Raw genomic sequence first — 120,893 nt, 5'->3', positions numbered from 1 at the left:
ATGTGGCCGAAATTGCCCTTCAAAATCCCTTTGCATTCATTCGTCTAGGCTCGGCCGAGCTGTAGCTATCAACTCTTGGGAATTGAATGCAGGGGTTTCATTTCTTGCTCATGCATTTCTCGATGAGGGTCAGGTTGGGTGCCTCTGTGGGGCCCCTGCCTTCCATGCAGTGACTGACAGGTCCAGGCCCTTCTGGCCTTACGACATTGCCTCTCCAGAGCACTGCGCCACGGCAGAGGAAGGGAGCATGGGGATGACTCGTACCCACTCTTAAGTGTCTTACACCTGAAGTGAAGTCAATTCTGCTGGCAGCCTATTGGCCATAGCAAACCACAGAGGAAGCTGGGAAATGTAGGGGTGCATAAGCAAGAGCAATTCATGTGGTTTCTTAATTTTGGATAGTAAGGTAGTGAGACTGGGGTGTTGGGTTTCTCAGTTTGAACTGGGTGAATCTGGATAGTAAGAGGTGCCTATATTGGGGGAGCATCCCATTTCTGCTGAACCCCAAACCATTCACCAAGTTCATGTGCAGATGGAGCATCCTAGTGCCGTATTCCCTCCAGCACGTCTGTCCCAGATGGGCAGTGGTTGCCTTGCATTAGGGACCGGAGTGTGGAGGTGCGGGGGTGCATCGTTAACTAGGTCACCGCCATTAGTGAGCAGTACTTGGATGGCAATGTGGAGTAAGTTTTACTGGGAGGTGTATTTCTGCCTCAGTGGCTGACCCTCAGTATTAATACCCCAGATCCTTAACAGTGGGTGTGTGTTGTAGTTCAGCCGAGTACTTGGGAGAAATCCTGGGGCTAGGTTCAAGTTCAGTCTGCTTTGTGAAAGGATGCGGGGCGCATAATTAACCCTGAAGAGGGTGGAGCTAGAGGCACTGAGGTTGGGTTGGGTGGGAACCTCAGCAAGCGCCTTAGTACCATGGACATGGCGGGTTAAGCTTTGTTGTGCACCCAAATGGCAGGCCCTGGGCTCAGCACTTTGCACGGCCTTTTCGTGGGAAGGGATTCTCCAGGCCAGACTGGCCTGATGCTTCCCAGTGTTGAGCTGCTTGCCCCTTCTTTCTTCCAGAATCAGCCAAAATATAGAGGATCTGACTACCTCTCATTCCTCCCATTGTTGCCATGCTGGTGCACACACATCGGCCGGCTCTTCTGTGCTTACGACAGCCAGCTCAGTGGTCTCCTGCCTCTGCTGCTTGCTAGGCCCTCCCCCCACACTCAGTCTGTTCACCCAACAACCATAGCGATGCCGTGAAAGCATACACCACACTCCTCCTGTGGTCCCTGTCTTGGGGCAGTGGCTAGCCTGGCCTCAGGCCCTGCACGACCTGGCTTCCTGTGACCTCTGCCCTCTGCTGGCCCCACTGGCCACCACTCAGGCCAATCCAGCTACACACTCCTCTCTGCTCTTCTTCTAATGTGTGGGGCACAGTCCCACCTCAAGGCCAGATGTCAGCTTTGCTTGCTCCATTCTCTATTTGACAATGGCAGCTCAGGGAGAGGAGGGCGTGAATCTGTTTATTCTCTGCTGCATCCCCACTCCGGAGCAAAGGCACATAGCACGTGCTCAATGACTGCACTTTCTAGTCCAGGACTGAGTCCTCTGTGCCAGGCCTTGGCCACATGCGATGTCACTGGGGCTGTAGAACTTGACTTTCAGGAGCTGCAGCTTCCTCATTGGTATGACTGACCCCAGCACATTCACCTGGCCGGTAGTTGTGAGGATGAAAGCACCCAGATCGGGGGAAAGCACCCAGCACCATGTCCCGCCCTCAGGGCACCTTCAAATGTAGTGGTTCCGTTCACTCATGTTTTTGACCATCTATCCATCCTTCCATTCATTTAGTCAAGCATTTGGCATTTATCGAGTGCTCCTGCATGCTCTGCACCGGGCGAGGTGCTGGGGAGAACGCACAAGTTCCCCCAGCCCAGTCAGTCATGGGAGCCCTTCCCTGATGGGGTTCTAGAAAATCCTGTCTTTATCAGAGACTTGGTGTTTTGGAACTGAAATGGTATGTGAGAGGCAGCATGGCCCAGTGGTTGGGACGTGTACTCTGGAGCCTGACCACCTGGGTTAATCCCTACTTAACCTCTCGGCTTTCTCTCTGTGAAAGGGGCCCAAAGATAGCACGTCCTCACCCAAGCGTCCTAGTGGTGCGAGGCAGGACAGCACTGCCCTCCTCTGACGTGAGGGTTACCTGAAGGCACTTAGAGCAGGGCTTTGTGCAGGTTCACAGTGACCAGTGGGACACGGGTGAGGTTAAGGGCCTACTGACCAGGCAGGTCTGTGCGTGGCTTTCCTGGACCTGTGTCTCACTCACCAGCCTGCCGGCAGGAGCCCACAACAGGGGGATTAATGGCCTGGATGGCGTGCAGGCTGGTCTCTCAGGAGCGAGGTGTGGGCCAACAGCAGCCTTGTTAGCAGGCTCCCGAGGGAGCTGGTTCCTGTGGCCACACTCTGCTCCCCGGCAAACCACCTCCCTCCGTGAAAGTAGGCTTTTGTGACCCTGGAGCCGTCCCAAGTGAGTTTGCCAAATACGCAGCTGCTGCTGCCTTTGCCTGAGGTCTCTGCCGGGATGTCGGGTGGCTTAGCTCCTGTCAGAGAAACGAGAAGTGCCGTGTCTGGTCCCTCTCCGTGCCTCCAAGTTGGGCAGACAACCGCCACGGGATGAGTTGGACTTTGGTGTTGGATAGCTCCAGGGGCAGATCCTCACTCTGCCACTTATTAACTGGGTGATCTTGGCAGGTCACATGAACCCTCTGAGCCTCAGTTTCCTCTTCTGCAAATGGAGCTAGTAATGGTGGGACCAGCACTTTGTAGACATGACAGGGGACCAGCAAGACATGCAGACGCCCTGTCCGAATTTGAGGTCATCAAAATGTGCTTCTGGCCACATCTTGGCAAAGGGAGGTAAGGTAAAAGCTGCAATTAAATCTAGATTACTCTGCACTGAAAACCTGTGTCAGGACCTTCCACTAGAAAGTCCCTGTGACCGAGACAGAGCAGGCTTTGTGTCCTGGCAGGCAGGTGGGGGACCACCTGAGCAACACAGCCGTCCCCCGAGCCTCAGTGGATTATCGATGGCAGTGGATCCGGTTAGCCCAGTGACTCTCAGCGGGTGATTTGGCAGGGTCTGGAAATGTTTTTGTGCACGACTGGAGGGAAGGGCGCTACTGGCCTCTAGAGGGTGGAGGCCAGAGATGCTGCTAAACACCCTGCAGTGTGCAGGACGGCCCCACAATAGAACCATCTACCCTACATGTCGCTGGTGATGGTTAAAGAAATCCTGGTGCACGTACTTCTCTCTGATGCCCACAGAGGCTCACAGAGGCAACAGTAGTGATCACTGAACGTTTGTTGAGCACTTACTTTGTGCCCACCTTAGCTCTGAACGCGTTTCCATGTATTAACTTACTTTACCCCTGTAGCAACACCATGGGGTCTGTGAAGGACCTGGGGTGGTCCCTGTCTTGGTGCCTGAGGCTGGTTTGGTGAGCCTCACGTTAGAATTGTGACCGCTGTCAGAAACACGACTGGATGTGCGCGCTGTGCACTGTCTTGCATGGAAGCAAGTGCTGGACCTTCACCACCCCTGACCTCTGACCTCCAGCAGCATCTCCCACAGGGCCTCCTCAGGAACAGACGTGTGAACAGAAATGCCCTGGGTGTTCTGACTGCTTCTGGGGCTCCCTGGAGACACCGGAATTTGGTCTTTAACAAACAAATGCATGACATGTGCCAAGACCTGAGCAGATTCTTCCGGTGGGGGCTGAGTCCCAGCTCCTCCCCTCTCCCCTGGGTAACAGCACCGCTGGTGTGTGCTTGTGCCTAGAGGGATCTGTTCCTGGTGTGGGTCGTGCCCCATGTGTCCAGTTCAAGCAAGATGCCCCTTGGAGCTCACGTGCAAGGGTCGGAGGAGCAGCAGGAAGCAGGGAATTCAGCCCCAGGGCATGTTGGGATCGTACGGGGAGCTCTAAAAATACACAGTGTCTCGAAAGGGGAGAACACATCAGGGTTGCAGGGGTGGGAGGGAGGGGTGCAGTGACAAAATAGCAAGCCCAGGGGTCATTGTGGTGACGGAAGCGTTCAGCATCCCAGCTGTGGTGAATGCCACCTATACACGTGACGCAGCTGTGCAGAAGTTACACACACACACACATGAGTACAAGTGAAATGGAAAATCTGAGCAAGATCAGTGCATTGTACCAATGTCCACATCCTGGTGTGATATTGTACTAGCGTTTTTCAAGGTGTTGCTTTCGGGGGGAACAGGGAAAGGGTACACAGGCATTCTATGGATTATTTCTTACAACTGCTTGTCAGTCTGCAGTCAGTCACCTCAAAATAAGGGTTAATTTGGAAAAGTACACACATCATTGCCTCAGCCCTAAGGATAACGATTTCATCAGTCTGTGGTAAAGCCTGGGTGTGGGCAGGTCCTTTGGTCCGAGAGTGAGTCCAGCGGGCAGCCAGGGCTGAGAGCCGCTGTCCACTTTGGCTCCAGGATGGACAAGGCTGGATGGGCTCTGGTCAGGCCAGCCTTGGGGGTTGCTGCATCCTCCCGGGTCTGTGATGAGTGAGCATTCACTTTCCTTGCGATTCTCCCCTGCCCCTGCCCCTGTCCCCAGAGAGCAGAGAGGGGTTGGGACCAAAAACCACAGTGCTGCCGATGACCCCCTGGTCACTCGTATCTCCAGGGCATCACATGTCTCTCCGGGTTGGCATGGCAGGAGGGCTGAGGGGTTTGGCTCAGACCAGGCCTGACTCCTGTGCCAGCCTGTAAAACAGGCCCTTCTGGGCCAGCAGCTGGGCGGGGCTGCCACTCTCTGCCACCTGCCCCTTGTCCATGACCAGCACCCTGCAGGGGAGAGGGAGATAGGATATACCCTGGGCACTCGGCCGCTCTAAGAGCCCAGCATGCCTGCTCTGACGTTTGCTCCCCAGGAGCCTTGGCCTTCTGAGCAGTTTCCTGGCCCTGACAGCTGGTGGGAGGTGTCTGTGGGGCGTGTCCTTGGGCTCATCCCTCCCACTTTGGGCATCAGTTCTGCCCCCTGTCCAGTGTCCATTCCAGCGCCTCTCTTCTCCACTGCAGGGGCCCCTGGGGCCAGCCACGTGGGGGACCTACCTGGCACAGCCCATCACGGAGCGCAGGCGGTGGGCAATGAGCAGCACTGTGCACCGGGCAAACCAGCTCCCCAGGGCTGCCTGCATCTGGAGCTCCGTCCCCGGGTCCACAGCCGCTGTGGCCTCATCCAGGATGAGGATCTGGGTTTTCCGTAGAAGGGCACGTGCCAGACACAGGAGCTGCTTCTGGCCCAGGCTGGGAATGAGGGGGACAGTCAGGCCAGATGTTCAGGTGCTCGCACATCAGGGTTTGCAGGGTGTGCCCACGGATGGGCCCCCACAACAGCACAGATGTGGTGGAGGGTGCGCACGTGTGTCCCCACACGTGGGTGCCCTGTCCACAGAGCTGGTAGGAGTCCCAGCCCTGCCATTTCCCCTCCGTGCAACAGCTCTCCATGTGCCAGACATGTACATCCTGTGTGCTGTGTATATACTGGCCCGACTTCCATAAAGACCAGAAAGCTGGGTAGTGTATTAATGGTCTTTCTCTTCCGGGTTGTGAGGATGAGATAAACCATAAAAGTGCCTGTCACAGGGAAAGCCTTCAGCATGCAGTAGCTTCTCTTCCTCTAGCTACAAACAGAGAAGTTGCGGCTCAAAGCCACGTGGCCGGTGACCCCAGGGTGTCTGCTCCCTGCCATGCTCAGCCTCCCCTCACAGTAAACACTAGCAAACCAGAACCTGCCATGGCCGTGCAGGCATCGGGTGCCGGGGCCTTGCTGCAGCCTCACCCCTGGACCGAGCCCTGGGTGCGTCTCCAGCCCCAGATGCTAACTTGTGAGAGTGCAGCTCACAAGACTAAAACGAATGTTTATTGTTCTTACAGGCCAGACGTGTCTCAACAACTTTACACATAAAACCCAATCCTCGCACGGGTAGGTAGGTACTAGTATTCTCATTTGACAGATGAGGAAACCGAGGCACAGGAGACTAAGTAAATCGCCCAAGGTCCTACAACTGGTAGGTGGGGGAGCCCGGATTTGAGGCCTGTCCATGCTCTCAGCCACCAAGCTGCCCTGGGTCTCCCCTGCACGGAAAGCACTGCCACTCCCAGCCCTGCACCCGAATGCCTTCGGGGGCAGGTGGGTTTTAGAACGTCTCAGTTTAAAAAAAAAGCACACACCTGGACCCTGTATTCATGACAGCAACACTGACAATAGTCAAAAAATGGAAGCAACCTAAGTGACCATCTACAGGTGAATAAATAAGCAAAATGTGGTATAGGAATGCAGTGGAATATTGCTCAGCCTTAAAGAGGAAGGAACTCTGACACCTGCTACTCCCTGGTGAACCTTGAGGACATTGCGCTGAGTGAAATAAGACAGTCATGAAAAAGACAGAGAAGGTAACATTCTTTACAGCGAAGTACCTACAGCAGGCAGATTCATAGAACGTGGTCGCCAGGGGCTGGGAGGAGGGGGAAACGGGGGAAAGGGAGTCCTAAGTCTCAGTTTGGCGAGAGGGAAGACGTTCTGGAGATGGGTGGCAGCGACGTGGACATGCTCCACGCTACTGAGGTTCACACTGAAGAGTGGGTAGGACGGTAAATTTTATGGTGTGTGTGTTACTACGTTTAAAAAAAAGGCTTTTTAGGGCATGCTGGGCACCCCCAGTGAGCGTGGGGTCTGTGCCCAGTGTCCTCCATGTTCTCCAGCAAAACATGTGCCAAGCGGGGCAACTAAAGACTGTAAGTAACCTCGCGCCAGTTAAGGTAGGGTTTTGTCCCCAAATACATTCGGAAGTCGAGTTTAGGGAAAGAAAACAGGATATTCAGAGAATGCGTTGGAGTTTGGGACTGCTGATAAGGAGTGGGGCCCCACTGCGATTACTGACAGAATGGGGCTGACCCTAAAGTGGCGGGGTGACCCTACCTGAGGTCATCGCCTTGGTCGGCGCACTTGTACTGCAGCTGGCCGGGCAGGCTGGCCACCAAGGCTCTGAGCTGCACCGTCTCCAAGGCCTCCCAGATGGCTTCGTCTGTGTGCTCCTGTAGCATGTCCAGGTTCATCCTCAGAGAGCCGGGGAACAGGATGGGGTCCTGGCAGGAGGGACGGTGGGTCAGAGCTGGGCCTGGCTGTGTTCCCACCTCTGCCCGCCCTGCCCCCCAGGGCTCACCTGGGGGATGATGGTGATCCTGGACCGCAGCATGTGCAGCCCCACGTGGACGATGGGGACCCCGTCAATCCAGACCCCGCCCTCAGCTGCCTCCAGGAGCCGCAGCAGGCCCCCAGCCAGGGAGGACTTCCCGGCCCCCGTCCTGCCAACGATGCCCACCTGCCAGGGGATGGGAGGGCAAGGCTGTTGTGACTAGGCGTGGCCAGGAGAAGGCAGGCCAAAGCCTAGAGGGTTCCTAGGCATCTCTGTGAGATGTCTCCCCACCACCTAAGATCCATCTGTCCATCCAGCCATTGTCCTTTTGAGCATCCGCCCTTCCATCTATCCACCTTTCCTTGTATTTGTCTGTCGGTCCACCCAGCTTCTGTCTGCATATTCTTCTCTATCTTCCCCTCCCCCGCCACACCTCTCCATCTTCCCATCTATTCCCCCAACCTTCCTTCCATACTCCTACCCTTCCTCTGTTTCTCCATTTTTCCCATCCTCCTATGCACAGCCCTCCATTATCCCTCATCCTTCCTTCCTCCCCCATGTCCTCTGCACGTCCCATTCCGGAGACAAGGGGCCCTGAGGTGGGGATGTGGAGGAGGCCCCAAGGCCCTGAGCACCAGCTTCCTCATTGCTTGGCTCCCATGAGGAAGAATGTGTGGAAAAGCTGCACACCTTCTCTCCTGCGTGGACCTTGAAGGACACACCCTGCACAGCCAGTGGGAGCTCAGGTCGGTGCCTCAGCCCCAAGTTCCGGAACTCGATTTGCCCCCCATGAGGCCAGGGGGGCTGGGCTGGACAGGTGGGCAGCGTCCAGGGTGCCTGCAGCAGGAAGGGACACTGGGTCAGAGGAGCCCTTCTCCCAGGCTTCTCATGGAAAGGTCCACTCAATAAGCCTCAGTTTCCTCTTCTGTAAAATGGGCATATTTACTGCTATTTTTATAGGGACCTGGAGCAGAGCAAAGCTAAAAACAAGTAATATCTGGTATCATAAAAATAATAATGGTGTTCATTATTCTTTATCTTTTTAAATTATTGCTAGCCACTATTAATTGTCCAATAACATCCTCTATTCCTCTGGTAGGGCTAGGACCTCTTTTTTGTCTTGGTGAAGAGAGACTCCATCGGGTGTCCGAGCATAGCCCGAGCACAGTCCTCCAGGGCAACAGGGAGTCCAATGCTGCTGTGGCCATTCCTGTGACCTTGAATGGGTCGCTCCACCCCTTGAGCCTCAGCTGTGAAATGGGGCTAATAAGAGCGGTGGCATGCATCAAGTATTGTGGAAGGGGCCACACACCGTATGAAGTTCTTTATCGTGGGATCTCCTCTGACCCTCGCAGGACACCCAGTGTCACTAGTGGCCATGTTGCTCTTCTGTTCCCGTTATGTTGCTCCCATGTTGCTGTTACATGGCTGTGACTCCATCCCCTGTCACTCAGAAGAATGACCTGCTCGCCCAATCAAGGAAGCAAAGAACCCAGGATCTGACCTGGCTCCAGACCCCACGATCGTAGCCATTAATGCGGCCCTGGCCCAGACTCCGGCCCGCGGTGGTGGGGGCTCCAGAGCCCCTGGCAGACATCCACCTTGGCCCACTGCCCTTGCTGTAAGTCCCAGGTGGGGCAGACCCTCCACCCCCAGCTGCTACCCCTCACCTCCTTGGGTGTCCGAGCATAGTCCTCCATCCGCTCCACAGACACAATGCTGCTCTCCAGGTCTGTCCAGCTGCGAACAGCCCACTGCAGTGTCTGGGTCACCTGGTGTGAGAAGACACCTCAGGCTGGCTTGAGCAAAACCGCCCCCCAGTCTTGTTCAGCCCCCCGAAGCAGGGCCTGGGAGGCGGGGACTGGACTTGGCTGCAGCCACCAGGACTCCACCCCTTTCGGTACAACCAGAGGAAGCAGAGCAGGCAGGAGCCCTCGGACGCCAGCTTGTCCAACCTGTCTTGACACAGGTGGGGAGACAGGACCGGAGAGGGTGCATGGCTCTCCCAAGGGCACCTAGCAGGAACAGACCCGCTGACTTCTGTTCTGAGAGGTTTCCCTCCACTGACTGCTCTTCATTGTGGAACCGTGCCCACCTCCTCACCAGGAGACACGTGTCCTCCCTCCTCTCCCCAAACTCACTTCCCTCCACCCTCTCCAGCCATACCACCTGCTTGCTGTTCTTCTAACACACTGGCCACGCCCCTCTCCCCCTTCCAGGGCCTCTTCTCCTGCTGTTCCCTCCCCAGAAAAGCTCCCCCTCCCACCTCCCTCCGTCACTTCCTTCAGGCCACCGCCCACAGCCCCTTGCTCAGAGGGGGAGAGGGGCGTGGCCAGTGTGTTAGAAGCTCCCCCTCCCACCCCCACTTCTGGGCCACGCACTAGGATAATGCCCACCCTGCCTCATGCTTTGACCTCTCACCTCGCTGGATCCCTAAGCCTAGTCATCTCAACTGTAAAATGGGGATGACGATTACAGGACCCCTGATAGGGTTGGGGCAGGATTAAATGAGTTAATGTTTACGAAGCTCTTAGAACAAAGCCTCATTTATAATGAATGTTACTTACATCTATATTTTTTTCTTCATAGATTTGATGTCAGTGACCTGACATCAAATATTGTTATTAACAGATAACGATAACTTAACAATGCACTGGAAATGCACTCTATACTTCATCTCAGCTAGTGAAGTGGAGGGAGCACTACCCCATTTTTCAGATGAGCACACTGAGGCTCAGGGCCCGCAGACTCCTGCTCAGGGGCCAGCAGTGCCACCTCAGCTAAGCTCTTGTGAGAGCTGCATTTTCCTCACTGGTTGTGGTTTGGACTCAGACCCTGGAAGGTCCCGCTGGCAGGGCTCTGCCTGTCTTGGTTCTGCCTGGACCCAGAAGTCAGGTTGGGGTGTCGGGAGTACCTGGAGGGCGGCGGACACAGAGAAGCCCACGAGGCCGGCACTGAGATGGGCCTTGCTCAGCACAGCGCACACGGCAGCGGCAAACACCAGCCCATTCCCCAGGAGCTCCATATTGGCAGCCAGCCACCTGCGGGGAGGGGCAGGTAACAGCGGGGGCAGCAGGAACCTTCTCTGTGGGACCTGCCCCTTTGGGCACAAGGACTGATCACAGTGCCACCCTGAGAGCCCACAAAGGTCTCCTCCACTTCCCAGGCCCTACCAACGCTCAGTGGGTGGGGGAAGTTACTGTCCTCTCTCACCTGTACCCAACTCTGGGCTTAGTACACAGTAGGTGCTCTAGTAAAACCCTGCCATGCTGCTGGTGTTCTGTGCTTGGGGTATGCCAAGCCATATACCCTTGTGCGTCTTGACGGAACCCACCCTCCACGCTCACATGGCCAACATCTTAAGTTCATGCACAGTCAGCTCCAACATCACCTCCTCACAGAGCCCTCCTGGGTTGCTCCTCCCTTTCTCTCCAACACATCGCTGATTATTTCCTTCATGAGATGTTATCAGTCTTTATATTGGAACCATTTAATCAGTCCTTGACTCTCAGTCTCCATCAGTAGATTGTGAACTCCCCAAGGGCAGTGACTTTGCCTCATTCAGGGCTCGGGCTCTGCCTCCGCGACCTTGCATAGACTGAGCCCAGAGTAGGGCTCAACAAATACATGCTGAGTGGATGAATAAATGCTCACCCCCTTTTATTTAATTTCTACTCTACCATTCATTCATTCATTCAACAGATACGTACTGAGCACCTACTATGTGCCATACATATTGGAGGTGCTGGAGACATAGCCATGAATCAAACATTAAAATCCCCATCTTTAGGAAACTCTGGGCTTTACTGCACATAACAGCTGGTCCTCCTGACAACCCTACAAAGGGGGACATTCCTGTCCTCATGTGACAGCTGAGAACGCTGAGGCTCAGAAGAGTTAGGTATTTGTTTAAGTCCAGACATATAACAAGCACCAGGGTTTGAAGCCACAACTGTCTGAATGATACCAGAAAGCACATACCCTTTCCAGCAGGTCATGCTTCCTTTCAATGAACCACCTAACAAATGAGTAAACAAAGACCCACCTGGGGTCTCGCACTTTCTAGACAGCTGACCTTGGGGGAGTCCCTTTGCTTCTTTGAACCCAAGTTTACCCATCTGTGGAATGAAGTAACATCTGATTCATTACAGTTGAGAGGTTTAAATGAGATGCCATATATAGCATAGAAATCACAGTGAGCCTTGCACACAGTAGGTACTTTCTAATTGTTTGCAAGGTTCCTCCTCCCTAGGCTTGGACTCCAGGAAGGGACGGGGCAGGTTACTCAGAAGGCATATGGCATTGAGACACTGTTCACAGATACAAGGCCTGAGAGCCCCAGCTGACTGGGGACCTGGGCAGAAAGGGGAAAATAATTCACATTTATTGAGTACCTACTGTGTGCTTGACCCTCTCCACACTCTGGCCCCAGACTCCCTGTGCCTAAGACTCACCATGTATAAAACAATCTCTGCCTCACGGGGTTAGTAATAGGATTAAATAGATTCAATCCATGTCGACTGCTCAGAACTGTGCCAAGCAGGTAGTAAGCATGTTCCAAGTATTAGCTATGAGTGTATTTATTTAATCCTCAGAGCCAATCTATGAGTGCAATCCCATTTTGACAAATGAGACTCAGAGAGGTTATGTAACTTGCCCAAGATTGCCCAGTTCATGAACTGCAGAGCTGGGATTTGAACCTGCGTCTGTCTATGCTCAAAGCTTATGTCTTATTCTTGCTTAGTACTGAAAAGAGGCTGAGGATGCTTACGTAGTTGTGCCTTGTCACCATAGCAAGAGAGGCGTGGCAACAGAGGCTTCTTTCCTTCTGCAGATATCTGTGCCTCCTTGCCCACCTGCTGTTGAGGACCCCTCAGGCCAGGTTCTGTCTGCTCACAGTGTAAGTAAAGTGCACCCAAGGGATCTAGCCTCAGCTTCATCCCCAACTCGCTGCATGACCTTGGGCAGGGCACTTGACCTCTCTGGCCACACAGTATGATACTCTCTGGGGACACAGGTGGATTGCAAGGCCTTCTCTGCCCCCTTCCTACCTGTCAGCCACCAGCCGTGGGAAACTGACTCGCTGGCTTTCATTCACGTGGGCATTGTTCTGAGCCACGAAGGAGCTCTGGGCCTGGAAGGCTCTGACCACTGCACCGCCCTGGAATGTCTCCGCCACGTGGGAACACACGAAGGAGTGCCTGGCTGACTCCAGGCGTTTGAGCTGGCATGAGGTGGCCACATACAGGCTCTGAAGTGGGGCAGGTGAGGAAGGGAGAAGTCACAGACACAGAGAGGTAGTTTGAGAAGCACAGAGCGCCCTAAGTACAGGGTCCCAGACCAGGCTGTGTTGCTAGCTTGCTGTGTGACCTTGGACCAGATGCCACCCCTCTCTGAGCTCCAATTTCCTTGCAAAATCAGAGTTCCATGGTTCTTTTAAAAGTCATCTGGGAAGCTTCAAACATCTCCAGTACCTCAACCGGAACTATTCAATCATAATCTCTGGTGTTACCACATTGGCCTTGATATTTTTAAATCACCTTTTGGGTAATTCTGGGGTACAGATAGGGTTGGGAAACCACTGATTGAGTGTAAATGTCTCATTCCCAGCTCTAATACAACTGCTTCCCTTAGGGCCAGTTACCATGGGATCAAAACCGTAAAGGGCAAGGAAAGTAGTCAGCCGAGTCGAACTCACTTACTTGACTTGAGGGTCAAATGCCAGGTGCTGGGAACATAATGAGGCATGGGTAGTATATGTTGTTTTTTGAATTGAGATTGCAAGTGTGTACAGCTGGCAGGCAGGGGGGAACGTGCATTTGCTGAACACCCAGGCTGCATGCCAGGCTCTTTCTTTACAAACAGCGTTCAGTAATTGTGAGGTGGGCAACAGTGGCATTCACAGTTGACAGGTGAGAACACCCGAGGCTCAGAGGGATGCAGCAGCTGGTCCAAGCCTCTATCTCCAGTAAGTGGCAGGGCCTGGATTCACACCCACCTCTGCCTGAATCCCAAGCTATCAACAGAGAAGTAGTCCCTCCCCAAGCCAAGAGGACCTAAAGAAGACCTGGGATACTTGTGGAGGACTATGGTGGCCATGGTTTTTGTCTGGCCACCAAGGTTGTTGTACTCTACTCCTGATTTCCAGGGGTGGGGCTGTCAATTGTGGTTAGATGGTCAGGACACAGCTCAACCAGTCAGAGTAGACTATCCCTTCAGACCCAGTGATTGGCTCAGGGATGAACATGTGCTCTATAAAGGGCCAATCAGAATCTTCCCTGGGATTGATATAGGAATGCTGAGCTGGAGAAAAGGTTTCTTTGTGTTGGGGTTGCTAAGGTGGGGTGCTGTGAGTACAGGGTTGCCAGAGGCTATCAGAGCTGCCCCCTGAAAAGAGAGTGTGTGCACAACTGGGTTGAACAGAGCTAAGCCAGTGGTTCTTAAACATTAGAATGTATCAGAACTACCTGGAGGCTCTATTAAAACCCAGATTTCTGGGCCCAACTCCTATAGTGTCTGAGTCAGTAGGTAGTGGGCGGAGCCTGAGAATGTGCATTTCTAACCAGCTTTCAGGTGGTCCTCTGCTGGTCCAAGGCCACACTTGGAGAACCACTGAGCAGAGAGAGTGACTGCATCTTGGTGACAGCTGGCCACTGCACCTACTGTACATAAGCCATTAAACTCTGTTCTTCTGTGTAAGCTAATTCAAGTTGGTCTCTGGCTTGGGCAACTGAAAGAGTCCAGCCTAATACACAGTCTTTGAGACCTTGCAATGCCTTCTTGGCTTCCAGATAACTGGAGGAGAGGAAGCTCATTTCAGCAGCAACAGGACAAAGGATTAGATATCAAAAACTTGGATGTGAACCTTTGGGAGACACAGACGGTAGAGGTGTTGGAGACAGACTGCGGAGTCTCTGCCTCTGGGGACTCTTCCCACAGTGCCCCCAACTGCCCAGCTGGGCAGAACCTCTTCTACTGATTCCTGCCCAGGGACAGGGGACTGGCCGAGGCGACCTCGGCTGGCCCCAGGAGCCTCCCCGGCCTCTCCTTACCTGAAACCCAGCGTAGAGGAGCAGCAGTGGCAGGATGGCCACGATGGCCATTGGGGTGGCCACCGTCACCACCAGGCTGACCTCCAGGAGGCCAAAGGTATAAATCAGCAAGGACCGGAGTTTGTCTGGAATGTCCACATCTACTATGTCCGTCTCCTTGGAGAAGCGGTTCAGCAGGTTCCCGACAGGCGTCTGTTCAAAGAAGCCAATGGGAGACCGTGCCACGTCCCACAGGAGCCTCTGGAAGAGCAGGCTGGATGCCCGGATGCCCCCGAGGATCACTGTGGCCATGGAGGCAAGCAGCCCTGCAGCTGGGGGGAGAGAGGGGGTCAGAGCGTGAGGGCTGGAGACCTCCCCCACCCCATGGTGGTCATCTTGTGATCTGGTTACCCTATCGCCCCTTGATGGAATCACCCTGTCCACTGGGAACCTCAGAGTGTGATCTGATTTGGAAAGAGCGTCTTTGCAGAGGTTATTAGTGAAAGACATTGAGATAATATTCTGGATTTCGGGGGACTTCTAAGTCTGATGACTAGTGTCCTTTTAAGAAGAGGGGAAGCCACAGAGAGACACAGAGAATGTGTCGTGAAGACAGAGGCAGAGACTGGAGTGACATGCCACAGGCTAAGGAGCGCCAGGACTGCCGGCAACTGGCGGGACCCAAGACAGAGGCATGGGATGGATTCTCCTTCAGAGCCTCCGAGAGGAACCCGTCCTGCCAACACCTTGATTTTGGACTTCTGGCTTCAGAACTATGAGAGAATAACTACCTGTTGGTCTAAGCGGCAGTCCCCAACCTTTTTGGCACCAGGGATTAGTTTCATGGAAGATAATTTTTCCATGGACTGGGGAGCCAGGAGGAAGGTTTGGGGATGATTCAAGTGCATACATTCAAGTTCACCTCCTGCCGTGCCGCTCTGTTCCTAACAGGCCTGACTGCCTAACAGTCCACCGCCTGGAGGTTGGGAACCCCTGGGCTAAGCTACCAAGTTTGTGGTCCTTTGGTTTATGGTAGCCCTAGGAAATGAATATATCCACTTCCTCCCAGTGCCAATCTATGTGCTTAGGATGGGTCTAACTTCACTCCCTGTTTCTGGGTGGGGGAAAATTTTATCCCTGGCCAACTCAAACCATTGCAGTTGGTTCAGCAATGAATACATGACCCAGGTCAGGCCAATGAGAGTGAGACCTGGACTTTGCTAAAGCTTTTGGGCAAGAGGTGCTTGCTGTTTTGAGGTAGCCAAGCTGGAGCTGTGGGATACCATCTTATAAGTAAGGGGAGAAGGCTGCCTGGACAGGAAGCTATTATAGGAAGAAAATGGAGCTATTCTGATGGCCTCATTGGACCCCCTGGCTGGATCCAGCCATACCTGAAGCTAGTTATCATGGATTCCAGTCCTATAAGCTAATAAATTCTCTTACTGCTTAAACAACTTTGATATATAGGTATTATAGTTGGTATATTAGAACTATATAGTTAGTATCTTTATTAATTTCAAATGGAGCAGACTTCAGATTAAGGAAAATTATCAGGGAAAAAGAGGGGGCACTGCCTAATGACAAATGGGCCAATTTTCCCAGAAGACTTCACCAGTTTGTCCCTAACAACAGGACATCAAAATACACAGGGCTCATCTGGATGTTTGGGCTGGGGGTGCTGAAAGTCCCAGCAGTCAGACCTTGGGTTTGCCCTCTGTGTGGGGGACAGGAAGAGCCAGCTGCACTGCCGGGTCTGTCCCCCGAGTGCTCAGGTGCCCGACATCTGGGGGCCAGTTATCTGCGTTTGCCAACAAGTCTGGTGGAGACTCCGAGGATTCCAGAAAGGGAGGGATGTGTCGTGTCCCCCACGCCTCCCATCTTAAGGACACAGGTCTGGGCTTGGACTGAGGGCATCGGCACAGACCCTCAGGAAGGAGAATGGACACCAGAGATGGGTGGGCCAGGGAGCCCTGAGCACCACGGGGGAGAGGGATGGAAGGACGGAGGCTGAGGGAGGCCAGTGGGGGGTACCTTGGAGGCACCCCAGGAGCCCAAAGACCCAGCCACGCAGAGCCGCCTGTGTCTGCCGCCCGCCCACGGTGGGGTCGTCCGCCCACAGGCTGAGCCAGTAGCCACGGCAGAAGGAAGCCACTTGCTGGCAGAAGAAGAGGAAAAGTGCGTAGAGGCAGAGTGGGGTGCCCACAGCCCGTACGTAGGTCAGGTACATGGCGGCCTTCACCTGTAACACACATGGGGAGGATGGGGGCAGAGGGGGAGGGGATTCCGGGGGAGGGGAGAGAGGAAAAGCAGGTCAGGCTCCCAAAACACACCTACGGGGCAGATGGAGCCACCATGCAGATGGCACAGGCCCTCTCTCAGTACCTCTCAACAGGAGCACCTCTCCGGTACAGGCCCCATCTAGCCTCAGGACCCCCTTCCCCTATGGAAGCCCCAGAGGGCCAGTGGGAGCCTTAAAGGTGATAGCCTGTGGCAGTTTCTGGCTTTGGAATAATTTATTAAACACCTACTATGAGACAGGCATGTGTCTTTATTCCCCTCTGATGGATAAGGAAACTGAGGCGCACACGGGTTAAGCCACTTGCTTAAGGTCAGCCTCCTACCAACCTGAAAGTTCTCCTCACAGCTGAAGCCAGAGTAAAGTTTAAAAACATCCACCTAACCCCATCCTGCTGTTGCTGACCTGCCTGTGGCTTTCTCTTGCTCTCAGAAATTCCCCACTTCTCATTCATCTCTCTCATCTTACCCCCGCCCCCTTGCTATCTGCCAGTCTCTTGGGGGTCCCTTCCTTTGCTCCTTCCCACCTCAGAGTCTTTGTACCTCCTGTTCCCTCTGCCCAGATGCCCTTCCCCCTTCCCCTATCAGGGCTGGTTCCTTTGCATCCCTTAGGGCTCAGCTCAGATGTCACTGCTCAGAGCATCCTATCCAAGCAGGCCCCTGACCCCTCGGTTGGTTGCCATCTCTCTGTCCTTCTTTGTTTTCTTATAGCATGTATCATGATCTGATATTGCCTTGCTTGTTCATTGTTAGCTGTTTTTCCCCACTAGCAAGCAATCTCCACCAGGATAGAGACTTTACCTGGCCCATGATGGGCACTCTGTAAAGGCTTGCTGGGTGGAGGAGTGGGTGGGATGATGGGCGGTGGGGGGATGGGGAGATGGATGAATAAAGGGATGGGTCTGTAGGTGGGTGGGTGGGTAGATGTGCAGATGGAAGGGTGTATGGGTGAGAGGAAGGGTGGATGGGTGAGAGGATGGAAGATGGGTAAGTGGGTGGGTGGAGGGGGTGGATGGCTGGGTGAGAGGGATAGATAAGGGAACAGATGATGGGTAGGTGGCTGGATGGGTCAGTGAATGAGTAGGTAAGTGGGTGAGTAAGTGGAGAAACTTAGCAGAGGAATAGTACAAGCTCCAGACTAGGACTGACCTAGATTCGAGGCCCAAGTTGGTCACTCGCTAACTCTGAGAACACAGGGAAGCCTCTCAAGTCTGAGACCTTAGTTTCTTTGTCCCTAAAATGGAGCTGTCACAGTCTACTTTTAGGGTACTTGAGACATTAAGAAAGAGAGTGTCTAGAATCTTACTTGCACATAGTAGGTGTTCAATACAGGTAACTACCTGCCCCCTGTGCTGTATCTGGTGGCGGGCCTGGGCCCCTGAGGGCAGTGGGCATGGAGGGGAGGGGCAGCTGTGTTATTACCCTGCCGTGCTGCGCGCTGTCCTTCCCGGCTGGCAGGCCTGCCCTCTCAGGGTCACCTAGGGGAGCCCTTGTCTGGGCCTCTGCGGCGGCGCTGTCCTTCTCAGGGATTAACTTCATGGACCTGTTATTTAGAGGAAATGAAGACAAATCAGTGTCTCTCCACAGGGTGTGTGTGCCCAACCTTCATGGCCGCTGGCAGCCATGGAGCTCTGAGGGATGCTCTTCATTCGCTCATTCACTCCTTCATGTACTCATTCAATCAACGTACTGAGCGCCAGCCAGGTGCCGTGCTGCGTCCTCCCTCCGTGGTGCCCAGCCAAATGCCCCCTCTTATCCCAGGTCGAGCAAGTTGGTTCTTCCAGTGCCATTCCACTGAAAGAGCTCATTTGCTCTTCAGAACTTGGTTTTCAGAACTTTCGTTTTGCCCTAAGCTTTGCTGCAGTCATTTCATCCCCAATGTTTACCCTCCAATTTGTCAGTCTAGGTTGGCAGAATACGAGTTTTGCACAATTCGCTTGTTGAAGACTTCTTGTATGTTCCTTTCATCTGTGGACGAGTGTGCTGACTTAACCTCAAATGTGAATTGGCATTTACTAACTGTGAAACCATGGGCCGCTGATTTAACCTCTCTGTGCCTCAGTTTCCCCAGCTGCAAAAGGAAATAATCTATGTCTATCTATCTATCTATCACTTACTAACCAATCTATCATCTATTCACCCATCAATCTAACATCTATATATAGCATCTATCTATCCATCCACTTCTGTTTATCTATTTCTATTTCTATTTCTCCATCTATCGTGACAAATTAGTATATCTACCATCTGGATAGATATCCTTCGTATATCTATCTACCTATCTATCTTCACTGGAGGCCCAAATGGTCATTCTGTTAACTGGACATTTGGGGGCTTAATAATTTTGATGGTCAAACAGTTTTTGGTGAGGTAGGGTGCTCACAACTGAGCACCACGGTGGGTACTGAGCAGTGTTCAGTCTGGAATAGTCCTGGCTGCCCCCGACCTGCCTGAGCTGCAGGTAGACTTCAGCCTCAATCTCTGCTCTCCCTGTGCTCAGGAACACAACGAACTCACCTCTCTAGTCCACCCACGGGACTCCCACTTCCAACAGAGCCTCTGGGGTCCTCGGTGCTGGAATTGAGTTCTGTTTCTGCAAGGTAAGGGGGTCCTGTCACACAATGGGGGTCAAGTCCTCAGGGTCCGGGTGCTGCCTTTGACGCCCGCTGGCTAGACGGCTGTGTGGCCTGAGCTTGTCGGAGCATCCAACTTTTCTGCTCTGGCTCCTGCAACCGCTCACAATCCTCCCAGGGTTCTTTCAGGGACATTATCCATTTGATGACTCATTCCTCCATTTATTCACTCAGCAAATATAATCGAGGGTCTGCTATGAGCTTGGGGTTGGAAAACAGCAGTAAACATGAACATAATCACGCTATTATGGTTTCCCCTGACACCGTTGCACAAGCAGCTCACTAGGGCTGGAACACTCTTTTCACACTTTTATCCAACCTCAGGTGTCAGCTTCCCTGGGAGGGACCCTGGTCCCCTGGCCATTTCCATAGGCTAGGCAGGTTCCATCTCCAAGCTCCAGGACTGTGACCCTGTGAGTCACCACTCAGGTGGCCCAGAACTCCACAGACACTTTCAGAAGAGGCAGAGCCTGGGGCTGGGGGGCAGCTGGCTGTGGGTCCTTGCTTCATCATGGAGGGGCAGTAGACAGCCTAGTGATGAAAAACCACACACTCTGGGGTCAAGTTGCTTGGGTTCAAATCCCACCACTGCCACTTATAACCCACATGATTTCTGGCCAGTTCCCTATTCTGGGCCTCAGTTTCCTCATATATAAAATGGGAGTAATCAAGGTGTTGACCTCACAGGGGCATAGCGATGAGTAAATGAGTTATTGCAGGTGAGGTGCCAAGGGCAGTTCATCATCACTGTGGGCAGGCTTAGATTGGTGACTTCACTTCCAGAACATCATCATTTTCCCAGCAGGCATTGTGTTCTCTGGATCATTAGAAGCTCTAGCTAACATGGCTTGGGTCTCTTGGCCTCTAGGCACCAAATGACCTTGTTCAGTCTCTGTAGCAGTTAGAAGCATAAACTCAAATTCTAATCTTGCAACCTTGGGCAAATTATTTAACTCTCTGTGCCCCAATTTGCTCACCTGTGAAACTGCATGTGCCTCAAAGGGGTATCGTGAAGATCCAGTGAAATAATGTGTGTTTATAGATGCCTTTAGCACAGGCCCTGGCTCACGGGCAGTGCACTGGCTCTCACCGGGTCATGGGTGGCCTCTCAGGAGAGCCATCTGCCTCAGGCCTGGGCCTCAGGGAGGGTGTGGCCAGAGCAGTCCCCTCAGGCCAGTGGGATCCTGGGTGGGAACCAGGGACAGAGAACCAGCAAAGCCCAGCCAGTACCTCCTTCTTCTCTGTCTCCTGGCTGTCTGGCTCGATCCAGAAGGGCAACCAGAGCCCCTTTCCTGTTCAGAAGCTCCTGGTAGGAACCCATCTCTGCAATGGCCCCATCTTCCAACACCACGATCCAATCAGCCTGCGGCAGGACGTGGAGGGAGTGGGTCACGAGAATCCGTGTCTGGGTGGGGAAGGGGCAGAAGTTACACTCAGATGTTCACACACCTTCCAGAGCTGGAGGGTAGGGGCAGGAAGTGCCTGGGACTCAGAGCGGGGCAAGTTCGTCTTCCTGTGCTCCTGTGCTCTTTATTGAAAACAGCATGTCACAATAGAGAAATAGAGGGGCTCGACCTGTGTCTCAAAACAAGGAGTTCACCTGAACCCAGTGACCTGAGTGAGGCGGAGCTAGAGCAGTTTAACAAACCCCATAAGCAAAGAAATAACTGCTGTTGTAGGCCACTGAGGTTTGGGGGTTGTTTGTTATGTAGCACTGTCACAGCAAAAGCTGACTGTTACAAAGAGGATAATTGGACTCAAGGAGGGTGGTGGTGAGCTAGACTTGGGTTAAAACTTTCTCTGCTTTTGCCCTGTGCCCTCTGATACATTTTTCCAAACTTACTGTTCCCCGGAGCAGCCCACTGGGCCCAATGACCTGGCTGAAGACGTGCTGGCCGACATGGGCATCCAGGGCCGCCAGGGGGTCATCCAGCAGGTACACGGTGGCCTTCCTATACACGGCCCGGGCCAGGCTCAGCCGCTGCTTCTGGCCCCCAGAGAGATTCATGCCCTGTGGCCAAAAGAGAGGGACAGAGCGGCGTCTGCATGCTGGGGGAGGCTGCATGACATGGCCGCATCTGCTCCTCAGAGCGAAGTATGGCTCCCTGTGCCTGTCCTCCAGGCTGCCTCCCAGCTGTACACACTTGCTCTCAAGCTGACATCCCTCCCCAGGCTTTACCCAGCCTCCCACCTCCCCTTCTCAGACAAGCTTCCTGGAGACTCCTTCCATGGCTGCCTCTACTCCCACTCACTTCTTCTTCCACTGAAATCTGGCTTCTGTTCCAATTTCTCCACTGATAGCACCTTCCTCAAGGACGCCAGGCTCCATTTACCCATTGTCTGGTCCAGTGGCAGCTTTTCAGTCCCTATTTTTGTTCATCCATCCATCCATTCATTCCATGCATATTTGCCACATGGCTATTTTATACCAGCAGTGTTCTAGGCTCTGGCAACACAGTACTGAACAAAACCCCATCCTTACATTCACTCATGTTCCACTCAAATGAGGGTGGGGTTGGGAAACAGATATTCAATAAGCCAACAAGTAAAACATATCACCTATTGGCTGGTGTTATGTGCTATGAAGCAGGGGAAGGGTGCAGGCAGGGTGTACCCGTGTGAGCAGGGGTGCTGTGCTGGGTAAAGTGGTCAGGCAAGGTCCCTCCACTAAGAGGGGATGGACCATGTGGACTCCTGAGAAGGAGCTTTAGAAGCAGAGGAAATAGCAGGTGCAAAGGCCCTGTGGTGAGAGCATGCTTGGGGTGTTCAAAGAACGCCCCACAGAGCTGTGTTGCTGGAGTGGAGCATGATGGGAGATGGGATCAGAGAGATGACTGAGGCCAGATGGAGGGGTAGCCTTGTCAGTGATGGTCAGGGCTTTGGCTCTGACTCCGAGAGGGGCCGCTCTGGAGGATCTGAGCAGAGAAGGGACATGATCTGACCTACATTTGAACAGACTGCCTTTAGCTGCTGCCCTGGGATTAAACCCATCAGGGCGGAGGACAGAAACAGGGAGGGCAGCCAGGGCTGCTGTGGCAGTGTGAGGGAGAGTTGGCTGTGGATGGGACCAGAACACCCTGGGTCTGCCTCAACAGTGGCCCCGACAGGGTTGGCTGATGATTAGATGCGGTGTAAGAAAAGGAGAAACCTCAAGGGTTAACACCAGGGTTTTGGAAGGGCGGAGCTTCTGTCACCTGGGGCGGGGCGTGCTACGAGGGAGGAGGGTCCTGGAAGCAGGTGTTTGGTTTGGGGTGTGGCGCAGCTGGACAGGCCCCAAGGACAGTGAGCACCCCCTTGCTGTGAAGTGGTCTTCTCTTGGCCTCTGCAACCTCATCCTCCACTATGGACACTCCTCTCATACAGGGGACCCTCTCCCCTTCTTTCCAGAAAATCCACCCATTTCCTTAACTTTAACTCCTACTTTTCCACTCTCAATTTCCTAATCCAGGGGTCAGTAACCTTTTTCTATGAAGGGCCTGACAGTAACCATTTTAAGCTTTGCTGGGGGGCCCAGTACCCGTCACAACTGCTCACCTCTGCCCTTGTTGTACAAAAGCAGCCATGGCCCATGGGTAAATAAATGGGCATGACTGTGTCCTAATAAAACTTTATTTACAAAAACAGATGGTAGGCCTGATTTGACCTGTGGGCCACAGTTTGCCAATCCTGCCCAATTCATAGCTCCAGGTGCATAGAGTATCCTGTTCAGTGGATAGCTCTGCCCAGACCTTTTACTGAGGTCACAGAGGGGGAGCAATTGGATCAATGTCACCCAAAAATGCAGGACAGGAAAGGTGCCCAGGTGTCCTCACTCCCAGATGGAGAGCCCATCTCCACCAATCCGTTATGCCTTTCTGCCTCTCCCTGGTCTCTATTTTCATTCACTCATTACTAATGATTTATTGAGCACCTAGTATGTGCTTGGCCGTAAGCTGGGCCCCTTTTCTCCCCGACGTCCCTAGTGCCCCCTTCATCCCTCTCACCACGTGGCCCACAGCTCAGGGAAACAAATGGCCCCAGCTGTAGTACCTCCCTGTCCCAGGAAGGCCTGAGCCCCTCACCTGCTCCCCAATTTGGGTGTGGATCCCTGCAGGAAAGCTGCCCACATCCGGCCACAGAGCACAGGCCTCCAGGACTCTCTCCAGCCACAGTGGGTCCAGCTCCTGCCTGAAGCACACGTTCTCCACCACAGATGAGTTCTGGACCCAGGCCTCCTGGGGCACGTAAGCCACAGGACCCTAAAACACAACTCACTTTGGCCACGAGGAGGCCAATGGGGATGGAGGTAGGAATGATTATGGAGGGGTAGTAGAGGCCGGGCTCTTGCTGGTGGTGGAAGGCGGAGAGGGAATGGAGAGGAGGGGGAGGAGCAGGGAGGTACGGCAAGGGCTTTAGGATGGGGGACAACCTGTCGGAAAGGCAGGGCTAAGGCCTCACCTTGATGTTCACAGACCCCTCCACCTTTGACAGCTCCCCAAGGAGGGCAGAGAGCAGGGAGGACTTCCCAGCCCCCACGGGACCAACGACAGCCAGCAGACAGCCCTGCGGCACGGTGAGGTTTATCCTAGAGGGGAGACACATATCTGGGTAGGGCCCAGCCGAAGTCTGCAGAACAGGTGAACCCCAGACACGACTAGGCCTTCCCACTGGTGATTCATCCAGCAGGTTGCTACGAGGACGTTCCGTGGCAGTCCTTCCTTCTTCCAATCCTTGTCTGGCTAGCACGTGGCCATCATGTCCCATGCATGTGCATGGGAACACATGTATGCACACCCCACACACGAATACACACGTGCACACAGAACAGTGTGTGCATACAGCATGCACATGCTGACATGAACGCTCAGCACACGGACACACCGGCAAACAAACATACCCTCACATGTGTGCGCACATGCATACACACATGTACCACCCAGAGTTTATTTGGCAGGAGGACTTAATCAGCATTGTCTCTTGCCTCAGTCACTGCAATAGGCTCCTCACTGCTCCTGCTGCTTGCGCCCTTGGTAACTGTCCTGGTTCATTCTCCACCCAGAGGCCAGAGGGACCTGAGTTAATCGTGACACTGCCTTGCTGAGGCCCTCGGGTGCTTCCCATGTCACTCAGGGTTCTGACAACCTTAAAAGATGCCCAGCTTCCTCCTGCTCTGCATCAGCCACACTGACCTGGTGTTTCTCAAGCATAGCTGGGGGATATTGTGCCTCTAGGGGCCATTTGGCAATGCATGAAGATATTTTGGGCTATCACACCTGGCGGGGGTTGCTGCTAGAATCTAGAGGGTATATAACAGGGGTCCTGCAAAACATCCTACAATACACAGGACAGCCCCACAACAAAGAACTGTCCAACCCCAGTGTCAATAATGATGAATTGAAGAAGCCTGGGTCTAGGCACACTCCTGCCCCAGGACCTTTGTACATGCTGTTGCTACTGCCTAGGAAGCTCTGCTTGCAGACGTGTGCAAGGCTCAGCCTGTCTCCACCTCACCACCTCAGTTTAAATAACCAGAGTCCTCTTACCACACCTGACCCTGTCAATATCACACTGTCACCTTCCCTGATTTCACACTTCTGTGTCCCTCCATCGCACTGTCAGCCCCAGCGTCTGAAACAGGGCCTGACATATAGCAAGTGCCACTGACAGATGCTGGCCAGGGTACTGTAGTTCCCTTTATAGGACGTTTTGGGATTGGCTGAGGGTCTTCTGCTGCAAAGATCCACCACAGAGTTGAAGGCTCAAGGTGACAGTGACGTAGGGATTGACACAGGGGGGAGAGCAGCAGAAATGGCTGACGGCACTGGGCTTCTTCTTGGCCAGGCCCCTCCTGTTGCGCCTTGACCGGTCTGGGGAGCAGAGACTGTCTTCTGCCTGACAGGGAGGCTCAGGTGCCCTGCGCCCCATCTCGTTCTCCCAAGACTCCCTCTGCCAGACCTGGTCCCGGAAGTCTCCCCGGTAGAATGCCTGCCCAGGCTCACCCACCCTCCGGCCCAGCCTGCAAAGTGCACCACCTCTCACCTAGCAAGCAGCACGAGCCTCTGGCATTTTCTCCCTGTCAACGGGAAGGGCGTACCAGGGAAGCCCTACTGTACCTGTGCAGGCAGGGTGGGCTCTCCCAGGACCAAGCAAAGGTACCTTCTTGCACCCTGATGCAATCCTTCCTGGCAGCTGCAGGCAGAAAAGAGCAGTTACACCAGAACTTCCTAGTCCCACATGCCCCCAGGCACTGTCCGCCCTCCCCCCCCTGGGGCAGCAGGAAAGGATCTCTCCCACTGAACAAAGTGTCCTGCTATTGACCGGCCTGAGCGTGACCCTGTGGGATGGTTAAATAACTCACAGGTCCACAGACCACAGCCCAGGGGCCAGATCCTGCCTGCCACCCATTTTTATAAAGTTTTATGGAAACACAGCCATGACCATTCATTTGTATTTTTTTAAATGGATTCTTTCTTTTAAAAAAAAATATTTTATTTATTTATCTTTAGAGGGGAAGGGAAGGAGAGAGGAAGAGAAACATCAATGTATGGTTGCTTCTCGTGCATCCCCTGCTGGGAACTGGCCCCTGCCGGGAACTGGCCTGCAACCCAGGCATGTGCCCTGACTGGGAATTGAACCGTGATTGTCTAGTTCACAGGCCCGTGCTCAATCCACCGAGCTACACCAGCCAGGGCTAAATGGATTCTTTCATGTTGCAACAGCAGACATAAGCACTTGCGACCTAGATCAAATGTCCTGCAAAACCTGAAACAGGTACAATCTAGTCCTTTACAGAAAAGTTACTAGGCTTCTGACATAATTTATCATCCAACCTGGCATTCTGGAAAGTAAAGGGAGTTTTTATTTTACTGGGACAATGGTCCCAGGTGTGACAATGGTCACTTTAGGAACCAGATCAATGGTTTGGGACCCTGAATGCATTTTAGAATAACCCAGAAAGATTAAAAACAAAACAAAACACAAATCTCTCCCTGGCTCAGCCCAAACCCCCAAACCAGAATCTCCACGGGGCAAGGCCCGAACATCTTCCGCCTAATGAGCCGTCGGCCCCTCCGACACCCACTAGACCGCATGGTCTCTAAGGGAAGCATTGTAGATAAAGGCATGGTGCCAAGTTTACTGTTAATCTCAGACAAACAAGTACTCTTTTGGTATAAATATGCCCCACGGGTGACATGGAATATACATATACTCAGAAGAATTATTCTCTGTGAACCTGAAATTCAAATTTCACTAGGAGTCTTGTGTGTCTATTTGTGAATCTGTCTACCCTGCTCCAGGGGCTGGTCCCTTCCTGACAGTCTGGGATGCGGGGATGATCCCCTTTTCCCCACCTATAATATGGGTGGTAAGGAAAGATGTGGTCATCCCTATCTGGAGCAGTTCCAATGAATACGTGGTGAGTACCCATTAGGTGTTGGTGTTTGTACCAATCTACACCTCTGGGTGAAGAGAAAGGACAGGGGAGAGAGAGGCTCTGGCCCCAGGCAAGGTGACCAGGTGTGTCAAATGTGTGGCTCAAAAAAGACCCAGAGGTCTCTGGGGCAGGGTCCACGGGGCCCTCCAGTGGGGACAAAGGCACAGTAATCATGCACCCAAAGCTACTTATGGAGCAGCTCCTGAGAACTGGGGGCTCGCTGGCTCTCGGTGGCTCTCAGGATATCCTGCCAGAGGTGGGGCGCAGCAGCAGGGAGCTGGAGGAGTTACTGCGGGGGCCACCCGGCCAGAACGCAGACTGGGCTCTGAACCAGGGCCTGCCCAGATCTGACTGCCCGCGTCACACGGGTTCAGCTGGACGAAGCCGTGCCCGCCTGAAAACAAGCCAGAGCTTTGAGTAAGCCTCCGCTTCACCAATGCGGGGCTATTGAAAGGGCTCTTTGCCGACTTTCATAGTTCTTTTTCTCTACTAATATTTATAATGATCACCAAAATGCACTGAATGCTGACTTCATGCAGGGACCTGCTCCCAGTATTGTACTTAAACTTAAGTCATTTTACCCTGACTACAGCCCTATGCTAAGGTGCCATAAAGGTCATCACGACCACATTGCAGATGGGGACAGTGAGGCTCAGAGACTAAATTTTGGCTGGGGCAGCCCAACGCCACAAGCTATTTTTTTAACCACCATGTGGGTGTTTTCTAGGTAAGCAGGTTGGTGACGTCTGAGTTACAAGGAGGGGAGGGTCTCAACCCTGAGAGGGGTCGCCTCTCTCCGCGGCAGTGCAGCCAGTGCCTCTCGGCCTGCAGGTGCCAGGGTAGAAATGGGTGGGGCAGGCCAGGAGAGCCCAGCCAACCTGCTCCTCCCACCACCCTGTGTCGCTGCGGTTCTCTCCGGTTTCCTTTTCCAGCTTGATGAACAAGCTGCCATGCTCACCTGCCTGACCTTGCAGGTAAGGGCAAGGACTGGGCAGTTAGGTGGTCACTGCTGCACAGAGTGCACAAGGGCAGGCACTGAGTGACTGACAGGCAGCGGCATGGTGGTGCTAGTTTACGAGTCATGTGGTTGAAAGTGTGGCCCGCATGGGCCATCTTGCGCCAGCAGATGCCCCTCCCCCCACCCCTCTGGGACCCGGGCCTCCTCCTGCTGGACCCCTCATCCCTCCCATACCGCTCCTGCCGACCTTGGCACTCACAGCATCTGGAGGGACTTGAGTCCACAGCCTCAGGGTCAACCTCTTCCAGGCAGAGAAAGGCGGCCAGACGGTCAAAGGACACCCGGGCCTGGAGGAACAAAGCCCCAGGTCACCCGTGCAGGAAGAGCAGAAAAAGAACTCAGGCTTCGGGTGTCGGGTGCCTCAAGATGGTGGGGAAGTCTTGCAAGGCAATGTGCAAAGCTTTTTAGGTGACAAAAAGTGATGCACTTGAAGGTGGTGACCGGGACGGTGGTGGTGCCCTCCTTCCTCCTTGCTCCTAATTAGCATAACTGGTACGGTGGAGCTGCCACTCTGCAGACCCCGCCCTGGGAGAGCCGGCCGCCTTTCCAATAGCATCATCCGGCCATTATCAGGAACGACTCTAAACTTTGTCCACCTGGGGGCGTCCTCTGCTCCCCACCCCAAACCCATTTTCGGTGCTGAAAAAGGCAGCCATTTAAACAGGGATGGCTCAGCCCAGCAACTGCTATCTCGTTTTCATCAGGCTCAAAAAGGGGGCAAAGGCACAGAAATAAGATAAAAGTACTTCGTATTAAAAAAAAGAAGAGGGATGAATACTTGCACGTGGAATTGCTGGCTAGGTGAGGCTGTGCATTTTGCGGACGTTTGCTGACAACTTCTATGGTAGCCTTTGCCGCCTCCCTCTGGTCTGCTGCTCTGTTTCATCCCCTTTCCCACCTCCTTTCTCCTCCGCCTCTGCCTGGACTGACCGTGGGTGGGTGGAGACTGGAAAGGCTCCTCCCAGCTGGCCTCTCGCCTCACCTGGACAACGGAGTGGATGGAAAAGGGCAGGAAAGCCTGCGCCTTGTTGAGGATGTTGAGGACCGTGAGCGTCACGAAGGCTTTCTCGGCGTCCATGGCATTCTCCTCGGTCACCAGAGTATGGACAGTAAACACAACCAGTGCCACCTGGGTGAGACAGGGGTGAATGAATGAGCAGCCCTGAGCGGGGCCAGGGCGGCCTGGGCCGGCAGTGCTCTCTCCAGGGCTCTGTGCAAGCCTCCACCCAGATCTGCCCTGGAATTGTGTTGTGGGTGAAGGGAGTGCACAACGGCCCCTGTCAGTGGGCATCGGACACTTGGTTCCCCGCACTGCAGGAACCATAGGTCTCCACCTTGGTAGCTTTTCTGTGGTTTTAGACAGGGCTGGGACTTGCGATTCGAGAACCCCTTGAAAATGCCAAGGACCAGCAGCACTTGAGGGCTCTAGGGATTGGTGGCATTTGTGGTTCTAGATGTCACTCGGTGTGATGGCCGCACTATGTGATGGTCCTCAGTGTGATGGTCACTCCTGGTCACTTGTTGTCATGGTGCGTCAGGCATCTTTGCCAGGGAGCCCTCAGGTTCTAAGCGATGGTACATGCAGTTCTGAGTGGTGACTGTGTTAGTGACAGCTGGTGTCATGGCAGATGGCCTCTGCGATTCTAGGTACTTTAGGAAACAGTGGTTCTGGCCTGCTTGTCACCAGCCTGGACTGTTCTATGAAGAGTTTTGAGTTTTATCCTGGATGTGGTGGCGAGTCATGGCAGGTGTGTTTGCAACGGCAAGACTGCAGTCAGAGCCATGATTCAGAAAGCTAATGTGGTGGGGGTCTGTGAAATCAACTGGGAGAAGACAGGACAGGCACCGTGCCCAGGGAGGGGCCACGGCAGGTGAGCTCGGGGCTCCACCGCTGCAGCTCCCTGCACCTGTCCCCAGCTCAGTTCCACAAGCCTGGCCTTTCACAAGGAGAACGACAGACCTTGCCAGAGACTGCTCTCCCTCAGAGGGAAGTCTGGCCCCTTTGCTCACCAGCAGGGCGCAGGGACCCTAAGTGAGAGCAGGATGCAGGAAGGCACGTTTGGATGGACAGGGTGGTCTGCAAAGAGAGGCTCCAGGTCCCAGAGGCCCCCCTGACCTCATCCCCTCCCCACCCCCACCCCTTCTGTGCACAGCACTCCCTCCCTAAGTCCACACTCTGCAGGGAGACCAGGGTGTCGTTACCAGAAATGTGGACACTTGAAAGGACACCAGAGACACAGAAAAGAGAAGTCCAGAGGTCCTCAGGGCACCCAGCTCCTGGCCCCGGATGCGCAGGACTCTGTCCAGAAAGGCCCCCTCCCAGCCGTGGCACTTGACTGTCCTCATGTTTCGGAAGATGCAGCTGGTAAGCCGTGCCCGAGAGTCCTTCTGCCTCATCTGCTCTTCCTGGGACCAGAGGGAAGAGAGCGAGGAGGACAGGGTCAAGTCTAGAGCTCTCCCTCCCTGCAGCCCGCACACCACGCCTTCCACGAGTCCTGCTGATTCAAACCAGGCCCCAGGCTGTCTGCCTCTCAGCATCTTCATCCCCACAGTCCCGGCCTAGCCACCGTCATCTCCTCCTGGACCATGTTACCTCCCTTTGTCCCCTCTCCTGCCTTCATCACAGGAGATGATGCACCATAAGATAGGGAGGCCCCCAATGCACCGGAAACAGAGGCAGGGCCCTGACCCAGCTGAACGTGGTGCCATCAGGAAGGCTTCCTGGAGGTGGGGTGATACATGAGCTAGGTCAGACATGTGGAGGTGTCGAGCACACGGAGAATGGTATGGGGTGGGCAGGGGACGATGGGGGGACAGCATGACTCAGAGGACATCCAGTGTGGTCAGAGGAGGATGTGTGCGGGGAATGAAAAACAGAAGTGGCCTGGATCGTGGTGGGACATGGAAGCCAGGCAGAGGAGTTGGGGCCCCTCTGTTGCACCCTTGAGGGGCATCGTCAGAGGGGTGGCTGTGCAGACAGCATCTTAGAGGCCAGACCGGAGGCTGGAGAAACAGTCTATATGGACCCCCCTTCCCTCCCACCCAAATGTTTATTGAGCACTGTCCAGGACAAGCAGTGTTCTGAAAAGCTGAGGCTGCTTCCACAAGCATTTCCTACTCCTGGGATGCTCTCAATCTAACAACAGAGAAACCTGTGGAAGAACTAGGTGTGTCCTATGACAGGTTAGCGGGTGAAAGCCCTGCGGAACGAAGCAGCACAGGCCGAGGAGCCCAGCTGCCGGAGGTGGAGGGGAGGCCTTGCTGGGCTGTAACCAGAGATGGGAGCACAGGAGAGGCTGCCCAGACTTCGGGGAAGGGGAGTTGGGGAGACCTGACGTCTGGGGGGTAAGGGTGATCCAGGCAGAGGGGACAGCCGGCACAAAGCCCCTGTGGTGGGAGCTGGGCCGGTTTGAGGACCCCAGGGAGGGCAGCTGGGGCATGGAGTGAGCAAGTAGGAGGTGAGGAGGCCACGTCATGGTGGGCAGGTGGCCATGGCGGAGTCTCGGCTTTGACTCCGAGGGAAATGGGGCGGAGGCGCCGTTTTGTTTTCCCAGGTGCCCCCTGGCTGTTGTGTGGAGAGGCCTGGGTGGGGGCAAGGACAGAAGTGGGGACTTAGCTGGGGGTCCCTGCTAGGACCCTGGTGAGAGACAGGGGGTTTGGAGGGCCCGGGGTAAGAAGGAGAACACTCTGGAAACAATTTGAAGGTGAGGCCAATCAAATTAGCTGACTCATGAGACGTGAGAAAATTAGAGGCATCAATACCGACCCCTACTTATTCTGTGGCCTGAATGCTGCAGGGACAGAGCTGCCATCTGCTGAGAGGGGGCCGTGGGACCACCCACCCGAGCGACTAAAAAGGCTCACACCACTGCCGGCCTAGCCAGGCTTGCACCACCTCCTTCCCACCTCCCTGCAGGCTCTTCCCCCATTTCCCCAGGTGTCCCTTCTGGCAGATGCCAAACCTGATGGTGGTTCCTCTTCTTGGTGATGAAGAAATTCAGAGGGAGGAGGCTCAGGAAGACAGCGATAGCCGTGAGGGCAGAGGGCCCTAGAAGCTGGAGACAGAGGGGAGGGTGTCATGAGATACCCAGAGACACTGGGGGCGTGGGTCAGGACCAGGGGTTGAGGTTGGGGTCAGGGGTTCAGACTCGGTTCCGAAGGCGAGGAGGTGTCAGGGAGTCTGCTGAGGGCAGCCACCAGGTCATGGAGACCAGGACTCGCGGGGAAGACACCTAGAAGGAGACGCCTCCCGCCTTAGGGAGTGGAAATGACACACTTCACACAACACGGGGTGTATACTCAGCACAGGATGTGCATCTGGGCGGGCGGGACAAGGGAGGTGTGCCTGGTCAGCGTGGTGAGGTCAGATGGCTGGATTCAGGACCCGGGTTCAAATCCTGCCTGACTCTGACACTCACTCATGTGGCCTTGGGCAAGTGACTTCCCCAGGGAAACGAAGCCGCAGTTTCCTCAGCTGTTAAGTGGAACGAGAGCTGTCCCCACAGCCCAAGGTGAGTGCTCACGTCAGACCTCCCACCCTCACCTAGGGTGCAAGGGTTAGCAAATGGACACACAGGACACCTGCCCTGTTAAATTAGGATTTCAGGTGAACAGTAAGTTTTCAGTATAAGTATGTCCCCTGGACACTGGGACATACTTACACTAAGGAATTATTAAATGTATCTTAAATTCGTATTTAACTGGACACCCTGTATTGTCTGGCAGACCCCTCAGCTTTGGGACTTTGGGACAGTTGTGTTTCCTCTCAGCTCTGCTTTCTTTATACGGAAAATGTGGCCCTGGCTGGTGTGGCTCAGTGGTTTGGGCTTTGGCCTGTGAACCAAAGTGTTGTGTTGCCAGTTTGATTCCCAGTCAGGGCACATGTCTGGGTTACAGGCAAGGTCCCTAGTGCGGGGCGTGCAAAAGGCAACCAATCCATGTACCTCTTGCACATTGATGTTTCTCTCCCTCTCTTTCTCCCTCCTTTACTCTCTCTCAAAAAGTAAGTAAACAAAACCTTAAAACTAAAAGAAAATGTGGAGGTAAGGGGTAGAAAAAATGATTTTTAAGTGTCTGTGGCTTTGTGAGATTCCTACTGAGGTAATTTTGGCCCATGCTCTAGAAGCCTCACCCTCTCTCCAGTCTGTGGACTTTGGTTTCTTCTATTAGCCAAGAACAATTTTTGAAATTTCCCTGAGTACCCCGGAAGCCAGTTTGTTCCATTTATATAGCAATAGTGCCACTCAGTGGTAGAATAGAGAAATGCCCAGAAGGCAAATACCAGCCATCTTGACAGTCAAGGTTCTGAAGATATTCAAAGATATGTTGGTAGAAGGTTAAATGTTACAAATGCTAACTATAGCAATGTCATTGGCATTTTAATATGGGTTGCCTCGAATCTATAAATTGCTTTGGGTAGTATGGACATTTTGATGATGCTAATTCTTCTGGTCCATGAACACGGTGTATGCTTCCATTTATTTGTGTGTCTTCCTTGATTTCTTCAGTGTCGTGTCGTTCTCTGAGTACAGGTCTTTTACTTCCTTGGTTAGGTTTATTCCTAGATACTTTATTTGTCTTGTTGCTCTACAGGTTCAGAGAAACTTCTCTAGTCATGAACTATAGAAATGATCCCTGAAAGTACAAGCCTCTAACTATAGCAACCTCGACGCCCACCTCTCGTTAACCCGGGTCTCAAGGTGATCCTCTGGTGGTAGGAACCAGAGGCCAGGAAAGTGAGGGTGTGCTGTCTGCAGACTCACTCGGGTCATGGGTCGGCCCATGCAATTGCCCTGCATTTTTCCATGTCCATCCCCCCCCCCCCTGCATCAGAAGAGCTATGTACTACACGTTAGCAACCGCGTAGTGGTTGAAGTGCCCTATGTGGACTTGCTGAGCGCTGATTGTAGGCCAGGCCCCGGGATACAAAGTACCGAGTCAGAAAGTTTCTCTCCCCCTGCCCTGCAGGCGTGAGGAAGCAGCAGCAGAGGGCCAGGGATGACGCCACCGTGCAGTGGGGGGCACTTGGGAGCATTCCGCACTCACTCGCAATCAGTAGGCCGCCGATACCTCCGCCTGGGGGCTTTTGAGCCACGGCGCCTAGGCCAGGTCCCTCCACCTGCTTTTGGACAGCCCGGAAGCTGTACCAAAAATTGTAGTGGTTTTTTACATTTTTAAAAGGTTGAAGAAAATTTTTAAAAGAAGACTACTTGAGGGCACATGAATATTATGCAAATTTCAAGTTTCAGTGTTCATAAATTGTTCCAGTGGAACGCACCACCTTGTCTACCTGCTTAGTGTTGTGTGTGGCTGCTTTTGCATTAGAAGGGCAGGGTTGAATAGTTTTGAGAGAGAGCATATGGCCCCAACGTCTAAAATATTGACGACTGGTCCTTTACAGAAAAGTGCGTGAACCTTGCACCTGCACCTGCAGCAGAGCTGGAGCGAGGTCTTCCGATGAACTGCCCCGCCTCGGCGCACAATGAATAATACCAGCAAAAGCATACAGAGCACTGCTGTGTGCCAGACACTGTTGTCAGTGGGCACACGTGTCAGCTCACCGAGCACCTCAACATCAAGGGTGGGGACACTGTAGTCAGGTATGGGTCTCACCTTAGAGACGAGGAAACGGCACGGACCAGCTGTTACTTGGACAAGGCTTTGGAGCTAGCAAGTCGTGACAGCAGGGTGTGAGCCCAGGTAGTCCCACTCCAAAGTCTGTGATTTTAATGTAAAAAGGAAAAGGTCCTGTGCCATAAACTAGATGAATGGAAGTCAGAAAAAACTGGTTTGGCTTTTGTTTTTTGCCACATGGCCACTTCATGCTTTTCGAACACTAGGGAGCCAGTTCTTTCCCCTGAGATGTTTTGTCTTTTTGGTCGGTGGTTCTGGGGCCCCAGCGTTACGGGCTTAATCTGTCTCCTTGGTACCCCGAGAGCAGAGGGTACCCAAGGCCTCATTGTCCTCATTATCATCCACATTTTACAGATGAAGAGACTGGAGCCCAGAGAGAAAGAGCGTCCTGCCCAAGGTCACGTGAAGGCCATCCTTGTCTAAGACTTTGCCCATTACACCAGCAAACTGTGCAGACAGAGAAAGGCATAAGGGGAGAAGAGAACGAGGTGGAGGAGGAGGGGGACGAGGAGGTTAGAATTCAGCTCAAATCCCAGCGCCCTCTGCCCAGCACACCTGCCACAGATAAATGAAGCAGACCACAATCCAAACGAGCGGCAGCCACAGCCCGTTGAGGTTGAGGATGTTCTCGGTCAGCCTCGGCACATCCACAGACACCAGGTTGACCACGTCCCCCATGGCAGTGGTCTTTTTGGAGCCGCTGGACAGAGCCAGGACCTGGGTAGAACAGGAGGAACGACACCTGAATCTGCGGGAAGATCCGGGCAACGGGGGTGGGGAGGGCAGGGAGGCCCAAGGCGCAGAGGGGGGCGAGAGCACAGCCGCACTGTCCTAGCAGAAGGAGGGGGGCTTCTTTACCCCCCTGAGCCTCAGTCATCTTGAAAGTGGGTTAACGAACATCCCCTCAGCCGAAATCCCGAGGCCTTTGTGAGAATCCGGGGAGATGACAAAAATGAAAATACTCTGAAATCCCAAAGCACTGGAGCAATAATCGCCAATCACATAATACGTGAAAACCTTGGGCTTGTGATGACAGTTAGTGGTGGCCATGTGCCAACAGCCCGTGTCACAGGCACTGTGTTTGATAAATGGTGTCGTCATTTTCTGTGACGAGCACAGCACATGGCTGCAGGGAGCAGGCGCTGCCCTATTTCACTCGATTTAAAACACCGTGAATAAAACCTTCTCTATTTTTGCATCATTAAAGAAAGATATCCATGCCAATTAAATGAAGACAGAATGCATCTTGATTTCAGAAGTGTTAAAAAACTGAGACTAGAATCAGTCAGCTGCAGAATTACGAACCCGTTTTACAGCTAAGGAAACTGAGATTCGGAGGGCTTGTACTGGGCTGACCAAAAAAGTTCATTTATTTTTTTTTCTGTGCAATGGCTCTAGCAGGGCTTGGTTGTCTTTAACTCAGTCAAAACGATTTTGTTGGAATGTATTGTGAGAGCTGTCATATCAGCGTGCATTTTAAAAAATCATCAAAATGAGTGAATTTTTGTGCAGCCATTTTGATATCGAAGAGGGAAGAAGATACCCAACATGTTTGGTATGTTATGCCTTCTTATTTCAAGAAAAGTGAAAATGCAACTAAAATGCAAAAAATAAAAAAGATTTGTGCAGTGTATGCAGAAGGTGCCGTGACCAACTGAGTGTGTCAAAAGTGGTTGGCAGAGTTCCTTGGCACTACTGACATTCTGGCCAAATAACTCTGTGCCGTGGGGCTGTCTCATGCACTGGAGGGTGGTTAGCCGCTCCCCTGGCCTCTGCCCACAAGAAGCCAACAGCAGGAGAGAGGCGACATACTCAGAATATCTAAGTCGATAAAGTGACTTGGTGACAAATGGGAAATAGGTCTGTTATTTTACAGAAAAAACCCGAAAAGACATTTTTGGCCAACCCAACGAATGACTCGCGCAGGACTGGAATCGAGGACGCCTAAGGCATGCCCTAGCCCCAACGGGTGTTAGGTGGCCCTTGGAGGCATTTGATGTGTCTCTCAAGTACCCACCTGGTTCTCTGCCAGCCCCGAATCTGCCCTAACCCTCGGTCCCCGGAGGGACCTTTCCCAGCCTGTTGAGTGCTGAGTTTGACTTGCAGTCCTCTGTCTGCTGAGTGTAAGGGGACAAATGAGGGGGTGAAGGAAGAAGCCCAACTAAACGAGTGTAGAAATTCCCCAAGAAATCCCTGAATCTCTGTGCCGCACCTGAGCTGAGAGCTGAGAGCACAGTTGTGGACACAGAGGCCGGGGGCTTGCTCCCCAGGGAGTGGGGTTTGAGTGGGGGACCAAATTAAATGCAGACTTACATAGCTCATTCTTAAATGACAGTTATGACGAGTGCCATGAAGAAGTCATTTAAAATATGGGGCTTATTATTCAGAGAAAGCAAGCCCCACAGACCAGGAGATGGCTGTCATTGACAGGAGAGCTTTTATACTCATAAATCTCAACAGGGGAGGGGGGGCACTCCTGCCCAGAGGGGCCAGTCAGGCACACACCAGGGTTGGGCAGAGGGAGGCTCGGGAAGCTGGGAGCAAAAGCCTGGATTGTGGTGGCCTTCACGGAAAAGAAGGCCGGGCAGGATTAGGTTGGCTTCTTTCAATACTTCCAGCTGGCTCTTGGGCATGGGAGCTGTCTCTAGTTGTCTGGCCCTGGAGTGATTAGGGCGGGGTGGCGTGGATAGTGGAACAGAATGTGAGAACCCTGTACATGGTGGGTGGGGGTGAGGGGTGGGTTCTGGATTGAGCGGTGTGCGTACGAAAGGTATGCTCTCAGGTGAGTCATTTACTGTCTCTAGGAATTGGCTAGCCAGGGAAGCATGGTCCCTCCCTCCTGGGTCAGTAAAGTCCCAGATGTCAAAACACAAGCTGTGTAAAATAAGAAGACAGTTCACAGAGAAGCAGCCCAGAGAGGACAGTGAGGAGCCTGACCTCATAAGGGTGCTAGTGGGAGGAGCGATGCCCTCAGGCCATCGTCCAACCAGCTTCAACTCAACAGGTGGACTCACAGGACGGAGCAAGACACACAGACAAAGCTCCAGTGTGCTCAGGGGACCGGGGCCCAAAACACAGCGGGCGGGCGGGGCAGCAAAGGGAGCCATTCTCGAGGCCACTGCGGACCTGCTCCCTTGATAGCTCTGGTGTGAGAGGAGACTCACAGGGGACAGAGCCACCCTGGCTTGGATGCTGCAGACCCAATGGAGCCAATGTCTCCTATGGCAACAGTCCCATGGGTTTCCCTTCCAGGGCTCCCCAAGGGGATGAGTCCCAACACAGGGAGGAGCCCAAAGCTCTGGCTCCCACTAGATATTCCCAGTTCCCTGATAGAACTTCCAGTCCAGAGGCAGTTTTCCAATGGGTCAGGGGACATTTTTACCACGAGCAGTGTTGCCTGGTAACGTAGCTGACAGTCCACTTTTATCTGGTTTCTGCACAGCCCAAAGGTTAGTTCTTTCTCCTCATGGGGGTGTGTAGGAGCTGACTACATGCAGGACTGTGAGGAGAGTATCCAGGCAGTGGGAACAGCATGTGCACAGGGCCTGAGGTAAGGGGTGCTGGATGAGTTTGGGGAGGGCACAGGTGAGCAAGAAAGACCCTGCCTGACCAGAGCATTTGCATGTAAACCGGGACGGGGTGGAGAGAAGGGAAAAGCCCACACCTGTCCCTGGGGCTCACCTTCCGGTAGACCAGGCCGGTGATGGCCGTTCGCAGCCTTATCTGCAGCACCTTGAGTCTGTACATGTGCTGCTGCTCGAACAGCGTCTGCAGGCAGGCGGCGATGAACATCAGCACCGTGATCAGGTAGCCCTTCCAGGCCGGAGCCGTGGGATTGCCGATAAACTCCAGGAAAAGGCTTGTAGAAGAGGAAGGGAGGAGAAGGTACAGCTCATGAGAGAAGGTGCCTGAGATGTTGTCCTTGCCCAAACCTGGCTCAGTCTGGAGGACCAGCTGGTGTAGCAGACTTTCCCCCCCAAAATGACCATAATTATTTTCTTCCCTGTCCATGCTCATTTTCAAAGTGACCTGCAGCCACACTGGTCAAGAGGTGATGTTCTTATCCCCTCCTGTTATGGGCTGAGTTGCACCCCACAAAAGTCTTAGGTTGAAGTCTGAACCCCCAGTACCTCAGAATGCAGCTGCATTTGGAGATGAGGTCCTTCAAGAGGCAAAGAAGTTAAAATAAGGCTGTTTGGGTGGGCCTTAATCCAATGTGACTGGTGTTTGTATAGAGGAAATTTGGACAGACAAGGAGACACTTGGTGTGCACGCTCACAAACCAAATTGCTGACCCACATTATCGTAAGTAAATTAGTGGTTTAAAGCCCCTCCTTTTGGGGGTGTTTTGTTACACAGCAAAAGCTAACTGATACAGTCAGGGTAGAGGTCGCCCATTTTCTTTTCCCCAAGGTCAGTCACTTTCTCATTTATGTTTGCCCTTGTCATGTCCTTTCTCCCACCATCCTGTTCCCTGAGCACCAGAGGTCGAGGCAGGGGCAGGGGAACAGAACCCCCGTTGGCCCTGGAAAGGCACCAGTATGGGACTACCGGTCTTAGCAAGGCACCCAAGGCTTGAACCCACCTGAGGAGCTTGGGGACAGTGAACCTGAAGACGTCACTGATGACGAGGCTGAGGGTCCCCAGGAGGAAGGTGGAGCGGGAGACCTGCCAGATGGCCCTCAGCAGCGGGCCCCTCCTGCTCTCTTTCTGCTGCAGGAAGGCCTGGGTCTCGGAGGCGTCCCCGCCGCGGTGGAGGCTTCCTTTCCTTTCCAGCGCTGCCCTCTTGGTGTGCCTTAGGGAAGAGGAGACACTGGTTTCATCAGCGTCTCAGGAGGAGACAGTCCTTGCAATAGACTGAACGCATTCCCCCAGATTTATGAGATGAAAACCTAACCCCCAATGCAATGGTATTTGGGGGTGTGGTGTTTTAAGAGATGACAAAGTCATGAGGGTGGACCACTCCTAAATGGGATTAGTGACCGTGTAAAAGCTGCTTTACTCCTTCGGCCACATAAGGACCCAGAGAAGGGACAGTGTCTATGAACCAGGAAGCGGGCCCTCACCAGACAACGAGTCTGCAGGTGCCTTGATCTTGGACTTTCCAGCCTCCAGAACTGTGGGAGATAGAGTTGTTGCTTATAAACCACTCTGTCTATGTGACTCTGTTATAGCTCCCAATGGACTAAGACAATCTTTTTAATATTCTCAGACGTGGCAGCTGAGCTGTGAGCAGCAACACCCAGTATTTCAGGGTTCATTCTCAACAAGGGGCGTGGGTGGGTGAGCATGCACCCAGCCTCGCCTCCCTACCTCTTCTTCCTCATCCCCCAGATCACCCATTTATGAGACAATTAGGCTGGGTAGGGGTGGGGCAGGCAGGAGGGGAGCCCCAAGCCCTCCTGAATGGTGATGGGTATGTACATGCTTTCAGCACCTACTATGTACCAGGCACTCCTTAGTCCTCCTAAGAACCTGGTGAGCCAGTTGTTACCCCATTTTACAGATGAGGGAACTGAGGCACAGGGGGTGAACCTGTCCAGGGACACGCAGCTGAGGAGTAAAAGAACCCAACTCTGCCTTCAGGCTCTTTTGTTCCGATGTGCAGCCCTCCCTTCTTCCAGCCTTCGTGTTGTTTGGAACGGGTTCAGAATCCTGCTGTTGCCCTAGCCCTAGCCCCTGGCCATTACCGGGGGCCACAGGGAGAGCCAGGGTGAGGGCGGATGAGGAGGGAGAAGCCAGAGGACCCCTCCTGGGACAGGAGGTCCCCCGCCATAGGGAGCAGCTGCTGACAGCAGGGTTGTTGCGTGGCCTGAGGCAGTCTGCTCCCCTCTCTGTGTCTCTGTGTCCTCGAGTGCGACAGGATGGAGCTGCTCTCATTGGTGTGCACCCTTCCTGTGAGCGTGCACACCAAGTGTCTCCTTGTCTGTCCAAATTTCCTCTATACAAACACCAGTCACATTGGATTAAGGCCCACCCAAACAGCCTTATTTTAACTTCTTTGCCTCTTGAAAGACCTCATCTCCAAATGCAGCTGCATTCTGAGGTACTGGGGGTTCAGACTTCAACCTAAGACTTTTGTGGGGTGCAACTCAGCCCATAACAGGAGGGGATAAGAACATCATGGAGCTGCTCTCAGGCCAGCCCTGACCACCCTTCCCCATGAGATCCCGTCACTGAATTATGTGCCTTCACATCCATGCTCACTCGCTCCAGCTCTCTCCTTTACTTACTTATTTTGTTAGAACTCCAGGTGGGGAGACTTTTTGCTTATATTTCCCGCAGCACCTAGTGGAGCTCCTGAAGGCAGTAGGCACTCAGTTAATACTTGCCAAATGATGGGGGAAATAGGTGTTAAGTTCTGTCCCATCCAGTTCTGACAGCTGGTGGGGTTATCATTAATGTCAATGCCAAGCCACAGAGCTGGGACTGGGACCAGGCATGGAGGTCAGCCCCTCACATGCACGATTGCGCTGACTCCTCTCAACCTGTCTGCCTGGCAGGTGTCACAGGCCCCCCACTTTACTTAAGACAAGACTAAGGCTCAGAGAGGTGGTAACACTGCCTGAGGTCACACAGCAAGGACAGCGCAGGGATTTGAGCCCAGCTCTCCATTCATGGTTCACACAGTGCCTCTCTGTGGCCTTCACCACCCAGCAAAAAAAAAAAAAAAAAAAAAGCTNGCCTTCATCACCCAGAAAAAAAAAAAAAAAAAAAGCTTGGTGAGTGTGGGTGGCCAGATTCTCACTGACAAGGTCAAAGGTCTTGCCCCTCATCCCTGGCCTGTTGTTTGGCTTGTTGTTTGCTTTGGTGTCTCAGAGGGCTGTGGTCTGGTCTTTGTCACTGAGCTGTATATGGCCTGCCGCTCACAAACATTTTTGTATTTGGGTCTTGAAAACCCAAAGGATGTCACCTCCTTGCAGAGGCCAGCCCTGACCGCCCTTCCCCATGAGATCCCGTCACTGAATTATTTGCCTTCACATCCATGCTCACTCGCTCCAGCTCTCTCCTTTACTTACTTATTTTGTTAGAACTCCAGGTGGGGAGACTTTTTGCTTATATTTCCCGCAGCACCTAGTGAAACTCTTGAAGGCAGCAGGCACTCAGTTAATACTTGCCAAATGATGGGGGAAATAGGTGTTATGTGGGCAAAGGGCCTAACAGGAGTGCCTGGTGCATAGTGTCATGAAGATTGGTGGAAGGAAGCGAGCAAGCAAGCAACTTGGTTTGGTGGACTGAAGCTGGCTTTGGAGCCAGAAGACCGAGGCTCAACTGCCAGCTCTGTCCCCTCCCCTCGGAGCCTCGGTGTTTCCATCTGTCAAATGGGGCTGGTGAAGAGGTGACTGCGAGGGCTTCTTTTCAGCTGGATGCATTGCTTGGTTCTGTTCTGGCTGCCGGCCTCAGAACTCTCAGTCACTGAGCTCAGCCTGTAGGCTCTGTAGCAAATGTTCTCCTTTCCAGCGGGTTTCACTTTTCTTCCAGACAAGTCTCTAGATTGGTGTCTAATCTTTCTTCTCTGGATCACAGGCCTTTTGTGCAGGACTTGCCTGTGACCGCAGGGTGAGGCAGGGGTGTGAGTGAGCGGCCAGGTATAGCTTGGGGGATACAAAAGGGAGTGGTGGAGGCTGTGGCAAGCTGGCAAGCATCTGCCCTGTCCAATGGGGCAGCTGCCACCCAGGTCCATTCTCCCGTTGCCCGGTGGGGGGCTGTGACCCAGCATTCCCAGTCTACATGAAGAGAAATCAGAATTCCAGATTTTTAAGTGATATCTCCAGGTTTTCAATGTTGGCGACTTATTAAAAACAAAAACAAAACAAAAAATTCCAAAGAAAAAGAAGAGCATTACACCATGTGGGCCAAGCATACCTTGGGAACCTGAGCTCTCAGGATGACATCCTCTCCCTTCCTCCCAAAGTTGCAAAATAAAGATATTTCAGAAACAGAAGCAACGTTCCCTGTGTGAATAATCAGTCATCTCAGAAAACGATTGAGCTGGACCTATGTATAACCGTGCCTTCCTCCTTTCTTTCTGTCCACTGTCCGTGGATCCTCAGTCTCCTCTGAAAAGCACCTTTCCATCCACTAGCTCCAGTGTTCTCACGCCGGCAGGGGAACCCAGAGCTGGAAGGCAGTGGGTGAGACCTCCAGGGCTTTGCTGAATGAATTTCGCCACTCAAACGTCACTAAAAGTGGAGGGGAAGCTCAACAAGATATGTCTGGGATGAGAGAGGGCTGCTGTTTTGATTTGCTCCTATTACCCTTTTTGAAGCAACACACCCCCTTGCCTGGGGGGTAGCCCCTCCTCTACCCTCTCCTCTCTGTGTGACTCTGAAGGAACCAATCATGGGGCTTGGCCCCTGGCTGTGGGAGTGGCCCCTGATAGGCACATGACTTGAACCAACCAATCAGGGATTTTCCTTGGAATTTTCTGTCTGGAGCTAGGCGTGGGACAGACCAATACACAGATAACAGCTGAGTTCAGGGATGGAGGGAAAAGATTTGGACACCATGTGAATCCCTGGATCCAGCCAGACTCAACTATGTGAGCCAATAGACTCTCACTCTGTGTCTGTCTCTCACTTCTGCTAATCTGTGGGATTCAGCCATCTGCAGCTACCACCACAAAATCCTAGAGTTTGCAGGGGGACCTTGTAACTATTCCCACAGAGCTAAGTTACTTTCATCTGTCCCCTGAGACATCAAGGTCCAGCGAGGTCAAGTGACTTGTCCAAAATCATCAACTACTTGATAGTAAGTCTGCATTTGACCCCAGGTTTAATTAACGTTGTCTGCTCATTTCTCTAGAACAAAGGTTCTCAAACTGGCTCTTCAGGCTGCAGGGGCCCCACAGAAATTTCCAGAGATGCCACAGAGGGCAAACGAGAGGCAGAGTGGACAGGACTGGAAAGAACATGAAATCCTCTGGGTAAGTGGTTTTGCTCGAGCTTTTGCCATTTTGGAGGAATTCACTAAGTTCTTTTTGAAATCATCTTCTTATCATCTCCCGTAAGTTATGAGTTAATGACATGCCCATTGAACAGGTAAGAAAACCAAGGTCCAGGAAGCTGATCACTCAGGTGACATAATAAGTGACCCACCACTAAACTCTGCTCTCCCCACCTTAAAATATCCCGTCTGTTTCCTGCCTGCCAGTTCACCACGCGAGCTTCCTGCTGAGGATCTGGTGGAGCTGCCCCTTTGTCCATCTCCGTTGGAAACCCGCAAAGCACTCTGGGAGGAAATATACCTTGAGCCTGACCAGTTGATGCTTAGTGAGATCAGCTGGCGAGAAGGGGACTGTGGTGGTGGAGCCCAGGGTAGGGATGGAGGTTGTGTTTGGGCTGTGGCTGAGCTCTCTCTCCACTTCCACACACTCACCGCTGGGCTGCGCTGCGGTTCCTTGTCCATGCCCTTTCCAGCTGGGAAACGAGTTCTTCTGAGGAGTTCTCTCTCCCAAGTGACCACAGGTCTTTTGGTCCCAGTGGCCTCTTGTAGCCCCTCCAGACCAGCCTGTAAAAGAGGGTCACCAGGGCAAGCTCCTTCTGCCTTCTGCCCCTTCAAGAAAGTCCTGGTCTGGTAGCTGTGTGACCCTGGGCAAGTTGCTTTACCCCTCGGCATCTCTGCTGGCCCCTTGGTAAAATGAAAGCCATTAACTGTACCTAATATTTGCCAGGCACTTTTCAGTTTATGAAGGTCATGTCATTTAATTCTCACATGAGCCTACATGATAGATTACTATTGGCCCATTTTACAGATGAGGCAGCACAGGCTCAGACAGATTAAGTGATTTAACCAAGGGATGTCCTGTGTAGAAGGGCAAATAAACCTCCCTAGGACTCAGAAGTCCAGAATTAAAAACTATTGCTGAGGAGCCCTGGCTGGTGTGGCTCAGTGGGTTGGCTGTTGCCCAGCAGAGTGAAAGGCTGCAGGTTCAGTCCCTGGTCAGGGCATGTGTGGGAGGTGGCTGGTCAATGTTTGATGTTGACCTCTCACACACTGATGTTTCTCCCTCTCTCGCTCTCTTTTCCTCTCTCTCCCTCCCTCCCTTCCCCTGTCTCTAAAATAAGAATCAATAAGCAAACATGTCATTGTGGGAGATTTTTTTAAAATTAAAATGAAAACTACCACTGTTGAAAAAACCTGAACTCTTCTTTCCATGTTAAATGTTCCCACTCTCCTCCTCACTCACTGCTTCAGCCACCTGGCCTCAGGACCTTTGCACATGCATGCCACTCTGCTCAAAACTCTTCCTACATTCCTCACCTGGTCACTTTTCACTTGTCCTTTACCTTGGCTTAGGCAGGATTTCTTTAGAAGCCTACCTGATGATGCCCCATCCAGGCAGATTTCCCCATTATAAGACCCCATAATTCCTTGAGCTTTTTTCTTTATAATGCTTGTTGCAATTATGATTGTTTACTTTTTCAGTCTGATTATTTACTTAGTGTCTTTCTCCTCCATTGGATGTTAAGCTCCATGGGGGCAAAGACAGTACTTGTCTTTGTCCTCACCTCCTGGCACAGGGCACCAGATTTGTCACATGAGGCTACTTATCAACTCTGTGATTTGGGCATGTCACTTCTCATCAGTGGACTTCATTTCCTCACCTTAAAATGACAGTGTTTCTCAACCCGTGGGACTGGTATATGAGACAACCACAGGTGGCATGTGTCGGAGGTCATTGAGAGGATGTGACCACTGGTTGACCCAAGAGCCAGACCTGCGCAATTGGAGGCTCCTCACCCCTCCCCTGTCCTTGGCATGTGCACACTGCCCGCTCTTCCTGCACTAGGAGCCGTTGCAAGGAGACCTGAGAGAGTGAGGTGTTGTTGAGACCCTCTGGACGGTACCCGAGACTGAACCCCAGCAAGGCCTCCCTAAAAACTGTTAGGATTCTGACCAGAGGGTGTGGGGTCTCCCTGTCCAGCCCTGCACAAGAGGAACCTTGCGGGTGACTTCTCTTGCTTGTTAAACCACCCCCTCCGTTCTGGAGCCTGTCTCTCCCATCTCCCTTTGCCCTCTGGTTGGGGGGCCAGGATGCGAACCAACATGCATACTCAAGACAGTAATTAATACAGACTTCCGTAGCAGGAGCGCTACTTTCTTTTCGGGTCTCCCTAATCTTTCTAATGGCACCAAGGAGAAGGTTTTGTTTGGGGCTGCTCTTGTGCTCCTCGCCGAGATTTTTCAAGTTCCCTTTCTTAACACAGAGCAAACTGAGGCAAGCAACACTTCTGGTTTAGGAAATATTCATATTGCTAGCTTTTTCACTGAAATTACATTTGGAGTTCTACATGGAAAGTGACTCTATAGATTTTTCCCATTTGGCAGTGATAGAAAGGTTCCTTTTTTAAAATAAGATTTTATTTATTTATCTTTAGAGGGGAAGGGAAGGAGAGAAGGAGAGAAATAAAAAATATATGGTTGCCTATCATGAGTCCCCTGCTGGGAACTGGCCTGCAATCCAGTCATGTGCCCTGACTGGGAATTGAACTGCGATCGTGTGGTTCGCAGGCCCGCGCTCAATCCACTGAGCTACACCAGCCAGGGCCAGAAAGTTTCCTTTTTTAAAAAGGCTGTTAGAGTAGAAAAAACCGAGTTGCTTTAAAGAAAAAACATTAAGTAAATAGTGTATGAATGATATCCTAATAAGGAAAAAGGCTTGAAGGAACCTATGTTTGGGAAACAGAGGGCTAGATCTGTTTTCTTCTAGCACTTCTATGCTCTTTCCACCAATTCCATATCCCCAGAGCATTCTATCTGCATTTATTTGGTAGCTATTTTACATAATACTCATTATGGGCCAGACCTTGTTCTAAGCACATCACAAACTTTATCTGATCTAATTCTCACAACCCTATGAGGTAGATGCTATTTTTAATCCTCATTTCACAGGTGCAGAGACTGAGGCACAGAGAGGCTAAGGAGCCTTCCAGAGGTCACACAGCTAGGAAGTGGTGGGCCTAGGATTCAAATGTAGGTACTATGAAATCTGACCATAGTGTGGTCAGGAGGGGGCCCAGTGGGCAGGGACATTCTGAGTGCCCAGCATGCTGACCCTGGAGAAACAGCTGTCTTCTCTACCAGCCTGGGAGTTTCCAGGGCATAAAGAGTTGGTCTTTACCTTCTCACCCTTGGGGCTTAGCACATAGTAAGTGCTTATTAAGTGTTAATGGAATGAATGAAGCCAAGTAACAGATGAGTTTTATGGAACACCTGCTATATAAGCACTAAGCTCTCCACATTCAATGAAGGTAGAGTTGTTCCCATTTTACAGAGTGGAAAATTAAGACTCCCAATATTTGTGATATGGCTGGCTAAGAGACAGAGCCAGGGTTCAAATCCAGATGTCACTCCAACGAGGGAGTAGGAGTGGCATGTGTATGACGGGCGCACTGAGAGGGATGCATTGAGGCTGGAATGGAGAAAGCCCGTGGACCTTGGTAAGATTGGGTGGAACCCCGGGTAGGGGAGACGTGTGGTGACAAATCAGGGCAGCAAGTGCAAGTGGGTGGAGGCACCACCCCAGCCCCTTCCCAGCTACTTTACTTACCCAGAAACCCACCAGAACATGGCCTTGGAGGGAAAGGAGGCCCCAGCCTCTGGACACGGATTCTGTAAGGACAAAAGATGGGGCAGAAGGAGAACTCAGTCTCACATTCCATGGCCAGTATGTGGCAAGGGAAACCAGGGACAGGAAGACGGGGTGAAGTGACCCTCAGCTTAGTACTAAAAGTGCACACCAGTGTGCACTGCCTACTCGTCAGAGGTATACACGGATAGGCTCAGTGCTTCCTAGCAGGCAAGGCAAAAAGGGATTGGGCCACAGGACTGAGAGCGTCCACAAGGCAAGACCTAACAGTTTCCCAGGACAGCTGTTATTAATACGGAGACCAGACAGGTCTCAAAGCAAGGACCGTGAACGACATAGACAGCATTCTGAGCCGTATCCCTCGGTGAGTGTGGTGAGGAAGTGGGAAGTGATCTGTCCGGAGATTTTGCCACCTGCTCCGGAAAAATTGCACAGGCCTGTGTCCTTCACCTATACGGCATGAGAGTGCCCATTTCACCACACCTTCGCCATCACAGCTGATTATCACTTTTTATTTTTTCCTGCCATTATCATAGAAAAAAGGTCTTATTATAGTTTTAACTTGATTACTTAAGCAGTTGGGCATCGTTTTAGATGAACTCAGATCGACTGTCTCTTCTTTAGAGCGTTCTTTCTGGATTTCACAGACTATGTTACCTGTTACCCTCAGGGACCATGAGGTGTTCCGGCAGAGCATTTGCCCCCTCTATAACTTTCCATGCGTTTGTGTAATTATGTGATTAATGTTTGGTTCTCTGACTCAGGTGTTAGCTGTATGATGAGGCGCAACGTCTGTACGGGTCCTTGGTACCCTGCTGGGCACAGAGCAGGGGTTGGCAAACTCCAGCCCTGGTGGCCAAATCCAGCCCACTGCTTGGCTCTGCAAACCAAGTTTTATTGGAACACATTCGTGCCCTTTTGTTGACACACTGTCTGTGGCCACATTCGTGCTACAGCAGCAGAGTTGAGTAGTTGCCACAGAGGCCATGTGGCCCACAAAGCGTAACCGCGTTTCCGTCTTGCCCTGGACAGAAAACGTTGGCCAACCATGGCCTAGACCTAATGAGTATTTATATAATTCTCATGAATGCAACACACATTCTACTGAATGATGGAATGAATCAAAAAAAAAAAAAAAGCAAAGGCCTATGCTGTAGTCAACTCTCTTCAGTCACGCGGGGGGGTTGAGACCAGAAGTGGAACAGGGACAAGGGAGGCACTGGGTGGGAGATGTGGAGACTTACAGACTGCGGGGGTTCTTTGGGGAAGACGGGGGGTTGGTCAGCCAAGCAGGACAGCACCAACTGGGTCACCACCAGACACAGGCACAAGTAGGTCGACACGTGGAGGAAGGGGTCGCTCTGGAAGCCCTGTAGGAGAGAAGGCACCAGTCCCTCTGAGTCTAGGCGGGCAGAGTGACAAGTCAACCGTGGGAACCCACCCTTTATGAATTAATTAGAGGATGGCCTGTGGAATTTCCTCGTTAGTTACAAAGATTACTTTGTAAAAATCTGTCCTTAAGGACAGAAGCGTGTTTCTCTGTCTTCTTTTAAAAAGGGAGGAAGGTGGAGTAACCATTTGGCTCAAGAGGTCTTCGGTGAGCTCCCTCTAGGCAAGTGGTTTTCACTTGGGGGTAGTTTTGCCCCCGGGGAACACTTGACAATCTTGGCCCACATTTGGGGCTACCACAGTGGTGGGCCAGTGGCACTGACACCTCGTGGGTGGAGGATGCTGCTCAACACCCTACAATGCACGGGACAGCCTCCCCACCCCAAAGGGAGTGATGCCAAGAGTGCCGAGGCTGAGAAACCCTGGTCTAGGTTACATATTTTTTCTTTGTAAATAAAATGGTCCATCGTGCCCCCTAACATGAAAGTGCTTCTCTCCAGATGAGGAAGCAGAAATATGGGTGGATGCACAATGTGAGTGTGGAGACACAGGTGCATGGGGGCATGGGTGAGGGATGGAACAGGTGAGAACGAGGGGGAACCTGCATGCATGAGGGGGAGTGTGTGCAGGTGTGTGTTGGGGGAGGTCATCATTGAGAGGACGTGACTGCTGGTTGACCTGTGAGCTGGACCTGGGCAATTAGAGGCTCCTCGCCTTCCTCCTGTTCCCATGAGGCAGTCTTGAGAGAGCGTGGTGTCACGAGACCGTCTGGACAGTATATGTGACTTATCCCCACTAAGGCCACTGTATCAACGATTTACGATTCTGGTGGGTGGGTGTAGAGATCTTGTCTTGCGGTGCCCAAGTCCAGCCTTGTGGGTAAGTTCCCTTTGCTTATTAAACTGCCAACCACCAGTCTGCTGTGACTGCCTGTTCCACCTCTCTATGCCCTCTGTACATGGGGCCAGTGTGGCATTTCATGCAAGAGCTCCGAGCTTGCGAGCCCAGTGTGTCTGTGCCGGGCAGTGTGGAAGGGCTGTGTGAATACGAAGGCAGTGCGGGAAGTTTGTGCCTGAGTCGTGTGGGAACTTGAAGGCCCAGCCACAACTGGTTGGCAATGAGCGTGAGTGGACGTATGCAGGTGTATGTGTGTGAGATGTTTCAGAGTCTGGTTGTGTGATGCATAAAGTATGTGTCTGGTGTGCAAGTAAAGGGTATGCCATGAGTGTGTAAGGCAATAAGAATGTGTGTTGGAAAAGACATGTGGGATGATAGGTATGTCTATGGGAGGGACTGTGCTTGTGAGCTGCTAGAGTTTAAGCACCTGTGGTGTTTGTGTCTCTGTGTAGAGAAGAAGTCGTGTGTGGAAACAGGAGGAGGAAGGATGGGACCCGAGGCCTGAAACGGCCATGCTGGTTCCCCCAGGTGGCCCGGGCTCCCACTTACCTCCTGCGAGGCCTGCTGGGCGGCACTGATAGCTGGCAAGAGACAGCAGAGCAGCCAGTACCCAAATAGTACCCCAGATGCCTGGACCCCTTTCTTCCTCTCTACGTGGATGAGGAACACTGCAAAGGTCTGCACCAGAGAGTCAGGACACACCCTTTAAGGTGGGGGAGGGCTGGGGAGGGGAGACCCCCGCTCTGCCCCACACCCTCCACCTCCGCAGGAAGACCAGTAGCCAGGCACAAGCCATTAAGCCTGGGGACGTCCTTACCATGGTGGCGAGCCACACAGTGGGATGAATGAGGAATTCAGGGGCCTGAGGCCTCCCCTGCTGGATTCTCCAAAGAGCGACAGACACACTGGAGGTGAACAGGATTATGAGGGTAAACCCGAGCACCTGGGGAGACAGGCTGAGGTAAGGCTGGTGGTGGGTGAAAACAAAGGTGACAAGCTGCACTGTGACCCCAGTCACTGTGACTCTGGATGGGGCGCTGTCACGTACCAATGTCATAATTTAACAGTGCCGATATGGAAGATGCGTGAGAAAACGCTGTGAGGGGTGTTACAGATCGAGCTTGAACTGTAACTGTCACGTAGTAACGACCACAAGGGTCCGAGCCAAGCTTGTGTCTTCCAAAATGCTGGCGGTGCCCCGGGTGTGCACAGGAGGGATGCTGAGGCCCAAAGGGGCAGCGTGAAATGAAACGGACGTGCACTTCCCTCAAGTCTCTTTCAGTCCCTACTATTAAATCGAGGGGAAACTCTCTGCTGGAACCTGTGTGTCCCCAGGCCCTCTCTAAAGTGCGTCAGCATCTCTTCCGAAGAAGAGGAAGTGAGAAAGTGAGAATGTGCACATGCGGAGCAAAGGCCGGACCAGGCACACTGGCAACATGTCTCAGTTATTCAAACAGGTGGTCCCGCTAGGTCTCACAGGCTGCGTTGGGCACACTGCTTGTTTTTGTCTTGCTTGTAAGCCAAGGTTTTGACGTTTTCCAATCATTGAACAAAACTGAAAAAACGTAAGTATGTCGTGACATGTGGAAATTAGATGAAATTCAAATTTCAGTGCCGATGAATTTTTTTTATCAAAACACAGTCACCTATTTGTTGATTGTGGCCTGCTGCTGCCTTTCTGCTGCATTGGCACAACTCAGTAGTTGGGACAGAGACCATGTGACCCCCAAAGCCTCCAATATGTGCTGCTGGGCCCTTCCCAGGACAGTGTGTCAACAACAGAGAGATGGCTGGCCACAGGAGAAAAGGTACCAAGGTGGTGTGGGAATGAATGAGCCTCGAAGGGCGTCTTTATAGCAGTCTGGGGGAGAAGGGCACAGTTGAGCAGAATGGCCCACACTTTGAATGCCAGTGTTTTCCTCACTCTCTAAAATAAATGCCTAACAATTTTAAGAGCTGTGCTTTAGTACAAACAGCAGGCAAACATAAAAATCAATACATAACGGTCAATAATGTAAAGCGTTTGTCCTAAGATTACATCGTGCACCCCACGCTTTGTGGAATGCCCGGTCATGGTGGCCAGACACTGCTTGGTAACGCATGAGTGTCTGGGTTGTTTGTGGACTTCACTGTTACCAATCTGTTTGGGTGGACCTTGTTCCCCTGAGCTCACCTCTGTATGCTGTGCAGTGTAGCTCTGTTTAGTTAACAAGCTCCCTTCTCACTGCCCCCCTGTGTGCTCCTTGATAGGAGGAGCGTCCTTTGGGTTCCAGCCTGCTCCTCCCCGCCCCCTGCCCAAGCATTGCCTGCTTCCAGGCTCTGAGGCAGTAGCTACCATTTTGGTCTTGAACAGGGAGGACATGCGGAGGTAGCCCTTGCCATGGCGGTGGATATAGAGGAGGTAGATGGGGCCGAGGACCCAGAGGTACATGGGGGGCACCCAGACTCCTGCTGTTTTCAGGAAGCACAGGCTCAGTAGGCTGTCGGTGGTGGGCTCAAGCTCCGTCTGGTTCCAGACCTGAGGGAACACCAGGGTGACCCTTATGATGGTAAAGCATGGGGGGCCCAAACTCACCTGTTTACAGGATCAGGCAACTTTCTGGACCCGTAACATTTACATGAAAACCTGCCAAGCACTCTTTGAAATACCTTATAACTCCCAACTCCTTTAATCCTAACATCAACCCTAGAAGGTAGACGCAATTATCACACTGATTTTGCAGATGTGGAAGCTGAGGCTCAGAGAGGCTGTGTCACTTGGCTGATGTCACCCAGCTGGAAGGTGGTGGTACTGGGATTTGAACACAGGTGGTTGGGTCCAGGAGTCTAGGAGACCTGGGTTCTCTGATGAGTCCTGGGCACAGACAGTCACTTAATCCTTATAGCAACTCTAGGAGGTAGGTGTTACTGTTCCCATTTTGCAGACTGGGAAACTGAGGCACTGAGAGGGGAAGAGCCTTCTTCAGGCTCACACAAGTAGGAGGAGACAGAGCTGACTCCATGTAGGCCTGTCTGACCCCAGACCTTGTGGTCGATTTGTGATTCTTACCTTAGCCACTCGGTGGGCCTGTCCCTAACCCTAGAAGAAATCTGAGTATGAAATAGAGAGAACGCGGCCTCTTCGGTTCTCTCCCCATTGTGTTAATAGCCCCCCAGCCCCTTCCCATTGGTAATATTTACTCCTCCCGCTTCACCACTCACCAGCTCTATAAACTGCAACCTCCCTGTGCCTCAGTTTCTTTCCCTGCAAAGGGGGATAATAAGAAATTCAACCTCTAAAAGCTGTATTATATGGGTCAATACCAGTAATAGCACAATGCTGGGCATAAAGTAAGCCCTCATTTAAACATCAGCTATTGCCCTGGCTGGTGAGGCTCGGTTGGTTGGAGCCTTGGTCAGTCAACTGAAGGCTTGTAGGTTTGGTTCCTGGTCTGGGTGAGTAGAAGAGGCAACGGATCAAGCAATCACATCAATATTTCTCTCTCTTTCTCTCTCCCTTTAGAGAGAGGAAGAAAGCCCCTCTCTCTAAAAGGATTAAGCATGTCCTCAGGTGAGGATTAAAAAAAACTCTAAAAATACATAGGCATCAGCTATCATTTTTGCCTTACCTACCTGACCCCTGAAATCCTGGAATTTTGTGACCCTACTGCCACCCTATGACCTCCACTCCTGGGGTCCTCTGCAAAGAATGTACATTAGAGAAATGGGGGTCCTAAAGCCTCAAGTAAATAGGGGTCAAAGGCCCTGTAGCCGGGAGGTCTGGAGGCTCCTTTAACCCCGCTGGGCTCTTCTGAGCCCGGCTGGGTTGAAGGGTTCACTTTCCCTGCCATTGGTTCATCCGACCTGAAATTTGGGGTTATCTCCTGAGAGAACTACTAAGGTGGGAAAGGGGAGTGGGTGGTCAGGGGGCACTCACTCTGGGTCCCACGCTCGGTTCCCCTGGAGTGGCCATCAGGGCGCTGTCCATCCGTCTGTCTGTCTTTAGGTCTGTCCCTCAGTCCCTGGCAGTCCCCTAGACCGGGAAGAGGCGGAGCCCGGCAGGCCTGGCCCGGATTCCAGCTTTGGATTGCGAGGCCCGGGCAAGGTCCAGCCTCACAGCAGGGGTGGAGCAAAAGGGGTGAAACGTGGCTTAGAAACATCCCCCAGCTCCAAAAAGTGCAGTGGCATCTCTGTATAATCTTCCACCCCTGTCACCCCAGACTTCCTGAACACTGGGCAACAGCGATTCCAGGAACTTATCCTAATGGAAGAACCCAACAGGTGTGCATGTGCTAAGTGTCCTACAGCGTGGTGGGTGGCGGAGCTGTCTGATTAAGCCTCAGTCTTCTCTGTGGGGGTGGACATTGTCTGCCTCTATGGTGGTGGGAAGATTTTATGAAGACTACTAGTGAAGAGGTTAGCACAGTGCCCAGGGCACATGATAGATGCTCAGCAACTTAGTTATTATTAGCATGAATATTATTTCATTCATAGGTTATTAAGCAGTGGTTCAAAGTGCCATTGCAAAAATATGCTAATTTGGAAGGACAGCTGCTAAATACTAAGTGAAAAAAGAGGTCATAGTACAAATACGCTGTAATTTTGCAAAAAAAGAGGTATATGGTGGAGAAAGTGGGAGAGTCATGTCATTTACCTTCTTCTCCTCGGTCTTAAAGCAAGTTGTGTCCTCAGCCACGAGTTCTTTTTGGAAATGACTCTTTGTGACATACGTGTACAAATAAAAAGATAGAAATGTGCTACAGCAGTCTCGTGGGAGTCCTAATTTTCTTTTCCTTTCCTTTTCTGTTCTCTTCCCTTCTGCAGTGGGCATACCTTCCTTTTAGAACAGGAAGGAAAGACGCAGCTTTTTCAGAACGACAAGCGTAGATGCTCAGTCTGGGTACAAAATTGAAACCCTCTGCTCTCTTCATGCTGCCTCATTACTTCTCGGGCTCTTGCCTTCATCTTTCTTCCGCCTCCTACAGACTCAACCACACGGGTTCCCCTGGCCTAATTTCCCCCTTCTTTCTGTTTCCTTTTCAGCCATCTTCTTGCCTGGGACTTCTTTCTGGAAGAGAAAGGACACAAAGAACCCAAGGATTTATCCTGGAGTGTGGCAGATCCGCTGTTTACATTCAGATCATGTCTGTTTATTTGAGGTGTTTTAGTGGCGCCTGCTGGAAATTATGGGGGGGCCTGAGCTCCGTCTGCCTGCAACCTCCTCCCCATTGGCATTGCCATAGTCCTAGTCCTTTATTTCTTTGTATATCTGAAGATGAATTGGAAGGGAATGTAGGAAATTCAAGGGAGAATTGTCAGTAAAGCAGGGGGAAAAATAGAGAAAACCAGTTGGTGAGCCAAAAACAGAACGTGTGCCCAAGTTCTACTTGGGCTCATTCCAAATCTACTTTCCAGCTCTCTGAACACCACATGGCTGGGTGCAGAGAGCCCGAGACAAGGCCCTTTCCTTCTCGGGCCGGCTTCTTCCTCTGTGAGGTGAGAAGTTTCCATAGGCCAACATTTCCTAATTGGAGGCTTTCAACCCCTGGTGATTTGCCAAGACAGATCAGGGATTCATGTTAGGGAGGGTAAAGGTCATCTACTTCAATTGTAGTTATGTAAATAATGAACCTCAATCAATACAACAATTATTTAAATATTTCCTCTCTATAACCAAACAGTTGAGAGTTTCACTGTAATTCATGTGGGAATTCAGCCTGAGAAACTGAAATCAGATGTTCTCATGCTTGCGGTCCTCGGTGGATGTGTTGTAGCCAGTCTGAGGGCTCTGACCTCTGTGTAGTGCAAGATCATTGTGATTCATGGTTTTTACTACTTAAGTCTTAGCCCCAATGGCAACTTCCAGTGGGAAATTCTCTTTTGCCTCGTTATTTAAAAACAAAATATAAAAACCATCAAAATAAGGCACTTGATTTTTTTTTAGGAGCAAAATGGAAGAATTCCAAATAACAGGCCAGAAAAAGAAAATTTTGTCTGTTTCAATGTAGTGAACTACAGTTAAATTCAGTCTATGTTATAGTATATATTCAACCCTGGGACAAAATACAGCATACTGAATCTAAACTTCTTTTCAGACAAATCAGGCTTTATCTCACAGGAGAAATTCAAAGTAAATTAAACTGCATACGTGTCTGGCTAATGAGGAAAATCCTTCAAAATTTGTTTCTATGCAGATGTTATTCGAGCTGGGATTAAAATAGATTTTAAATACCTTTTAAATGTTATGATGAACTTAAATGACCTATATTTTGCTGTCAAAAATTTTTATTGATCATTTATCATGGGAAATGCCCCAATTTATACAAATTCCTAAAGTAGTTTTTGAGATTATATATCATCTGTGGGAACATGGGTCAGAAAGACTTGGGGAAACTATTGACTAATTCCATCAACAGTCTCTTGTCCTTTCTAGTTTCATGGATATTGCATTCCAAAAGTAGAATTATTTGCCATTTGTACCTATACTTAAGGCGCCTTACAAACGCATCTGTCAGAGGGTGCGCAGAGTCCCCCAGGCCTCCAGAGGGCACAAATTGGCTCTTTTTGTTGAGCGTGCGCGGGAGTCATTTTGCCTGGGGGCGTGGACGAGGTCTGAGCGCGCAAGCGCAAGGAGTCGAAGGGGTGTGGTTTGGCTGTCAGCCACCCCCAGAGAAGGAAGCCGAGGGCAGCGTGCAGTGTGGGGAGCGGGACCCCAAGGTCTGCGGGGGGGTTGGGCAGCGGGGGCTGGGCCATGCGGCTGTACCGGGGCGGTAGGCCACCGGGGCCCATGGTGGTGGCTGCCACCCTGTTGCTGCTGCTGAACAGCGTGGGACTGGTGCGCGGCTCCGAGGACATCGTGGTGGGCTGTGGGGGCTTCGTGAAGTCTGATGTGGAGATCAACTACTCGCTCATTGAGGTGAGCGCCCGCCCTGTGGCCCCAGCCGGAGCTCGCTGTGTGACCCTGAGCCAGTTACTCCACCTCTCTGGGTTGCAGTGGCCTTTCTTCTTACACCAAGCGGTTGCTGCAGGTCCCACATTCTGGCACTCTTGAACCTTTTAAACGCGCCGCTTGCCGTGGGCCCTCCACCCCTACCTCCTCAGACTCACTAGAGTGGAGGTTTTTACCGTGGGGTCAGCTGTACAGTCGGGATGGGGGCAGAACCTATGTGCGCAGGGGTGTGAGGGACATTTGTGGTGATGGTTGTGCATAACTTCTCAAAACCAAGGGTCCTCCAAATCGAGACCTTCAGATTCTTTAAAACCTAAACTCCAGGTCCCCAGAATCCAGATTCAGGATAATCCAGGACTCAGATCATCTCCAGAATCCAGGCCCCAGATCTCCTAACGCCCAGTCCCAGCAGGCCCCAGGCCCCTCTGGACTCACAACTCAGGTCCTCAAAACTCAGATCCCCTAAAACTCAGATTTCCCGAAAGCCATGTACCAGAACGTAGATACCACAAGTCTTTCCCTCCCAAACCCCACAACTCAGCCCCTAAAAGTTATAATCCACGGAACCCCTCCAAACCCACGGGGGTGTTTTTAAAGACTATCAGTTCCTATCCCAGATACTTACCCATTAGATCTCTATTGGTATCTCTGGGGCTAGGAATCTGTATTTTTAATCCCTGGCCCCCTTTTCTTACCCCCTTGGGACTTCTTTTTCTTTGAAAATGGAGAGGAAAATGGAGAGTTTGGAGCTGCCCTGATTGCCTTACTAGGTAGGTATTGGAATTTCACTAGAGATTTGTGCAGATGCCTTTTTATTAAGTTGCAGAGCCCTCTTGAGATGATTATCAGCCCAGTGGGATTATGGCCCAGAAAGCTTTGTGAAGAGGAAGGGAGGATGATGGAAGTAGGGATAGAGGGTCACTTGCCAGGGTGGGTAGGAAGGTACCCAAGGGAGAAGTGGCCTCTGTTTTAGGAGGTTACTGATGGTGAGGCTGGAGAAGGGGTTTGAAAGAGAAAAAAGGAACTGGCTAGAAGGTGCCAAAAAGAAGGGACTGGGCCCTGAGAGCCCAAAGGCTGCCTGAAAGCACATTTGAGCCTCCCCAGCCCTGGCAGCTGGAGGGCTGTGGGGAAGTATAAAACCAGTGTGCTCTACAAAGGTTGCTGAGGCTTGGGGCAGGGGGCGGACATAGATTCCACACCCACAGTTCTTTGACCTGGCCTTGCCCCAAGTCCCAGTTTCCGATCCTGTCTGATGGGGTTGTGAGAAAAGCAGCAGAACCTAGTGCCAGAAGGTAATTACTACCTTTAAGGGCCCTCTGCCTGTGGTTTCTCCACTGTTTTTGATCTTATGAAGTTGGGTGTTTAATGAATGACTCCACCTGGTGGCAGGGCTCTGAGGGACAGCTGGGTGCCCATGCCACCTCCTGATGGCCTCCCAGTGTGTGGGCACAGGGCATTTTGGAAGCTGCTTTGATAGGCCTTTTGCAGCCTGTAGTTTTCCAGGGCTCTGGGAGGAAAGTGAAGGTGGTTAGGGGCACTCCCACCCCAAATGCACTAGTGACCTTGAGAGCCGAGGGCAGGTGGTGTGGCCCAGTGTGAAGTGTGATCCTGGAGCCCCAGGGCTGCCTGTCCAGATGGTCTGACACATTTATTCTTTCGTAATTTCTGATTATGAAATCAGACACTTCATATGTGTAATGTATATTGCCACCCTGTGTCCTGATCTGTACTTTATGAAAGACGTGCAAATAATCAAGATATTTCACCATCGTTTCTTGATTGTATTTTCTGTCTCCTAAAAAAACTACCTTTATTCTTCTCCAGCCTTCTTCCCTTCTGTGTGTTTTTCCATCTGTATTCACTCAGACAGAAACTATTGAGCAAGCCCCACTGCTCATACTGAAACTGTCTGGGGGGGATAATTTAGTGGTATAGCAGTATAGAGAACACAACAGACAAAAACCCCTACAAAAGAAAAATTATGGCTTGCTAAAACTTGGATAATCAGGAGATTTCATTTTAAAAACTGGCTTCCTGATTTCTCTGGAAAACCAACTGATCTTGGGCTGCAAAACTTGGCTCAGGTTGAATAGTGATCTGTCTCCCTTTAAATCCGTGCCTGCTGGCATTGCTTCCCTGGCCCCTCAGGACAGGTGGATTTTCAAGCCGTGTTTTACGTTGGTGCATCTGATTTTCCTTATGGCCTACCCACAGATTCACTGAGTATTTATTGAGCCCCCACACTAAATGAGACACTATTCCAGGCACTGGGGAGTGTAAGCTGTGGTCACACCCATGGGGCACTTACAGTCCATATGTAATTTCACTCTGTGCCTTTCCCAAATGCACACATTGTGAGTTTTCTGCTTTTTACACCTTCTTAGCTGGTATGACGTGGCTGTCATTTCCATAGCATGGTCCCAGCATTAACATTTTAGAGGTGAGATCCAATGCTTCCTTTTACAGATGTAGAAACTAGGCTCCGAGTGGTTGATCTCTGCAGGTGGGTTTAGGAAATTTTTTTGGATCCAGTCTCTGTCCTGACAATGACACCACTTTTCTTTATTCTTCAGAGAGATGTTAGTAATACAACACTGTAATGTACTGTACTTTTTGGACCATAAGATGCATCTAGGTTTTAGAGGAGGAAAATAGGAAAAAAATTTTCAAAGCAAAAAATGTAGCAAAATATTTAGTAACATAAATAACATAATATTTCACCAATGTAAATGTAAACAGAACTCAACAGCAGCATTAACAACCCATTATTCCTCCCAAATTTGTTGGCGGGTGTTGGGGGAGGAGGGGATAGGTGGTGCGTCTTATGGTCTGAAAAACACGGTAGTAAAATAGTAATAGTAAATAGCAATATGAGCTACTTTTTTTTTGAGTCCATACTCAGTACCAGGTGCTTAATATGCATAGATGTGAATTTGTACTGCCACCATGAAGGGGAGTGGCTCTTTTTACCAATGAAGAAACAAAGGGCCTCGGGAGGGTAAATGGCTGGCCCAAGGTCACACTGTGTGTGGGAAACTCAGATGTTGCTTGACCATCTTAATGGGTTGACAGTTTATGCCTGGGAATGCTCGGGGTGCATGAGTTTTAGAGAGTCCTTGAGGAGAGAATATATGTTAAATGTCTTTTGATATGTTTTTGTCCCAAGAATGAAAATAAAAGAGAAAATGGAGAAGTTTATAGATGAGTGTACTCTAGTACTGAGAATCATTTGGGGCTAACAAAGCGGAGGCCTGGCCTGACTGCAGCCCTTCTAGTGTGGAAGCAGAAGGGGGGCTCAGGCATTGCTTTTAACAAGCACCCTACTAACAGTAAATTTGAACGTTTTAGACCCAGAAACAGTATAGAAACAGTTACTAACATTTAAAAAAACATGGAAAAATATAACTTTTGGAGTAGACTTTAGATGGTTTCTAACCTGAAAAGTGTCGAGTCACATTATACTTGGGGGTACTTATCATTCTGTCACGTGTCCAATGTTAATAGCAGCACATAGTATGTTCTCAGCACATGCATTGACTGAATGCATTCAGGTGTAATGTACGCTGCTAGTTCTCAAAAGGCTAAATTACAACATCTCTTTCCTTTCCTTTCTTTCTAGATAAAGTTGTACACCAAGCATGGGACTTTGAAATACCAGACAGACTGTGCCCCGAACAATGGTTACTTTATGATCCCCTTGTATGATAAGGTATGAGGACAGAGTCATTTCGTCTTTTATAATGGGAAGTGGTGTGGCCCACAGGGCTCTGCTAACCAGGAGAATGGCCTTTCCCACAAAAGCACATGCCCATTTGATTTCTAAATTATAACTGGAATGTGACCATTCTGGCCACATTCTGGAGGAGGTGACTGAACATAGAATCTCTCCAGGTCTTCAGAGACAGCTGTCGAGGCCCACAGACATTGGGTGGCTGCAGCAGGAGGCGGGGGCGGGGCACTGCCGTTCTCCAGGGAGCAGAGGCGTGGAAGGGAGCCCCACACCTGTGATGCTGCACAGGACAGACGGATGTCCACAGCATCAGGGTTGGGAAACGCGGACTTGGTAGAACCCTTTGTTTGCAAGCAGCTTAAAATGTTGTTTCAAATAAATTATACAAATAATTTATGAGCTTCGTGAAAAAAAAAATCACGGTCTTGAGAAGTATACGAAGTAAATTTTATCTTTGATCCCCCAGATGCCCCTCATCTAGTGATAACCTTTGATAAAAGTTTTGGTGTGCGTCCTCACAGACTGCTTTCTCATATTCGCAGTTACACAGATATCCCAGAACACACATGCCCGTGCTCACGTGCACACACACACGTGCCCCAGATGGGCGTCTGTGCAGATTCATACTTCTACCCCCATCTTCCCCACATTCCAGTTTTTTAATTAAAAAAGAGTCATAGGAAGTTGCAAAAATAGTCAATATACATAGTTTTGATTTTGATGAAAAAATACAAGTGAAATCAAACAACAGGAATCACGTTGTGATTTGATTTTTTACCCCTGTGGTGATGTCCTGGCCCCCTCCAGCATCAGCATGTTCAGATCTACCGCCTTCTCTTTAACGGCTGCACGTCACAGTCAGACCAGAGCAGCTCTTTGTTCAACGGCTGCTCGATTGAGAGGGGCTTTCCCAGTTTTTAAAGCTATTAAGGCAACCTAGCAATAAATATTTTTGAACTGGCATCTTTATGCACAACACAAGGTGGGGAAAAGTAAGTTTACAGTTGTGAGTATGCAAAACACAGTTTATGCTTGTGTTATTATTTATTACTTATTGTGTTCTGTTCCATATGAACAACTGTAAACCTACTGTGGCTCCACCCTGTACACAAGATTGATTTCCAGACATGGACAGCGGGGTCTTGAAATCTTTTAACATTTATTATTATTATTATTATTATTATTATTATTATTATTTTACTATTAAAACAATCTAAAGAAACCAGGGTGTGTAAGTAAAATCTACTTTTAAGAAATGACTGTAGTTCTGGAAGACATGCTGACCCTGGCAATCTCAGGTGTATGCAGGGTTAATAGGAGATTCACAAATAACTTCTTTGGTATCAAAAAACAAGAAGTGGCTGGAGATGGTGTCTTTAGAATCTTCCCCTGGCCTTTCACATGGTGTCTTCTGATTGGTTGGATGGGAACGTCTGGTGATCAGCTTCAGCTTATGCTTGGGATTTCATTTCCCGTGTAAAATTTCTGGATTAAATGGTAGCACTAAACTAAGTTAAGCTACTTGAAGGGTCATCAGTTCTCATTCCTTTACTTTTTTCCCCTCTTAGGGAGATTTTATTCTGAAGATTGAGCCTCCCCTTGGGTGGAGTTTTGGTAAGTTAACTGAATAATTAGACATACCCTGTAAATGATTAGATTGTATGCTGGCTATTAATTTAAGTTGACAGAGTGCATAGACTGCTAAAATGTCAAGGATTCATTTCTAGTGTAGAAGAGGGTCCCTTGCGTCATCACTTTAGAGTACATTGGATTTACCTAACGTCTGCCTTTAAGGTTTTTTTGGTCATCTTACTTAAAATAGATGTCTTTTTAGCACCTTTCTCAAGAAACTCTACAATTGCAGTTTCATTGGCGAAACAGCAGTAGAATTGTATGTAGAGGTCAGGACCCGGCCCAGTGTGGCTTTGTTCTCAGCTCCCTCAGTGCTACTGTTATTATTATCATCATCATTATTATTATTTTTAGTGAGTTAATTGTAACATTAAACATTGTAGGATTTGGTATAAAAGTCCAGATCCACTTCTCTCAAGAGATCAGAAGATCTGGCAGCCGTGGGCCTTGTCAGCTCTGTGAAGACCTCGGACAGGTTCCTTCCCATTTCCGTGTCCGTCTCCTTGCCAGGGGGTCAGGAGAGGAACAGCACTGGCCTCACAGGCCACCGGGGGGATTAAAGGGCCAGGGTATTTATGTGTTCAGAATGGCTGGCACATAATTAGCAATTACTTAGGAGATGCTTAAAAGCAGTCCTTCTGTACATGCACAAATAAAAACTCAAAACTTTTTTCCTGAGCTTTTAGCAAAAAGTAACTGCCTTTGAGCCACTATGGATAAGTGGGAATGGGGTTGAGATCAGAAGAGAGGGTTGTGCCTTGACTTGGATGGTTTTGGAGAGGAGAGAATATTAACTTTTGGGTAGAGGTGTGTGGTCCCAGTTCTGTAGCTTGGGCGTGGGAGGGAGTTGGGGGCCACGGTTGTTCTGTCGGGCTGGCTTGTGAGTTAGACAAGGGAGAATTGGGTCCCTGCCGTCATGACAGGTGAAGGGAAGCTCACGTACCTGATTTGGCTGTGTGGGAGAAGTTCTTTTTCGTTTCAAAGTCAGGAGTGTATCTGGCTGGTGCATTCCTGAAAGCCAGAGGGGAAATCTAAGCCAACTGGCGGCTAACGCGAGGTTACAGATCGGCAGCCCGTTGGGGGGTTGTGTTGGAGCCCCTCCCCCGTCGGGGGGGTTGTGTTAGAGCCCCTCCCTTGCTGTCAGTGTTCTTTCTTTTGACAAGCTTTTTTCATTGACTTGTAACATACTTTCAGGTAAGTGTACTTCTCATAAAGGAATTTTCACAAAGTGAACTCACCCGTGTCACAGCCGCCCAGATTGGGAGATGGAATATATCAGCACCCACAGGTCCTCATTAACTGCTCCACCCCAGCCTACCCCACAGGTGGCCACCACCCTGACCTAAAATTATAGAGCAGTTTTTTCTGTTTTGAACTTGATATAAACTGAACCACACAAAGTACATTTTTCAATCTGGTTTCTTTCTTTTAATGTAATTCCTGAGATTCGTTCAGTTACTGAGTATCTCTAGTTACACCTTTCTGCTGCTGTATGAACATAACGTGATGTGTCTTATCCCTTCTACCTTTGACGAACACTTGAGTTCCTTCCCAACTTGGCCATTGAGAATAGTGCTCCTGCAAACATCCTTGGACACACTTTTTGGCACGTGTGTTTGCATTTCTGTGGAGTTATATACAGAGAGGAAACGACTGGGCGATAGAACGTTTACGTGCTCAGCTCTAGTAGATAAGGACGAACATCCGAAGTGGATGTAGCCACGTCTCTCTCATCAGCGTCTAGGAGTTGCAGCCGCTCCACGTTCGTCCCCGTGCTTGGTGCCGACAGTCTTGTACATGGAGGCCATTCTGGTGGGGATGTGGCGGTATCTCATGGTGGTTTCGATTTGCAGTTCCCTGGTGGTCATTGAGGTCGAGCACTCTCCTATGCTTGCTGGTCATTTGGATATTCTTTTTTGTGAGGTGCCTGTTCAAGTCTTCTGTCCATTTTTTAAAAGATTTTGTTTATTTATTTTTAGAGAGAGGGGAAGGGAAGGAGAAAGAGAGGGAGAGAGACATCCATGTGTGGTTGCCTCTCACAAGCCCCCCACTGAGGACCTGCCCTGCAACCCGGGCTTGTGTCCCAACTGGGAATTGACCCTTTGGTTCTCAGGCCAGCACTCAGTCCATTAAGCCACACCGGCCAGGGCTCTTCTGTCTGTTTTTTTATTGACGCCTTTGCCTGTGTGGGTAATTTTTCATTTAGCCCGAAGTTCTTTTGATTTTCCCATTTTTCTCTCTACTTATCACTCCACATTCTTCCTGACCTTTTAAAACCTCAACTTCATCCTTTAAAAAATTCAGTTACCCATAGTTTTAATATGGAAAAGTCGGGAGGTGGCACCTGTAATCTGGATTGCCAGTTTTTCTTGAGAAGTCGGAGGCTGTGGCAATGCTGGGCCCCATGGCTGCGGTCCATGGAAGCTGAGTGGTGGCTTCCCCTTTTCCAGTCGCCACAGTCCGCACTCGGCCCGCCAGCTGGCTTCTTACCCGCTTGTTTCCTGCGGCATTGGGGTTCATGGCCCTGGTTTAATATGGCTGAACCCATGTGCTTGGTCAGGGGACAGAACTGGGGCCAGATTTTGGGGGGTTGAATTGGGGCCCTGTAACTCACAAGCGCTGAGAGACTTTGAGAGGTCTGTTAACCTTTCTGTGCCTCAGTTTACCCCCCAATTAATTCTAAATGTTACTCCCTACCTCTTAATGTAGTGAAGATTAAATGCACTTGGCTTGGTGCCTGGCCTGCGGTAAACATTCAGTGAATAAAACTTTCGAGTATTTGGTGCTCACTGAATCTTTCATGGGACTCCAAGATGCTTCTTGGTGAACGACTGTTATATGAGTGTCTTATCCTCTGGGGCAGGAAACTGAGTGTCCGAGGACTACGGGGTGGGAGGGAGACTCCCTGCCTACTTGCTGTACTCTTGGGTTTTGAGCCATGTGACTGTATTAAGTGCTCAGAAAGAAATAAAATGAGTTAACCAATGAAATGTATTTTGCCTAGACAGTTTCCCCTTACCCCAGAACTGAACTGCTCTTGTCTTGTACCCCCGTTCCCGTCTGTGTCCTTCAGAGCCAACGAACGTGGAGCTCTTTGTGGACGGCGTCAATGACATCTGCACCAAGGGCGGGGACATCAACTTTGTGTTCACGGGCTTCTCGGTGAACGGAAAGGTTTGGTTTCAGGACTTTGTTATTTTTAGCTTTGCTCTGTAGTGCACACTGAGTCTTCTCTTACCTTTAGAAAGCAGGACTTCTGAACCTGGGGAGCTTGGATTGTCCGAGGGACCTGCAGATAGGCTGTAGGAGGATTTGGAAACTCAGTAAACTTGAGTATAAAGTGTAGTGCGTGTTTTTAGGGGTCAGATCTAGGTTGCCACTCTTAGTCTGTAAGAGTAGAAGGTCTTAGCGTGTAAGTGCCAGGGGTAGCCTTTTACAGGGACAGATTCTCCGGGGAGGGTTTTCTTCCTCCCTCCCTCCAGCATCATGGTGGAGAGGTGCGCGTTTCTGTGCCGTCCTCTGCACGGTGGGTCTACTTCAGCCTTATGTTGAGAGTGAGGCCCGCTCGTTCCATCCTCATGTACGGGTTTCCTGTTAGAGAGGAGGGACATCTCCACACTCCAGACTTTGTAAAATAATTGTGCATCTTTAACTGATGATGTCTCAGATTCAGTGAAACAAAGTATTATTATACTGTGACTGTTTCCTCTCATAGCCCCTCAACCCTCCCTGGGAAGGGTATCCACAATCTCTATCACCTTTTCAAAGGGATTTTCACCCAGAGAATGTTGGAGGTGCCATGTAAGGAGCACGAGCAGGGTCTGCTGAGTGGAGCACTGGGCTGCTCGGCCAAGTTCTAACCTCCTTCTCCATGACAGGTTCTCAGCAAAGGGCAGCCCCTGGGTCCTGCAGGCGTTCAGGTGTCTCTGAGAAACACGGGGACCGAAGCAAAGATCCAGTCCACAGTTACACAGCCTGGCGGGAAGTGAGTTGTGGTCGTGTTGTCGTGCCTCATGGCTAGAGCAGGGCTGTGACAGGATTGCAAGTGTTTTGGATTTAGGGAGACCTGGGTTCAAATCCTGATTTGGCTTCTTCACTTGGGACAAGTTCACGCCCGTCAGGGCCCAAGTTCTTCATCTGTAAATGGAAGTCACTGGACCCATTGCATCTAGCATTGATAGTATAATACCTAATACCTGTCAGGCACCTCCTACAGGGCCTGGCACATAGTAGGTCTTCATTTAATAGTTGGCCTTGGTTCTGGAGTCTGACAGCCTGGGTTTGAATCCCGGTTCCCCTGTCTGCTAGCTGTTTGACCTGGGGCAAGTTACTTATTGCCTCTGGGCCTCCGTTTCCTCATTATAAATGGTAATAATCATGAAATCTACCTCCGAAGGTTATTGGGAAGATCAAATTACATTAGTGTTTTAGACTCTCTGGCATGACATGTGCTTAATAACTGTTAGCTCGATATAGGTTAGCTCAGTTCCAATTTTTACGAATCATTTTATCACGACTGCATCGAAATTGTTTTGTAGTTACAACTGATCATTACTTAATTAACCTTGTTGAGTCAAATTTAAAGCATTTATCTAATGGATTTATATTGTTGAGTTGTAAATGTTAACAGATGTGTCAAATTTAATACCAGAAGAGTTCCAGCTGATAATTTTGAAAGCATTCAGATCATTGCTAACTACTTTAATACACACAATGGACCAAGCTGCAAAATTGAAGTTGATAATGAGTCTGTCAGTAAGTCATTCAATTTTCAGATGATGAGCATTGAAATTACTTTTGGAATAGCATTTACTTCAATTTGATTAATGCCTCTCCAGCGCTGGTCTGTAGAGGAATGTGAAGTTTCCGTTTTCTCTGGGCGCGTAGTTTGCTGTTGATCTTGCTGGGGAAAGTGACGTTTCTGAAGCTCCATCCGCCCGAACTGAACAAAGACAGTCACTTGCAGGATGGGGCTGCCGTGAATGTAAAGTGTAAGCTACATCTTACGAGGACCAAAATCCAGTGGTAGTTTCAATTTTATTGTAGCATAATGACTGCCATGCCCTGTCCAGTTATTATGGGCAGCATTTGTAGAATAAAATAACACCACAGAAGAAGAAATTGAATGTTTTTTGTAATTCACTTCATTAGAACCAGCCCCCTAATTGTCTGGTGCCATGTTGGTTTAAAGGGTTAAATGTGCCAGAATCCTTCCATTTCTAACCTCAGCTCATCTCATTCTGGTCTTGGTTAGTCTGTAGGTTCTCGTGCGATCTGCATTGGCTTCTGGCTTCATCACTGTTGCTTTGCCCAGATGTCATATTTATTTTTGGTAACAGATTCAAACTCTCTTGCACTGGATTCAAAGGTTGTTACCACGCACCTTCCCATATCATTGGCATCATCTTGGGTTAGTGTCTGCCTAGCCTACTAGATCTGTTTCTGTTTTTACATGTGACTCCTCCCTTCCCATCACTTCCCTCCTTGTCTACTCATACCTGTCACCTCTGTCAAAACTCGCCTGCCTCTTCTGTGACTGATCCCTGCTGAACCACAGTGACTGGTTTTTCGGCCAGAAGTTGTTGGGGTTAAGGAAAACAAAAACCCTTCTTTCTGTCAGCACGTGGGATACCAGTCCTTGCACACAGTCAGTGCTGAGTAAGTGCTGTCTCGTGTGGATTCACGCAGCGGAGGGCTACGTTCTGTTCATGCTCACTCAACCAGCTAATGGCAAGTTTGTGATAATTCAAACATTTTCTTGTGCTTCCCAACATTAGTCATACAATTAGAACTACTCAGGTTGTTGGGAATCAGTTAAGTGGTATTTTGTATTTTTCAGGTTTGCATTTTTTAAAGTTCTTCCTGGAGATTATGAAATCCTTGCAGCTCATCCAACCTGGGCATTGAAAGAGGTAAGCCTTTCCGTGAAGTCTTCAGGGTGCCCACGGTGTGCTGGTTTGGGGGCAGGTGCGGGGGTTTCCGGTTCAGGATAGGAAATGAGTGTATGGTTTTTCTGGAAACAGATAGAGAAACAGTGGGGCTGCTGGTGAGGTGGTGGTATTACAAGGTAAAACTCCCTCACTGTAGCAGATGTGGCTTATGTTTCTTGGTTTCAGTTTTAGGTGAAAATATTGTCTTCCTGCCGTGAAATAGCTTCGATATTAATTATAGCTATTTTAAGCTACGTCAACACCAGAAGGGCCTAACTTTATTTTGAACTCAGGGGACGATAACGTTAGCCAGCAACCTCAGACGGCCTCCCATTGTGCATCCTTATGGTCCGGCAGCACGTCCGCTAACTGGCAGAGCCCTCTAGGTTGTCACTTTGAACTTCTAAATGAATACCTGAGTACATTCTTTGATCGAGAAGTAGAATACACATATAGGGTTCTATGAAGCTGATACTGATTAAACGCAGCACAAAGGGGTTTATTTGTTGTGCTTTTTTCAGTCAAAAACAACACTCCATAAATATGCCTCACATTCTAGAGGCTGTTGTAAACGTGCCCAAGGAGAATGTGTAAGAATGTGTATTGCAGCTTCGCTTGTAATAGCAAGGTCTTGTAAGCGACCTAAATGCTCATCACGAGGAGGGTGGGTTGCAGTTCTGTCACGTACTCGCAGTCTGCATGTCAGCCGTGACCAAGGCACCAGAGCCACATCCATCAGTGTGACTACACTTAAACACCCACGTTGAAGAGTAAGGCAGGTTGCTCAAGGATGAGGAAATACGGTAATGTTTATACGGTAGCTGAAAACACTCATGCTAATACCAGTTGTGGATACACTCATATGTAGAAAAATTGCAAAGATGTGTGTGGGAATGGCAAACACCGTGTTAATTGATGTCTGTCGAAGGAGGAGAAGGAGAGACACAGGGTCACAGGGTCTTGAATTGTATTTCTTCTTTTTTTAATTTAATCTTCATTGTATTTTTTTTCTATTACCATTTAGTCCCCTTACACGCTCCTCCCTCCACCGCCCTATTGAATTGTATTTCTACTCTTTTATTTTTTATCTGGTTAGAGCGTGTAGAGGTGATTTTTATTTTATTTATTAAAAGTATTTCTTTTATCTTCTTGTTTCAAATAGTTTGTAATAAAAGATAAAAGGAAACACAATAGTTGAGATTTTGTAATAACTGTGGAAAAACAAATCGAAGTAAGACTTAAAGGGCATTTTGACATGTTAGCTGTTGTATTAGTTTTGGGGCTGTGTCTCATTCTTGCTCAAGAAGCATCAGAATCTGTATTTCAGTGTTTACTCTATAGGTTTTATGCAGTTATAATCGATGGTATGGTTTCAGCCTAGATGTGTGTGTGTATGGTTAATGACTTTAGGTTTTCAGGACTTCAAAAATGTCTTATTTGCCCTGGCCCATGTGGCTCAGTTGGTTGGAGCATCATCCTGTGACTGAAAGGTTGCAGGTTTGATTCCCAGTCGGGGCACAAGCCTAGGTTGTGGGTTCAATCCCAGTCTGGGCGTGAGAGTCTGTAACCCTTCGTGGGGGCACAGTCCCTAGTCTGGGTACGCACGGGGGACAACCAACCAATGCCTCCCCTTGCACTGATGTTTCTCTCTCTCGTTCTCTTCCTCTTTCTGTCTGGAAGCAATGAAATAAATGTCCTCAATTTAGGATTAAAAAGTGCTTTATTTAAAACTCGTTGGCTTACTTGTTATATAAGTAGAATACATTTTAAGGCTTACATTGTTAATTGTATACATAAAGGAATTTTATTTTGTTTATATAAAATTCTGTTTCAAAGGAAAGCGTGCCGTTAAAGGTCAGGATGATGGCTGCCCCTGCTGGGGATCGTGCCTGGAAAGGAGCACGAATGGGCCTTCTGGTGCTGGTTCTGCTCTGGCTTTGGCACTGTCTGCGTGGTGTGTTCACCTTGTAAAAATCCCTGCCCTGGGCTCTCAGCATGTGTACACTTTTCTCCACGTAAATGGTACTGTAGTTTAAAAAATAGATGCGTGTATACCATTAAACATAGGGAAAAAGTAAGGCATGCTCATTTTTAAAGAATTGAAACATACAGAGTAAAGGAGTGGAAACAGAATCTGGAAGGTGGAAAAGTGTAAAGGATGTAAAATGTCCACGTGCAGGTGAAGTCATCATTATCTACATTTTGCCACGTGTCCTTTTACTTCAATTTGCACGTGAAAAAAATAGTGATCATACCACATATGTGATTTTACATGTTCCTTTTTTCCTAGTTAACATGTTAGCTTAAGCATGTCCCCATGCTCCTAAACACTTTCTGAGTATTTCGTTTTTTGGAAGTTAAAACCTTCTTTTGCAGGCGAGCACCACGGTGCGAGTGACCAACTCCAATGCTAATGCCGCTGGTCCCCTGGTGGTGGCTGGCTACAACGTGTCTGGCTCTGTCCGCAGTGATGGGGAACCCATGAAAGGGGTGAAGTTTCTCCTCTTTTCTTCTTTAGTAACCAAAGAGGTAAGCAAAGAAACGTGAATGAAGGAGACTGAGGTTGCACTATTTAAAACGCAGTCAAAGTTGATTCATAGTCTCGACAGTTGACAACGTTGTGTTTCTTGGTTGACTTACAAGAAACTGAATGTCCCTACTGGGAGGTGGTGGAGTTTGGTGTAAAATGCACAGGTTTTGAAATCAGTCCGGCCCATTGCAGACCAGTCTCAGCTCTGCCTCTTACTAGCTGTGTGACTGTGGGCCAGGCTCTTCACCTTCCTGAGCTCTGTGCTCTTGTCTGGAAAATCGTGACCCGTTTCAGGGAAGGATGATCATGTCTTTTTTTTTCCAAGAAGATTAAGCCATTTTTAACTTGAGCGTAAACATTTTTGTTCTTTTATCTCTGCTATGCCCTGGATTTCAGAAATACATGTTTTGTGATGTAAAACTTGTGAAGGTTTTTCTATAGTTGGGCTACTTGATGATAACCAGAACATGTAAGTGGAAAGAAGTCATGTGTCTTGATTTTCCCGGCATAGGATGTCCTGGGCTGCAACATCTCACCTGTGCCTGGGTTCCAGCCGGAAGACAAGAGTCTGGTGTACTTGTGCTATGCGGTCTCCAAAGAGGATGGCTCGTTCTCCTTCTATTCCTTGCCAAGTGGGGGCTACACTGTGGTGAGTGAAGTGGTTTCCATTCTGTCTGTGTTTGGGACTCTTATGGTGCAGTAAGAGCTGATGCCATTTGGCTGGTAAGGATTAAGTGTTGGCCGGTGTTTTTGTGAACATCTTATTTAGCAGTTACTTAGGATAAGACTCCAACCCCTCTGTGATAGCTGCAGAAATGCAAACCTTTCTCTGTTAAAATCGGCAATAGTTAGAATAATTTCTCTTGGCCTGCCTTGAACCCTTTGTTGTTTGTGGGCTGCCGAATTGGTAATTAGTATTGATGGTTGAATCATGTTACTAATTAATCATGTTAATTAATGCACGCTTCCTTTCAGATTCCGTTCTATAGAGGGGAGAGGATTACCTTTGACGTTGCTCCCTCCAGACTTGATTTTACAGTGGAACATGACAGCCTGCGAATTGAGGTAGGATCTCCCCGTCTTCTGGAGGGGCAGGTGTTCGAGTGCCCGTCCCTGGGCACAGGTGTTGCAAAAAGTTTTTAAAGAAACCAGTATTTTATCTAGATGGACTGTTGGAAAAACCAGAACCTTGTAAGTTCCAGGCTGGTGGGAATCCACTAGATACCTCACCCCTGTTACTTGTCTCTGTCTTGGAGAACTGGAGTCTTAGTTATATCTACTTCCTTCAGGGAAATGTGTTTATTGAGTACCCGTGGTGTGTGTTGGAGGTGCTATTCTAGGGGTGGACATATAGCAGTGGCCAGAAAGAGGCAAACATTTCTGTTCTATGGAATTCATGTTCTAATGTCAGAAAAAGAACACTTTTAAATAAGTATATTAGAAAGTGTATTAGAGGGTGATACGTGTTCTTTAGAAAAATAAAACAAGAAAGAAGATTATACAGTTTCAAGGTTAAGATGGACTGCAATCTTGTAAGGTATTCTTGGGAAGTCCTCACCGTGGAGGTGACATTGGAGCAACACCCTGAAGGGGAAGATGCAGCGAGCTGTACTTTCATCTGTGGGAAGGGTATTTTAAAACAGAGGGAATGGCAGGTTCTAAGGTTCTGAGGCCTAGAGAGTTTAGGGTACCCCAGGAGGCCAGGGTGGCTGGGATGGAGGGAGTGGGGAAGGGAGGAAGAGGAGAGAGGGCCAGAGAGATGATGAGGCAGGTTGTACAGGACCTTCTGGGCCACTCCGGGTGACAATTGGCCCCACTGTGGATGAGGTTCTGAGCAGAGGAGAGGCGAATCCCTCTGGCTGCTGTGTTGAGAAGAGTTCCCCAGGGCAGGGTGGAAGTAAGGGACAGGTAGGAGGCTGGGGCAGTACACCGGGCGAGAGTGACAGATCTCGGGCCGTGGCAGTAGGGATGGATGGGATGATAGGCAGTCTGATAGACTCCCTAGACCCTAAACGAGATGGTAAGGATGATTAAGTGTGGTTTTCAACACACATCTTTACTTACTGAATTTGAAAATGGTTACTGTAGCAAATTAGCTAGATAGAGCAAATCCCAAAAGAAAATAAGTCTTTCCTAAAAAGACCACCCAGTGCTACAGCTATTAAAAAAATTAGATTTTAATCGTTTTCTTTCAATATTACATTTGAGAGTAGCTTAAGGTGGTGGGAGCTAGCTAGTGTTTAGNGGGATGGATGGGATGATAGGCAGTCTGATAGACTCCCTAGACCCTAAACGAGATGGTAAGGATGATTAAGTGTGGTTTTCAACACACATCTTTACTTACTGAATTTGAAAATGGTTACTGTAGCAAATTAGCTAGATAGAGCAAATCCCAAAAGAAAATAAGTCTTTCCTAAAAAGACCACCCAGTGCTGCAGCTATTAAAAAAATTAGATTTTAATCGTTTTCTTTCAATATTACATTTGAAAGTAGCTTAAGGTGGTGGGAGCTAGCTAGTGTTTAGGTGACATGCTCAGTGGGGGTTCCTACCCTGCTCTGTGAGATTCAGTAAAGCATGTGACTGTTGGGCGGGGCCCTGGGGTGGGGGGTGGTGAGAAGGGAGAGAAGAGGAAGCTCTACGTGCTTCCGGGGCTGGCAGAGACAAGAGGCACGGGGGAGCCGGGAAAGGCATTCCAGATCGGGACCAGATACAAGTTTTTAAACAGAGACGAATCTCAGGAATGAGAGAGCCTGTAAGCTGCACAAGGTCGGTCTTATTCTTCACTGTATTCCTAACACATGATTTAGTGCCTGGCACATTGTGGGTTCCTAATAAATGTGTTTGTTGAATGGATATATGGATTAATAAGTGGATAAACCACATCTTTTTAGAAGGATCAAGAAAGGCTACCAGCATAAAAAGGAAGCCATTTTATTTTCTTCAAGTTCTCTCACATGCTGTGGCATATTTGCTTGCATTCATTCATTCAGGAGTTGCTTGTTGAGTGCCTGCTGTGTACCAGGTGACTAAGAAAAGGTCCCCATGTTCACAGACCTTATCTTCTAATAGGAGGTAGACAAAGTGTAAGAAATCAAACAAGGACATTTCAGATACTGGTCTTTTTTTAAAGCTAATAAAATAGTTTAGTGTGATAGACAGTGACTGGCTGGGGTGGGAGGCAGGGGCTACAGAGACAGGATAGCCAGGGAGAGCTTCTTGGAAGTCATGACGGTTTGAACTGAAACCTGAGTGGTGACAGGAGTGGCCTCCTGCCAGGTCTTCTCTGGGTGTGAGAGAAGACCTTGGCCGAGGGAGCAGCTAGGAGAAGCCCCGTGGTGCACGTGGTGCCCTCCTGTGGTCAGCCCGAGGAACCAGAGATCAGGGCGCTGCAGCGGAGTGACTGCGGAGAGAGCAGGCCATGGCACTCGCGAGTGCGGCGGGCAGACACACACAAAGCAGGTGTAGGACGCTGTGGTCAGTGCAGTGGCTGGGTTGGATGAGCTGGTCTAGTTGGAGTTAGTGGGGATTTGAATTCAGGTTGTGGTGGGAAGAGGCAGGAGAAGGGCTTGGGAGACCTTGCTGAGGTGAAAGCCGCAGGGTTGATTGATGTTGGGGTGTGGGGAGGTTTGGGGGTGGGGGGTTAAGGTGGTGCTGGGTTTAAGTTTGGGAGATTGGAGGACGGCCTGGCTCACCAAAATGGGAGCATCTGGAGGGCAGTAAGCCCGGAGGGAGAAAGGATAGGGAAGCTTGCACCCGTCTTTCTCAGTGACCTTTAACTGGGGGAGTAAGTCTGTAATAGATCCGCTTCCTTCGGTTATTTGATGCACACTCGTGTGCTGGGGACATAAGGCAGAAGACAGACTGGGGGAGTAGGCTCCTGGTGGGGGAGCCACGTGTGTGGGTAAGCTGGGAAGGTGCCTGCTGGCACACGGACTGGGAGAAGCCAGTGAAGGCAGCCGTGCCGAATGGTGGTGGGAGTGACAAAGGGGAGACTTTTGCAGCTCAAGCATGCGAACCATCTTCCTGTTCTTTATCTTCCAGCCCGTGTTCCACGTCATGGGGTTCTCTGTCACTGGGAGGGTCCTGAATGGGCCTGCAGGAGAAGGTGTCCCGGAGGCAGTGGTCACTCTGAATAACCAAATCAAAGGTGGGCAGACATGTTGGCCCCAGGGCTGTTTGCTAGTGCTCGTTTTTGATCACAGAGAGAAATGGAGAGAGAACAAAATCTTAATGTCTCTATGAAAATATGCCATCTTTTTGCCTTATGTATTCTTGTGAATATGGAGGGTTATGCACTTCTTTTCTGGCTCATGCTTTGTTGGCGTGTTTTTGTGTTGCAGTCAAAACCAAAGCTGATGGCTCATTCCGTCTGGAGAACATAACGACGGGCACATACACCATCCATGCGCAGAAAGAGCACCTCTACTTTGAAACTGTCATGATCAAAATTGCACCTAACACACCACAGCTGGCTGACATCATTGCCACGGGGTAAGGTTATCATGTTTGGGTCTGGAAGCACCAGTGCTTACATCAGCAGCCAGCGGAGAGCAAAGTCACCTTCACTCTGACTGTTTCGGCCAAGGATCCACTGTCAGCCTCAGATACCTGTTGAGAAATTCAGGCTAGCTTCTTTAGAAAGATTAGTGCTAAATCTTATCAATGGAAGGTACTTACTTATATGTTGAATGATTGAAGAAAACAATCTTGCTTTAAAATTCAAATGCATTTAAGTCAGAAAAGGATCTTTTGTGTTTGACTTCATATCTATGGGGATGTCTTTGGCTTAATTTTTGAGGACTTCAGATGTTATAGTTGGTTGAGAAACTGTTGTAAGATGCTTTGAGTCGTTGTCATAGTTCTTCCTGCTTTGTTGTGTTTATCGAATGTGAGGGGGCATCCTCTGGTTGCATCTGTGTAGGTTTCTCAGGTAGAGGTAGCGTGTGGTGTGTGGAATCCAGACCTTGCACTCAGCTCCCAGCGCTTCCTCTCGCCTTGTGTAACCTGTACAGTGGGGATGCTGCTTGCTTCCTTCCTTCCCTCCTTTCCCCTTTCCTTCTCCTCCTCCTCCTCCTCCTCCTCCTTCTCCCTCCTTCCTTCCTTCCTTCCTTTTTCAGTCCTCACTTGAAGATGTTCTTTTTTATTGATTTTTAGAGAAGAAGGGAGGGAGAGAGACAGAAACACTGATCAGCTGCCACCCACACAAACCCCACCTGGGGATTGAACCCACAGCCGGGGTAAACCAGGAATTGAACCTGTGACCTTTTGGTGTGCAGGATAACACTCCAACCAACTGAACCACTGGGCCAGGGCATTGGCATCTTTCTTGAGACAGCAATAGGTGCTCAATAAACGGTAACATAAAGGGAGAGGGACATAGTCTGCTTGGAGAAAGGCGGCATGAACAACGGCGCACGGTTCCTGAGCAGCAGGTGTGGATGGCAGTGTAAAGGCTGGTGCTGCGGGCACATGGTATGCTGGGCAGGAAGGAGGAGCAGACCTCTTCACACCCCATTGGAAGGTGGGGGCTTTCTTCAGTGGGGGCCGAGGGGCCAGTGAACAGTGTGAGCATGGGGGAACATGGTTAGACTTTTGTATTCGGTGAGGCATTCTGGTGGCATGGTGGAGAATGGCTTTGAAAGGGACAAGACTTGGGGACAAGAGGCCTAAAAAGAAAGTTGGTGAGGGCTTGCCTTACAGGGAAGTCAAGGACAGATTAGAAAAATATTTAGGGGTTTCCATTTTGAGGGGCAGGATTCCTATGGTGCCACTGGCTGTGGGCAGGGAGAGAAGCCAGTCAGAGGATGAGGGTTCAGTTTGGGGGTCTGTAGGACCACTAGGTGGAGCTCTCCAAAGATGCCTGGATGGATTGCATGTAGGATTCAGCAGCAGGCGGCCGCCGGAACCCTGGATGTGTGGAAGCAGTAGAATTGGGAAAGCAGGAGACCAAAAATGAAATGCCAGTGGGGGTGGCCTCAGGAGAACCTGGGGTGGTGGGTTTCAGGTATGATAGTGCCTGGCAGGCAGGGAGGTCTAGGTGCTGAGCCATGAAAACACAGTCCACTGGCTTGATCACTGAGGTGGCTACTGTGACTGTTTTCTGTAGAAAGGTGGCGCAGGTCAAAGTTAGAGTTCAGTATGTTGAATGGGAGACCAGGAAGCACATCACCTGTGGAACCTGGTACTGCGTCTCTCTCATGGAGGTCAGAAAACAGTTCTTGGACTTAAGTCTTCCCTCTTTCCCTTCATAAACATTTTGAACAGCTACTCTGCATGGTGAGGCACTGTCGTAAAGGCTGGGTACATAACAGTGACAAGATACCTACTGTTCTAAAACAGGGCTTTCATCTTACTGGAAAGGCAGACTTAAGACGAATAACTTTGTGATTGTAAATTATGGTAGGTGTTGTACAGGGAAGGGACCAGGTGGTCTGGGAGGACTTCACTTATTTGGGAGTTCTAGAAGTCCCCTCTGTGTCGCTGAGGCCTTCTGGAGGACTAAAAGTTAGCTAAGTGAAGAACTTTCTGGGCAGAGGGAACAGTGTGGTCCCAAGCCAAGAGGGGAGAGAGGGAGGGAGCTCTCTGGAAGACAGCCAGTGCGGCTGGAGGCAGTGGTGAGGCTGGAGAGCTGTGTGACCTTGCAGCCGTCGTGTGGAGGCGGGGAGATGGGACGCTCTGTAGATGCATGGAGAGCCTGTGAAGAGTTTCAGCAAGTGAGCATGTGGAACAGGTCATTTTAGAAAGGTTTTCTCTCTCTGTCTGTCTCTCTCTTTTTTTTGGTCTTTTTTTTCCTCTGGCTGCTATGTGGAGCACGGACCAGAGGGAAGCCAGAGTATATAACGGAGGGACCGGACAGGAGGCGGTGACAGTTGTCTGGAGGAGCTGTGGCGGCTGGGCTGGGGTGCTGGCCACGGGGAGTGCAAAGTACGGGCCTGGAAAGTCCGATCCCAGGTTTTTTATTTGAACAATCATGAGTTAGATGGAGGAAGTACTGCTCGTGGAGATGGAGAAATACATTCATTTCCTTCGAAGTAGAATGTTTGGGTCAAAGAAAGTAAAATATTTGTTGCACATCATTAAAAAAAAATCATCATTTTCCTTTTGGGCCAACATAGCACATTTGCCTTTCAATTCATTGCTATTTGTTATTTAAACAACTCAACTTATTTGAGAAAAAAAAAACTCTTTGACTTGTCCAGATGACTTGGAGGGTATAGTTATTTCACAATGCACCAAAATTACCAATTTCCGTAAGCCCCAATGAAGGAATTTATTGACCCAATTCAGTGTTTAAGGGCTTTGATATAACAAACACTCTCCTACCACTTTTTTAAAGCTTATTTTTCTTAACTAAACCAATATGTATTTGGGGTTTGCAGTAACTGGACACTTCTCTTTAAAAAATTAATTTTTTAAATTACAGTTGACATGCAATATGGATACTTCTTTTTAATTGGGAATATGAGCTAAAACAGATCCTATGCTTACAGTATTTACATCATAGGGAAGCAAAGAGAGTCGGCTTGGAATAACTAAGGTGACAGCCCCCGGATATGGGCATGAATCAGGAGGACACGAAAGGGCCTAAAGAATAACGTATCTGTATTCTCTCATCCTTTTATTCTGGAAGTGCGCAGTAGGGGGAATATGAGAGCCAACGTGCATACCTCTCCGTCCACACCAGGGGCTCGCACACTTTTTCTGTAAAGGGCCAGGTAATAAATGTCTGATGCCTCCTGGGACTTGTGTTCTCTGCAATGAAATGTGCCCTAGATAATTTCTCAATTGAGCAGGTGTGGCTGTGTTCCAATAAAACTTTATTTAGACACAGAAGTTTGAATTTCATGTAATATCTGTGTGTCACAAAATACTCTTCTGATTTTTTCCTTTTAACCTTTTAAAGGTGTGAGTGAAAGTGTGAAAACCATCCTCCGCTCAGGTGCACACGAAAAGCCGTAGCTGGTGGGCCGTGGATTTTGGCCCTCACACTAGATTGTGAGCGCCTGTGACTGGGCCAGACACTAAGAAGCGACTTTTTATCGTTCCCTGATTTCACACACACTTTGACCACGTTGTTGTTCTTTCTGTTATCTTTTTATTTGTGGCACAGCAGCGTTTCATCATTTAGTGTACCCATAGGTGTCCAGTGTTGAATCCAACATTTTATTACCTTTCTGCCAAAATTGACACCAAATCTTTAATATGATCCTTTAAGATTAGAAAATTGAACCTTTAATCCATTAAGGAAACAACCGTGGCCGTCGTCTGTGGTACCTTATTGTGCTTTAGCACATCAGCTGACGGGAAAACGAAGAACACCACCGAGGGTGATGGTCTCTGTTGGCCTTTCTCGGGGAGTGGATGTGTCTCTCCCTGTGTCTCACGTGTCTCTTGAGACCCACCCTGGAGCACTTTACATGCTGCTCATGTGGTCTCTGGTCTGAGTCATTACCTTAATAGGGCTTGTCAATGTTGAGTTGCTTTTCTGGCTCCTGACTCCTAAGGAGTTCACCTTTAGCTTTGCATTTTTCTCCCTTAATTACCTTTTTTGTTCAGATCTCCCAGATTGCTTTTCTTATCCATGCATGATATGGAACCATAGGTGAGGAAGGTATCTTTGATAACTCTGCCTTGTTTTATGGCTGGGGTGATAACACTTTCTTAGGCAGCGTGCAGCTCTTGCTTTTAAGGACTGGCCCAGTTTCTCAGTCTGAGACTGCTCCACTGTCACTGATTCAATTACCTGAAACTTTTTTTATTCTCTACAGATTTTCTGAAAATCACTTCCACAGTGAGGGGTTGCCAGATGTCACTCAGAACACACACACAGCCCTGCAGTGGGCCCCCACTCTGCCTTTTCCCTTATTCAGAAGGTGGTCTAGTCTTTCCGAAGGTTGCTTTTAAAACTGGAGCCATTTGGGCTGCATTCCTGTCTATTAAGATTAAACTAGTCTCAGGGACAAGGGCTAGAAGATGGACGTGTAATTTTGGTTGATAAGTGCCTTTCCTGTTGTAATTGAGTTCTCGTGCTGGAATGAATGGTCCCCTTGTTGCAGGTTCAGTGTCTGCGGCCAGATATCAATCATTCGCTTCCCCGACACTGTCAAGCAGATGAGTAAATATAAAGTTGTCCTGTCGTCGCAAGACAAGGACAAGTCTTTGGTCACTGTGGAGACGGATGCTCACGGATCGTTTTGTTTTAAAGCAAAACCAGGGGCCTACAAAGTCCAGGTACGATGAGTTTTGTTTTACTTAAGGTATTTGAAAAAGAGCGATGATTATTTAAAAATGTATTTATTGCTTTTAGAGAGAGAGAGGAAGAAAGAGGGAAAGAGAGAAAGAAGCATCAATTTGTTGTTCCACTTACTTATACATTCATTGGTTGACTCTTGTATGTGCTCTGACCGGGAGTTGAACCCACAACCTTGGTGTATTGGGACGATGCTCCAACCAACTGAGCTACCTGGCCAGGGCTGAGCAATGATTTTTTTAAAAGGGTTATTATTAGCCACAAAGGGTTCGAGAAGGAGCATTTCCATTTCTAACTTCTTATTTTGCAATCTTTTCATTTCTGCATGTTACTGTTAGCAGACAGGCAATCAGTTTAAAAATGATGCAGCAGGCATTTTGCTTTTCCAGTGTGATGTTTGTTTGGGGTTAGGTTCAGGCTGCTAGTCGCGCCTCCACCTTCTCAGGCTTTTGGCAGCTGCAGAATATCCATAAGTCCCAAAGGAATTAAAAGGAACTCTTTAGTAATGGCAGCTCAAAAATTTCTATAGTGCACGGCTTCTGGAACCCGAGGCCTTTTCCTGCCTCACTCTGAATTGAAGATGCTGGGCAGGCACCATCTGATTTCTCTATCTAGGCAGGTAGAAAAGCTGGGGAGACATTGGCTGTTGGTCTCACTGCAGGGGTGGAGGCCTGAGCACAGATGAGGCTTGCAGGCAGGAGACAAGACAGACCCAGAGGTCAGCCCACAGTGCCTTTCAGTGCAGTGGCCCGGCCCACGGGGCAAGACCCTGTCTCTGTGGATCTCAGACCCTCACCCATCAAGTCAGCTGCTGCTCCTCCCTGAGAATGAGCAAGTGAAGGAAGGTTCCTTTTAAGACTTGCTCTCCTCTAGGGCAAGTGGGACCCCCTCTGAGGAGCTGGAATTGGAGAACAGTATGGTGTGTGGGGGCTAGGAAGCCTTTTCAGAAGCATGCATAAGGACTTATCTGAGGAAGGGCAATTCTGAAGTGTTTACTATGGATGAAAAATGTGATCATTGCCTTCTTTCCCAGTCGTCGTTAGCCTGAGAAAGATCCCTAGATGACAAGAAGAAAATGGCCTAATGTCTCTACTGGGCATCCACACAGCGCCGGCAAGTTTGTAGCTTATGTCACGTATGACCTCAATTCAGGCAAAGGTTCTGGACTCAGTGTGGTCCCCACCCAGTGTTCAGGTGATGGCTGATAGCTTGCGTGTCCCTGCGGAGAGTTGTGCCTGATAGGCTTGTGCACACCGAGGCGCTGCTGAGGATGAGTTTTTAAACCTGATTAGAAATATGTTGTCTTCACACCGGCTACTTGCATATTTGTTGTGATTGTAAAACTTGGCCTGGAAATGAACCTTTTTCCTTCGAAGTCTCTTTTGCCTTGGCCCAGATGAGCACTCTGGCGCCCTGCAGGCCAGGGGAGCAGCAGCCCCGATGTAGCTGCTGATGTTGCCCTGCATTCCCACAGGTGGTGGTTCCTGAGGCAGAGACCAGAGCGGGGCTGACCCTGAAACCCCGGACATTCCCTCTTACTGTGAAGGACAGGCCTGTGATGGACGTGGCCTTTGTGCAGTTCTTGGCATCCGTTTCTGGGAAAGTCTCTTGTTTGGGTAAGGTATCCATTGAAAGCAGGAGCAGATAGTTATAAAAGGTCGGTGGGTAGAGGTGGGGTTTTGGTGAGTGTGTCCTCACGGGGCAGCGCTAAAGCAGAGCTGCTCTGGGCAGCCGTTCGGAGAGTTCATGCTGCGTCCAGGTCTTTCTGAAGAATGGCCGCAGCGAGTCCTAGAAGGGTTTCTCTTGGGGTAGTTCTGCTTTGGCTCCCAAAAAGGTATGTGGGTCTCTTTTTCCCCCTCCTCTGATTCTGGAAGGAAGGTGGACTTAGGCCCAGGTTTCAGTCCTGGCTCTGTTGCTTACCAGGTATGAGAATGTAAGCATTTACTTGCCCAGCCTCTGACTTTCTTCTGTTAAATAGGAACACTACTGCTTTCAGAGGGTTTTTTTTCTTTTTAAAAAGATTTTATTTATTTATTTATTTCTAGAGAGAGGGGAAGGGATGGAGAAATAAAGGGAGAGAAACATCAATGTGTGGTTGCCGCTGTGCAGCCCCAGCTGGGGTCCTGGCCTGCAACCCAGGCATGTGCTCTGACTGGGGATTGAACCAGTGACCCTTTGGTTCAGAGGCCCGCACTCAATCCACTGAGCCATACTGGCCAGGGCCAGAGGGTTTTAATGAAGCTCAAATATGGTCATCAAGAGTCAATATAGCGCAGTGCCTACATAGACTCTGGAACCAGACTACATGGGCTTGAACCTTTGCTGTGGGACCTGGGGCAAATTATTTAACCTCTCTATGCTTTGAGTCCCTTGTCTGTATGGAGATGATAATAGTAACTGCCTTAGGGGCTTGTTGTATCAAGTAAGCTAGTACATGTAGAGCCTTTAGAAGTATCTCGAACATAGCAAGAACCATTTAAATCTGCTGTTATTAGGAATACTAATGTTATTATTATGAAAAGGGGCCCAGTGCTATGCCTGGTGTCAAGTGAGCATTGAGTAAGGTTTTATCACCTTTCTCGCTGGCCCTCTTGGTGCTCCATAAATGTTACTTTCCCCATTTCAGTAGATGGCGGAGCTTCCTTGCTTGGCACTGATGGCCTGCCTGGGGGGCACTTTGTAGAACGCAGTAGCTGCACATTAGCTTTCAAGGAGCCCTGGCACTGCCCTTCAGGAGACGCACAGTAGTGTGCAGCACATGCAGGTCGAGGGTTCGAATGCATGCTGTGGTTCATGAGGGCCGTCAAATCAAGCCCTCTGGTCTTTTCTTGTAGACACCTGCGGTGACCTGCTGGTGACCCTGCAGTCTCTGAGCCGCCAGGGTGAGAAGCGGAGCCTCCAGCTCTCTGGCAAGGTCAACTCAATGACTTTCACGTTTGACAGTGTTCTCCCTGGAAAATACAAAAGTAAGACCCCGAGACAGCCTCTCATGGCCCTCACACATTTCCTGTCTTCCTAAACGTTCTAAAACCCAGCTTTCACATTGCATCCCAACTGTATACCTTTACTTGTTTAACTCTTCTTTGGCCCTTGACCTTGAAATGTGCTGTGATTAGCATCAGGCAATAATGCAGGAGCTGAGGCTCTGGGAACCAACTGCCACCTTATCAGGGCAACCGCACATTTCTTCTTTGGGAGGGTGCCCTCATCCGTGCCACTTTATTTCTGAATGCTGGGAAAGAGAGTGAAATAATACAGTGTGTTCTGCTACTTAGCAGCTGTGTGACCTTGGCAGCCCCTGAGACTCAGTTTTATCTGTACAAGAGGAGTCATAGGCTTTCTGCAGAATGTAACACTAAATGAAATACAGTAGTAAGCCTGCGCACGGTGCTTGGTAAGCATTAGGTGCTGGCAAACGCTGGTTCTCTTTTCTCTGCCTCTCTCAAGAAGCTACCCATTGTCTGTATTTCTGCTTTTCCAAAGCTTACCTTGGAGTAGCTGCCAGTGAATAGCTCGTAAAGCCTACTGCTTTTTCTGGGGAATTATATTTTCCATTATATGTGTGTGTTATATATATGTTTCCCATTATATATAAGTGTTGGCAAACCATGGCCTAAGGGCCAACAGCCTGTGTTCATAAATTGTTTTGTTTGAACACAGCATGCCCATTTGTGTATGTGTTGTCTGTGGCTGCTTGTATGCTCTAAACATAGAGTTAAACAGTTAGGACCCCGTGGCCTGCAAAGTGGCGAATGTCTGCTCAGTGGCTCATTACAGAAGAAGTTTGGTGATCTCCGAGTATCTTACTTACAGCCTGATGTTTAGATGCAACTGAATTTCTTTCCTGGTCCTTTTAATGACCATTGGTTTCAATTTTTCTTTAATATTCTTCCAAGCACTGTTACTGGGTTGTTTATAATATTTATTGGTATGTTTGTATATATACATGTATGTATAGTTAGACATTTAATATATAAATGTATGCATATTTAAAATATGTATGTGTATATACACACATGGTTTGAAAAGTTAATGAATTCATTAGAGTTTTTCTCTGGCGGCATTCGGGGGGTGACATGCTCCATGCCCATGGGTCTCTGTGTCGTGTGCTTTTGCAGTAAGCATCATGCATGAAGATTGGTGCTGGAAGAACAAGAGCCTGGAGGTGGAGGTTCTGGAAGACGACGTGTCAGCCGTTGAGTTTAGGCAGACGGGCTATATGCTGCGGTGTTCCCTCTCTCACGCCATCACTCTGGTATGTACGGCCCCTTGTTTGGAAGGGCCCTTGCCTTTAGAGAGCAGGAAGGACTAGCGTGCCAAGAAGATTATGATCATAGTCTAGTCAGATTTCTTGTTCTGCCCCTCAGCTCAGCCACCTAATATAGAAGGTATCATCAGGAAGCGTTTAAAATCCTTCCGCGGGAGATGCCTTTATTTGGGAGATTTCCTGGCTTCACATTACATTCTAACTCTGGTGATTTGGGGAAGCCGTGGAAGGAGTACAAAGCATGGTGGTTTTGTATCCTTGGGCAAGTTCATTTAATGTTTCTGAGCCTCAGTTTTCTCCTCCAAAACTGGGATCATAATGTCCACTTCTCAGGGTTATAGGGAGGATAAAATAAAGCTTTTACACATCTAAAATTTCCTTGGCAGGTACTGCTATTATTTATTACCAGGTGCAGCTGAGCCAGTTTCCCCAGGACTCATATATTTATTTTGGTTCAGAGGACAGAGTTGTCAGATGGGATCTTATTCTCTTGTGGATGGGTCTCCATGGCCTGATAGGTGGTGTGCCAGGTGGACTTCTGGAAAGGGAACACCTGTGCAGGCCTATAGAGGTCCATTTGTGAATTTTATATAATTTTTTGACTTAAGCAACGATATGTGTCTTTGTCAGGTACCAGTAGAGAAATTCAGGCAGATGTCAGTTACATGACTGCTTATGTCAGACACTGGAGGAGTTGAAAGTGCTGTTTTCCTTGGCCGCTGACTGCTCTAACTGGTTAACTACAAGTGCTCGAAAAACAGCTTTGTTCTAGGAAACGGGTTAACTAATTTCCAGTTGAGAATAAGTGATAGACACTTAGGAAACTGTTCCTTTCCTTGAATCCTACAGGATATTTGTCTCCCTTAGAATAAGATCCATATCTCTTAACAACAGCAACAAGGCCACGCCTAGCTCTTCCCTTACCGCCTGCGCCATCCGCTCACTCACCAAGCTCCAGCACACTGCCTTCTCCATTTCACAGTATGCTTGTTCCCTCCTCTGCGCTTTTGCACATGCTCTTCCCTCTTCTTGGAACGCTCTGTCTTCTCCGAAAATGCTTGTAGTTGGTTTTCCTCATCACTCAGGCTGCAGCCCAGTGTCTCCTATGCAGGGCAGGGCTGCCCTGAGACCATCAAGCTAAAGACACCGCTGCCAGGATCACTCTGTATCGCTGAGCTCCCGCTTATTTCCCTTATGCTCCGTTGCTTATCAGCGGAAACCCACCCGTTTCTTTGCTGACTGCATTGATTTTCTGTCTGCTTGTATTAGAATGTAAGCCTCCTGAGAACAGGAGCCTTGCCAGCCCCTAGCTCTGGGTCTGTCACGCAGCAGGTGCTCAGTAAATATTAGTTGACTGAATGAAAAAGAGCACATTTTTGTTGGGAGTTTTTGAACGTTTTTAATTTTCCCATGGCACCCAACTGTTCAAATGATTAATGGACAAAACAGATGACTGGCTCTGAAACAGAAATATTATTAATCATCTTGTGTCTCTGTCTCCCCCAGTAAATCATTGTATTGGCTTTGGTCCCTTAGGAATTCTATCAGGATGGAAATGGGCCTGAGAACGTGGGGATTTATAACCTCTCCAAAGGAGTCAACCGCTTCTGCCTGTCCAAGCCTGGTGAGTCTGGGAGGATGGATGTGCTGTGCATTAGGGAAACAGAAAAGCACCAGAGGGTAGTTTTATGACATTTTTAAAAAGATTTTATTTATTTATCCTTAGAGGGGAAGGGAAGGAGAGGGGGGGAGAAATATCAATGTATGGTTGCCTCTGGTGTGTCCCCTACTGGGAGTTGGCCTACAACCCAGGCATGTGCCCTGACTGGGACTCGAACTGCGATCGTGTGGTTCGCAGGCCCGCGCTCAATCCACTGAGCTACACCAGCCAGGGCCAGAGGGTGGTTTTAAAACATTTACGATTCCCTACCTCAGTTCTACTTGCATCAAGTTACCAGTTCTGGTTGCGGTCAGTGTGCGCTGTTTTTCTGTGTCCTCTGGAGAGAATGGTGTTCTTACCCCAGGAGTGGGAGCTGGGACTGGCCAGTCTCTTGGGTTTGAGTTGGGTGGAGACTGCTGGGCCCTTTCACTTGTATTTTTTAAAATTTATTTTTAAATTATAATTGACATTTAATATTATATTAATTTCAGGTGTAGAACATAGTGATTAGACCCTTTCGCTTTAAAAGATATTATACCATTTCTCCTTAAGAGCCATCCTCTCTCTTTTAACAACTTCATGGTGTAGTTTGCAGATCAGAAAATTAACCCATTTAAAATGTATAATATAACAGTTTTTAGTAAATTGACCAGGTTGTACAACTATCTGTATAATCTACTGTGGAACATTTTCATCAACCAGTAATATCCTTCATATGTGTTTATAGTTAATTTCCTCTTCAGGCAGTAATGATTTTTTTGTTTTTATGGATTTGCCTTTTTTTATATTTCATATCATTGAAATTATGTAATACCGGTATTTAGTCTGGCTCCTTTCCCTGGGTTTCAGTTAAGATGCCTTTGGCTGCAAGTAACAGAATCCATGCAACAGTGCCGTCAAGAAGTAGGGCTTAATTTGGCCTAATAACACAGTCTAGCAGCGTGCGACTACAGTGCGGGTTCAGTGGCTGGTAGATGTTAGGATTGCTGTCTTTGTGATTCTTTTAGACCGTTCCCTCTATTAATTCCTTGTGTTTTCAAGAAAATTGCCATTGCTTCAGAAAACTTGTTATTTTTAAGGCAGAAAGACCAGGAGAGGGATAGGCCATCATTTTTTGTGCCCCGCTCTTCTGGTAAACTTTCTTTGTGTCTTATTCGCCAGAACCATATCACGTAGTCACTTGTAGCTTCAAGGCAGGCTGGGGCAGTTGAGTATGTTGCCGAGGCTAGACACGTTGCCCCTAAACATAACCCAGGTCTGATGTCAGGGAAGGAGGGACAGCTGATGGAGAAACAACTAGGAAGACTGGCTCGGGTGGTCTCTGCTCAGGTGCCCTCCCTGCCCCCTGCACCCCACTCTTCACCCAGCGGTGCTTCCTGCTGTCACTTCTTGTTCACACGTACTTTCTGAGGGTGGGAGGGGGCTCCATTGTCCTTTATGTCTCCCTGTTGCTCACAACACTCGTTTCTTTCCTTTACTGCCCTTGGCATAATAGGTCTGCGGTGGCTGTCAGATGCCTCTCTCTGTATGTAGACGGTAAGCCCCGTGACAGCAGGGGCCGTATCTGTTCCTGCTGTGGACCAGTACCGAGCATAATACCTGACTTGTAGTAGGTGCTGGTGCATTTATATTTGTCAAGTGAAAGAACAAACAGAATCGATGTAGAGATGTAATCATTTTTTCTACTAGGAACTGCACTGGGGCTTACTCCGTGTGATACACACAGCAGAGATGGTTTGAGGTAATGTCAGTTTTTGTAGGACGTACGACAGAAATGTGGGTTAGTGATCAGTTGTGTGGAATACATTGTTAGGCTCTGCTTCTTCCTGAAATTGACTGGCAGTGATGACATATGCCCCGATTCACTGTTACCCTGCATGGTCTTCTGGCATGAACATGTTTTCTGTGATTGTTTCATAATTTTCTGGGCCTTCCCCTGCCCCATGCCCCACTTTAGGGATATTTTGTATGGAGGAGTTCAAGCTGTGGTTACCTTTTGAATTCTCAGCAGAATCTGTTAGTAGCAAACTCTCAGTCTCAGTTGCAGTAGAAATGTACTTCTGCTCCTTCTCGTGCACATAATCTGTTAGCTTGGTTTATGTGGATGAAACTGCTGTGAGTTGTTAAATGTAGAAATGAAAATCCCGAGTTTGTCAGTAAGCCGTGAAGTGGTTTGCAGTAGCGAGAGATGCCGTCAGCGGCAGCACAAACGGCATTTCTGATCTCATTGTTGCCCCTCTGTGCTATGTTGTGGGTCTTCAACCGAGGGCCTGCCTTTGGATTTCAAATGTTGAGATTGCTTAGCGTCATAGATGCCCTTCTCTGAAAATTGCTTTTGCTTTTCTGGCTGCAGGCGTGTACAAGGTGACTCCACGTTCCTGCCACCGGTTCGAACAGGCGTTCTACACCTATGACACGTAAGCTGGTGCTCCCTGCTCTGTGGGGTTCGTGGGGCTTCCGTGGAGGATGCGTGTATGTTCTCTTCTTCAGTCATTTCTGAGAGCAAAGGGAGTTTGTTTGTAGCTTTTCTGGAAGAAGTAAGTTTAGGCTTTATTTTTATTTATTTTTAAAAAGATTTTATTTATTTATTTATCTTTAGAGGGAAGGACAGAAGGAGAGAAACATCAATGTATGGTTGCCTCTCGTGAGTCCCCTGCTGGGAACTGGCCTGAAACCCAGGCGTGTGCCCTGACTGGGACTCGAACCGCGATTGTGTGGTTTGCAGGCCCGCGCTCAATCCACTGAGTTACACCAGCCAGGGCAGTTTAGGCTTTAAAAAGAGTTTCTGCATGAGGATTTGAAGACCCTTGGGTAAATTATTGCTATTTTTTAAAAATTTTTAAATTTAAACATTTTCAATTAGAGCTGACATTCAATATTATATTAGTTTCAGATGAACAGCATAGTGATTAGATAGATAATTTATGAAGTGATCCCCAATAAGTCTTGTACCCACCTGGCACCATGCATAGTTATTGACTATATTCCCTATGTTCTGCTTTGCATCATTGTTGTAACTGCCAATTTGAACTTCCCAGTCCCTGCCCCTTTTCCATCCTGGCCTCCAGCCCCACTCTGGCAACCCTCAGTTTGTTCTCTGTATTTATGAGTCTGTTTCTGTTTTGTTTGTTTGCTTATTTTGTTTTTAAGATTCCACATTAGGTGAACTCATATGGTATTTGTCTTCCTTTGATGTGTTTCACTTAGCATAATACTTGGGTAGATTATTGAGAAAATGGAGATAGGATCTCTTTCTCAAGAACTCTGTAAGCTCAGATGGAAGGCTGTGGTTTTGAAGTGGATTAAATATATTTTGTGTTAAATCTTCCTCCAGCTCTTACTGATGGAAATTTCTCAAGCTCAAGCCCATCATTTCTTTACTTTTACAAATGCTTGTGAGTTTCACTGGGAATTGGAGGTATAAAGATTTGGGGAGGAAAATTAGTTTATTCTTTAAAACCCTGATGTAGGTAATTCAGAGGTTATTTCAGCCCAAACGAAGAGCACTTTCATGTGGTATATTTTAGGGTCAGGAAGCTGGCCCGTGAAGGGTGTTGTTTTCCACCCTTTGAGAATACTAGGTGGTATTGCTAGTGTTTTCTCTCCACTTCTTTGATTTATACAGGTCTTCACCCAGTATCTTGACATTGACAGCCATTCGCCACCATGTCCTTGGAACTATCACCACTGACAAAATGATGGATGTCACTGTGACCATCAAGTAAGACCACTGCTCCATGGTGGGCTGAGCATGGGAGGGTGCGGGCGAGGCCTGGGGGCTCCTTTGCCAGACTCTCTGAAAAGTGTTTTTGATTTCTTATCTCTAGGTGTACATACAAATGGCCTTCTTTCTCATACTTACTTGACGTAGCTATAAATTTACAGCAGCCTTGCTCCTTCCCTTTTATGATTCAAGAATTAACTTTGGGTGAGGAAGAGCGTCCTGACAGCTCTCCCCAGTCTTAAATTTCTGTTTGAACTCTTTATACTTCGTGTCTTGGCTAGGGGAGAAGACACCTCTGGTTTGGTCACTGTATTTCAAGTGTTGTAGCGAATTCTCAAATCTTGCCTGTTTTTCTTAGACCTTTCCTCGAAGACTTGGAAAATGAGACGGAAAGGCTGGGAAAAGCCGCCCCTCACAGAGGGTAGGCTTTTTGTCAGTGCCGCCTTTAAGAGGAATTTTTGCAGTGTGGTGTGGCGCATCTGAGACCCTGGTTTTCTCCAGAAATGAGAGAGATTTGGCAGCACGACCAACTCTGTCAAACAGAACGAAAGTCTGAGTAACTGTCTCTGTCCTTGCCTCGGTCGGGGTTGCCTTCCCAGCGATGTCTTCACCTTTCGTCAGCCCCCTTGGCACCCGACTGTCCTTTCAGACGGTACTGACTGAGAGTCTGCAGTGTGACTGCGCGTAGGCCCCAGCTCCTGCCCTGGTCTTGTGGGGCAGGCATGTAGTTCAGGAACCAGACACAGAACTGTAAACTTACAGGTGTGATAAGTGCACTGAATTTTACCTCGTCGAGGATGGGGGCCATTCAGGAGAGGCAAGCTGGAGGGGGCCAGCCCGTGTTGAGCCAGAGTGATCCTTTAATAGTAGAAGTCATATCATTCCTGTACTTAAAACCCCAGGAGTTTTCCACTCCACTCAGAATGAAATCCGAGGTCCGTACCAAGATCTGCAAAGCCCTAGGCTGACGTCTGCTTCCCCTGGGAACCCCCTGGCCCATGGGCTTTCCCCTGGGTCCCTCTGCCAAGGCTGCCTTGGTCTCCCTGCTGTCCCTTGAGCGTGCCACAGGAGCTCCCCCTCCAAGACTCCACGGGCTTTTACCTGCCCTCCCCTTGCTTGAGACATTCCTCGCCCAGCGAGCGTCCTGGCTCCTTTCTCCTTTCCTTTAGGTCTTGGTTCAAGGTTACCTGATCGGAACGGCCTTGGCTAATCCCCTAAAAATAGCACCTCCACGCCTTTCTCCTCCTATGCTGCTTTATTTTTTTCATTGTACTTGCCCCATGACGTCATTTTCATTCCATTATCTGCCTCATCCCGGCAGGACGTGTATTCCACAGGGTTCGGGGCTGTTGTCTGTCCTGTTTGTGGCCGTGTCCCGGTGCCTGGTTCTCTGGCAGAGGATGCTCTCACAAAAGGCTGAACGAAGGACTGAGGACAGTGGCATGGGCGGAGCTCCATGTCCTCGGGAAATCTGACATGTTTTCATCGAGTCAGAAAGTCAGTAGTGTTTCATCCCAGCCCAGATGTGCCAGATACCACTACCATCATGCAGAAGTTCAGTCTTTATTTTTCAAAAACTATTAGTTTATTCAGATCAGGAGAAGACTGGGCCATGTAGTTATATTATCAGGTGTTTGGTTTTGTTACTTATGATTGACAACTTGCAGGTGTCAGATTTCCACCAACGAAAGGGACAAGTGACCACGACCTCTGGGTGGCTCTTTCCTTTCCTCCAGGTCTTCCATTGACAGTGAACCCGCCTTGGTCTTAGGCCCCCTGAGGTCTGTGCAGGAGCTGCGGAGGGAGCAGCAGCTGGCCGAGATTGAGAGCCGCAGGCAGGAGCGGGAGAAGAAGGGCGAAGAAGAAGGTGGAGAAGGAAGGACCAAGCCCCCTGTTCAGGAGATGGTGGATGAGTTACAAGGCCCCTTCTCCTACGACTTCTCTTACTGGGCCCGGTACGTTCTCTTGGGCTTTTCTCCGCAGTGTCCTCCGTTCTGATATTCTTCCTAGTGGAGGAACAGAACCAGCCAAATTGAAGTATTTTTATTATTTCAGGTCTGGAGAGAAAATCACTGTCACGCCCTCGTCTAAAGAGCTGCTCTTTTATCCCCCGTCCATGGAAGCCACCGTCAGTGGAGGTAGATGCGCACTCACTGAGCTGATGGCGCAGCTTTGTAGTTGTTTCTCTGCCTGCATTTGAACATTTCTTCTTCGTGGCTGTTCCAGTGAAGGCGTCTTTGTAAGGCACATAGATGTTACTCTCTGATGCATGAATGAATGAAATGCATAAAAGCAACTTTTACTATTAGGAGGGGGTGATCTTTTTGGAAAAAGACCTTTTTGGTTTTTCTTGACATTACCAGGTTGACACCAGAGGTCAGTGGAAGGCAAAGCCATCTGTTGCTGAAATGTGAGCATTAGTCGTCCTGTGTTTGAACTGTTCACGATGTTTGTATTTTTTGCTAGGGGCGTTGGAAGGGGTCTTTTTAGGGCTGGATGATCAGAAGTGCTTACTTCAGGAGCATTTATTTGCCTTTGGTCAGCTGGTTGTTTTTTTAGCGTTATGGGCTCATTAAGTCCTGGGCATTGACGTGGTTCGTGTTTGGATGTAGGTGCACTGAGGAGCCCAGCTCTCCAGTGGTGGCCTATTTGGGGGGCTGTTTGTTTTGGGACCTCTGAGGTCGAGCCGTGGCCTCTTACCTGCCCTAAAGGCCTCTCTCCCCATTTGTGGCCTTTGAGAGCCAAGAGAAGAGGAGTAAAAACTCAGCCTTTGTTAGGTTTACCTGCTAATGTCATTGGCAGTTAAATGAGGCCTTTCCAGGATGAAGAGAGGCTTGGGCCACTTCTAGTCATTGAAGTTTCTGGAACATTGGACAACCTCATTTGGAGGTTAGCTCTAAATATCTCAGTTTTAGGGCCTTCTTTATTGGGACGCCCCCAACCAGAAGATCCCCTCGCTCTGCAGCTAGGCTGTGTTCTTCTGTTTCCTTCTTCCCTTTTTAGAAAGCTGCCCGGGGAAGCTGATTGAGATCCATGGGAAAGCAGGCTTATTCCTGGAAGGCCAGATCCACCCAGAGTTGGAAGGAGTTGAGATTGTCATCAGTGAAAAGGGGGCAAGTTCACCCCTGATCACAGTCTTTACTGATGACAAAGGTGCCTATAGGTAAGTCTGTGATAAGGAACATTTGCTTGGCACTGGTTGGGGAGCCCAGATTGCCTTGCGGTTAGGTGATGCCTCCTCCAGGAATGTGACACAAGCCATCTCTGCGTTCGCTCTCTTTTATTCAGTGTTGGGCCCCTGCACAGTGACCTGGAGTACACCGTGTCCTCACAGAAGGAGGGCTACGTTTTGACGGCAGTGGACGGAACCATAGGAGACTTTAAGGCTTATGCCTTGGCGGGCGTGAGCTTTGAGGTAACACTGTGTGCTTTTAAGAAGCAGTTTTTCGGAGGTGTAATTGACATAAAGTACACTGCACATGAAGTGTATAATTTGATATATTATCAACATGGTTTCAACATATGGGCACGCCCATGGAAACACCACCACAGTCAAAATAGTGAATACCTCTGTCACCCCCTGCCCCCAAAGTTTCCTTGTACCCTTCAGTAATAATCCATCCCCCCAGCAGATCTGGTCTGCCCTCCGTCACTGTAGGTTAGTGTGCATTTTTCAGAGTTTTATAAATGGAATCATACAGGACATCCTCTTTGGCATTTGCACTTAGCATAATTTGGGGATCTGTTACTTTAGCTTGCTTGCATACCTTTTGCGAAGTGCTTCAAACTTTTCTTCTCAACCGTTCTGTGCCGAAGGACGCAGTCTGTTCCTCTCCTGGTGTTCACTGTCTTTCTTTCTTCCCCCCCTCCTTTTTGGGGAGAAGCGTGCCGTGAGGTGCACAGAGGGCGCCTGCAGAGCCTGGGTGTGAATATTTTCAACATGGACAGTGAAGGGAAAGAATGGCAGATTGCCTCACATGAAGAATGAAAATCCTAGATTGCAGGATACATTTGAAACTAAATTGAAAGGTAGTCAAACTGGGAAGGAATATTTACACCACAAATAAGGTGTAACTCCCCAGAACTTCTGCCAAGATGGAGGCGTAGGTGGAAACACTGTGCCTTCTCCCACAACCAAGTTTGAATACAACAAAGGTTTAGTAAACAAAGACACAGCCAAAGAACAGAAAATTGAACTATATGGAAGTCCGACGACAACAACAAACCCTTCAACCAGGACTGGTAAGAGAGGCGGAGCCAGCATCGGAGCAGGGTCGGGCAGGAAAGATCCCCCAACCCAGGCATGCAGGCAACCTGGACCTAGTCGGTGTGCGGGGCAGACTGACCGCGGTGGCACATTCGAGTGCAGTGGGACGAAACGCGAGGGCCCCGGTGATGGTAGCAGCTGCGGCGGCAGCGGTGGGAGGTGGCAGACAGGACCGCCATTGCTCCTCTTTGACCCTGCCCCCACGTACAGTGTCACAACTTAGCGGCTGAGTTGCCCTGCTCTGATGAACACCTAGGGCTCCGATCCTGATATGTAACAGGCACGAACAGCCCAAAAGATGGCTCAAGAAGAACTCAAAGCCCCACAGCCGATAACTCTAAGCAACCAAGAAATAGCCAGCCTCTCAGATGCACAGTTCAAAACACTGGTCATCAGGATGCTCATAGAACTGGTTGATTATAGTCACAAATTAGAGGAACATATGAAGGCTAAACTAATTGAAATGAAGGGAAATGCACAGGAAACCAATAGTGATGGAAAGGAAACTGGCTCAAATCAATGGAATGGACCAGAAGGAAGAACAAAACATCCAACCAGAAAAGAATGAAGAAATGAGAATTCAAAAAAATGAGGAGAGGCTTAGGAACCTCCAGGACATCTTTAAATGTTCCAACATCCGAATTATAGGGGTACCGGAAGGGGGAAAGAAACAGCCACGAGTGGAAAACTTATTTGAACAATTAATAAAGGAGAACTTCCCCAGTCTGGCAAAGGAAATAGACTTCCAGGAAGTCCAGGAAGCACAGAGAGTGCCAAAGAAGTTGGACCCAAGAAGGAACACACCAAGGCACATCATAATTACATTAGCCAAGATTAAAATGAAGGAGAGAATCCTAGAAGCAGCAAGGGATAAGAGGACAGTCATCTACAAAGAAGTTCCCATCAGACTGTTCTCCAAAGAGACCTTACAGGCAAGAAGGGGCTGGAAAGAAGTATTCTAAGTCATGAAATCCAAAGACCTACAGCCAAGATTGCTCTATCCAGCAAAGCTTTCATTTAGAATGGAAGGACAGATAAAGTGCTTCTCAGATAAGGTCAAATTCAAGGAGTTCATCATCACCAAGCCCTTATTATATGAAATGCTAAAGGGACTTATCTAAGAAAAAGAAGATGAAAAATATGAACAGTGAAAGGACAGGAAACTCACAGTTATTAACAGCCACACTTAAAACAAAAGCAAACCAAGAGGACAGCTAGATCAGGAGTGGAACCATAGAAATGAAGAACACATGGAGGGTTAGCAACAGGGGAGTGGGAGGAGGAGAAGAGGGGAGAGGGTACAGAAAATAGCATAGACAGTAGGTAGAAAATAGGGGGAGGGCAAGAATAGTGGGGGAAATATAGAATCTAAAGAACTCGAGACACGTGGTTATAAACTAGGGGGGAGAATGGTGGGGGGGTGTGCGGGTGGAGGGGAATGAAGGGGGGAATAGAACAACTGTAATGGTATAATCAATAAAATATATATATTAAAAAAAGGTGTAAATCCCCAGTTTACAAGGAACTTCTAAAATTGGTAATAAAAAACCCAATAGAGAGATAATGAACAAAGGATGTAAAGAGGCGATTCACAGAACTAACACAAATGCCTAATAAACTTAGAAGAAATGCAAAGGAAGTTACCTTCGAAATGCTGGGTTTTGAGTTAGGTTTGCAATGATGAAGACAATATCCACGTTTTGGAGAGTGTGTATTTTCCCATGCATGGATGACCTCTGGAGCTATGAATGGTTACAACCACTCTGGAGAGCAATTTGGTGGTATCTTTCTGAATTCAAAATGTGCATACCCAACCGTTCTGCTCCTAGGAAGTGATTATTTAGGAAGAGAGAAAAAACTAAGTGCACAAGATATACATGTCCAGGGACCTTTCAATGGTCTTCTTTTCCACCACAAAGACGGTTTACGAGCCTCTGCCCCAGAATGGCACGCAGCTGTTAAGCAGTGAGGCAGATCTCTGTGGGCTGATAGCAGAAGAATGTCAGGATACTCGGTTGAGGGAAGAAAGCATGTGTATTGTGTCGCGTGCCGTTTTTGTCTCACCTCCTTCCCCACACGGTCCCCCAGTAAACCTGCCAGTCCGTCAGCAGTGGCCATGATGTTCATCAGCTTTGTGTGGGCAGCAAACAGTTCTGGAAGACTGCACACCGAAGTGTTAGTGTCAGTTACCCTTGGAGATGAAGAACAGACCTTTTGTTCCCCCAACAAATAACAATAAAGGAAAAACAACCCATAAAAATGACCTCTTGACAGATACAATAGGTCTTCATGGTTAACCTGAGAATTCACTTTGCTTTGGTGTTCTTTCTCACCCCCAGATAAAAGCTGAAGATGACCAGCCCCTTCCTGGGGTCCTCCTATCCCTCAGTGGGGGCGTGTTTCGTTCCAACCTCTTGACTCAGGACAATGGCATTCTGACTTTCTCAAACCTGGTAAGATGCCCTGTGACCTCGCACCTGCGTCTATTCCCCATGAGGGAGCAGGGACTCGGTGTGTGTAACTCACATATTGCTTGACAACGTGAGAACAGAACACCAGCGTGGAGTGTGTGAGATTTCTCAGGGGACCAAATGTAATTAGAGTATCGCTCTTACCAGAACTTAATGCGGCTGATTCATGTTCCCTTCTGCACACACTTCTTGTTTTCTGGTCACCCCCTTGTCATGAAGATAATGTAATTAATGACCCTGGTCACAGCAGCTCCTGTCTTAGGAGGCCCTTTGTTTTACTACAGGATCCTGTTTCTAATGCTGAGCCTTGTTCAGCATTTAGCTTGTGTTTCTTCTGCAAAGCACATTCGGCATGGTATAAAGAAAGCACCAATTTTTCGTTCCAGTTGTAGTCTGAGCCCTGGGCTGGTGGGGGCTCAGGAAGTGTATGTTAATTGGCCATCTTGTCAGTCCTGGGAATAAAGTGACTATTACAGGGATGTCACAAGCAGGCAATGAGGTATGTCCGAGAGGTTGCACGCTGTGTGGTGACGCATACCAGGGTTCAGGTCTTCACTCTGCCCTTGCTGTGTTATCTCGGGCAGGTTACTAGATCTCTCTGCTCCTCAGTTTCTTCATCCCTAAAATTCAAATGATTGCTCCCTTTCACAGTTACTGAAGGCATATGATAATGACAGCTGCTATTGTTAGAATTATAATTGTTGTTACTGTAACTATTTATGGTAGAGTTAGTGGTGTAATTTCTGTCGGTCTAGGAAGTGCTGGAGCTCTCATGGCATAATTCCAGTCCATCGTGACTTTATTTGCCCTGTTTTCAGCCTGACCTAGATGTGGTCGCAGAGGTTCAGTTTGTGGTTGTCTTTCGGCAGAGCCCTGGCCAGTATTACTTCAAGCCCATGATGAAGGAGTTCCGGTTTGAGCCATCCTCCCAGATGATCGAGGTGCAGGAAGGGCAGAACTTGAAGATCACGATCACCGGGTACCGGACGGCCTACAGGTAAGCAGCCCACGCCCACTTTCCTCACGTCCAGGCCTGGGCTGTGGAATCGCCCTCGTGCTTCTGTCATCAGGATGCCCGTTCCAGCCTTCATGCGGATTTTATTTGGGAGCCCAATGAAATGAGATACGAGGTTCAGAGATTTTTTGCTGCCCCCCTTTCCTTCTGAAATTGCAAACTAGTGATTCAGTCACAAAGTTCCCCATGTTGAAACAGGTCAGAGAGAGCCTATATAGTTGCTTAAAATCTTTACTTTTAAAAAAAGTTGGAAACTTGAATTAAATTTTCTAAAGGAAGATGTGTGTTCGCTTGAGTAAAACTTCAAAACGTTAAAAAGAGTACCCAGTGTCCTCTGGTCCTTGTCTGTCAGCCACCCAAGTTTTCCAGTGTCTTAAATACTTCCAGAGATGGTTTGTGCCGATGCTGGTGTGCGTGTCCACGTGTGTGTTTGTATATGTACACATGTACATGTTTATACGCATTTACAAACGCGCTTGAGATGAACATTGATTAATCAGAAGGAGGGCATTCAGAAATATGGACCATTTTCAATAATGGAATAAAAGAGGGAATGATTTAATGTTATTGAATGCTTCGTTATTTAAAATAAAACTTAAAGTGAAATGGAATAAAAACAAAACTTAGCCTTTTGAAATTACAGTTTTCTGGAGCATCCCTTAGAATGTATGAGAAGAGGTACTGACGATACTGGTACTGGCTTGAGCCTGCTGCGGGAAGGCTGCATTGGCCAGTGCTGCAGCTAGTCTGAATTGGCTGGGTCCTGCCGCATACTGCTCCACTGAGCTGTTTTGCGCAGTAATTCGTTGGCAAATGCAGGACACTTTACCCGAAATCCTCACGTGCTTCAGAGAAGCACAAGAATATCACGTTCCGTTTCTTCTCTTGTTACTCTAGTTGCTACGGCACGGTTTCTTCTTTAAATGGGGAACCAGAGCAGGGTGTTGCCGTGGAAGCGGTGGGACAGAACGACTGTAGTATTTATGGAGAGGACACCGTGACAGATGAAGAGGGAAAGTTCAGATTACGTGGCTTGCTGGTGAGACTTTGAACATGTTTTATTAGGGGATTTTTTCGTACTGTCTTATGGTGCCCCCACCCCAGACTGCTAGGAATGGGCTAGGCCAGAGGGCTGGGGAGGTGGGTCAAGGTCTGGAACCCTCTAAATTTTTCCTTAACTGACACATCTTATCTTTCACCTAGCTGACATATTGGGTTGGGGTTTTGTGGCAAAGCAGACTTAGAAACCCACAGATCTGGTGTAACTTTTGCCTGGCATTGGGTGGTCACAGCTTAGGCTAGGGCTCTCACACCAAAGGCCTTTGAGACCAAATGAGAGGTGGGAACGGTTGAAGGAGGCTGGGTGCACAGTAGGGAGTGGAGAGGACTGTGGGCACCTGGAGAAGGCGTGGCCCATGTCAAGGTCTTGAGAAGCTACTGCCCAGCCCCAGCTCATGGCCATGCGGAAGGACAGTCTGAGGGTAACCACATTTTTTAATTTTTAAAAGCATAGTCAGAAATTCAGATTTCCATATGAAAAGGCCTGATCTTTAGATGTTCACAAAAAATTCTTTGTGTGGGCCAGACAATGGCAACATTTGGTTTCAGATTTATAGTGTTTTTTTGTAATTTTTATTTGGGCATCCATTCATATGCTCATTCAGCACACAGCGAATGTATACTATAGAAGTCACAGAGAGAGTGTGGGTTGACCCCAGCCAGTGGACTGGGTCACTTGGATGTGGGGTTGGGTCACAGCCTTTCAGATTGACAAACTGTGTATTCTCAGGCGACCCCAGAAATAGTCACATATATCTAGGCGACAGGTGGATGTTTGCCCAAACCACATGAGCTGAGATGCACATCAGTTTGCCAGTTCGTGTAGGTGCATTGGGGCAATGCTGTTTTTTTCCCCAAAGACAGGAGTAGTCGTGTCCAGTGTTCAGGGCACCCCACTGTCAGCTATTGGGGGACCTGGAAGTCAGTCAGGTCAGGAGCCCAGGGAAAGATACTGATCTTTTTCCCCCCAAATAAATGTGTAAGAAGAAGTAATTCAGAAGTTTATAGTCAAAGGGTTCATTTATACTATTCAAGCCTTGCTTTTAAGCTGAATTTATCTGATTTGCAGCCTTCCTAGAAATTCTTCTTTGAACTCATATCTCTCTTGATCAGAGTTGCCACTAACCCATACAGCAGTGTAAAGAAACAAAGAACTTCATTTCATCAAGGCAGTTCACTTCCATCTACTGTAAAATTACCATCATGTGCTAGCTTTCTTAGAACAAAATACTGCTTGCCAAAAAATTATTTGAGTAAATATATGAGGTCTGTACAGAAGATATCCAGCCATGTAGTATGACAAATAAAGACATTTATTGAAGAAGATACAAGATATAAGAAACATTGTACATAGGACGGTGATGCCTCAGTCCCCTTCACAGTAGGCGTGTTTGGACCCCACCCAGTCCCCCCAGTCATCATCAGCTGCCCATCGTATTTTCCTGAATCTCATTGATGATCTAAAATCTCTTCTTTTTCAAAGGTGATTTTTAGTTTTGGGAAAAGCCAGAAGTCACAGGGCACCAAATTTGGACCTTAGGGGGACTGAGTCACCTGGATGATTTGATGTTTTGCCAAAAAAGCTCTTGAGGACATGTGATGTATGAGTGGGCGTGTTGTCGTGATGAAGCTGCCAGTCACCAGTTGTCTAGAGCTGCAGCCTTCTGAACCATCTGCATAGTTTCTGCAGTGCAGTGTTCAAGCTTGATGCAAAATTTGATGCAGATTTGTTGCTCTACTCACTCAGTCATTTTGAATGTGATGGCCACACAGTACATGTGCTCACGCAGTGGTGTATCATGTGTTCATTGTCAAAAAAAGTTGTCTCAGAATGGTGACTTTTTGGTAAACGTGATATACACCTATATATTCAAGCAATAGAATAAAAAGTATAAAGAAGAAATTTTTAAAGGGGTAAACCCAAAATTGCATTTCCCAGAAATAATATTCATGGTAAGCCTTTGGGATTGTCATTCCAGATATCACGGGGTGCATATGTACAGTAGAGCAGAGGGGTGGGCAGCAGGAAGGAAGAACTTTGTCAGACTAAGAGCACATTACGTTCGCAGTTTTGAAATGAGAGACCACATTTAATTTTCCTTGGGTAGAGGAAACTGAATGGGGCTGGAGAAAGTGCAGAATGTCAGATGAATGTTTCTTCATCAGGGGGCTTTATAAGGAACTCTTTAGAAGGTTCCCAGGCTGCAGCCTGGGAACTGAAATGGGGGAGGCAGAGAAGCTCTGTCTGGGTGAGGACCTGCAGTCAGAGCGGGCTCAGCTCAGGTTGCATACGACCAGCCTCTTTCTAGAGAAGTGACGCCTGGGTTTGTCTGCAGCCAGGATGTGTGTACCATGTGCAGCTCAAGGCAGAAGGCAACGATCACATTGAGCGGGCTCTCCCCCACCACCGGGTAATTACGGTAAGGCATCAAGTTCTTCAGTGGCACCGTGGTGTGATTGCTTCTCTGATCAAAAATCCTTTAGTGCCCCTGTGGCTGTCTGCCTTTCCTCTGTCGTAGGGGGTGGGGGGACTTCAAATCCTAATTAAGGGCCCTCTTAGAATAGTGTCATCTTCCGAAGCAGCATCTTGTGGGGTTTTTAATGAACAGTGTGGCTGTCAGGCATCCAGAGAAGAAATTTGAACTGTTGTTTTCCCCACTTCCCCTGCAAGCTCCGATCGTTATTCTGCAAGTTAGGGATCTTAAGGCACAAGTATCTTTTCTAATCAAGGGAGTGTAATAAAGAGAACATGGGCTTAATTGGTAGCAGGCCCACCCAGTTTCCTTACATTCGTTCGGGTGACCCTGTTTTTCTCATTTGGTGGGCAGAGTTTTTGAAATTCCAGATAATGACTTAGCTAATTGACCCCTGAAGAGACAACCCTCTGGGCCCCAGGAAGCAGCGTGAATGGCTTAAAGTGGAGCTTTTCTCCCACAGAAGAATCTCACTTGCGAGACTGGAGGGCTTGGGCGGGACACGAGGGACTGCCTGTTGGTATCTTTAGTGGGTGGCTTTGGGCCTGGAGTTTGTGGGGGTTAGAGAGGAAGGTGCTGGGCCACATAGAACTTTTTAACCTAGAAAGTGGATTTTTTGGACGTCTTTAGGACATCTGCCCTTTTAAATGGCTTTACCTTACATTTGCGTGTTTCCTTGCCATGGTGACTTAGGCCAGTATTGCAGGCAGTCACGGGGACTGCAGTCGGGCAGACAGGAAGGGTGACAAATGGGAGTGCACAGGCCCACCCACAGGGGCCGCTGTGGCTCGGCTCTTGCTGATCGCCGCCAGGCAAGAACATCTTTCTCGTTTTACAAAAGAATCTGGAAAATATGGATTTTTTTGTGTATGAAGTTTTGAAAAATGTTGGCGAGTAGTCAACACCCAGGAAACAAACACTGCATCTGTCAGACAGAGTGTGTCTGTGGGCAGGTGCAGCCTGTCTGCTTGTTGTCAGACCGGGGCCTGGGACTCCAGCTCCTTCCATGGCAAACAGACTCAGTTCCCTAATACAGGGAACAAAGCTGGTTGTGAAATAGCCCCTGGGACACCACACAGTTAGAGTAGAAGTCCTTTTTCCAGCTTCCTTAATACCAGCATTCCTTCCTTCCTTCTAGGTTGGCAATAACGACATTGATGACATAAACATCATAGTTTTCCGGCAGATTAATCAATTTGATTTAAGTGGAAATGTGATCACTTCCTCTGAGTACCTTTCTACTTTATGGGTAAGGCCAGCTTTTTAAGGCAAAAATGCCATATTATTTTCAGCTCCGAGATGAGTAGGAACAGGACGTCTGCGCCTCCCTGGAGCTTGCTTCAGCATCCTAAAGGTGGAGATGCTGAGCACCGAGGTCGAGATTTAAGAAACGTCGGTCCCAGCATGTATCTGGGAGAATGATTGCTGATTGCTGGAGAGAAACGTGTTCTGCTTTCAAATAACTGTTTTGTTAGCAGTGTGTATCTTTGGAAGTGTTGCCGCAGAAGCCTAACGAATCATCAGTACAATCTAGAGCAGTGCGTTTCAACCCGTGTGCACAGGAATTTTCAAAACGTGCCCAACCTGACTGTTTAGTCAGGGGTAGTCACCTCTTTCCCCGGAGAGTGTCAAATAAAAAAATAAAACAGGCAACACAACAATAGCCATCCAGTGTGAGGGCTGTTTTGAACTGTAAGTATATAGAGTTGCATCTTATTGGTCATGTCATATAATAAAGGTGCATCTGAATGGTTGATTCTTGGTACCAGAAATACTTAAATACAAGTACAGGCACCTGATTTTTTAAAAAGTTTGGAGCAAAAAGGTTAGGTTATTACTATTATGATAAATCACTCAAAATAATACCTTATTTTTCAGATTGGCAAAAATTATTTTTTGGTATGCTGCAGAATTTTAGTAATTAGTTTATGTGTGCTTTGAGGTGAAAAGGGTTCAAATCACTGACCTGGAGTCTGAAACAAGTATAATTTTAAGGCAGAGTGTTTTGTAACTGTTTAAATTCTGTGCAGGGTGTTGGTGGTGGGCAGTGGACTAGAACGCAGACGGTCTGGGCTGTCTCCTGTCGCGGGTGGTTACTTACCTTGCCGCCTTTGGCAGTCACTTCATTCCCATGGACCTTGGTTTTTCCCTCCGTGAAGCCAGGGTGTTGGATTCAGTGACCTCTTAAGGTCTCTGAGCTCTAACAAAATGTCATGTCTGTAATTAATGAAGAAATGTTTATACAGTGCCCTGTGATCCCTTGAAAGATGTTAACGAATTTCTTTGGGAGTGTTATTTTCAGAGGCACTTGTAATTCTGTGTACAGTGAAGTATTAGACTTGGGTGAGAATGTGCATTTAGGTTTTAACTCACCTCTTAACTGCCCTTCAGGCCCAGGGTTGCAGGCATGTTGCCAGAGAGTTAGGAGGGCCGGGTGGAGAACCCATGCCAGGTCCCAGGGAGGCAAAGGGAGCCGATAGGAGGTGGTGGTGCTTCTCTGCTCCCTTTGGTTATTTTTGCACTGGGGACTCTGGCCCAGGGTTGATATCACGTTTCAGTTTTCCAGAGAAGACGGAAGTTAGAGCTTTTTGAAATCACCCGATTTTTAAATGCAGGTATGATTTCAAATATACTTACAACACTGCACAAATCAGAACATATATTTGGTCTTAGGTGTGACGTACAGGTCTGCAGTAATTCCTGTGACTTTTGTTTTAGGAAAATTCCTCTCGACTTGTGTGTTATTTAGAAAAGCATCAGTGTCGGCCCTGGGGGGGTGGGTGCGGCTCTGGCATTCTGGGCAGGTGCAAGGAGGAGCCCCCAAGCCTTTAGCATCAGCCAGGACTGTGCCTCCCTCTTCTCATAGCCCATCCCATGTGGTGTGACAGGCAGCAAACCTGGGCTGGAGAGAAACGAAGAACTGCACTGCTGGAAGCAGCCGGAGAACCAAATGCACAATGGGAATGTGTTTCAGGTTTAATGTTACAGCAGATGGAGAGGCAGTGCCAGGGTGGCAATTCCTCAGTGATGTGGGTTGAATCTCAGACTCCACCATGTATAAATTGTGTGACCTTAAGTGACCTTGAGTCTCCTTAGGGATAACAGTGATGAAGGATTAGAAGTCAGGATTGGTGACAGTATGTGTAAGACACCTGTTGTGTGCCTGGTGTGTTACAGATATGTTAGAAGCTTTTCTCTTTAATATTATCATTAACCATTTTGAGAGTTAACATAAGTTGTCAGAATCTACTTTACCTGTTGCATTTCTTCACATGTCATGTAACTGGAGGCTTGGGTGATTGAGGAATGTATTATGTACGGCCTGATGGGAGAGGACGGTTTCTCTTTCAGATGTTTCCAAGGATCCTTCCCCCCAAGAGATAAGCTATCCCGAGGAAGTCTGAAACAAAAAGCCTGTCGTGTTTCAGTTCAAAAGCCCATCTTGCTTTGTTTCTGCTTTCTAGGTAAAGCTGTACAAGAGTGAAAACCTGGACAACCCGATTCAGACGGTTTCCCTCGGCCAGTCCCTGTTCTTCCACTTCCCGCCGCTGCTGAGAGATGGCCAGGTGAGGCCGCAGCGCCGTTCTCGTTCCTGTCTTTGTTTTGATGAGTCCACTTTTTAATTTAAGGAAGCACAGTTCTCTCGTTTTCTCTCTAAATTCCACTCTTCAGAAATGGTTGATGTTGTCCTCTCTGAACCAAAGGAGATCGGGCCCTGTGGTGATTATGTTTCTTAATTAGTGTTTTCCTGTTTACAAAAATAACCTATGTTCACAGCAGGAGAGTTTGGGGAAAATCAGACCTAACTCGTTCAGCCAGAAATAACTACTGTTGATAAGTATCCTTTTGGTCTTGTTTTAATGTGCATGCACATATGTATTTAAATGTACTGGCATATTTATTTTAATAATGCAAAGCTGGGACTCTTGTACATCATTTTGTAATAGGTGCTTTTTAGTGAAGAACATGTCACAAATCTCTTCCTATCATAAATCATTTATGACATGGTTGTGCAGTAGTTCATAGGAAACACTGTAATTGGTTTAGCCCAGGTGCTAATGTTGGACATCATTTATTGATCACAGAATGTTTATTAGTTCTAACTGAGCAGAGAAAACTGCTGTCGTTGGCACAGTGGGAGCAATATTTGCCAAGAATTTGGTTCCTCTCTGGGGGACTTGGCCTGCAGGGGTCGCTAGTAAGCCTGTGTGCCCCCTTTCCTCTCCTGGCTTCCTACCACTTGCCACACTAAGGCCTTTCTTGGCATGAAAAGGCTGTAAAGTAATGAAATCGGCTGAGGTGGAGTTTTGGGGTTCCTCTTCCTTTCTCCAGATGCCCCCTTCAATGGATACTATAGGCAGCACAACACTGTGGAAACAGCTGGAGCTCACCCTGGGCAAGACACTCTTAAGGTCTCTGGGGCTTGCTCTCCCATCTGTAAAATGGTGGTAATCATCCCGACCTTGTCAGTGTTCGAGAGCAGAGCAGAGCAGGCACTGACCTGGCACACAGGGCCCCAGCACACAGGGCTGCTCCCATCACTGGTGCCTTTCCAGAGGTGCTGTGTTCTTAGAACGTGCCAGGTAATGAGCCACTGAAGTGTTGTCCCCGGGGAGTCAGCCTCATTTTCGATTGCAGACAGTCTTCCTCAGTTTGATCCCGTCCCTCCGTCACTAGGATTGGCTCTTGGGAAATGCTTGTGTTTCATAAAGTCACATTCTCAAAGGTCCACAATTGTTGTGGTTGAATATGCTCCTAAAAAGTGCCCCAGCCTGAAAGCTTTCTGAGAAAGTACAGCCTCAGAGAGCCAGGAGGCACGCGGCTGTCACTGATGGGGTAGCCCCCTGAGGTTCCCACTCTGAAGGAGGCCACCTTGGTTTTGGACGTCTAAACTCCGGGATTTTGCTGAAAATGTAAAGTCCTTTGTATTGCGACCATACCTTAGGTTTTAGTTTTCATTTGCTCTGCTCCAGCTGCTCTTTCTAAAAAGATAACTTTTATTTGTGCACAGAATTACGTTGTGCTTCTGGACTCCACGCTCCCCAGGTCCCAGTATGACTACGTCTTGCCGCAAGTTTCTTTCACTGCAGTGGGCTACCATAAGCATATCACCCTGATTTTTAATCCCACGGTAAGGAGGGAGGGGGTCCATTACATGCTCAAAGTGCGTGTGTACTTTACCAAGCACTGACTCCTGAGCCCCCTTTGGGAAGGAAACTGGCCACAAGGGCATTGGAGTTGTTCAGGTCAGTGTTCAGGTGTGACTTGTGGGAAGAAGGTCACCACTACAGCACTGCATCACGATTGGTGGCATTGTGGCCCTTCAGGAGGCGCAGGATACCCGACCCGCTCAAACTTCCAGAGCCAGCTGCTGCGTTCCAGGACATACACAGAGGCCTCGAGAGCATGTGATGGACACCACCAAATTAGGTTGTGGAGAACTGCAAGACAGCAGTGTGAAAACTGACTTACGTGACAAATTGCAAAAGAAAAAAAATAAGTTATGGAAGAGATACCTGTAGATTAAAAGAAATTATTCAGTTTATCAGTCATTTGCCATGTGTAGACCTTATTGGACCTTGTGTCAAATGACCACGAAAAAAGAACAGACATGTGGCCCGTGTTCTGATTGGCCCAGATCAAAGCTGAGAGTTCTGCTGGAAGGAAGGACAAATGGCCCCTGGGAAACAAGCAGCAGCTGCTTCATCTCCTCACTCGGTGGCATCTCTGGGGCTGGCTGGTGCATCACTATGTGTCTGAGCCTGGAGCAGAGGGCTCTCTGTACTTCCTTGCAGGAAAAAGCCTGTGCGTAGCTGGGACTCAGCAACACCAGACATGTCCCTTCTCAACCACAGGGACGCCCTGCTCTCCACAGCCCTTGTTTCCTCAGTTTAGACAGTGGAAATTTAGGGGGTGATGGATTGTTTGTTCCTGAGTTTCAGGGAGCAAGTAATGAGTTTGGATAGCGGAGGGTGCATCTGAAAACTGATCCAAGTTGCCCCAGTTTCCTAATTGGACAGTTTGGATCGTGTGGGATACCCAGGTGTCTGGGGGTAGCTGATTCAGAGGGCTGGTGGGTCACGGCTGCATCATAGTGGAAGGCAGGTGAGGGACGGTGCTCTTTGTGTTTGCAGAGGAAACTGCCTGAGCAAGACATCGCGCAAGGTTCCTACATTGCCCTGCCTCTGACGCTGCTTGTCCTGTTGGCTGGCTACAACCATGATAAGGTAGGAAACCCAGAGACCTCAGGAGAAAGCAGATATGTCAGCGAGCGAGGTCCCTCACAGCTTTGAAGTGACAAAGAAGAAAGTTGAGTGTTCCAGAAATTACAACATTTTAGGGTTGGAAGGGAACGTAGAGGCCTTAAATCCAACCCCAAGGCCTCCTTTCAAGGCCATGAACATCCATAACATCTCTCCTAATCCTTCAACCTGGAACGCTTTTAGGCATGTGTTGTTGCTCAGTGAGCCAGCCGTCTCTGCTGACCTCTGGTGCAGAGGCCTGCCTCGTTCTGAACCCAGGCTCCCCTGCCCAGCACACAGCCGGTGGTGACGGTGCCTGAAAATGGAGCTGTGCAGATAGGCAGGGCCCTCGTGTGCACCTGCACGGAAGTCCTCTGGCCTCCCTCTCACACTCTTTCTCTCTTTTTAGCTCATTCCCTTGCTGTTGCAGTTGACAAGTCGACTGCAGGGCGTCCGGGCTCTTGGCCAGACAGCCTCTGACAGTAGTGGCCCAGAAGATGCTAAGAGACAAGCCAAGAAACAGAAGACAAGGCGGACGTGAGAGGAGGGGCAGAGAAGTTGAATTCGGGACAGGCCACAGCCAAGGGGCACCACTGGCGTGAAAATGTGTGTGAGGACTCACTTCAGACCGTGCACTCTGTCAGCTGAGCCGCCTGTCCCCGCCCTCACCCCGGTCTGGCCCCTAGGTGCAATGAAATGAATGGACCCTCCTGTCACTCTGCTGAGCACAATTTATTTTCTGAGTTGAAGATAATTTATTATTATTATTTTTGTCAGAGGTATTTAAGCTGTGCTGGTGGTGTGAGAATGTACTCATTCATCTTCAGCGTTCATTTGCAAGAAACACGATTTCGGCCCCTCATGAAGTACCTGTTGGAGTGACCTTTTCCTTTAATGTGTCTTTGTATCCAAGATCTCTGCTGGAAAAAAAACCCAAAATGTGTGTGTACTACGAGGAGGGTATGTTAGGAGGTAAAATCAATAAAATTGCCCGTTCATTTGTGTTGTAGCTCATCTCGGATATATTGCTTGGATGATATTGGCATAATGCCAGGGCCACAAATTAAGATGCCTAGAGGGGCCCGCAGGTCCTGAGTGAAGGGCTGGGGCGAGGAAACCCCCAGCGAAGGCAAGGTGGTACACGGCAGCTGTCTTGGGGGTTGTGGTGGGAAAATAGGGAGAAGGTGAAGCACGCCCACCCAGCCTGTCTGAAGGAGCCCGTTTCTCCAGCTCATCGGGGCTCTGCGGGAATGTGTGCTTGTGTTTCTAGAGAAGCCAGAAAGAACATTTTATGTGAAATCTTCCAAGTATTAAGTGTTAGCAGCAAATTAAATTTTTAAGAAGACCACGTACTTTTGGCCAAACAAAATGCATCTGAAGGGCGGGTGAGGCCTGACGGCCTCCGTTTGCTCAAGGGAGTCACAGGAATTCCTGGCAGTTGGACAACATTTATTCAATTCTTACAGGACTTGAATTCATTAAGTTATATTGCAGGAGGGGACACAGCCTTTGAACATTTATCGAGTACCACATATGACAGGCCCTGGGGATAGAAAGAGCAGATGACACTGTAAATGGAGTTGGCAGAGCTGGAGGTCAAGTCTGTTTACTTTCTTATAGCCCCAGTGCCTGGCGTGTAGTGAGCATTCTAACGAGTGAGCGAATGCATGTGTGGATGGATGAACCGGTGGGGAGACGGTGCCTGCCTTCAGAGAGAGCATGACCCGTGGTTGGGTGGAAGACCGGCCAGGAAGTGGACAAGGGCAGGGCGGGAAGCTGAGGGCCTCTTGGTGGAAGAAGCCCACGTGGCTGCAGGAGCCCTGAGCAGAGGGCTGATCCCCCTGACGTCTTACGGAAGCTTCCCTGGGTGGGACGTTTGAGCCAAGTCTGGAAGGATGCAGGATGGGGAGAGGATGCTCAGGGTGGGAGGTCCTGTTGGGTGTAACTACCCGTGCGGAAGGTTCGCTTGAGGAGTTCCTGGCTCTTGGCCGCCTGAAGAGTTGGCTGTGTGTCCAACCAGTGGCTCGGGCTGTTTGCCACTTCACTGGTTTGCTTTTTGGCCCTGGAGGGAAGTAAACTCTTGGAGATGTGGGACCGATGAGATACATAATCCATTTCTTGGAGTGTTTTCCTACTGTTATTCCAAGTGGACACCCTGTAACATCCCTTTTAAATGTTAATGGGGCTTTTTATTGACACGGTGTAAAGGTTAAGAGCTTGTAAAAGATACAACTAAATGTCAGTATATTTCATCCAGTTCCTGAGGCTGCCATTGAGTGGCAGACTTCCCCCACGGCTGCCTACAGGTCACTGCCGGTGTTGGTGGGACCTCAAAGGGCTCTCTGCTCCTGGAGAAAAGCGGATGTATTCCTCAGCCCATTTGGAAGTTGTCTGTATTTTTCTCCATTTTTCTGTTGGGCACCGAATAGAGCCCTGATCCCCCTGGGAGGTGTAGGCACTATAAGGTTACAGGATTTTGAATGGGGCAAAAGTTCCATCAGGCAGATTTGTCCCCTTGGTGAACTTTTTTAAATGTCCCAAAATACTAAGCTCTTGAAGAACTCCATTGCTTGCACATTTTTGCTTATTAAAATGGCCATAAAACCTCAATGAAGACACTTTAAAGACCTTTAAGAAAGTGTCATTCTAAGATGCTGGCTTCATCTCAGTATTCTTTGGGTTTTATTTTTTTGTTTTTCCTTACCTGAGGACATTTTTCATTGCTTTGAGGGAGAGAGAGAAACATTGATGTGAGAGAGAAACATCAATTGGTTGCCTCCTGTGCACCTGGACTGGGGATCGAATCAGCAACCTAGGTATGTGCATTGACCGGGAATTGAACCCACAACCTTTTGGTTACAAGCCAATGCTCCAACCAACTGAGCCACACCAGCCGTGGCTAGGTATTCTTATTTTGCATTTTTGGAACCACCCAGCAAGGATCGTTGGAAGTAGAAGCATGAGAAGGGCTGAGAGTGGGCAGGAGTATGTACATGCATGTGTGATTGTATGTGCTTGTGTGTGCATGAGAGGAGGGGCTGCCACTGCCAGAAAAGGGCGGAGGGAAGAGGCAGTGCTTGTGCTTAATGGTCTCATTGTGAGGAAAGTAGGTTCATGAAATTAGATAAACGCGAATGATCGCCCTCCTGAGTTACGCGCACCACCAGGAACTTCCTGAGTAGTTGACCATGTGCCAGGCACTGTGCTGGTCCCTTTCACACATGGTCTGTTGGCCCTTCACAACCTTCTGGGGTGCATCTCCTTTCAGTCCCGTTTTATAGAGGAGGAAACTGAGACCAGAAGATCTCGGTCCAAGAGTTGTTAACTACCAGGCTGTGCTGCCCCTGCTGTACAAAAATGGGGCTGCAGTTACATGCCAGGTTGTCTGCGGATAATTCTGGGGTTTAGAAAATGGATCATGTGCAAAGCATGTGGTACAGGCTGTAGTGAAGTTAGTAAAGCCACAGTGATGCGAAGCCATGCGTGCAACGGAGGGTTGACTCATGGGGAAGATCTGGATGCCAAAGGACCTATTAATTTTTTCTTCCTCATTGTTTCTAGAACCAAAGGTCTAGGTGGCTAACCACTTAAATCCAGTTCCTTAGTAGCAGGATGACCCTTTTCTTAAAAGCTGGAGCAACCTGACAAGCAAAGTTGAGAAGGATTTGGGGAACAAAGTTTGCATGACTGCATTCTATTTAGTTCAGGGTGGGTATCCTTTTGGGGCGAGATCTGCATTTCCAGTCCCTAGTACATGGTGGGTGCCTGGGATAGGCACCAGTTTCAGGATGGTCTTCGGTGACCACATTGCCCGGTGTGTTCCCCTCCCACACTGAATCAAGGCTGGCCCCATGTGGCCAATGGCATATGGCAAAAGTGAGTGATGATGTGTGATTTCTCAGGCGAAATCATAAAAGGCATTGCACTTCTCACATTGGCATTGGGCATTGGCTTGGGCAGCAGCCAGCTCCCTGGCTTGAGGATGCTCAGGCAGTTGTCCTATGGAGAGGGTTGAGGTCTGTGGCCAGCAGCCAGTGCAGCCTGGCAGCCACATGCGTGAGGCACCTTGGAAGTGGACCCCCAGCTCCACTCAAGCCTTCGGATGACTGCAGCCCCAGCGGACCTCAGACTGCAGCTGCTTCAGAGAAGAGCCCAAGCGATTGCTCCCCAGAGGAGCTCTCTGCTCAGTCCTGCCCCGCAGAATGAGTGCACACGATGTGTGGCTGTGTTAGGCCTCTAAGTGTGGGGGCAGCGTTGCACACTGTGCTGGAACTGTACTCCATAAATATCTGCTACGTGAGTGGACAGGGACTCAGAAATGCCCAGAAAGGGGGTGCATTTCTTCTTGAGTATCAGTCAAGGCTCTTTTGGTTTCAAGTAATGGAAATGCAACTCCAACTAGCTGAAGCACAATGGGGCATTTCACTGATCACGTAATTGAGAAAGACAGGTGTGCCCGGCTGTGTGCGTGGCTGGATCTAGGGTCTGTCTTAGTTTCCTGGCTCTGCTTCCCTCTGTGTGCTGACCTTGTTCTTCTTCCACCAAGACTCTATACCAGCTCTCAGGGATCAGCCCTGAAAGGCTACTTGCTAGAAAGTGACAGACATTTTAAGCAGGCCCAGGGCTGTTTGGTCAGGCACTGCTCTGCCTGAGGCAGGCGAAGGAGCAGGGGCAGCGGCAGGCGCTGGGCACACATTCATAAAGGTGGAGACGATGACAGGTAACTGTGAGCGGGGTTTGGGTAGACTGGCTTTTTGCTTCTGCTGACTTGTTCTGCTTCTGTGGAAGGTGTCACCTGGCAGCTTTGGGCCATACATCATCTCAATTTGCAGGATCACCCGAAAGAGAACTTCCATCTCATAGCACCGTGTCAGTCTTGAGGAAGGTGATGGGCAAATTGCAGATCCGCTGGGGCCTGGCCAGACCCAAGCCGCACCTATGTCCATGCCATGGGTAGCTCCTGTGACCTGGGACCCTGCATTCCCCAGAGGAACAGGTGACCCTGGATGTGTAAAATAAATAGAAGTCAGATCCACTTGTTATGGGCTTGACAACGCCTAGCTAAAGTCACCCACTGGTTTTGGCTTTATCTTTTTGTTAGCAAGTGACCATGATCTTATCATGATATGCCTAGATGAGGGGATAGAGTAATGTTCTTGTAGGCCTACTGTGTGCTAGGATGAGAGGCTCTTTTCTGGCCCTGGAACTTGGTGGTATGCAGGACAGTATGACATTACCTTCTTCTTGCCTCATTCCTAGTGGGAGTGGGTGTTTATGCTTCATGATGCAATGGTGGGTTTGTGGTTGGGTCACGGATATTGTAACGACACCCCTATGCCTGGGGTTCATATGCTGCCATTTTACACATCCTTTTGGATAAATGATTTTTTTCGGTGTCCCATTATGTGGGTGAAATAGCAGCCCATCTTGCAGTTGCCTTTTGGAATTGGAAGATTCTGTAAAATAGATGAATGCATTGGAACTCTTGGTCCCCGGAGTCTGTGCAGAATCCACGCCTCCAGAGATTGACAGCGGCCCCTCCCTGTCTGGTCTCCGCAGGGAAGGCGGCTGGCGCCAGGAGGGGAGCTGACAGCCGCTGCGTGTTCGTCCTGTTCCTGCTGCATGCGCAGAGAGGGAGGGGTGGCTAACAGCCGCTCAGGGATCAGACTTGGGACAGGGCTTTCTGGCTTCGTCTTCACAGGCTGGGGTAGTGGGAATATGGAGAAAGAACATTTTGCTGCCTGCTAAAAATGCTTCTTTCCTCGCACAGTTTCAAGAATGCCTCACCTACAATGACTGATAGTTACGATGACAAAGAACTTCACATGTGAAAATGGGGGCTCAGACGGATTGATTGGGTGCAGGGCTAGCAAACCAGCCCTGGAGGCACCCATGCTTGTCCGTGAAGGGTCGAATGAACACAGCCACGGCCATGCAACCTCGGGTCACCCGAGCCTGTTTGCACCTGCAATGGCAGAGCTGGACGGCTGTGGCACCGACAGTGTGGCTTGCACAGTCTTCAGTAAGTACTTTCTGGCTCTTTCTAGAAAAGCTTTACTGACCACTAGTCTAGTGAGCACTTCGTGAAGTTTGATCTTTGGGGAGAAGTCGTTAATTCACTCAACAGCTCTCAGCTGAGCATCGAGCCTGAGCTCTGTGTACCAGGGATTCCATGGTGAGAACCTGGAGAACATGGCCAGATCTCCCCTCTCCTGAAGCGTGATGCTAATCGGGGAGACGGGCAATGGACGTCTAAATGAGAACTTCTCGGATAATTGGCGTGTTACGAAATGAACAGAACTGGTCGGTGTGGTAGAGGGTGATTGGCACCAGGGAAGGCCCATCTGAGAAGGTGACTTTTGAGCTGAGACCCGAAGAAGAGAAGGGGCCAGTTATGCAACGATCCGGAAGAGCTCCCGCTGGAGGGGACAATCGTGACGAAGCCCCTGAGGAGGAAACACACTTCATGAGTTTGAGGAACAGCAGGGAGGTCAAGTCCAGGGAGGAGGAGCCAGCCGAAGACCAAGAGGACACGGCCATGAGGTGGGGGCGATGCAGGCATAAGTTGAGCAGGTGCAACAGAGATTGCAGGACCCACAAAATGTGTACTATCTCCCTGCCCTTTGCAGAAAAGCGTTTGCCAACCCCCAGAAAGGGGGCATAAAAATCTGTCACCATCCTTAGCAGGAAGGGCTAGGAATATCACCTTTGGATAAGTCGGGCTTTTGATAAGAGCTCACTTCTCGGGGACTGAAATGGACCATTAATTTTGAATGTTTGTGACCTCCCTGCTTCAGATGCTTCAGCTTAATTTCTACGGCCCCTTGTAATGGGGTCTTCGTCAGCTCTGGGAGGCTGCAGAGCGTATTGATGCAGAGAAACGTACATTTCTCTGAAAAGAAGGTCTCTGGACATGACAGGAAATCACACCTTGCTTGTTTCCTGTCCCTTTCCTTCCTCTCAGAACATGATAAAATCACGCCCCCAGTGTCACTGAGGAACCTTGCGTGTCTGGGAAGCGGAGCTTCTTTTCTTGCTTTCTTTTTACATCTCTCTCCCAAGCCAGCGAGGCAGCGTAGAAAATTTGTACTGGCTTTGGAGGCAGACAGGTCCGAGTGTGAGTCCTGCCTGCTGTCGGCCGGGCCCTGTGTTGCTGGGTGAGCTGCCCCATGCCCCGGAGCCCCAGGTCGTTCTGGGGATGACAGTGGCGTTTCAAGCAGTTGTGAGGATCCGTGGAAGGCAGCCCACGGAGCAGTAGCTGCGGGGTTTGGTTCACGGCATAATCCTTCGGCAGAGATGGAGTTGGCATTCAACTGATACCTGCTGCTGTGGCTCTGCTTGCGTTTCACAGCCTGTTGTGGGACTGGTCACAGTGTCCACTGGGCGGGGCCCATGCCTTGACAGGTGTTCAGTATTTGGAAAGCCATCGTGGGTAGAGATGAATTCTCCCCTTCCTTTCAGGGCCTCAGACAATTACGGTGGTTTACCCCGGGGCAGAGACCGTCAGATCTTTACCTAGCCAGTGCTGTGCGTGCTGGCTGTTCAGAGCTCACCGCTGTCCTTCCCTGGGGACTCGCTGTGTCCAGATGGGAGCCGCCTCACCCAGGAGCGGGTGCCGTGGCCCAATGACCCACTGATTCAACAGGAGGGATTGCTGCCCCTGCCTCTTGGTGGTGTGGTCTTTGCACCAGAGCTCTCGTGGGATCGGGCTCAGGCGAGACGTTAGAGACCACATGCTTATTCAGCTCTTTCCCTTTCTGCTTCCTGTGGTCCTCATTTCCCCCTGGAAGCCATCCCTCAAAAACCCACCTGTTCCCACGTCCCTGTCTCTGGCTCTGCTTCTAAGGAAACCCAGCCATCAGTGCCCTGATCTTTCTGCAATATCGCCGGAGCAGTGGTCGGTTCTTAGGGACCAGCAAGGAGGGGTCTGTGAGGCATTCTGTGTGGAGCTGTTTTGTTGGGGACAGTAGGCAGGCAGGGGATCCTGTGAGGGATGCAACTTAAGGGTTTCATCCAATATTTTATCATGGTGAAACATGCAAAAAACTGTGGTTTCCTCCATGCCCCAGTGTGGCTCTGTTCTGTCCTGTGCTAGCAGCAGGTGTTGGGTTTGGAAGGGGTGTCTGTGTGTATAATGAGTGGCTGTAGCTCTGTGTGTGCATTTGTGTTTGTGTGTGTGTGTGTGTGTGTGTGTGAGAGAGAGAGAGAGAGAGAGAGAGAGACAGCCTGTGAACCCTACTTCTGGCTCAGTGCCCCCACCTGGAATGGCCCTGCTCACCTGCTGCTCTCGGCCCCTTGAGTGGTGGCCAGCTGGCACAGGAGGACGCTGGGATGCCTTGTTTACTGGGACCCTGGACCATCCCTGCCAATTTGGGCCTCTTGGGCATGATGCAGCCTCTGCTGGCTTTGAGGGCCTGCCAGAGATGCCATCTGGCCTGGGAAAGGTCTCAGCCTGGGCACAGCCCACTAACTACTGCCTGTTCTTCTGTCCAGGAAAGGACAGCCTGGCGTGAGTGGGCACCAGGGATGGGGCCATGTCTTGGGAAAGGCTGCCATGGGGTCTTCTTGGGACTTGGTCCTGCCACTTAGATGCAGAAGACTTTGGGTTAGTTACTGCCCACTGGTCCATCTTGAGCCTGCCTAGGGTTTGAGCCAGCTTCTCCCTGGGTTTGCCCAGGGTGGACCACCTATGCCTGGGTGATGGGTTGGAACAAAGACAGTAATGTTTGCAGCACTGATGTATCAGTCAGCACTCTTGTTTGCAAAGGTTAGAAACCCAGCTAGGTTAGGCACATGTCTCTAGGTCCGAGGAAGGGCAGGATGCAGCTGGCTTCAGGAACACCTGGAAGCAGTGACCAAGCCCCTTCTCCATCTTAAGTACAGCATTAAGGACTTTTTAGTGATTTTCTCTGTTGATTCTCAAAAACAAACTGATGAGGAAACTGAAGCTCAAAGCAGTTATGTACCAAGGTCACACAGGAAGTGATGTCACTGTGATTAGAACTCAAGTCCTTCTGACCCTAAAGCCTGAACTCTTACCCACCAGGCATTGTGTCAGGGTACTAGTAAGGGTCAGCTAAGCTGCTGTGACAAACAGGCCCAGACTGAATGGCACACATATGACCAAAGTTTATTTATGACTCATGTTACAGTTAAGGGTGGGTCTAGGTGAACGGGGAGAGACAGGCCTATATTATGCACAGTTGTCTGGTGGACAGGCTGACAGAGTCTCTGCTGTCTCCAACATGCAGCTTCTAAAGCCACCTTAGAGTCACAGGATGGTGAAGTGTGCATAGTAGGGTTTCATGGGCCAGAACAGGGAGCCACACATGGCTTCCATTCCCATTCCACTGACTTGGACCTAGGCATGTGGCCCCATGTAGGTGCGGGGACTGCCGGGAAGTCTGGTGTGCTGTGTGCCTGGGGGAGGAAAGGGCCAAATCGATGGACAGCCAGCAGTCTCTACCGCATGTAATAGGTATTTCCATTGTTTCTTACTTCCTCCTAGTCCTTGTTCATAGTAGTTTTCCTACTCAGAACCATAATATGTATTCTCACTTTTATTTGCGTTCTTTCATTTGTCATAACCCCTTTTCTGTGTGGCTCCACTGAGTTTTCATAACAATCATGGTTATAAGCTGTGTACACCAGTTGTTGGACGGTTAGCTCGCTCCAATTTTTTTCAACTAAAACAGTAGACAACGTTATGGTCCAAACCTTTGCTACTGTTGAGTTATTTCTTTAAATTCTCAGGAGTGGGAATACCAAGTCTAGTGAGTGAACATTGTTATGGCTTTTGACACATGCTATTTTATTGCTTTCCAAAGGGTTTGTAGCTATCTACAATGATACACTGTTACTAGCACTAGGTGCTATAGTTTGTTTTTTTTCCTAATTCAGTTGTTGGAAAACGAGTTCTGGTGTGTGTAAGACAGTGGTCTAGGGCCTGGTACATAGTGAATCAAAAAAAAAGACAAAGCCCTAATTCTTGTGGAACTTCATGTTGCAGTCAGAAGACAGACATTGGTCAAGGAAACGCATGAGTACATGGGGTCCCTTCAGTTGGCAATCCCATAACTGCCGAGAGGGCGATTCTAGGTGGGGGGTTTTCAGGGACGGCCACTGTGAGAAGGTGCCATGGAAACCTGAGCCCCTGGGGAGAACAGCTGTCGGAAGAGCTGAGGGAAGAGTGTTCCAGCCGGGGGAGAGCAGCTGCAGAGGCCCCAGGAAAGGAATGAGAATGGAGGGTGGGGTCAAGTGTCAAGGAGAAGTAACAAACAGGACCATTTGGTTTGAGCACAGTGGGCCAGGAGGAGGGCGCTAAGAGAGAAGACCAGTGACATACACAGGGATGAAGTCACATAGGACTTTGCCAGATGGATGCAGAAGTGAGATGTTTCCGGATGCCCCCTGAAAGACACTGGAGGGCTTTAAGCAGGGGAGGAAAATGATCCAATTGCCATTTCAGAAGGATGACTGGCTGCCGTGGGGAGAAAGGGCTGCAGAGCAGAGACTGGAAAACTCCTGCAAAAGGCCAGATAACAAGTGCTTTGGGCCTCACACACCACAGACAGTCTCTATGGCAGTGACTCAGCCCTGCCACTGTGCTGGGAAAACAGCCTTAGAAGGCACACACATGAATGGATGTGGTTTTGTTCCAATAAAACTTTATTGACAAAAAAACCAAACACAGGTGTCTGGCCAGATTTGGCCTGAGGGTCATAGTTTGCTGATCTCTGCTCTAGGGATTAAGAGCCCAGATGGGATGGCCAGCTGGGAGATCCCTGGATTAAGCAAAGGAGACGTGGAGGTGGCTTGGACCAGGGCAGTGGAAATGGAAGTCCAGAGAAGCAGATGGACGGGGAATGTGCTTCAGAGGTTGAATGGACACGGACGGCTCTGTCTTGGGAATCTGTCTGTCTTTCAAAGATGACTCTTGGAGAGGTGCCGAATGTCTTAACTTGACAGTCTTTGGGGGTCTAGATCTGAGTGGAGCCTGCTAGTGCTTGGAATGTGGTCACTCCAACCCTGGAGACCAAGTAACTTGCCCAAGGCCCACAGCTAAGGGGGGACGGGGTCAGGATTTGGCCGTGGTGACCCCCATCACAGCCCTGCCGCCACACCACCTCCCAGCTCCAAAGAGGCCTGTAACTCAGTCCCAGCTGCATCTGATGCTCTGAGTCTGATGCTCTGAGTCTGCCAGGCAGGGTGGAGGAGGGGAGGGTTGTTTGCAGAGCCTTCGCAGGAATGCTCCCAGCACGGGGGCTCTCCAAGTCTCTCCTTCTTCCTAGAGACAACTCTGGGTGTTCAACTGTGTAGATGAACAGTTACAAGTGTGGATTTGGAGGCCAGGTAGCCCTGAGCCCCACCACTTGCTGCCAATGTAACCCTGGGCATGTAACTCGGAGCCTCAGTTTCCTTAACAATAAACCAGGGTCAGCCGAGAGTTCCACCTCCGGGGTTGTTGGGAGGCTGGGTGAGTGTCTTGCTATGGCGCCGCTTCGCAAAATACAGGTGGCTCTTGACACTAAGAATTTTCCTGTCGATGCTCTCTTCACACCTCCGTAGCTTACAGCTCCACTTTGCTAATTTGTACTTCTAAAGGACATTTCTGTGAGTTTTGAACTCTGTTCTGATTCATTGTGTGTGTGGGTTTTTTTTTTCATTGTTAAGTTGGCTCAGTTTTATTTCGCAGTTTTTGGATGGTGGGGGAGTAGTCTTTCTCACTCAGGAGGGCTTGAGCTCACCCAGAGCAAAGCCTGGTCTTTTGTTGCACACAACACGTATGCCCCCTGGCAGGCTGCCAGGCACACACAGACTGGACGCATGAAGTGTGAGATCCTCCACTCACTCTGGACTCCCACAGGCAGATCCTTGTAAGCTCTGTGACCATTGTACTCTGTCCCTCCCTAGGACCTAGCCCAGAGCCTGGCGCACAGTAAGTCCTCAGTAAACATAGGCTGAACTGCACGAGCTATGCTTACATTTCCACTTAGAAGTGTGTCTTCTGGCGATCTTTCCTCAATTTAATGTTGCTGAGGTTTGGTTTGGGGACCAGCGACCAGCACTAGCTGGATAATTTGTGGGGTTCTGTGCAAAATGAAAATGCAGGGTCCCTTGACAAAAAATTGTTCATAACTTAAAGATGGTAACAGCAGAGCATTAAATCAAGCATGGGGCTTTTCTGAGCACAGGGCGCCGTGCAGTTGCGCAGGTTGTCCACCCGTGAAGCCGTACAACCACCAGGCTCCCAGCCTCAGTACCACCTGGGAAATGCAGACTCTCGGGCCTTGCCCCAGACCTGCTGAGTGGGTATCACTGGTGGTGGGACCCGGGATGCTTCCCAGTGACTCTTAGGCACAGGAAAGTTTGGGCTCTGTCTTAATCTTACAGCCGGGGGCGAGCCCTGTTGGAGACAGACCCTGCACGCGGTGTTTCATTGCTCTGACTCAGGCCAGCATTTATCATGTAACAGTCTCCCTTTTGGTGAATGGCTTTGACAAAAGGAGCCATTGCTTGCGTTGGTCTGCGACCAGGCACTTCATCTGCTCCATGTGTCTGATCCAGCGGCTTGCTCATTCTTCAAGTGCCTTCCTCTGGCACTGAGTCCATCCGTTGCCTCGAATGCAGAGAAATGACTTCTCCTTCACAGGCACTTGGCTGTTTGAATCCCAGCTGGGTCTGGTGATGTGGAACTCCAGAGGCTGATTGGTTATTGGATAAGTGGTGAGCTCCCTGTTACAGGAGCTGTGCAAGAAGCAGCTGGATGATCACTGGGCAGGCAGGGATCCTATCAGGAGGATCCCAGCATTCAACACAGGGTCGGAATAGCTGATTTTGAAGCTCTCTCTCAATATTAATAGCTCTGTCCCTCTCTTTTTAGCACCATCTTTTCCTTCCTCTTCTCAGCACAATCTTTGCACAGTCCCTGGGCTAAGAAGGAACAGGATGGATAGTACCCACCATGGTAGAATGAAAGCCCTTCCTACAACATTGAATTCCCCCAAGTGTCCTGTCAATAGTTGTGGCAGATGCTTTGATTGCCCTGCCCACATCCTTCTGGCTTAGTGGTGTGCTGGAGTCAGCTAGAACCAGCTCACGAGAGCCAGCTGTTCTTTTATGAATTTTGCAAAAATTTTCAGAAATTGTGCAAGCCAGTTGACATCATGTCGGTAGCTTGAAATTGTCCATAGTGGGAGTGTTTCCATCATGAAATTGGCAAGTATTACAAATCAAGGCTTTTTCCTCCCTCCCCCCCCTTCCCCTCCTTCCTCCCCCACCCCTAATCTGGAAGGCCAGTTGTTAAACATTTACCACCACACCACTGCTTTGGCCATACTCCATCCACAAGTGTTGGCCAAATTGCAGCTGCTGGTAGGTGTCCCTCTCCTTGCCTGAAGAATTTCTTCGAAGCTGTGGAATGCTACTCTGCCCTTGCAGAGGACATGCTGGAAGTGTCTGGGAATTAATGCTCCTGAGAACACCCATCTCTCTACCAATGACTGACAAATGTGTAAGAGCTCAGCTCCCTGGCCCCTTGGCTGGGATAAGGCTGACTCACAGTGTTCCCCCACAGGAGTAAGCTCTAGTGGGCCATAGCCGGAGCCGCCTGGAGAACACGGTCTTCATCGGCTGCTTTCTCTTCCCTCTCCCACGTCCCCACTTCTCTATAGGTATTTTTCTGTACCTCCCAAATCAACTACTTGTACTTAAACTCTTGCTTCCTGCTTGTTTCTGGGGAGCCCAGACTGAGACTGCATATGACTTAAACTCTCTGGGCCTCAGTTCTCTAGTTTAGAAATGAGGTATTAATCATGGACTCACAGAGAGGTGAACTAAGCACAGTGGAAATGAAGCTGACCCTGTGCTCAGTGTGCTTGAGGTACCTAGGACAATGTGTGGGACATGCTCAGAACACCCAATCGATGGTGCCCAGTGCATACTACGCACTCAGCCTGTGGTCCACCGGCACCGCTATGGCTAATCCGACTGGTTGCATCTCCCTCAGTTACAAGTGATCAAAGCCCATCTCAAGCACATTTAAGCAAAACTGGAAATCAGTGGTTATGGGATGGAAGGAACTGCTGCATGGACCTGGGATTAGGGACTCAGTGACATCAAGATGCTTTCTGCATGTGTCCTTTGGCCCCCTTTGCCAGTGTCAGCATCTCTTGGTGGCTTGGCCTTATTTTGTCCTCTCATACAAGAGCTCCTCTCATGTGGCAGAAAACGTGGAAGGAGTGAGAAAAAACCTTTGTGGCACTAAGCTACTGATATTTGGGGTTTTATTTCACAGCATAGTCATTCTATCCTAATATAGGACTCCCGCATTATTTATAATCCTCTTAGCCACATTAAAAGGAAGGTAATTCACGTCTCTACTTATCAGGTAGAAAAACCGAGGTTCATACAGGTCGAATAACTTTTCCAAGATCACCCAGCTGGTGAATCCCAAATCCAAGATTCAAACACAGTTTTGACTGGCTATAGCCTGCTTTCTTGCCCCACCACCCTCAGGGACTTGAGATGTAAATCAGGGTTGGGTTGAGGGAGAAAGAAACAGTGGAACTGACGAATAGGATGATGTGAGAAT

The 120,893-nt window shown here is 49.3% G+C and overlaps 2 protein-coding genes and 1 pseudogene across 8 annotated transcripts; 1 reads left to right on the top strand and 2 right to left on the bottom strand.

The window, feature by feature from the left end:
- Positions 1-4,217: 4,217 nt before the first annotated feature.
- Positions 4,218-53,151, bottom strand: ABCC6 (ATP binding cassette subfamily C member 6). 6 transcript variants are annotated; one of them, XM_037067652.1, is made up of 32 exons: positions 53,037-53,150; positions 51,456-51,638; positions 51,159-51,302; positions 49,938-50,063; positions 49,670-49,798; positions 48,079-48,204; positions 46,796-46,857; positions 43,621-43,752; positions 38,828-39,037; positions 37,924-38,101; positions 34,798-34,959; positions 31,572-31,664; positions 29,812-30,015; positions 28,592-28,738; positions 27,797-27,896; positions 25,270-25,345; positions 23,615-23,741; positions 23,239-23,415; positions 21,021-21,188; positions 20,408-20,582; positions 19,062-19,137; positions 17,967-18,087; positions 16,281-16,488; positions 14,271-14,581; positions 12,270-12,469; positions 10,133-10,259; positions 8,889-8,990; positions 7,909-8,055; positions 7,246-7,404; positions 7,002-7,168; positions 5,132-5,326; positions 4,218-4,864 (listed from the first exon to the last, which is right to left on the bottom strand). In XM_037067652.1, exons 1-32 carry the CDS (start codon positions 53,085-53,087, stop codon positions 4,756-4,758), a joined length of 4,692 nt encoding a protein of 1,563 aa, XP_036923547.1. In that variant the 5' UTR covers positions 53,088-53,150; the 3' UTR covers positions 4,218-4,755. The 6 variants fall into 6 exon arrangements, with proteins under 6 accessions (XP_036923547.1, XP_036923548.1, XP_036923549.1 ...); XM_037067653.1 differs by having other exon boundaries at positions 27,809-27,896; XM_037067654.1 differs by having other exon boundaries at positions 46,808-46,857.
- LOC119002086 (uncharacterized) lies at positions 33,181-33,259 on the bottom strand (annotated as a pseudogene).
- A 2,595-nt stretch (positions 53,152-55,746) lies between the features above and the next one.
- On the top strand, positions 55,747-107,309 carry LOC119001995 (nodal modulator 1). Of its 2 annotated transcripts, XM_037067649.1 has the most exons (31): positions 55,747-56,015; positions 59,668-59,757; positions 61,347-61,392; positions 64,484-64,584; positions 65,289-65,395; positions 67,250-67,322; positions 69,717-69,869; positions 70,382-70,519; positions 70,846-70,935; positions 73,913-74,018; positions 74,212-74,362; positions 78,928-79,102; positions 80,596-80,737; positions 81,956-82,087; positions 83,240-83,376; positions 84,925-85,012; positions 87,402-87,465; positions 88,674-88,769; positions 90,509-90,727; positions 90,828-90,910; positions 91,776-91,935; positions 92,061-92,187; positions 95,379-95,492; positions 96,380-96,507; positions 97,423-97,564; positions 99,921-100,004; positions 101,197-101,307; positions 103,523-103,624; positions 105,070-105,189; positions 106,193-106,285; positions 106,710-107,309. In XM_037067649.1, the coding sequence occupies exons 1-31, from the start codon at positions 55,851-55,853 to the stop codon at positions 106,839-106,841; spliced, it is 3,669 nt and encodes a 1,222-aa protein (XP_036923544.1). In that variant the 5' UTR covers positions 55,747-55,850; the 3' UTR covers positions 106,842-107,309. The 2 variants fall into 2 exon arrangements, with proteins under 2 accessions (XP_036923544.1, XP_036923545.1); XM_037067650.1 differs by lacking the exon at positions 69,717-69,869.
- Positions 107,310-120,893: the final 13,584 nt, after the last annotated feature.

This window comes from Sturnira hondurensis, unplaced genomic scaffold (genome assembly GCF_014824575.4).
Source record: "Sturnira hondurensis isolate 20B ecotype Veracruz unplaced genomic scaffold, ASM1482457v3 Scaffold0017394, whole genome shotgun sequence".
Lineage (NCBI taxonomy): Eukaryota > Metazoa > Chordata > Mammalia > Chiroptera > Phyllostomidae > Sturnira > Sturnira hondurensis.
Note: the sequence above shows the minus strand (reverse complement) of the source record. Positions and strands in the feature narration are given on the sequence as shown.

Bases quoted from the DNA above. Each gene is read 5' to 3' on its own strand.
- LOC119001995 (XM_037067649.1), top strand. From the start codon at position 55,851: ATGCGGCTGTACCGGGGCGGTAGGCCACCGGGGCCCATGGTGGTGGCT. The intron at 97,565-99,920 runs GTGAGACTTTGA...GTTTGTCTGCAG, and splicing joins TCAGATTACGTGGCTTGCTG to CCAGGATGTGTGTACCATGT. The intron at 105,190-106,192 runs GTAAGGAGGGAG...TTGTGTTTGCAG, and splicing joins CCCTGATTTTTAATCCCACG to AGGAAACTGCCTGAGCAAGA.
- ABCC6 (XM_037067652.1), bottom strand. From the start codon at position 53,087: ATGGACAGCGCCCTGATGGCCACTCCAGGGGAACCGAGCGTGGGACCC. The intron at 19,138-20,407 runs GTACTGGCTGGG...CTTACCTTGCAG, and splicing joins AGGAGACAGAGAAGAAGGAG to AAACAGAACTCAATTCCAGC. The intron at 14,582-16,280 runs GTACCCCCCACT...CTCTCCCCCCAG, and splicing joins GCTCCTGGGGTGCCTCCAAG to CTGCAGGGCTGCTTGCCTCC.